Source organism: Oncorhynchus gorbuscha, linkage group LG02, assembly GCF_021184085.1.
Source record: "Oncorhynchus gorbuscha isolate QuinsamMale2020 ecotype Even-year linkage group LG02, OgorEven_v1.0, whole genome shotgun sequence".
NCBI classification, from domain to species: domain Eukaryota; kingdom Metazoa; phylum Chordata; class Actinopteri; order Salmoniformes; family Salmonidae; genus Oncorhynchus; species Oncorhynchus gorbuscha.
This window is the reverse complement of record NC_060174.1, coordinates 22,839,269-22,983,447: the sequence shown is the minus strand read 5'-3', so window position 1 is coordinate 22,983,447 and position 144,179 is coordinate 22,839,269. Positions and strand designations below refer to the sequence as shown.

General features: G+C 42.9%; 1 protein-coding gene and 1 long non-coding RNA gene across 2 annotated transcripts; both read right to left on the bottom strand.

Annotated features, from left to right (window-relative positions):
- Window positions 1-42,845: 42,845 nt before the first annotated feature.
- On the bottom strand, window positions 42,846-143,545 carry LOC123999362 (potassium/sodium hyperpolarization-activated cyclic nucleotide-gated channel 2-like). The gene is made up of 8 exons (XM_046305039.1): window positions 142,917-143,545; window positions 110,018-110,441; window positions 96,140-96,301; window positions 84,490-84,708; window positions 61,902-62,048; window positions 61,397-61,637; window positions 58,811-58,975; window positions 42,846-46,232 (listed from the first exon to the last, which is right to left on the bottom strand). Exons 1-8 carry the CDS (start codon window positions 143,303-143,305, stop codon window positions 45,250-45,252), a joined length of 2,730 nt encoding a protein of 909 aa, XP_046160995.1. The 5' UTR covers window positions 143,306-143,545; the 3' UTR covers window positions 42,846-45,249.
- LOC123999369 lies at window positions 126,503-141,370 on the bottom strand. The gene is made up of 5 exons (XR_006832443.1): window positions 141,056-141,370; window positions 132,779-132,894; window positions 132,566-132,680; window positions 131,411-131,627; window positions 126,503-131,247 (listed from the first exon to the last, which is right to left on the bottom strand). It is a non-coding gene; the product is annotated as an uncharacterized LOC123999369 (long non-coding RNA).
- Window positions 143,546-144,179: the final 634 nt, after the last annotated feature.

Here is a 144,179-nt window from a genome sequence, read left to right as displayed (position 1 = left end):
GTTTTAAAACATTTTTAGGGGCATGGATCAGAAAACCAGTCAGTATCTGATTTTCAAATGGTGGGACCACCATTTGCCTTATGTAGCGTGACACATCTCCTTCGCATAGAGTTGATCAGGCTGTTGATTGTGGCCTGTGGAATGTTGTCTCACTCTTCTTCAATGGCTGTGGGAAGTTTCTGGAACAGGCTGTTGTACATCCAGAGCATCCCAAACATGCTCAATGGATGACATGTCTGGTGAATATGCAGACAAGGATTCAGACATTCGAAGAACTTGGATATTTTTAGCTTCCAGGAATTGTGCACAGATCCTTGCGACATGGGGCCGTGCATTACTATGCTGAAACATGAGGAGATGACGGTAGATGAATGGCACGTCAATGGGCCTCAGGATCTCATTACGAAATCTCTATGCATTCAAATTGCCATTGATAAAATGCAATTGTGTTCGTTGTCTGTAGCTTATGCCTGCCCATACCATTATCCCACCGCCACCATGGGGCACTCTGTTCACAACGTTGACATCAGCAAACTGCTCACCCACACAATGCCATAGATGTGGCCTGCGGTTGTGAGGTCAGTTGGAAGTACAGCCAAATTCTCTAAAACAACGTTGGAGGCGGCTTATGGTAGAGAAATTAATATTAAATTATCTGGCAACAGCTCTGGTGGACATTCCTGCAGTCAGCATTCCAATTGCACGCTCCCTCAAAACTTGAGAGATCTGTGGCATTGTGTTGTGTGACAAAACTGCACATTTTATAGTGGCCTTTTATTGTCCCCAGCACAATGATCATGCTGTTTAATCAGTTTGCTGATTTGCCACACCTGTCAGGTGGATGGATTATCTTGGCAAATGAGAAATGCTCACTAACAGGGATGTAAACAAATTTGTGCACAGAATGAGAGAAATAAGCTTTTTGTGCGTATGAACAATTTATGGGATATTTTATTTCAGCTAATGAAACATGGGATCAACACTTTACATGTTGCATTTATTATTTTTTTCCAGTGTAGAACACAAAACAATTTGACAAACACTTGCATTCAGGAGTTTTGTTGACAAAAAAAGATCTGCCAAACCAAAAACCTGTGATTTTCTGAGATGAAGAACACCTTACCTTCTAACGAGCCTTGTGTAGCTTGAGTGTCATAGAGCAAAACATGTTACACGTGCATGTTCTTGAGTCAGCTTTTCATAGATGGCATTGTAATAGCTTTTTACAAAAACATTCTGAATTTACAAAAGTTTTTGTAAAAAAATATCTGACCCCGTGTCATGGCCGTCGTTGGAAGGAGACCAAAGTACAGCGTGGTTTTCGTACATGTGTCTTTTTAATTCAAATGTCGCCAACAAAACAAGAAACGAAAAACAACCGTGAAGTGTACAGGGCTATAGTGCCACTAACAAAGATAACTACCCACACTGAAAGGAGGGAAAAAGGGCTACCTAAGTATGATTCCCAATCAGAGACAATGATAGACAGCTGTCCCTGATTTGAGAACCATACCCGGCCAAAACATAGAAATAAAGAAAACAAAACATAAAATGCCCACCCCACATCACACTCTGACCTAACCAAATAGAGAAATAAAACGTCTCTCTAAGGTCAGGGCGTGACACCCCGGGCCCCTTTTAGATCCGCCCTTGTCTTACAAACACCAGTCTAGCTCAGCCCCTGTTAATCACAAAGACCAATGGATGCAGAAAAAAATACAAATCCAATGGTTCATCTCAGAAGCCTGTAGCTCAAACACACACTGTTTAAAAGGGTCCTAAAAAATCCTAAATCATGTTGGCGCAATGGTGGGACTCATTGGGTTAATTGATCATAAATATCCCTGACCAGGGTCATATTCATTAGGCACAAAATGGAAGAAAACGGGTAGAAACGGGGAGGCACGATCTGAACATGTTCAAGAAGAAAAGCTTGTGTTCTGTTGCAAAACATATTTCTATGGTTTCTCCCAATGAATAGGACCCAGACTTTCGTAAAACAAATTTCCATTCATGAAAGTAGTTGCAGACACTTTTCTCTGGTTGTAAACTGGTAGCATGAATTAACCATGTTCTGTAGCTACAGTACATAATGTTAAGTCTGGGTGATAGACTTTTGTGTTTTAAGTGTCATCAGTACTTTTGATGATTATTTTCAAGTGAACAGGTGGCAGTGAAACATTTTCTACAGAGAGAGCAGCACTTCATTTGGAGAGCTTTCAGTCAGTCAGAAGTCAAAGCCAAATAAGTGGTTCCCTTCATTAGGAGTGGACAGACAGAGACATACTGATGGATGGGCGGACAGACAGACAGACAGACAGACAGACAGACAGACAGACAGACAGACAGACAGACAGACAGACAGACAGACAGACAGACAGACAGACAGACAGACAGACAGACAGACAGACAGACAGACAGACAGACAGACAGACAGACAGACAGACAGACAGACAGACAGACAGACAGACAGACAAGCAGAGAGAACAACAGACACAGTCAGACAGTGATGAATTATTTCCCAGAACCAGCAGTGGGTGTGCAGCAGGAACATGTAGTGGTGTCTGCTGTCTGTAGCCAATCTTATCTGGGTCTGTTTTTTATCAGACAGGCCTAACTGCCAGGGTGGCAGGCTTTATCAGTGAGAGGACTGGCCTAGCAGCTTTGGCATGGCTAGAAGTTGGAGTGCAAACAGTTAATCCTATTATGTTCTGAGCACCCAAAATGCTTTTTCCTTAGATAACTGAGATATTTCTCAGATGAGAGGGATGTACGCATATAATAATGACCTGATCCTTTCCATTTACATCAATATATTGGGGTACTCTATAGTCATACAGATCCTATCTATGGGTAGCTGTTTCCATTCACTGCCAGTCTTGTCACTTCTCTTCACCTTCAGCCTGAGTATAAAAGGCTTTTCTGTTCTTTATTCCTACTGTCTCTGAAGATGAATGGCAGGGCAGAATAATTAATGAGTGACCCTGAGCAGTCGGTCAGTGTGCTCCAGGGTCTCAGAGGACTCCTTCACAAAGGGAACAGGAGGACTTGGAAGTGACTGGGAGAGACTCATCTGAGAAGTCATGTGATGGAGACGCTGAGAGGCGTGACAGTGTCAGGGCCAATGTGAGAACAGTCACTCACCCACAAGTGACGAAATAGCTTCCCTTACAGCTCTTACAGGGCCAATGTGATGGGCTCCATTATTCACCTCAGCCTGGTCAAACTCCTCTCTTCTGTGACAGAACCTATAGTAGTTAGCTGTACTTGTCTGCTCTCTCAATAGCTGTTGTTGAGCTACTGAGCACACACACACACACACACGCACGCACGCACGCACACACACACACACACACACGCACGCACGCACGCACGCACGCACGCACACGCACACACACACACACACACACACACACACACACACACACACACACACACACACACACACACACACACACACACACACACACACAGACACAGACACAGACAGTGTGTGTGAAAGGTCTGACCGATGAGGCTGTAATTGGCGATGGCTATAGGGCACGGTCTGGAATATTTTGGGCCCACGCCCATCTGAGAAGTAATGTGATGGAGGCACTGAGGGGCGTGACTGTGGCAGGACCAATGTGAGAACAGTCATTCACACACAAGTGACAGTCAATCGCCCACACGTCCGCCTCCCTTGCCACATTCACTCCCTCAGAGCTGGGGCCCGGTGGTCTGATGTATTGCCTTGGCCCCATTGGCCCTTGTGCGCCAGACCTTGACTATGCCCCGTGAATGAATCAGTCTCGCAGGCAGGCAGGCAGGCAGGCAGGCAGGCAGGCAGGCAGGCAGGCAGGCAGGCAGGCAGGCAGGCAGGCAGGCAGGCAGGCAGGCAGACAGACAGACAGACAGACAGACAGACAGACAGACAGACAGACAGACAGACAGACAGACAGACAGACAGACAGACAGACAGACAGACAGACAGACAGACAGACAGACAGACAGACAGACAGACAGACAGACAGACAGACAGACAGACAGACAGACAGACAGACAGAGAGGAGCCCTTTGGGATGTGGGTGCCCAGCCATCCAATTACAGTGATTATTACACAGCAGAAGAATCTGGACTTTAACACTGCACAAGACAGACAGATGGACAGACAGACAGGCCGCTGATGACCCTGGGTAGGGTGACATTTGGGCTGAAATGTCACCGCTGAATGATCCTGTAAGATGGCCATTGAATGTGTGATTCGTATCAGAGGTTGTTACAATGGGAGGTAAAGCTCCGCCTTATCTCAGCTCACTGGTCACTATAGCAACAGCCACCCGTAGCAAGCGCTCCAGCAGGTATATTTCACTGGTCATCCCCAAAGCCAAACACCTACTTTGGTTGCCTTTCCTTCAAGTTCTCTACTGCCAATGACTGGAATGAATTGCAAAAATCACTGAAGTTGGAGACTTATATCTCCCTTACTAACTTTAAGTGTCAGCTGTCAGAGCAGCTTACCGATCACTGCAGCTGTACACAGCCCATCTGTAAATAGCCCATCCATCCAACCAACCAACTACCTACCTCGTCCCCATATTTGTTTTTGATTTTCTGCTCTTTTGCACACCAGTATTTCTACTTACACATCCTCATCTGCACATATACCATCCCCGTGTCAATTGCGAAATTGTAATTACTTGGCATATTTATTGCCTTACCTCCTTATTTTAATGCACACACTGTATACAGATTTTTCTAATGCATTATTGACTGTACGTTTGTTTATCCCATGTGTAACTCTGTGTTGTTTTTGTGTTTTTGTCACACTTTGCTTTTTCTTGGCCAGGTCGCAGTTGTAAATGAGAACTTGTTCTCAACTGGCCTACCTGGTTAAATAAAGGTGAAATATAAATATATTTTAAAAAATAGTGTAGGTAGTGTACATCTTGATGGGGGGCTTATGCTATAACTGAAGCTCGAGTAGTTGAAATCCCACTCTCCAGCTGTATCACTAAGATTGGAAGAATGCATATGGGTAATCCCTAACTCACTTCATACTGTTGTGTCAATTCATTTCATTCTTCTCTTCAGGGTCCATGCCTACTGACACCCACACGAGTTTTGTTACTATTTCATCTAGCGACAAGGAACTGGAGCAGAACTCACCTTTATTAATTGATGCTGTACTGTAGCCTACTGTCTGGTCCCTCAGTGGGGTGAGGCCTACTGTATGTCTTGTGACAGTCTTCCCTATACCGTGAGCACAGAAGGTTGGGAGGACAGGCTCGTGGTAATGGCTGGAGCGGAATGAGTGAAATGGTATCAAATAGATCAAACACATGATTTCCAACCATTTAGAATGACCTGTCCACTCCTCAGCAGCCTCCGCTGTGAGGCTTTCTGCTGACCATAAACACAACACTGACTGAGAGAGAGGAGAGACTGACAGCCTTCTGTCTGCCTGCCCTGAGATTCACTGTCACAAACAACCATGGCCACACACACTCTCTCTCTCTCAAGACCAAAAGGCGTCCTTCTTTTCCACAGAAGTATGTGTGTGTTTTGTGTGTGCAGGCAGGCAGAGTGATGCTGCAGTGTAGAGAGTTTTTCATCTAAACTTATATGGATGTCAGAAAGAGCATCAGTATTTCAAAGGCTGCCAGTTACAGTGGAGCTCAGTATTATTACCTGTATTACCTTCACTCTACTGATTTCCCCAGCGTTCACTCTTATGCATACACACTATCTATATATATCACTCCTATACATACACACTATCTATATCTATCACTCCTATTCCTTCACACTCTCTATCACTCCTATACATACACACTATCTATCACTCCTATACATACACACTATCTATCACTCCTATACATACACACTATATATCACTCCTATACATTATTATTATTATTATTACATACACACTATCTATCACTCCTATACATACACACTATCTATCACTCCTATACATACACACTATGTATATGTATCACTCCTATACATACACACTATCTATCACTCCTATACATACACACTAACTAACACTCCTATACATACACACTATGTATATGTATCACTCCTATACATACACACTATCTATCACTCCTATACATACACACTATCTATCACTCCTATACATACACACTATCTATCACTCCTATACATACACACTATCTATCACTCCTATACATACACACTATCTATCACTCCTATACATACACACTATCTTTCACTCCTATACATACACACTAACTAACACTCCTATACATACACACTATGTATATGTATCACTCCTATACATACACACTATCTATCACTCCTATACATTATTATTATTATTATTACATACACACTATCTATCACTCCTATACATACACACTATCTATCACTCCTATACATACACACTATCTTTCACTCCTATACATACACACTAACTAACACTCCTATACATACACACTATGTATATGTATCACTCCTATACATACACACTATCTATCACTCCTATACATACACACTATCTATCACTCCTATACATACACACTATCTATCACTCCTATACATACACACTAACTAACACTCCTATACATACACACTATGTATATGTATCACTCCTATCACTCCTATACATACACACTATCTATCACTCCTATACATACACACTATCTATCACTCCTATACATACACACTATCTATCACTCCTATACATACACACTATCTATCACTCCTATACATACACACTATCTTTCACTCCTATACATACACACTAACTAACACTCCTATACATACACACTATGTATATGTATCACTCCTATACATACACACTATCTATCACTCCTATACATTATTATTATTATTATTACATACACACTATCTATCACTCCTATACATACACACTATCTATCACTCCTATACATACACACTATCTTTCACTCCTATACATACACACTAACTAACACTCCTATACATACACACTATGTATATGTATCACTCCTATACATACACACTATCTATCACTCCTATACATACACACTATCTATCACTCCTATACATACACACTATCTATCACTCCTATACATACACACTAACTAACACTCCTATACATACACACTATGTATATATGTATCACTCCTATACATACACACTATCTATCACTCCTATACATACACACTATCTATCACTCCTATACATACACACTAACTAACACTCCTGTACATACACACTATGTATATGTATCACTCCTATACATACACACTATCTATCACTCCTATACATACACACTATCTATCACTCCTATACATACACACTATCTATCACTCCTATACATACACACTATGTATATGTATCACTCCTATACATACACACTATCTATCACTCCTATACATACACACTATCTATCACTCCTATACATACACACTATCTATCACTCCTATACATACACACTAACTAACACTCCTATACATACACACTATGTATATGTATCACTCCTATACATACACACTATCTATCACTCCTATACATACACACTATCTATCACTCCTATACATACACACTATCAATCACTCCTATACATACACACTATCTTTCACTCCTATACATACACACTAACTAACACTCCTATACATACACACTATGTATATGTATCACTCCTATACATACACACTATCTATCACTCCTATACATACACACTAACTAACACTCCTGTACATACACACTATGTATATGTATCACTCCTATACATACACACTATCTATCACTCCTATACATACACACTATCTATCACTCCTATACATACACACTATCTATCACTCCTATACATACACACTATCTATCACTCCTATACATACACACTATGTATATGTATCACTCCTATACATACACACTATCTATCACTCCTATACATACACACTAACTAACACTCCTGTACATACACACTATGTATATGTATCACTCCTATACATACACACTATCTATCACTCCTATACATACACACTATCTATCACTCCTATACATACACACTATCTATCACTCCTATACATACACACTATGTATATGTATCACTCCTATACATACACACTATCTATCACTCCTATACATACACACTATCTATCACTCCTATACATACACACTATCTATCACTCCTATACATACACACTAACTAACACTCCTATACATACACACTATGTATATGTATCACTCCTATACATACACACTATCTATCACTCCTATACATACACAGTATCTATCACTCCTATACATACACACGATCTATATCTATCACTCCTATCTATCACTATACACACTATCTATCACTCCTATACATACACACTATCTATCACTCCTATACATACACACTATGTATATGTATCACTCCTATACATACACACTATCTATCACTCCTATACATACACACTATCTATCACTCCTATACATACACACTATCTATCACTCCTATACATACACACTAACTAACACTCCTATACATACACACTATGTATATGTATCACTCCTATACATACACACTATCTATCACTCCTATACATACACACTATCTATCACTCCTATACATACACACTATCTTTCACTCCTATACATACACACTAACTAACACTCCTATACATACACACTATGTATATGTATCACTCCTATACATACACACTATCTATCAATCCTATACATACACACTATCTATCACTCCTATACATACACACTATCTATCACTCCTATACATACACACTAACTAACACTCCTATACATACACACTATGTATATGTATCACTCCTATACATACACACTATCTATCACTCCTATACATACACACTATCTATCACTCCTATACATACACACTAACTAACACTCCTGTACATACACACTATGTATATGTATCACTCCTATACATACACACTATCTATCACTCCTATACATACACACTATCTATCACTCCTATACATACACACTATCTATCACTCCTATACATACACACTATGTATATGTATCACTCCTATACATACACACTATCTATCACTCCTATACATACACACTATCTATCACTCCTATACATACACACTATCTATCACTCCTATACATACACACTAACTAACACTCCTATACATACACACTATGTATATGTATCACTCCTATACATACACACTATCTATCACTCCTATACATACACACTATCTATCACTCCTATACATACACACTATCTATCACTCCTATACATACACACTATCTTTCACTCCTATACATACACACTAACTAACACTCCTATACATACACACTATGTATATGTATCACTCCTATACATACACACTATCTATCACTCCTATACATACACACTAACTAACACTCCTGTACATACACACTATGTATATGTATCACTCCTATACATACACACTATCTATCACTCCTATACATACACACTATCTATCACTCCTATACATACACACTATCTATCACTCCTATACATACACACTATCTATCACTCCTATACATACACACTATGTATATGTATCACTCCTATACATACACACTATCTATCACTCCTATACATACACACTAACTAACACTCCTGTACATACACACTATGTATATGTATCACTCCTATACATACACACTATCTATCACTCCTATACATACACACTATCTATCACTCCTATACATACACACTATCTATCACTCCTATACATACACACTATGTATATGTATCACTCCTATACATACACACTATCTATCACTCCTATACATACACACTATCTATCACTCCTATACATACACACTATCTATCACTCCTATACATACACACTAACTAACACTCCTATACATACACACTATGTATATGTATCACTCCTATACATACACACTATCTATCACTCCTATACATACACACTAACTAACACTCCTGTACATACACACTATGTATATGTATCACTCCTATACATACACACTATCTATCACTCCTATACATACACACTATCTATCACTCCTATACATACACACTATCTATCACTCCTATACATACACACTATGTATATGTATCACTCCTATACATACACACTATCTATCACTCCTATACATACACACTATCTATCACTCCTATACATACACACTATCTATCACTCCTATACATACACACTAACTAACACTCCTATACATACACACTATGTATATGTATCACTCCTATACATACACACTATCTATCACTCCTATACATACACACTATCTATCACTCCTATACATACACACTATCTATCACTCCTATACATACACACTATCTTTCACTCCTATACATACACACTAACTAACACTCCTATACATACACACTATGTATATGTATCACTCCTATACATACACACTATCTATCACTCCTATACATACACACTAACTAACACTCCTGTACATACACACTATGTATATGTATCACTCCTATACATACACACTATCTATCACTCCTATACATACACACTATCTATCACTCCTATACATACACACTATCTATCACTCCTATACATACACACTATCTATCACTCCTATACATACACACTATGTATATGTATCACTCCTATACATACACACTATCTATCACTCCTATACATACACACTAACTAACACTCCTGTACATACACACTATGTATATGTATCACTCCTATACATACACACTATCTATCACTCCTATACATACACACTATCTATCACTCCTATACATACACACTATCTATCACTCCTATACATACACACTATGTATATGTATCACTCCTATACATACACACTATCTATCACTCCTATACATACACACTATCTATCACTCCTATACATACACACTATCTATCACTCCTATACATACACACTAACTAACACTCCTATACATACACACTATGTATATGTATCACTCCTATACATACACACTATCTATCACTCCTATACATACACACTATCTATCACTCCTATACATACACACGATCTATATCTATCACTCCTATACATACACACTATCTATCACTCCTATACATACACACTATCTATCACTCCTATACATACACACTATGTATATGTATCACTCCTATACATACACACTATCTATCACTCCTATACATACACACTATCTATCACTCCTATACATACACACTATCTATCACTCCTATACATACACACTAACTAACACTCCTATACATACACACTATGTATATGTATCACTCCTATACATACACACTATCTATCACTCCTATACATACACACTATCTATCACTCCTATACATACACACTATCTTTCACTCCTATACATACACACTAACTAACACTCCTATACATACACACTATGTATATGTATCACTCCTATACATACACACTATCTATCACTCCTATACATACACACTAACTAACACTCCTGTACATACACACTAACTAACACTCCTGTACATACACACTATGTATATGTATCACTCCTATACATACACACTATCTATCACTCCTATACATACACACTAACTAACACTCCTGTACATACACACTATGTATATGTATCACTCCTATACATACACACTATCTATCACTCCTATACATACACACTATCTATCACTCCTATACATACACACTATCTATCACTCCTATACATACACACTATCTATCACTCCTATACATACACACTAACTAACACTCCTATACATACACACTATGTATATGTATCACTCCTATACATACACACTATCTATCACTCCTATACATACACACTATCTATCACTCCTATACATACACACTATCTTTCACTCCTATACATACACACTAACTAACACTCCTATACATACACACTATGTATATGTATCACTCCTATACATACACACTATCTATCACTCCTATACATACACACTATCTTTCACTCCTATACATACACACTAACTAACACTCCTGTACATACACACTATGTATATGTATCACTCCTATACATACACACTATCTATCACTCCTATACATACACACTAACTAACACTCCTGTACATACACACTATGTATATGTATCACTCCTATACATACACACTATCTATCACTCCTATACATACACACTATCTATCACTCCTATACATACACACTATCTATCACTCCTATACATACACACTATCTATCACTCCTATACATACACACTATCTATCACTCCTATACATACACACTATCTATCACTCCTATACATACACACTATGTATATGTATCACTCCTATACATACACACTATCTTTCACTCCTATACATACACACTATCTATATCTATCACTCCTATTCCTTCACACTCTCTATCACTCCTATACATACAAACTATCTATCACTCCTATACATACACACTATCTTTCACTCCTATACATACACACTATATATCACTCCCACACATACACACAATGTATATCTATCACTCCTATGCATACACACTATCTATCACTCCTATACATACACACTATCTATCACTCCTATACATACACACTATCTTTCACTCCTATACATACACACTATCTATATCTATCACTCCTATACATACACACGATCTATATCTATCACTCCTATACATACACACGATCTATATCTATCACTCCTATAAATACACACTATCTATCACTCCTATACATACACACTATGTATCTGTATAGGAGTGATAGGTAGTGTGTATGAATAGGAGTGATGGATAGTGTGAAGGTATAGGATTGATAGATATAGATAGTGTGTATGTATAGGAGTGATAGATATAGATAGTGTGTATGTATAGGAGTGATAGATATAAATCATGTGTATGTATAGGAGTGATAGATATAAATCATGTGTATGTATAGGAGTGATAGATATAAATCATGTGTATGATATAAATATGTGTTGCTGATATTTAGTTCTAGATACGTGTAGTTTTTGGTGTGTTCAAATAGAACAAATCTTTTTTCAAATGTACACCTTCATTGCTGTTTGGAGAATGTTAAGGCTAAAAAGTTGTCCAGGAGAGATTGTCTTTTTTGACAACTAATTGCTTTTTGGTATATTTCTGTACTGTTTGCACTCCATCTATAGGCCTGTTTAGTTCCATGTAATTTATTGGGCCGTGATGCTTCATGGTTGGGTTCCCCTCTTCTCAGATACACTGTTACTGTGGTCTGAGAGAGGTGTTGGTGGGCTGACTGTGAAGTCTCTGAGAGACTCTGGGTTGAGATCGGTGATGAAGTAGTCTACAGTACTGCTGCCAGGGGATGAGCTGTAGCTGTACCTACCAAAAGAGTCCCCTCTCAGCCTACCACTGACAATGTACAGACCCAGTGTTCGACAGAGCTTCAGAAACGGTACTCCATTTCTGTTTTTCACTTCGTCCTACTTGTTTCTCGGGGGGTACGTGTGGCGGGAAAGGTTGTTTCTTCCCAGTATGTGTTTGCCCCCATGACTGTTAATAGTGTCTGGTTCTTCTGCTGTTCTGCCATTCAAGTCTCCACAGACCAGTACGTTGTCTTGGGCCGGAAAGTGACTAATCCTCCCCTCTAGAAGGGAGAAACTTTCTTCATTGAAGTAGGGTGACTCTGAGGGGGGAATGTATGTGTCACAGAGGAAGACATTTTTATCTGTTAAGATAGCCTCCTTGTTGATTTTTAACCAGATAAAGAATTCTCCTGATAAAGAATTCACCCAGGAACAGGTCGGCCTGCGGTTTAAAGCAACGTCCTTGGGAGTCTTAGCAAGGAAGGGGACTGTCTCCCTGTACAGGTGAACATGGTCAAAGAGACAGTCCAGATCAAGGGTGGGATGGCGGGCCAGGTGTACATTGAGTCGCAGGGCACAGTCCCGGGAGAGGCTGGTGTTTTTCTTTGGACTGTGGCAGGGTGGAAGTCCTTCCTCTGTAAAAGGGTTGACCTCTCTCTCTCTCTCTCTCTCTCTCTCTCTCTCTCTCTCTCTCTCTCTCTCTCTCTCTCTCTCTCTCTCTCTCTCTCTCTCTCTCTCTCTCTCTCTCTAATTAAAGGCTGAAAATAATGTAAATAAGTAATGAGGTGGAGTGATTTGCTGTGGCTACAGCCCTCTACCCATCTCTCAGGTACATGACCAACACTCAAATAGACTGGCTGGTGGTAGTGGTCTAACTCATACAATAACCAGCCCTGGAGTCACTAACTGTTGCTAAAATGGTTTTAGCTAAACTCACAGTCTATCCCGTTCCCCATAAAGAGACAGAGTTTACAGCCTAGATAGGTAGAAGTTGCCCATGAGCACTAATACAGGCTGAGCACTGATACAGTTCCAGCCAAATAGCCCAATAGGGGAGTGGAGTTGATACCTGTATAGATGGCATGCCTGTGTCTAGTCTGTGCTGCTGGGTGCAGCCCAACCTATTATCCCCCTGTACTCCATCCCCATTAAAAGTGCACTGGAGCAGAGGATTGGAATGGCAGGGGCCCATACTAATGAGGATAATGTGTGCATATACAAGTGGGAAAGTGCTCATTTTCAGCAGAGGTCAATGCACATTTACATTTCTCCAATCTGTCAGTTGGAAGACAGTGGCCAAAACAGCTACTAAGCCTGCAATATGTTTTCCTTACTCGCCAACACCCAATTAGCTGGGAGCTTACTAGTGATGGGGAAATCTATACAGTTACATATTAGGATATTATGTTTGCCGATATATCGTATCAATTTGGCATTATCGCTATATTATTTTTGTGCTAGTTGGCTGTACCTGCATCAAACTGCCAGTATTTTTCCTTCATAGCTTGTTCTCCAGCTTCTTTTTAAGTAGGGAGTCAACATGTTTTCAGGTTTTTTATTTACATGACTGATCAAAAGTCATTTTTTCTCATGGCTCTATCTTGTCCATCTGCAGCAGGCGTATGGTGAGCAATATGTTTGGAACATCGAATCGTTATAAAATCACAGTATTGATACGCAATACATATAGAATCATCAGAATCGCAATACATATTGTATTGGCACCTAAGTATTAGTTCATGAATCATACTGTGACCTACCTGGGCACTGATTCATGGACATAGACACCGGCTTTTCAGGCGCTTGCATCATCAGGGACTTAATTGTGTGTGTGTGGCTGTGGCTGTGGCTGTGGCTGTGGCTGTGCGAGAGAGACACACTGTGTGTCTTCTCCTGTTGTGAACAACTGTCCTGTTTTCTTTCTGCAGGACGCCACAGTGACACCAAAGAATGCCTTCCTTCCTGAACTTCATCCACGCTCTGGACTCTATACACATGATGCTGACCGCTCAATCAACATTCAGCTGATACACTTCGGAAGTCTCCAGGGAAGACCCATCTAAATAACCATCTCTGTTTGATCCCATAAACTGCTGTCGTAGTATGTCAAATCTCAGTATGTCTCAGGCTGTGTAACCTCATGTTACGGTATCCGGTTTCCACCACAATTTATTTCCACCCTATCCTATCCTATCCCTACGTCTCTTATCTACTTCTCTGTGCATCTCCAGCGCCAGCCTGATGTTTGGCTCTGTCCACGACTGCTTCTGGACCTATCCCCTCACAGTCGACATTAAGAACAAGGTACTGAAGTACTGTACCATCTTCACCTTCATCACTCCTTCTTAACCTTTAAGATCTTAGCACATAGCTCCTTGTAGCCAGGTGTGGTAGTACACTAACCTGTAAAGGCCTTCCCTGGTGGCCAGTCAATTACTTTACACCACTGGCTGCCTGGCCATTAATAAATGCCTTTACAGCTGATGGCAGCAGGCAGAGCCATATGTCCTGGAGTTGCGTTCTGTCACAGAGGGCCATCACACAGTATAGATGTCTGTGTTAGCCTGTTCCTCGTGACTCCGAGGTGTCAACAAGACTAAATTGCGTTGCTTCGGTTCTGCCATAATGGCTGAATTACCATATTGGCATTTCTGTGTGAATTATGCTAAGAAAAGAGCATCCAACTGTTACGTCTTCAAACAATCTACAATGATTAGCATTGAAACGGTTATTTCACAGTATTGTTATTTCTTGTCATGTTTAAATCTCAAAGTGCACTTCCCTCATTACATAGCCAATTGAACACAATGGCAAGGGTCAGTGCTCTAACTGTAACTGAGTCAGGTTTGCAGGACTCCTCGCTTGCACACGCTTTTTCAGTTCTGTCCACAAATGTTCTATGGCATTGAGGTCAGGGCTTTGTGATGGCCACTCCAATACCTTGACTTTGTTGTACTTAAAGCCATTTTGCAACACCTTTGGAAAAATGCTTGGAGTGCTTGTCCATTCAGCTAACCTGATTTACCATGCTTTTCATGATTTCGAGCCAGCTGTCTCTGTGAATAAGCAACATCCCTTCTCATTTACATTACATTACATTTAAGTCATTTAGCAGACGCTCTTATCCAGAGCGACTTGTTTTTTCTCCTTGCAGTGGTGCAATACGGTAGTTGAGATTAACTTCTCTTGCCCTTCGGACACTTCCACAAGCGCTGCAGCCGTCTCAGCAAGAAAAACATTGATACGCAGAGTATACTTTGCTTCCGATGATACACCTTCCGCTTTGTGTGGGACTGTCACCCCTTACAATGACACTAATGGCGTCAGTCCAGCAACTGACCCGATGACTCCCACTGGTGAAACACTTGGCGATATCACAGACCCATATCCTCGTCTCAGTTTGCAGGTATTGAAGAGGTTGCCACATGCGGACGCGGTGGTGACTGACAGGCTCGACAGCCACTAGGGGTGTTGAAGCACAAACACCAGGAGATTTGGTTGAAAGGTTACAGCCATTCTCATAACGCGGCCGCTGACAACTCGTACATAGGGTCCGACCTTTTCGTTCGCACCTCGGACAACAACACCACCTGCTGGTGGGGGGGAATAGTAGCCCAGACCCATGATGAGCCTCATCGAGGCCGGTGAGGGGGTCGAGACTACGGACAAAACCAAACGAGGCCGCCAGAGCATGAATCAAATCTAGTTGTAAACTCCCCTATGAGAACAGTGAGGAGCAGACAGGCCCCTAGACAGGGATTATCTTAGAACACTTCTAAGATAGTACCTAGGTGTACCACACTGGTCATAAAGGAAGTCCAGTGGACTTGTCCAATCTCCAAAACAAATGGCAACAATAATCGTTCCTTGCCATGTGTAGGTTCAACTACAATACAACTAGTAAAATGCTCCAATCATGTGTTCCGATCGGGAGGATAATCGGGAGGATAACTGGTCCACTTGAGTACCAGTACCAATACAAGCAACAGTCAGTCCAGCTACAATCAGTAAGAAGGTTAGAGACCAAACCAATCAAATTACCCTTGACAAGAGCGACATAGTAGTTAGGAGTCACTCAGAGTGCAACATGGGGAAGGGAATCTCCAGGGCACTCTTCCAATGATTAACACACATGCCACTAATAAATAGAATCCTCCATTCAGGAGGGAAATTATTAGAAGTAATGAACCATGATCACAACACGTATGACTGGTCCACGGGGTGGCAGGGTAGCCTAGTGGTTAGAGCGTTGGACTAGTAACTGGAAGGTTGCAAGTTCAAATCCCGAGCTGACAAGGTACACATCTGTCGTTCTGCCCCTTAACAGGCAGTTAACCCACTGTTCCTAGGCCGTCATTGAAAATAAGAATTTGTTCTTAACTGACTTGCCTAGTAAAATAAAGGTAAAATAAATAAATAAAAAATACTTAAAGAGTACTCCAGTCCTGAGGTCAGCTCCTCTGTGGATAACATAGCTATGAAATAGACTTCTTCATACCTATCGCCACTACAACAGTGACTAGTAGTAAAACCACTACAGACTCCCTCAACAACAATTCTGACTGACCTCCAGGCATTGACCTGAAAATTACCAGACTCATTCTGAACAAGTTGTAATCTGTCAGGATACTTGGTTTTCTTCCCTTGACATGTGCGCTTGTGTATGCATAAACACACATGCACAACGGAACATCCAATTAGGATTTATGCTAGGATCACTTAAGGGTCCAAGCAAAATACCAGCCTTAGTAAAGTTGAACGTTTACTTTGAGGCCTTCGACTCTACAGCACTCACCAGTTTTCTTCCCAGAAGTCCATAGGTCATCCTTGTAGACTGCCCAAAACTAGTGCCTTACAGCTGTAGACTTATCATATAGTTATCAACTTAGGATAGTGCCTAAGCAACACACCAAGTAGGAAAACCTTAGATATGGCAATAGAGACATTGCCATGATAGTCATTTTGCCAGAACATTGGACGTATATAGAATACAGTTCAATTAGATGATTTTTGTGTAAGAAATATATTTTTTATATCTTTTGTTTATGATTTCATTCCTTTTTTTTCAGTTCCTTTGACACTTAGGAAGTGATAGAGCCATAAACAAAGTCCCCATACAACCATCACTTAGGGCCACAACGCGGCTCATTGGGGAATTAATGTAATTATATATATTTCATGAGTGTGTGTGCATTGTTAACATCTGCCTAAGTTACTGCCCAGATCTTCCAGTCTGGACGACCAGGCGACTGGTCTGGAACGGCGATGCCAAATCCGGACACCCACTGCCCATCCTTGTGGCAGCATGCCCCGCTGTCAGAGAGCCTACCAAGGTACAGCACTAGAGGGGACCGCAATGGCGATCACCAACCGGACATCAAATGCCCATCCTTGTGGTGGGCAAGCACCACCCCCCTCTCTCTCTCGCCGCCTCTCTCTCTTCCCCCTGCACCCAGGCTCTGTCGCGCAGGTCATAAATTCCTAGAGGAGTTCTCTCTCATTACATTTACATTTAAGTCATTTAGCAGACGCTCTTATCCAGAGCGACTTACAAATTGGTGCATTCACCTTATGACATCCAGTGGAACAGTCACTTTACAATAGTGCATCTAAATCTTAAGGGGGGGGGGTGAGAGGGATTACTTATCCTATCCTAGGTATTCCTTAAAGAGGTGGGGTTTCAGGTGTCTCCGGAAGGTGGTGATTGACTCCGCTGTCCTGGCGTCGTGAGGGAGTTTGTTCCACCATTGGGGGGGCCAGAGCAGCGAACAGTTTTGACTGGGCTGAGCGGGAGCTGTACTTCCTCAGTGGTAGGGAGGCGAGCAGGCCAGAGGTGGATGAACGCAGTGCCCTTGTTTGGGTGTAGGGCCTGATCAGAGCCTGGAGGTACTGAGGTGCCGTTCCCCTCACAGCTCCGTAGGCAAGCACCATGGTCTTGTAACGGATGCGAGCTTCAACTGGAAGCCAGTGGAGAGAACGGAGGAGCGGGGTGACGTGAGAGAACTTGGGAAGGTTGAACACCAGACGGGCTGCGACATTCTGGATGAGTTGTAGGGGCAGGGAGCCCAGCCAACAGCGAGTTGCAGTAATCCAGACGGGAGATGACAGGTGCCTGGATTAGGACCTGCGCCGCTTCCTGTGTGAGGCAGGGTCGTACTCTGCGGATGTTGTAGAGCATGAACCTACAGGAACGGGCCACCGCCTTGATGTTGGTTGAGAACGACAGGGTGTTGTCCAGGATCACGCCAAGGTTCTTGGCGCTCTGGGAGGAGGACACAATGGAGTTGTCAACCGTGATGGCGAGATCATGGAACGGGCAGTCCTTCCCCGGGAGGAAGAGCAGCTCCGTCTTGCCGAGGTTCAGCTTGAGGTGGTGATCCGTCTGTCATGCAGGTGAAAGAGGACCCAAAAGCGACTTGGCGAAAACAGAGTCTTTAATCCAGTAAAGTAAATACAAACAAAAAACACAACTTTCACTCGAAATGACGAGGACAAACTGGAGACTCGATCTTGAACAGCAGGTGAACAGCAGGTTGCCTCGGGAAGGCACTTGAACCAGACAGACTCAGACACCTGCTCACCACGCAGCATCTGAGGAAAACACGACACGACAGGGCGATACACAAACACAGCACGGTGAATTCTAGACAAGGAACCGACAGGACAGGAACGGAACACAAAGGAAGAAATAGGGACTCTAATCAGGGGAAAGGATCGGGAACAGGTGTGGGAAGACTAAATGATTGATTAGGGGAATAGGAACAGCTGGGAGCAGGAACGGAACGATAGAGAGAAGAGAGAGCGAGAGAGTGAGAGAGGGAGGGGGAGAGAGAGGGATAGAAAGAGGGAAAGAACCTAATAAGACCAGCAGAGGGAAACGAATAGAATGGGAAGCACAGGGACAAGACAAGATAATAAATGACAAAACATGACAGTACCCCCCACTCACCGAGCGCCTCCTGGCGCACTCGAGGAGGAATCCTGGCGGCAACGGAGGAAATCATCAATGAGTGAACGGTCCAGCACGTCCCGAGACGGAACCCAACTCCTCTCCTCAGGACCGTAACCCTCCCAATCCACTAAGTATTGGTGACCCCGTCCCCGAGAACGCATGTCCATGATCTTATGTACCTTGTAAATAGGTGCGCTCTCGACAAGGACGGGAGGGGGAGGGAAGACGAACGGGGGTGCGAAGAAAGGGCTTGACACAGGAGACATGGAAGACAGGATGGACGCGACGAAGATGTCGCGGAAGAAGCAGTCGCACAGCGACAGGATTGACGACCTGGGAGACACGGAACGGACCAATGAACCGCGGAGTCAACTTACGAGAAGCTGTCGTAAGAGGAAGGTTGCGAGTGGAAAGCCACACTCTCTGGCCGCAACAATACCTTGGACTCTTAATCCTGCGTTTATTGGCGGCTCTCACAGTCTGTGCCCTGTAACGGCAAAGTGCAGACCTCACCCTCTCCAGGTGCGCTCACAACGTTGGACAAACGCTTGAGCGGAGGGAACGCTGGACTCGGCAAGCTGGGATGAGAACAGAGGAGGCTGGTAACCCAGACTACTCTGAAACGGAGATAACCCGGTAGCAGACGAAGGAAGCGAATTGTGAGCGTATTCTGCCCAGGGGAGCTGTTCTGCCCAAGACGCAGGGTTTCTGAAAGAAAGGCTGCGTAGTATGCGACCAATCGTCTGATTGGCCCTCTCTGCTTGACCGTTAGACTGGGGATGAAACCCGGAAGAGAGACTGACGGACGCACCAATCAAACGACAGAACTCCCTCCAAAACTGTGACGTGAATTGCGGGCCTCTGTCTGAAACGGCGTCTAACGGGAGGCCATGAATTCTGAATACATTCTCGATAATGATTTGTGCCGTCTCCTTAGCGGAAGGAAGTTTAGCGAGGGGAATGAAATGTGCCGCCTTAGAGAACCTATCGACAACCGTAAGAATCACAGTCTTCCCCGCAGACAAAGGCAGACCGGTAATGAAGTCTAGGGCGATGTGAGACCATGGTCGAGAAGGAATGGGGAGCGGTCTGAGACGACCGGCAGGAGGAGAGTTACCCGACTTAGTCTGCGCGCAGTCCGAACAAGCAGCCACGAAACGGCGCGTGTCACGCTCCTGAGTCGGCCACCAAAAGCGCTGGCGAATAGACGCAAGAGTGCCTCGAACACCGGGATGACCAGCTAACTTGGCAGAGTGAGCCCACTGAAGAACAGCCAGACGAGTGGAAACAGGAACGAAAAGGAGGTTACTAGGACAAGCGCGCGGCGACGCAGTGTGCGTGAGTGCTTGCTTAACCTGTCTTTCAATTCCCCAGACTGTTAACCCGACAACACGCCCATAAGGAAGAATCCCCTCGGGATCAGTAGAAGCCACAGAAGAACTAAACAGACGGGATAAGGCATCAGGCTTGGTGTTCTTGCTACCCGGACGGTAAGAAATCACAAACTCGAAATGAGCGAAAAACAACGCCCAACGAGCTTGACGGGCATTAAGTCGTTTGGCAGAACGGATGTACTCAAGGTTCTTATGGTCTGTCCAAACGACAAAAGGAACGGTCGCCCCCTCCAACCACTGTCGCCATTCGCCTAGGGCTAAGCGGATGGCGAGCAGTTCACGGTTACCCACATCATAGTTGCGCTCAGATGGCGACAGGCGATGAGAAAAATAAGCGCAAGGATGAACCTTATCGTCAGACTGGAAGCGCTGGGATAGAATGGCTCCCACGCCTACCTCTGAAGCGTCAACCTCGACAATGAATTGTCTAGTGACGTCAGGAGTAACGAGGATAGGAGCGGACGTAAAACATTCTTTTAGAAGATCAAAAGCTCCCTGGGCGGAACCGGACCACTTAAAACACGTCTTGACAGAAGTAAGAGCTGTGAGAGGGGCAGCAACTTGACCGAAATTACGAATGAAACGCCGATAGAAATTAGCGAAACCTAAAAAGCGCTGCAACTCGACACGTGACCTTGGAACGGGCCAATCACTGACAGCTTGGACCTTAGCGGAATCCATCTGAATGCCTTCAGCGGAAATAACGGAACCGAGAAAAGTAACGGAGGAGACATGAAAAGAGCACTTCTCAGACTTTACGTAGAGACAATTCTCTAAAAGGCGCTGTAGAACACGTCGAACGTGCTGAACATGAATCTCGAGTGACGGAGAAAAAATCAGGATATCGTCAAGATAGACAAAAACAAAGATGTTCAGCATGTCTCTCAGAACATCATTAACTAATGCCTGAAAAACAGCTGGCGCATTGGCGAGACCAAACGGCAGAACCCGGTACTCAAATCTGATACTGGGAAGATGACTACCATCTAAGGCGAACATGGGCGTAGGCTTCTCTAACTCTCTGAAAGGAATGTCATGTTTCCGAACCCATGCTTCGTCCATGAAACAACCCTCAGCCCCAGAGTCTATCAAGGCACTACATGTAGCACCCGAACCGGTCCAGCGTAGATGGACCGACAAAGTAGTACAGGATTTTGATGGAGAGACTTGAGTAGTTGCGCTCACCTGTAGCCCTCCGCTTACAGATGAGCTCTGGCTTTTACTGGACATGAATTAACAAAATGTCCAGCAACTCCGCAATAGAGGCACAGGCGGTTGGTGATCCTCCGTTCCCTCTCCTTAGTCGAGATGCGAATCCCTCCCAGCTGCATGGGCTCAGACTCTGAGCCAGAGGAGGGAGATGGTTGCGATGCGGAGCAGGGAAACACCGTTGATGCGAGCTCTCTTCCACGAGCCCGGTAACGAAGATCTACCCGTCGTTCTATGCGGATGGCGAGAGCAATCAAAGAGTCCACATCTGAAGGAACCTCCCGGGAGAGAATCTCATCCTTAACCACTGCGTGGAGTCCCTCCAGAAAACGAGCGAGCAGCGCCGGCTCGTTCCACTCACTAGAGGCAGCAAGAGTGCGAAACTCAATAGAATAATCCGTTATGGACCGTTCACCTTGGCATAAGGAAGCCAGGGCCCTAGAAGCCTCCCTACCAAAAACTGAACGGTCAAAAACCCGAATCATCTCCTCTTTAAAGTTCTGGAACTTGTTAGAGCAATCAGCCCTTGCCTCCCAGATAGCTGTGCCCCATTCTCGAGCCCGGCCAGTAAGGAGTGAAATGACGTAAGCAACCCGAGCTCTCTCTCTAGAGTATGTGTTGGGTTGGAGAGAGAACACAATCTCACACTGCGTGAGAAAGGAGCGGCACTCAGTGGGCTGCCCGGAGTAGCAAGGTGGGTTATTAACCCTAGGTTCTGGAGGCTCGGCAGGCCAGGAAGTAACAGGTGGCACGAGACGTAGACTCTGGAACTGTCCAGAGAGGTCGGAAACCTGAGCGGCCAGGTTCTCCACGGCATGGTGAGCAGCAGACAATTCCTGCTCGTGTCTGCCGAGCATGGCTCCTTGGATCTCGACGGCAGTGTAACGAGCGTCTGAAGTCGCTGGGTCCATTCCTTGGTCGGTTCCTTCTGTCATGCAGGTGAAAGAGGACCCAAAAGCGACTTGGCGAAAACAGAGTCTTTAATCCAGTAAAGTAAATACAAACAAAAAACACAACTTTCACTCGAAATGACGAGGACAAACTGGAGACTCGATCTTGAACAGCAGGTGAACAGCAGGTTGCCTCGGGAAGGCACTTGAACCAGACAGACTCAGACACCTGCTCACCACGCAGCATCTGAGGAAAACACGACACGACAGGGCGATACACAAACACAGCACGGTGAATTCTAGACAAGGAACCGACAGGACAGGAACGGAACACAAAGGAAGAAATAGGGACTCTAATCAGGGGAAAGGATCGGGAACAGGTGTGGGAAGACTAAATGATTGATTAGGGGAATAGGAACAGCTGGGAGCAGGAACGGAACGATAGAGAGAAGAGAGAGCGAGAGAGTGAGAGAGGGAGGGGGAGAGAGAGGGATAGAAAGAGGGAAAGAACCTAATAAGACCAGCAGAGGGAAACGAATAGAATGGGAAGCACAGGGACAAGACAAGATAATAAATGACAAAACATGACACCGTCATCCACACTGATATGTCTGCCAGACATGCAGAGATGCGATTCGCCACCTGGTCATCAGAAGGGGGAAAGGAGAAGATTAATTGTGTGTCGTCTGCATAGCAATGATAGGAGAGACCATGTGAGGTTATGACAGAGCCAAGTGACTTGGTGTATAGCGAGAATAGGAGAGGGCCAAGAACAGAGCCCTGGGGGACACCAGTGGTGAGAGCGCGTGGTGAGGAGACAGATTCTCGCCACGCCACCTGGTAGGAGCGACCTGTCAGGTAGGACGCAATCCAAGCGTGGGCCGCGCCGGAGATGCCCAACTCGGAGAGAGGGTGGAGAGGAGGATCTCTCTCCTCATGTCCAGAGTTTAGAGTGAGTTTTCATAGAGTGAACAAAGGAACTTCTTCCACATCAGAGAACTTGAGAACTGAACAATATCCATGTTCTGGAGAAGGTATAAACAGTTGGTGAAGTAACCAGCTACGAACTGGTCTGTTTTGAACAATTTGGTAACCTCAGGAAAGACAGTACAGCCACATTACCATAACTCTGTCGGTTGTGTGGCTTGCATCTAATTGTTGTATAAAATGAATGAGTAAATATGAAACTATTTGAAATTATGTGATGTGATTATAAACGGTTTAATGAAGGAAACTCCAATTCCCTTTGGAGTTATCTAGGTCATGGGCCTGCCCCCTGATCACAGACATTGACCTGGCGTTATGGTACAGCCACTCGCTTTTTCTTTTTAATTTTAAATTTTTATTTTTTTACCCCCTTTTTCTCCCCAATTTCGTGGTATGCAATTGTTAGTAATTACTATCTTGTCTCATCGCTACAACTTTTTATTTATTTATTTCACCTTTATTTAACCAGGTAGGCAAGTTGAGAACAAGTTCTCATTTACAATTGCGACCTGGCCAAGATAAAGCAAAGCAGTTTGACAGATACAACGACACAGAGTTACACATGGAGTAAAACAAACATAAAGTCAATAATACAGTATAAACAAGTCTATATACAATGTGAGCAAATTAGGTGAGAAGGGAGGTAAAGGCAAAAAAGGCCATGGTGGCAAAGTAAATACAATATAGCAAGTAAAACACTGGAATGGTAGTTTTGCAATGGAAGAATGTGCAAAGTAGAAATAAAAATAATGGAGTGCAAAGGAGCAAAATAAATAAATAAATAAAATACAGTTGGGAAAGAGGTAGTTGTTTGGGCTAAATTATAGGTGGGCTATGTACAGGTGCAGTAATCTGTAAGATGCTCTGACAGTTGGTGCTTAAAGCTAGTGAGGGAGATAAGTGTTTCCAGTTTCAGAGATTTTTGTAGTCCGTTCCAGTCATTGGCAGCAGAGAACTGGAAGGAGAGTAGAGAGATATACCTGCTGGAGCGTGTGCTACAGGTGGGAGATGCTATGGTGACCAGCGAGCTGAGATACGGGGGGACTTTACCTAGCAGGGTCTTGTAGATGACATGGAGCCAGTGGGTTTGGAGATGAGTATGAAGCGAGGGCCAGCCAATGAGAGCGTACAGGTCGCAATGGTGGGTAGTATATGGGGCTTTGGTGACAAAACGGATTGCACTGTGATAGACTGCATCCAATTTGTTGAGTAGGGTATTGGAGGCTATTTTGTAAGTGACATCGCCAAAGTCGAGGATTGGTAGGATGGTCAGTTTTACAAGGGTATGTTTGGCAGCATGAGTGAAGGATGCTTTGTTGCGAAATAGGAAGCCAAATAGGAAGATTTAACTTTGGATTGGAGATGTTTGATATGGGTCTGGAAGGAGAGTTTACAGTCTAACCAGACACCTAAGTATTTGTAGTTGTCCACGTATTCTAAGTCAGAGCCGTCCAGAGTAGTGATGTTGGACAGGCAGGTAGGTGCAGGTAGCGATCGGTTGAAGAGCATGCATTTAGTTTTACTTGTATTTAAGAGCAATTGGAGGCCACGGAAGGAGAGTTGTATGGCATTGAAGCTTGCCTGGAGGGTTGTTAACACAGTGTCCAAAGAAGGGCCGGAAGTATACAGAATGGTGTCTCCCGTACAGGCTCGGGAGAGACGAAGGTCAAAAGCCATGGCGACCTTGGTTAGCGTGCACTGTGCCCGGCCTGCCACAGGAGTCGCTGGTGCGCGATGAGACAAGGATATCCCTACCTTGGTTAGCGTGCACTGACTAATTGATCATATATTAAAATGTCTGAAAGTCATATTAGGAAAATTATACCTTTGTAATCTGAATATTTTCTTTGGTGCCCCGACTTCCTAGTTAATGTAATTTACCTGATTAGTTAATCACGTAATAATAATTACAGAGAATTTATTTGATAAACTATCAGTCTTCAGTTTAATGATGCCAAAGACACAACAGTGTGTAGATTGATAAGGGGGGGAAAAGATATTCAATCAATTTTACAATAAGGCTGTAACAGTAACAAAATGTGGAAAAAGTCAATGGGTCTGAAAACTTTCCGAATGCACTGTACTCCCATTCATGTTTTCTAGTACCAGGGAACCTTCAGACAAGTCTTGTGAGGCCTATGGGCGTCCTAGAGTAAAACAACCAACATGTACGTGTTTGTGACAGTCTCACCTTTATAAAAGTTGGCATGTAGCCCAAACTGTTCCTATGATACAGACAGAAGTTGGCAGATCGGCTGTTCCGACTTCAGTCGAGTCCCAAGACGCTTGTGGGAGTCGTAGAGCAAAACGGAGAACACCATCGTGTTCGTGAGAGTCTCATCTCTCCATGGACGGGTCATAATTCGGACACTACGAATTATTTTATGAAAAGACACATTTTTATTTTATGAAAAGACGCACTCTCTATGCATTGTTCTCGCCCTCTGCATCTCTCTCTCACTCTCTCTGTTTATCTTTCTGTGTTTATCTTTCTCTCCCTCTCTTTCTCTCTATATCGCTGTCTCTCTCTCTGTCTTTCTCTCTCTGCCTTCTATGCAACCTGTGTATTCTGTCCATCGGATCCCAGGTATAATCCCCGCAGCACAGACGATGATTGATTACAGTGTCAGTTGTTCTGTCAGCACCACATCTGCCCTCCCGTCAGTTCTGAAGGAGGCTTTTGTGGTTGTGTAACCTCTCTCCGTCCATCTGTAGAGGATGGTTGGTACCAGCAGCTGAATTGCATAAAATTGATTACCATTAATTGTCTTCCCACCTCCATCCACCATGCATAATCTTCTTACATGACTCAGGCAGGTGTGGTGGTCTGCTTTGTGTCCAAACCACAGAGGCCATCACCAAGGTAACCCCTGGCTGTCTCCTCTAACAGGATACAGGGTATGGATACTAGCTGTACATTGTTATACAACAGAGGTACTCAAGTACTATTTGAGAAGGTCCTGTCACACAAATGTCTCATGAGACAATGGTCTGGGTGGATATTGTCATTTACTGGCATAGTGACTCATGCGACCCCAAACTGTTCAAACTGTTCACTTCCCTCTTGTTTCCAGAGACAACATTTTGCAGTTTTAAAGGAAATTTTCTGCAATTCTACATATTTTGTCATGGGGCGTAGAGACACCGTAGCAGTTTTAAAGCTAATTTCTTGCAAAACCAGCGGACCGGTCTCGGGTCCACCAGTTGAGCATGGCTGTGATACAATATAATCAGATCATTTTTTTCCTCTCACATAATATGTTCACCATCATACAGTACATGTAGTAGTTAAGATATAACAGCTATGCACAGAGTGAGTGCCTAGCCTAGCTGTAATTTCCCCAACTCTGAATTATAGAATCAGTATAGTCATGACTGGCCTGTTCGGGTCAGGTTACCGTGGACCACACAATCCAACGTCAAAACATATATGGCGCCCCGTGTTAATTCTATACCAATTGTGTAGCAAGATACACATATACCAATAATATCTAAAAGCAGAATTATTGTTGAGAGGGGCATATGTGTGGTTTTCCTTTAGACCCAGATACTGTGTTTGTGTTGTATATCTGACGAAAGCCAGTGTGTGTGGGTATTTACTGAATGCTACGAGCTAGGGCATATGTACCAGCCGATGCAGACATTCTGAGAATAATACTGGTTGGGCCCAACGTAGTGTTTCAGTCTAGCGCTTTCAGGAGCGATAGAGCTGAGGACATATGAGCCGGCCATTACGGACATTTGAGTAGATATATTAGTTTGACCGAAGTGAAGTCATTATCTCTCTACCTCTCGTGTTTTGGTAACGTGAAGAGCTTAAGTGTTGAACATGAGACGTCACTTAGTAAACCTGTTCCCTTGTTGGAGGGAACTTTCCCATGTGCTTGAACGTGGAAATCCCGCACAAGTGAACCTAACCATTGCACCTGATGCTAAGCAAACAAAGGGATGCTAAGCTAACAAAGGGGAGCAGCCCCTTTGTTCAAAGTGAAATCCCGCGTAGGGCGGGAATCCCGTGTGATTTCAGCGTGTGCTAACAGTGACCTCTGGTGGAGAATCGTAATTGTTTTTAAATAATTCAGGTTACACTGTATGGTGTCCAACAAATCTCAACTGATTGGATACCATTGTCTCGTTCAATTTAATACATAAGTTAAATTGCCATACCACCTTTTCAGGTTGTTTATTGAGATAATACACAAACTGATGTGTTCCATCAAATGAGACAATGCATTCAGGTTAATTCAAATGTAATTTCCAAATAGCCTATACAGGTTTGATTTATCATTCAAATGTATTAATCAATGAAATTTGCTTTTGCAAGTTTATTAATAGCCCAACTTCCACATTACTGGCCCAGTCTTGATGATTCATTGACATTTATAAACAGATTGAAATTGTGTTTGCAGTTTCCAGCTCAAAACCCAAACTTTACATAAATTTAAATAACTGATAATCATAATAATGATGTCACGATTCCCACCGAAGGTGGCTCCCCTGCCTGTTCGGGCGGCGCTCCGCGTACGTCGTCGCCGGTCTACTATCCGCCACTGATCCCTTTTTCCTTTTCTGTTCGTTTGGTCTTTTTGGTTGCACCTGTCTCTTATTTTGTTTCTTGATTTATATCTATTTAAGTCTGTTAGGCCCGCCTATGTTTGTGCAGGATTGTTCCTCTGTTAGTTTGTGGATGTGCATTTGTATTTTAATTTCTCCGGAATGTTTGGGTCCTGTGTTTGGGCCTGTCAGTTTTGTACCGGAATAAAATACGATTGTCCGAACCCTCTGCTCTCTGCGCCTGTCTCCAAACCCACTACTCCTAGAAGATGTGACAAATGAACACACTATCAGATGGGTTTCCACCCATTGTCCCTCTAATAAGTGAACCTTCACCCACGGAAAGATTGATCGCTAAACTCAGCAGCGATGCAAATCCTAACTATGCATCCTAACTATGCCAAGGGGCTGAAAATGTTGGATTTAGATGCCATAGGCGGAAAAAATGCAGACATTGCGACAGACACTCTCCATAATAGACCATCAGGCACAGGCCTTGTGAAGGTTCTCTACAGTTTAGCCCTCAACTATGTCCACCAGCAGAGATGTACAGTCGCCCAATACCTCAGTGCCCAGCAGAGACAAGATCAGGAAGCTGTGGAGTTCAAGGGACAGCTGGAGAGGACCAAGAAGTTGGCGTTAAAAGCCAAAAAAGACAAGCTACTGCTACCCGAGGAACTGCGTTTGAGTACAGATCAATTGAATGTTCTGGCTAACACTTATGACAAAGAACGCGAACAAACTCTTGACCAAGTCTGTATTCTACAAGAACAACTAGTTTTAGCCAAATCTAAATAAAATGAAGTCCACGCAAAACTAGATGAAGTTGACGAGCTAGCTAAAAACAGGGACAAGCAACTTGATGCACAGGCAAACGGATTTGAATGAAACCATTCAGGGTCAAGCGGAGTAAGTGCAACACCTATGTGTCTACAATGAACACCCTCCACTCCCAGGTGGACTCTGCGATGCAGCATAATACCATCTGTAGGTGTCATCTGGAGTAACTCCAGAACAGTCACGCGTTATCGTGGGACGACCGAACCAAGCAACCTAGCTCCCATCCGGAGCTCAGGGAACGAGGGAATGTAGACGACAGGAGATGTCAGCCTTTTCCTCTTGGCCATTCGGCCCAGTGACATGGTGCCTCTTCGCCAACACAACCACAGCTTGACTTGAACGGGGTGCAGATTCTCCCCATGCTCTTGGCAGAGATCGCCTTGACAAAATCGTAAAAAACTTCCGCCTCCTTGACCTCATTCCAGGAAAGCCAAACGACACTGAGACATTCTTAGCAGACATAGAGGACACCTTGGATGGCTACCCAAACAATACGAATGCCGACAGGACAGGCTTTACCTGTTGAAGCGAACGTCCAACAGACACATGACAAGGTTCATCCGTCTACAAGAGCAACACGTGCAAAACAACTAAGCTAAACTTGCCACGGTTTTGAAAATAGAATTCAGTGGTTCTGCGACTCGCAAACACGACAGCTCATTGGCTAACAATATCAAACAAACTCGAAATGAACACCCACAAACCAACGGAACATTTTTGAGAAAGAGGACAAGGATAAGTCATCATGACTAGGCGTAAAATTGTTGTCCTCCGAAATTCACGCAATTAGTGAGGACGTCAACATTCCCATTACCCCCGCCCTCACTCAAATCCCTGTCCAGGGACCGCTCATTCTAGACACAAGCCCGCAGGTTTTGTCTACAGACTTTGATACGAATGTGGAGACGCACAATGTAAGCAGCGTTGCAACAGATGATTAGTCTTCTATTCCAATAGAGGACCCACTGGGTCACGAAGGTGGGTTATCTGTCTTGAAAATCGACACAGATATGATGAGATTAAACCAACTCCAACAGGCCATACCTTAGAGCAGTCTTAGAGGACTGTTTGACCTGTGATGCTCTGATAGATTCGGGTTCGACAATTTCCCTCATATCTGAAATTTTGCTGGATGAACTTAAAAGGGCAGTGGACCCAGCAAAACATTGGTTGAAAACGGAACGTTGTGACACAAATCTTCAAAGTTTCACTCAAGCTACCTCGCTCCTGACCAAGCGCCTCCAACTTAAACTCAACTTCGAAAGGATGTCACTGATCCAAACTGTGTACATGACTTGCATAGACACTGAAAGATATGCATATAATTATATTATTAGTAGATTTTGATAGAAAACACTCTGAAGTTTCTAAAACTGTTTGAATGATGTCTATGAGTATATCAGAACTCATATGGCAGGCAAAAACCTGAGAAAAAATCCAACCAGGAAGTGGGAAATCTGAGGTTTGTAGTTTTTCAACTCTTTGACGATCCTATATACAGTGTCTATGGGGTCAAATTGCACTTCCTAAGGCTTCCAATAGATGTCAACAGTCTTTGGAACCTTGATTGATGCTTCTACTGTGAATGACTGGGGAATGGGAGCTGAATGAGTCAGAGGTCTGCCAGAGTGGCATGAGCTGATCGCGTGCGCTCACGAGAGTTAGCTTGTGTTCCATTGCATTTCTACAGACAAAGGAATTCTCCGGTTGGAACATTATTGAAGATTTATGATAAAAACATCCTAAAGATTGATTCTATACTTCGTTTAACATGTTTCTATGAAGTGTAATATGACTTTTCATCTGAACTTTCGCCTGGACTTGCCCGCGCGTCGTGAATTTGGTTTTGTGAACTGAACGCGCTAACAAAAGGAGGTATTTGGGCATAAATTATGGACTTTATCGAACAAATCAAACAGTTATTGTGGAACTGGGATTCCTGGGAGTGCAATCTGATGAAGATCATCAAAGGTAAGTGAATATTTATAACGCTGTTTCTAACTTATGTTGACTCCACAACATGGCGGATATCTGTATGGCTTGTTTTGTTGTCTGAACTCTGTACTCAGATTTATGCATGGTTTGCTTTTTCCATAACGTTTTTTTGATATCTGACACAGCGGTTGCATTAAGGAGAAGTATATGTCTAATTCTGTGCATAACACTTGTAGCCTATATTAAAGTTTATGATGACTATTTCTGTAAATTGGTGTGGCTCTCTGCAAATTCGCCGGATGTTTTCGAGGCACAACATTACTGAACAGTAAAGCGCCAATGTAAACTGAGATTTTTGGATATAAATATTAACTTTATCGAACAAAACATACATGTATTGGGTAACATGAAATCCTGTGATGAAGATCATCAAAAGGTTAGTGAATCATTTTATCTCTTTTTCTGCTTTTTCTGACTCCTCTCTTTGGCTGGAAAATGCCTGTGTGTGTTTTTGTGACTAGCCTCTGACCTAACATAATCATATGTATTGCTTTCGCTGTAAAGCCTTTTTGAAATCGGACACGATGGTGAGATTAATCTGTTATGGCTGCAATCACCCTATCGGGATAAGTGTCATCAACAACCGCTGAATAGCATAGCATACAATAAATATTACTATAAATATTTATATTCATGAAATCACAAGTGCAATATAGGAAAACACAGCTTAGCCTTTTGTTAATCCACCTGTCATGTCAGATTTTGAAATTATGCTCTACAGCGAAAGCAATCCAATCGTTTGTGTAAATTTATCGATCGCACAATAAAACATTACGTACACTTAGGTAGCTCGGTCACGAAAATCAGAAAAGCAATCAAATTAATATTTTACCTTTGATCTTCGGATGTTTTCACTCACGAGGCTCCCAGTTACACAATAAATGTTCCGTTGGTTCCATAAAGATGATTTTCATATCCAAAATACCTCCGTTTGTTTGATGCGTTATGTTCAGAAATCCACAGGAAAGAGCGGTCACGACAACGCAGACAAATTCCAAATAGTTTCCATTATGTCCACAGAAACATGTCAAACGTTTTTTACAATCAATCCTCAGGTTGTTTTAAAAATATATAATCGATAATATATCAACAACAAATGTCTTTCACAGTAGGAGAGGGGAAAACAATGGCTGTCCAAAATCTGTTGCGCAAGCAAAACTCATGTGACCACTTGATGCGATGTTATCGTTCTGGCTCATTTTTCAAAAGCCTGTAACTATGTCTGAAGACTGTTGACACCTTGAGGAAGCGATAGGAAAAGCAATCTGGTTCATATCCCTATCAATGGAGCAAATGGAGGCTATGGAACATGGAGTTTTCAAAATAGAAGCTACTTCCTGCTTTGATTTTCCTCAGGGTTTCGCCTGCAATATCAGTTCTGTTATACTCACAGACAATATTTTGACAGTTTTGGAAACTTTAGAGTGTTTTCTATCCAATACTAATAATAATATGCATATATTAGCAACTGAGACTGAGGAGCTGGCCATTTACAATGGGCACCTTTTCATGAGACACCTGCTCAAGCTGAAGGCACAAAACACGACAGAACTCAATACTGCCCCTGCAGCCATATGAAGTTAACAAGAAGTTCATCTTTCATTTGGTGTATTGCACTTGTTCTGTAGCTCAGTTGGTAGAGCATGGCGCTTGTAACGCCAGGGTTGTGGGTTCGATTCCCGGGATCACCGGAGGTTACTAGGACAAGTTGGCTCAGGCCGACGCAGTGTGCAGTGCTTGATATTCCCCAGACTGTTAACCCGACAACACGCCCATAAGGAAGAATCCCCTCGGGATCATACGTAGAATGTATGCACACATGACTGTAAGTCGCTTTGGATAAAAGCGTCTGCTAAATGGCATATATTATTATATTATTATTAATGTATGAAAGTTACATATTTCAAAAAAGATTTAGGAATTTCGGGCGCTGCCTTTTCAGCGGAATGCTGTCAAGGGGAAACCCCTAGCCATAAGAAGTTTTTAACTTGTCTCATTGTAGAAACCCAATCAATTTGGATTGACTTGAAAGGTAAATCTGGCAATTTCACTTGTTAGTTAAATTGAATGAGACGTCGATATCCAGTCAACTACGATTGGCTGGATATCTTAATGTGATCCACGTTTGGGTGTCACATACTTCTTTTTCCAAGAGATGTACTGGAGACTCTTCAGCAGCCGTGATCACAGAATGCTGAAATCAAACGGAAGTATAAAAGGTGGGACTGCCGTCGCGCCAGGCGGAGGAATTTAAACAGGACACAGGAAAAATAAGCATCTCGTGCAAGCTAATCCTACTTTGTTCAGAAATCTCACTTCCAAGTGCAAATTAGGGTCCCCTTCACCCTGGAAAGTTTTTTTTTTTACTAGTGATGTCTCACTAGTATAGGGGGGTGCTCCCTCTGCTGTTTCCCGAAGTCCACGATCATCTCCTTGTTTTGTAGACGTTGAGTGTGAGGTTATTTTCCTGACACCACACTCCTTGGCCCCTCACCTCCTCCCTGTAGGCCGTCTCGTCGTTGTTGGTAATCAAGCCTACTACTTTAGTGTCGTCTGCAAACTTGATGATTGAGTTTGAGGCATGCATGGCCACGCAGTCATGGGTGAACAGGGAGAACAGGAGAGTGCTGAGAACGCACCCTTGTTGGGCCCCAGTGTTGAGGATCAGCGGGGTGTCACCACCTGGGTGCAGCCCGTCAGAAAGTCCAGGACCCAGTTGCACACGACCCATCCTAGCTGTTTAAGCAGCCTAGGGCTTTTAGCATGGCTCAAGCAGTAAGGCAGTGTTTCCCAATCTCGGTCCTGGAGTCCTCAATTGGTGCCTGTTTTGGTTTTTTCCATTGCGCTACACAGCTGATTCAAATAATCAACTCATCATTAAGCTCCCCAGGACTGAGTTTGGGAAGCACTGCTGTTAGGGATCAAAATGTCCCCATGTGCTAGCCATTGTCACATAGCCAGGCCACTCACTCATTGAGAGAGCACTTACAGTCGTCTGCCAGGCTCCTCCAGTATCACTGCGTATCTGCTGCCCCGTGGCGTGATGTGTGTCCACCTCTCAAATCAAATCAAATCAAATTTTATTTGTCACATACACATGGTTAGCAGATGTTAATGCGAGTGTAGCGAAATGCTTGTGCTTCTAGTTCCGACAATGCAGTGATAACCAACAAGTAATCTAACTAACAATTCCAAAACTGCTGTCTTATACACAGTGTAAGGGGATAAGGAACATGTACATAAGGATATATGAATGAGTGATGGTACAGAGCAGCATACAGTAGATGGTATCGAGTACAGTATATACATATGACATGAGTGTGTAGACAAAGTAAACAAAGTGGCATAGTTAAAGTGGCTAGTGATACATGTGTTACATAAGGATGCAGTCGATGATGTAGAGTACAGTATATACATATGCATATGAGATGAATAATGTAGGGTAAGTAACATTATATAAGGTAGCATTGTTTAAAGTGGCTAGTGATATATTTACATCATTTCCCATCAATTCCCAGGGCCGGCTGGGGGGCTCTGGGACTGGCAGCCCCAGAGGCGGGTAAGGGGGCAGTGGGCAAGGGTGCAGAGAGGTAGAGTGCTGTGTCTGGAGGGTAGAGTCTGGGGAGGAGTGTACTTGGTCTGACCTTGGGCTCTGACGCACAATGATGGGTGGCGTGGCTCACTGACTGTCACACACACCTCATCACTGATGCAGCGAACCTAGCTACTTTCACTGACTGCTCAAGACAAGCCACAGAGTTGGAGGAGTGATGAAGCAGCTTGAGTGTGCCTGTGTGTGTGAATCCGTAATATTATTGGGCTGGGACATCATTGCGTTGAGTAAATTGACATTGGAAGAATGTATTCAAAGCCTTGCCAATATTTCGCCGTGTACAATTATAATTCAACCAAGAACAGTCAAGAGGATGTTCCATCAATATAGACATTGACAATTCATGTCATGGGTCATGACCACTTAGTCATGTTGATGCAGTTAAATTGACATTAATGGAGGGAAAAGCAATGCGATCTTATGAGTCAATGCTTTATTACAAAATAAATGGTGTATTTGAAATATGTCCATCAAAAGTAGGGGTGCGGAGAACAGGGAAACACCAGTTGATTATTATAACAATATAACAATCCCTTTACACATCTATTAGTAGTGCAATGTGTGCATTGTTATGATCTGGTCAGAAAACAACAAACATTGTCATTTAAATGGTATTTATTAACTTTCCTCATTACATGTAGTGCAATCAGATATAAATCACAACTGGGTTGGTTTGTATTTGCAGACCTTCCATTTTACAGCCACTCACAGAGAAAATAGTCTAAATGTACAGTATATGGGAACTAGGTAAGCTAGGCACTAGGTATATACAGTACATGTTATTGGGGATGACTTTTAAAGAAATATGACACATTTACTGTTCTATAAAATAACTAGGACCTTATTCCCATGAGCATTTGCACCTTTATTGTTTCTGTCATAGTCTGTAATATCCTCCGACTAGCTGTAAGTAGCCAATTTGCTTCATGGCAAGCCTGAGTTTCCAAAAAGCTTTTAAAAGAGGCCATCAGCTGTTAAATTAATTGAGTGCTGTAGTTTAGGGCCAAGGTTTGGCAATAACAGTCTATGCTGCCACTTTGTGCTCAAAGCATAATTTGTCTGGAGTCTCCTCCCCCCAATCTCTCTCATTGTCCATATACACTCAAACACTCACTCAAATGTTATCAATAGTCTGTGACACAGCTAAAAGGGGCAGGTTACATGTGTTAAGCATAGAAAAGAACAGTAAAAAAGCAGCATACTGTACATGTTGCATTCATGTAATCACATCAGTCACAACAGTGTTCACCAATAGAGATGTCATAATGGACAGCACCAAACAAACAGAAAAGTCAACTGTTAGTTCTATACAGAGTATTCTCCAGAGAGAACTACTGGATGAGTGTAAGATATGCAGGTTATGATTATGAGAAACAACACTACACACAAATCTGTGGCTGAACATGTGAACTGATCAGAAAAGAGAGATTATTTCCTACTTGCTACTTAAACATACAGTCCTTTTAGAATAACATTCATGAATACCATCTATCTTGTTGCTTAGAGTTTAGAATATCGGTAATAAACCAAGAAAACCGGATTTTGTCCAAATAAATGTCTCAAATACTTGTGTAATATGGCATCACTTGAACACAAAGTTCAACTGAAATGAATAACTGATCATGTATTTGATTTGGTGGAGTGATTATTCCACAGGCAGGTATTTTCATTACTTTCACATACATTTCAAAGTAAATATTTAGATATAATTGCAAAGAAAGTATACAGTGCCTTGCAAAAGTATTCATCCCCCTTGGTGTTTTTCCTATTTTGTTGCATTACAACCTGTAATTTAAATTGATTTTTTCAGGTAATGGACATACACAAAATATTCCAAATTGGTGAAGTGAAATGAAAAAATAACATGTTTAAAAAACAACAAAACAAACAAACTGAAAAGTGGTGAGTGCATATGTATTCAGCCCCTTAGCTATGAAGCCCCTAAATAAGATCTGGTGCAACCAATTACCTTCAGAAGTGACATAATTAGTTAAATAAAGTCCACCTTGTAACGGGTTTCTTCTTCCTCCTCTAAGCGTGGTATGTATCCATAATGCAATTTAATGGAAAAATTAATACAAAATACAAAAGAACAAGAAAATCTAAATGAAAACCGAAACAGTCCCGAATGGTGCAAACACTGAAACTGAAAAATAATCATCCACAACTCAAAGGTGAAACCAGGCTACCTAAGTATGGTTCTCAATCAGGGACAACGATTGACAGCTGCCTCTGATTGAGAACCATTCCAGGCCAAACACAGAAATCCCAAATCATAGAAAAAGGAACATAGACTGCCCACCACAATTCACGCCTTGACCATACTAAAACAAAGACAAAACAAAGGAACTAAGGTCAGAATGTGACACACCTGTGTGCAATCTAAGTGTCACATGACCTGTCACATGATCTCAGTATATATACACCTGTTCTGAAAGCTCCAGAGTCAACACCACTAAGCAAGGGGCACCACCAAGCAAGCGGCACCATGAAAACCAAGGAACTTTCCAAACAGGTCAGGGACAAAGTTGTGGAGAAGTACAGATCAGGGTTGGGTTATAAAAACATATCAGAAACTTTGAACATTCCATGGGGCTCCATTAAATCCATTATTAAAATTGAAAGAATATGGCACCACAACAAACCTGCCAAGAGAGGGCCGCCCACCAAAACCCACAGACCAGGCAAGGAGGCCATTAATCATAGAGGCAACAAAGAGACCAAAGATAACTCTGAAGGAGCTGCAAAGCTCCACATCGGAGATTGGAGTATATTTCCATAGGACCACTATGAGCTAAAAACCCATTGCATAAAGAAAAGAATAAGCAAACACATTTGGTGTTCACCAAAAGGCATGTGGGAGACTCCCCAAACATATGGAAGAAGGTACTCTGGTCAGATAAAATAAAAGATAAGATAAAGCTTTTTGGCCATCAAGGAAAATGCTTTGTCTGGGTGCAAACCCAACACCTCCCATCACCCCGAGAAAACCATCCCCACAGGGAGGCATGGTGGTGGCAGCATCATGCTGTGGGGATGTTTTTCTTCGGCAGGAACTGGGAAACTTGTCTGAATTTTAAGGGATGACGGATAGTGCAAAAGGTGGCTCTACAAAGTATTGCCTTTGGGCGGGTGAATAGTTATGCATGCTCAAGTTTTCTGATTTTTTTCTTATTTCTTGTTTGTTTTAACACAACAGAAAAATTGCATCTTCAAAGTGGTAGACATGTTGTGTAAATCAAATGATATAAACCCCCCCAAAATCAATTTTTATTCCAGGTTGTAAGGCAACAAAATAGGAAAAATGCCAAGGGGGTGAATACTTTCTCAAGCCACTAAAAGTAGTTGAATATTTGGAAATGTATTTGGAAATACACTTGGAAATACATATTTTATTTTAAATTTCTCAAACACACAGACAAGTGTAATTTCAAATATAAGTATTCAAATACATGCATTTGAACCCAGGTCTGCTTGGTCCTATGGGTATTTGAAATGTATTTGGAAACAATTATTTGAAAATCATTTCAAATCATATTTATATATATATTTTTTGATAATACCTTCAAATACTTAAAATAGAAATAGTTGATTCATCCAAATTATTGTAAAATACTAAAACACACAAAAAATAAAAAATAAACACTTAAATAAGCTTATATTTCTACCCAGGTCTGGGCCCCCACCACGCAGAAATGTCAATGGGATTTATTTAAAAATTCAAGTTTGTATCTCAAATTTGAAATTAAGCCCTACTGTGTTTGTAGTAGTTCTGGCCCCAGTCAGGATGTCTGTCTAATTGTGAGTTAATATCTCCTCTAGAATTGAGTGTGTGAGGTAGATTACAAAGCCTGAAAATGTCAACTCACGCAACACTTTCTCCAAACACTCTCTCTTCACCATGATTGGCCCAATCTTCAAAATTACCCCGGAGCAACTATATGAATATTTCATTTGTGAGCATTAAATCTCGGTGTCATCCTTCTCTAATCCATGTTCTTCCTTGATTTATCTCCCAGCTTTACATGCTCATTCTCCACAATTACTTACTCAGCATCATAGAAAAAACTGCCAGTAATACAGTGCATTGGAAAAGTATTTAGACCCCTTAACTTTTACAAATTTTGTTAGTCTTATTGTAAAACAGATTCAATATGTTTCCCCTCATCAATCTCCACACAATGCTCCATAATGACAAAGCAAAAACAGTTTAATTTTTATCAACCTTATATAAAAAATAAAAAATAAAATACAGTTGCATAAATGTACAGACCGTTTACTCAGTACTTTGTTGAAGCACCTTTGGCAGCGATTCCAGCCTTGATTCTTCTTGAGTATGACACGACAAGCTTGGCACACCAGTATTTTGGGAGTTTCTCCCATTCTTCTCTGCAGATCCTCTCAAGCTCAGTCAGATTGGATGGGGAGCGTCGCTGCACAGCTATTTCCAGGTCTCTTCAGAGATGTTCAATCGGGTTCAAGTCCAGGCTCTGGCTGGGCCACTCAAGGACATTGAGACTTGTTCCCGAAGCCACTCCTGTGTTGTCTCGGCTGTGTGCTTAGGGTTGTTGTCCTGTTGGACGGTGAACATTCGCACCAGTCTGAGGTTCTGAGCGCTCTGGAGCAGGTTTTCATCAAGGATCTCTCAGTACTTTGCTCCGTTCATCTTTCCCTCTTCCAGTTCCTGCCGCTGAAATACATCCGCACAGCATGATGCTGCCACCACCATGCTTCACCGTAGGAATGGTTCCAGGTTTCCTACAGATGTGACACTTGGCATTCAGGACAAAGACTCCAATCTTGGTTTCATCAGACAAGGTTCTTTTTTTCTCATGCTCTGAGAGTCCTTTAGATGCCTTTTGGCAAACTCCAAGAGGGCTATCATGTGCCTTTTACTGAGGAGTGGCTTCTGTCTGGCCACTCTACCGTAAAGGCCTGATTGATGGAGTGCACAGAGGAACTCTAGAGCTCTGTCAGAGTGACCATGGTCACCTCCCCTGATCAAGGCCCTTCTCCCCCGATTGCTCAATTTGGCTGGGAGGCCAGCTCTAGGAAGAGTCTTGGTGGTTCCAAACTTCTTCCCTTTAAGAACGATGGAGAACGCTGTGTTCTTGGGGAACTTCAAAGCAAAATTATTTGGTACCCTTTCCCCAAATATGTGCCTTGACACAATCCTGTTTCGGAGCTCTACGGGCATTTCCTTTGACCTCATGGCTTGGTTTTTACTCTGTCAACTGTGGAACCTTATTTTAACAGGTGTGTGCCTTTCCAAATCATATCAAATCAATTTAATTTACCACAGGTGGACGCCATACAATTTGTAGAAACATCTCAAAGTTGATCAATAGAAACAGGATGTACCTGAGCTCAATTTCAAATATGATAGCAAAGGGCCTGAATAATTATGTAAATAAGGTATTTCTGTTTTTTATTAGTACATTTGCAAACATTTCTAAAAACCTGTGTTTCACTTTTGTCATAATGCGGTATTGTGTATAGATTGAGGAGAAAAATATATAATTTCATCCATTTTAGAATAAGGCTGTAACCTAACAAAATGTGGAAAAAATCAAGGGGTCTGAATAGTTTCTGAATACACTGTACATCAGCCTCTCCATAAGTTATCACATTTTTCAAACCGTCACAGTTCCTATAAAGTACACTGAATTTGGACAGGGGGTAATAAACTATTTGGAGAACATAGACACTTAACTTAGCATAGGGTGACCTTTTTAAACTTTCTCTGAAGTCTGACAGTGAGAAAATGTCTACACCAGAGTCAGGAGTCAATGGCTAACTTGGTAATTGGTTTGAGGATACTTCAGGAGAAGTGTTCACGAAAATGTGCAAAGCTGAGAGACAACAATGCCCTGAAGATAGTATTTACATATATTTCATGTTAGAATTGTTGTATTGCACCGGAAAAATAACTTGATGCTTTCAAAAACAAATAAGCAAATATGCACATCTGTCAAATTCTTGATAGAGTTGCTGCTGTGTATAGAGTTGAATAACACAGTGGCACAAGTATAATAATTTCAGTTCCTCTGAATAGAACAAAAAATATACTAATTGTTATAAAATATGACCTATATGTACAGTTAAGCCTCAAGGCTTAAAGGTAATTAAAAGTCTCTCCCTGGAAATATAAACCAAAACATCAATAACTTTTTCTTATTTCACTTGTTATTGCTTCATATATTTATTCAAATTACAAGTTACATCAAACATCCCAAGAAAGATGTTGGAAAAAGGCTAAACACATGACAGCAATATTAGCTATTGGAGAGGATAAGTGTTATTTGAGAAATTAGACCCTGAAAAAAATGTATATATTGCCATGTACTTTTAAGAAAGGCTTCCGAAAACAAATATTAATCGTCAGTTCAAAATTCCACAACATGTTATGATATTGTATTTATAGATTTTTTTTGTAAAGGTTCCTCATTTATTGCTCTTCAAATAGTCTGACCAGAATTCAGCCATTAAAACCATCTGCAGTGCCTTCAGAAAGTATTAACACCCCCTTGACGTTTTTCACATTTTGTTGTGTTACAGCCTGAATTTAAAATTCATTCAATGAAAAAATGTCTCACTGGCCTACACACAAAACCCCATAATGTCAAAGTGAAATGAATTTTGCCTCGTAAAAAAGGGCACCTATTGGTAGATGGGTAAAAAAAAGCTGACACTGAATATCCCTTTGTGCATGATGAAGTTATTAATTACACTTTGGATGGTGTATCAATACACCCAGTCACTACAAAGATACAGGCATCCTTCCTAACCCTGTTGCTGGAAAATAAGGAAACTGCTCAGGGATTTCACCACGAGGCCAATAGTAATTTTAAAACAGTTACAGAGTTGAATGGCTGTGATAGGAGAAAACTGAGGATTGACCAGCAACATTGCAGTTACTCCACAATACTAAACACAAATTCAGCCTGTATTGAATACACATTTTCCAAAACATGTATCCTGTTAGCAACAAGGCACTCAAGTAATACTGCAAAAAATGTGGCAAAGTAAATGAACTTGTTATCATGACTACAAGTGTTATGTTTGGGGCAAATCCAATGCAGCACATTACTGAGTACCACTTTCCATATTTTCAAACATAGCGGTGGCTGCACCATGTTATGGGTATGCTTGTAATCGTTAAGGACTGGGGAGTTTTTCAGGATAAAAAGGAAACAGAATGGACCTAAGCACAGGCAAAATCCTAGAGGAAAACCTGGTTCAGTCTGCTTTCCACCAGACACTGGGAGAGGAATTCACCTTTCAGCAGGACAATAATCTAAAACTCAAGGCCAAATCTACAGTGTAAGAAGACACGGCTTACTAAAAAGACAGGGAATGTTCCTGAGAGGCCAAATTACAGTTTTGACTTAAATCTACTTGAAAATCTATGGCAAGACCTGCAAATGGTTGTCTAGCAATGATCAACAACCAATTTGACAGAGCTCAAAGGATTTTGAAAATAATAATGGGCAAATGTTGCACATTCCAGGTGTGGAAAGCTCATAGAGACTTACCTAGAAAAAATCACAGCTTTAATCTCCGCCAAAGGTCTTCTACAAAGTATTAATTGTGACACAGGGGTGTGAATACTTACGTAAATGATTAACTTTGCCATTATGGGGTATTGAGTGTAAACAGCTGAGAAAATCAATCCATTTAATCCATTTTGGATTCAGGCTGTAACACAACAAAATGTTGAATAAGTCAAGGGTTATGAATACTTTCTGAAGACACTGTACTTCCCCTTAAAGCACATGAAAGTTTCCAAATAAGTTTCACTGGGCATAATTTCCAGCAACGGATCCTTTCCAAACCCACAACCTTGTACTACTGTCTTTCACCACCCTCAAGGTGAATGATACAGTAAAACTCATGACGAAACACAATTGAAGGAAGGTAATAACAGTCAAAACTAAATGGGGCCTGGGGGGGTCCAATCTTCTCTCTCATTACATAGTAATGGCGGGGGAAGGGCGGGTGATTGAGATGCAGATAAATTGGATATTGGTGCTTGGGAAGCCTCTTCCTCTAATGCTTTTGGACACTAATCAGCGGAGGCCGCTCAAGCCGATAAACACATTTAGTGGCAACACTTGGGGTAGGAAACACATCACCCTCCAAAATGTCTGCACTGCCTTTGCTACAGATTAGAATAGAATGGGAGCATTTAGCTGGGAGAATTTAACTGGGAGCATTGCAGAAGCATTATGCACATTGAACACCCAGTCTACCTTAATGAGATGTTATATTACTGTATGACTTTGGTTTGAAAGTGGGGAAAAAATAGATTTGTTTAGAATTTCTATTAATATAAAAAAGTCTTATAATGGATGGACAATACAGACGAGATGAAATTTATCAATGAAATGTTTAATGTATTCATTAAAAGGAATTATTTATGCAATCTAACCTCGAGGTCTCTGTCTGGACATGCTCTGTCTGGATATTAGCATCGTCAATTACGTTGCAAAGTGCATTCAGAACTTCAGCCAGACTATTATCTTGGATATATTTCAAAGAAAGCAAAACTATGAACTGCCTATTCTAAACTTAACTATGCAAATAACCTGATATGAAATTCCATCAGGGTTTATTGAAATACAGTATGTTGATTTACAGTATGTTGATATTCATGTGACTCATAACCCATATCAACATGCATGTTGAAACTGTATCACTTGATCCCAAGCTGTAGAGTTTTGAAAAGGCAAAGTCAGAATGGAATGTCATGTATGATATGGTAGATTCCATAGCAAACAAATTAAACATACCTCCACCATCTTCTGCAAAGACCATTTGAGAGAGGGGGGATGAGTTATATATTATATTAATTCCCTATGAAGAAACTCAGTCATACCTATACCCATACACACACTTATGGACGAAGGGTATGGCTTCAAATGTTACAATCATAGTTTTATTTTCTTCAGTGATATATTATTAATCCCAGGCCATATAGTGTTTGTACAAGTCTTGATTAAAAATACAAATGTCAAACAATTCACTTTATAGCCTTTGAATGCATTCATTTAAGATGTGGTGTGGAAAAAAATAACATTTAGCATTTTCTTGTTTTCTGAAACAATATTACGGTGGCATGAGTAGAACTTGTGCTAAAGCCGGTCCACAGACAAAAGAGGAAATCTCAGAACACTTCTGCAAAGTGTGGATGTCATCGTTGTCATCTGAAGCAGGTCACAGATTTTCTTCTTGTCCCAGCCAGTTTGTATTGTTGGGGGTATATAGATAGTGGGTGACAGATGTTATGTATGTTGAATATGGTTACAGTAAACACAGAAAATAAAGGAGAAGAGATGTGGGGACAAGGTGCTACCATTACGTATGGTCAGTATCTGTCTGTGGATGGAGTAGAAACATCCCACCTTTGACAATAACTCTGTATACAGACTTCATATTGTTAGTCATACATTTTCCATCAGCTCTTGTCTCTCTCTCCCTGTTATCACCAGTCACACAGCATACATTTTAAGTCAGATTTAGCCCCGCCTGACAGGGAGAATTATAGGGTAGAAGGAAGAAACGACTAGAGTTCCCACAACCAAAAAGCACTGGCTCTGCAGAAATCTAATAAAGGTCACAAATTGGAAGAGAGCCTCGATCTGGCACGGTCTGTCTCAGGGAGGCTGGCTATAAAATCACTCTTGGGTAATCCTGAGTCCAGCAGGGCTGGTGCCAAGCCTGCCCCCATGCCCACTCCCATGCCCATGCCCATCCCCATGCCCATCCCCAGCGATGTAACAGTCCCCGGGAGGGAGGCTAGAGGGAACGCCCCCGCAGACATCTGGTGGGGAAGCACCATCCTATGAGTCATAGCGCTCCTGACCCCTGCATTGCCAGAGGAGGCCTGAGGGGGCCCGATGGAGGTGGAGGAGACACGGGCGGACTGTGATGGGCAGGGAGCCACGGGCCGAGCCCCTCCCTGGGGCAGGGAGGGCTGAGAGGCGGACAGTGCCCTGGCATTCTGACCCAGACTGCCCATGTGCAGAGACCGGGTGCTGTTATGGATGTTGGGCCTGTGTGTGGGGCTGGGCACAACTTGATGAACCAGGGAGACCTGGGAGCCAGAAGAGGGCCCGTACTGGAATGTCCGTCCCCCAGCCGCTAAGGGACTCTGGATGGGGGGGCTGGAGAGGGCCGCGACGAATGCACCACTGGCGTATAGCTGGGGATGCATGGTCTGCTGGGTCTGGGGGGGAGGGGAGGCTGGCACTGGGCTGGATACACTCTGCATCACCTTGAACCTCCGCACCATCCGAGGGGACTGCAGGCCCCCACCCCCTGCCAGAGGGCCTACCATGGGGGGACAGAAGCTCATGGCCACAGCCTGCTGGAGGGTGGCGATGGCTGAGCTCTGGGGAGGGCCAGGGGGGGTGAAGATGCCGCCATGTGTGGGTGGGTTGGACATGGACATGGCACGTGGCCTATTCAGGTCCACCTGCTGCACCATCTCACGGTCATATTTCACAATCTCCTGGATCATCTCGTTCTCCCGGTTGTTGAAGACGCCCGAATTGAGGTCATGCTGAACCTTGTGCATTAGGATCGAGTTCTTCTTCCCTGCGGAGGCGAGACAGAAGACGGGAGATGAGACTGAGCAGACACTGTTCCTCTGTAGAATCAGCATAATCAATACATTATACAAAGTAATAGCCAAATGGTTCAATGACTACTCCTGATAGTGCCCTACAATTCTTCCCCCTAATTGGTTGGTATTAGAGCAGTAACTGGCATAGCAGAAAAGAGTCTGGGGCAGCTGGAAGCAAGACAGACATGTATTTATACACTGTTTCAGCCTGCCTATCTGGAGGTTAGTCTTTAATTGAATTCACAGACTGTAATTTTGCACTGACAAGGGAAGAGACGCTTGAGCATCAGTATGTGTGTCAGTGAGTTCACTGTAGATGTTTTTACTTGTGTGTGTTTGTGTTGTGTGTATGCCCCCAAGCTGAATTGTAAACACAAATTATGTCACACACACAGATCTCTTGCGGTGAGGATGGGTGGCCAGTATTTTTGCAGAGTCACCCAGAGAAGACGCGAGGAGGAGGAACACGTGCCTATGGCATGAGTGTGTGTTTGTGGTGTGTGTGTGTGCGTGCGTGCATTTCTCTCTCTGTGTGTGTGTGTGTGTGTGTGTGTGTGTGTGTGTGTGTGTGTGTGTGTGTGTGTGTGTGTGTGTGTGTGTGTGTGTGTGTGTGTGTGTGTGTGTGTGTGTGTGTGTGTGTGTGTGTGTGTGTGTGTGTGTGTGTGTGTGTGTGTGTGTGTGTGTGTGTGGCTGGGTTGGTAGTGGTGTAGGGGGAGAAACCAATTTGCAGCTGAAATTGCTTCCTTCACGGAGCTTACACAGGCAGCCAGTGAGATCCCAGATCCATCTCTCCCCAGCTTTCAAACCATTTCTAATTGAACACACATAAAAACTCCTCTGATTATTACTTCCGCTCCCCTCTCATGTTTCTGAGTTGCATCTTTACGCTTTGTTTTTCCCATCAGCAGGGGATTTTCAACTTGTCTGTCTCTATTGGGCTCTTAAAAACAAATAGCGTGACACCCACATAAAAACATCAAGTAGAATTGAGCTCCAACTGGTACATGAGATAGTCTGAAGGACTGGGAGGAGATGGAACACAGTGCAATCTGACAGGCACATTAACTCTCTCTTATTCAATCTGCATAACTAGCTAGTATGATACAACTTAGTCTAGTTCACAGCAGTGGGCGGATGCTCTGTACAGTAGCCTACGCGTCAAGTCAAAAAGGCTAATTGCATGATCAGGATAGAGTCAGGATAGAGTTCAGTGAATCCGGTCTACTTCCAGCAAGCCAAAATTGGTTCAGTGAAAGTTACCGGAGCGTTTGTTAGGTCTGGCAAATGTTCTCATAACACAAAAAGTGTCCAGTCGTCCTGATAATTATAGAATATTTGAATAAAACATTTGTCTGGTGCTGCAAAAACCTTCCTAGAACCCCTTTAATCTTTAAAGGTTTTCCAGAATTTTTCATTGGATTGTGGGGACATCACAAACGATATACAGTACTGTGCAAAAGTTTTAGGCAGGTGTGAAAAAATGCTGTCAAGTAAGAATGCTTTCAAAAATAGACATGTTAATAGTTTATATTTATCCATTAAAAAATGCAAAGTGAGTGAAATTAAGAAAAATGTAAATCAAATCAATATCTGATGTGACCACCCTTTGCCTTCAAAACAGCATCAATTATTCTAGGTACATTTGCACACAGTTTTTGAAGGAATTCGGCCAGTAGGTTGGCCCAAACGTCTTGGAGAACCAACCACAGTTCCTCTGTGTATTTAGGCAGCCTCGAGTGCTTCTCTCTCTTCATGTAATCCCAGACAGACTCAATGAAGTTGAGATCGGGGCTCTGTGGGGGCCATACCATCGCTTCTAGGACTCCTTGTTCTTCTTTACACTGAGGATAGTTCTTAATGACTTTCACTGTATGTTTGGGGTCGATGTCATGCTGCAGAACAAATTTGGGGCCAATCAGATGGTTCACTGATGGTATTGCATGATGGATAAGTACCTCCCTGTATTTCTCAACATTGAGGAGACCATTAATTCTAACCAAATCTCCAACTCCATTTGCAGAAATGCAGTCCCAAACGTGCAAGTGTCTGCAGACACTCATTCGTGTACCGCTCTCCAGCCCTTTGGCAAACAAACTGCCTTCTGCTACAGCCAAATATTTCAGCTTTTGACTCCTCAGTCCAGAGCACCTGCTGCCCTTTTTCTTCACCCCAGTTCCTGTGTTTTCATGCATAGTTGAGTTGCTTGGCCTTGTTTCCACATCGGAGGTATGGCTTTTTGGCAGAAAGTCTTCCATGATGGCCACTTCTGACCAGACTTCCCTGTACAGTTGATGGGTGTACCAGTGTCCCACTGTTTTCTGCCAATTCTGAGCTGATGGCACTGCTGGATATCTTCTGATAGCAATGGGAAGTAAGCATGATGTGTCTTTCATCTGCTGCAGTAAGTTTCCTTGGCCGACCACTGCGTCTACGGTCCTCAACATTGCCCGTTTCTTTGTGCTTCTTCAAAAGAGCTTGGATAGAAAATATGGAAATCCCTGTCTGCCTTGAAATTTCTTGCTGATGCAGTATAACTACCTTGGGTCTTGTTGCTGTGCTCAGTCTTGCTATGGTGTATGACTTTTGACAGTAAACTGTCTTCAGAAACCTCACCTTGTTATCTCTCACTCCCGAGCTTCCTCTCACTCCTCTCACTCCCCAGCTTTCTCTCACTCCCGAGCTTTCTCTCACTCCCAAGCTTTCTCTCACTCCCGAGCTGCCTCAGTCCCGAGCTGCCCTTCAGTCCCGATCTGCTCCTCAGTCCAGTGGGGTTCTGGGTGAGGACTACTAGGCCATGGTCGGTGGCGAGGGTGGACTATCCAGGGACGCGAGGAGAGGGGACTAAGACATTGACTGAGTAGGGTCCATGTCCCGCGCCGGAGCCGCCACCGTGGACAGACGCCCACCCGGACCCTCCCTATTGTTTTGAGGTGCGTTCGGAGTCCGCACCTTAGGGGGTGGGGTTCTGTCACGCCCTGGTCGAAGTATTTTGCGTTTATCTTTATGTATTGGGTCAGGCCAGGGTGTGGCATGCGTTTTTGTATGTGGTGTGTATATATTGGGATTGTAGCTAGTGGGGTGATCTAGCAAAGTCTATGGCTGTCTGGAGTGGTTCTCAATCAGAGGCAGGTGTTTATCGTTGTCTCTGATTGGGAACCATATTTAGGCAGCCATATTCTTTGAGTTTGTCGTGGGTGATTGTCCTTAGTGTCCTTGTTCCTGTCTATGTGTTAGGTTACACAAGTATAGGCTGTTTCAGTTTTCGTTACGTTTATTGTTTTTTGTAGTGTTTGTATTTAGATTCGTGTTACGTTTTGTTTTATTAAATTATGGATTGCAATCTACACGCTGCATTTTGGTCCGACTCTCCTTCACCACAAGAGGAGAGATTGATGAGGAATTGAACAATTGTATGGTTGAGAGGGATGAGGTAAAAGGTATGGCAATTAAGTCTGGCAGCCAAACTGATTGGCAAACGTACTGCAAATTAAGAAATCATGTGACTAAACTAAATAAAAAATAAACTACACTATGGAACAAATATAAATTATATAAAGAATAATAGTAAAAAGCTTTGGGGCACCTTAAATAAAATGTTGGGGGAAAAAGCCAACTTGGCTCCTTCATTCATTGAATCAGATGGCTCATTTATCACAAAGCCCACTGATTTTGCAAACTACTTTAATGACTTCTCCATTGGCAAGATAAGCAAACTTAGGGATGACATACCAGCAACAAACGATGACACTACACATCCAAGTATATCGGACCAAATTATGAAAGACAAGAATTGTACTTTTGAATTCCGTGAAGTCAGTGTGGAAGAGGTGAAAAAAATATTGTCTATCGACAATGACAAGCCACTGGGGTCTGACAATCAGGATGGAAAATTACTGAGGATAATAGCAGCCGATATTGCCACTCCTATTTGCCACATCTTCAATTCAAGCCTTCAAGAGAGTGTGTGCCCTCAGGCCTGGAGGGAAGCTAAAGTTATTCCGATACCCAAGAATAGTAAAGCCCCCTTTACTGGCTCACATAGCCGACCAATCAGCCAGTTATCAAATTGTGTTTGACCAGATACAATGCTATTTCACAATAAACCAATTTACAACAGAATTTCTGCATGCTTATAGTGAAAGACACTCAACAAGCACAACACTTACACAAATGACTGATTGTCTGAGAGAAATTGATGATAAAATGATTGTGGGGGCTGTCTTGTTAGACTAGAGTGCAGCTTTTGACATTATCGATCATAGTCTCATGCTGGAAAAATGTATATGTTATGGCTTTACACCCCCTGCTATAATGTGGATAAAGAGTTACTTGTCTAACAGAGCATGGTGTTCTTTAATGGAAGCCTCTCAAATATAATCCAGTTAGAATCTGGAATTCCCCAGGGTAGCTGTTTAGGCCCCTTGCTTTTTTCAGTTTTCACCAACGACATGCCACTGCCTTTGAGTAAAGCCAGAGTGTCTATGTATGGGGATGACTCAACACTATACACGTCAGCTACTGCAGTGGCTGAAATGACTGCAACACTCAACAAAGAGCTGCAGTTAGTTTCAGACTGGATGGCAAGTGTCACGAACCGGCTCAAAGCCCGTAACAAAGGGAGGCAACGTGGAGATAAGGAGTAGCAAAATATATATTTATTAACTAAAGCAACTAAGGAAAATATCCAATGGTGTGTGTAATCAGTAATCAGTAGTGTAAGTGAGTGTTTTGCATGCATGAATGTGATAATGCAGGGTGTTGAAAGGTGCCAAAGCAAACAAACAAAAGGCCACCAAGAACCACAACACAATCTACAACAGGTGTCTGCATGGAGAGAGTCTCTCCCATGAATGTGGAAGAGGTCTATTTATCCTGGGAGACACCTGGCCCAAAGCTGCACCCTCTTCCGCCCACCGGCATCCTAATTACGGCAGACAGAGTGGGAGGGTCGTCACAATAAGTTAGCCCTAAATATTTCTAAAACTAAAAGCATTGTATTTAGAACAAAACACCCGCTAAACCCTAAACCTCAACTAAATCTTGTAATAAATAATGTGGAAATTGAGCAAGTTGAGATGACTAAACTGCTTGGAGTAACCCTAGATTGTAAATTGTTATGGTCAAAACATATTGATGCAGTAGTGGCTAAGATGGGGAGAAGTCTGTCTATAATAAAGCAATGCTCTGCCTTCTTAACAACACTATCAACAAGACAAGTCCAACAGGCCCTAGTTTTGTCACACCTGAACTACTGTTCAGTTGTGTGGTCAGGTGCCACAAAAAAATGACTTAGTGTCACGGCTGGCTGAAGTACTGGACCAAGATGCAGCATGGTAAGCGTACATTTGAACTTTATTTAAAAATGACGCCGACAGAACTTCCCGCCACCAATGGACCAAGCAGCATGGTAAGGTGGACTCCTGGACATGGGAGGACGTTCTGGATGGCAAGGGAGTCTACACGTGGGAGGAGATCCTGGTGGGAAGGGATTGCCTTCCATGGGAACAGGTGGAGGCAGCTAGGAGAGCAGCAGAGGAACCAGCGGTATGTGGAAACACGGCTGGCAAGGAAGCCCGAGAGGCAACCCCAAAACCCTTTTTGGGGAGAGCACACGGGGAGTGTGGCAGAGTCAGGAAGCAGACCTGAGCCAACTCCCCGTGCTTACCGTGGCATGCATGGGACTGGTCAGGGCCCATGCTATGGGGTGATGCGCACAGTACCGAGGCGGAGTATTCACAGGCCTGCATGCTCGGTGCCAGCGTCCCGCATTTGCCGGGGGGAAGCTGGCATCCAGCCAGAATGGGTGAGGCCAGCTCTGCGCTCGAGACCGCCAGTGCGCCTCCATGGCCCTGTGTATCCAGTGCCTCCACTACGCACCAGGCCTCTGGTGGCAGCCCCACGCACCAGGCTGTCTCTCTGTCTCCTCCCTCCAGAGTGTCCCGCCTGTCCGGAGCTGCCAAAGTCTCCCTCCTGTCCGGAGCTGCCAGAGCCGCCCTCCTGTCCGGAGCTGCCAGAGCCGCCCTCCTGTCCGGAGCTGCCAGAGCCGCCCTCCTGTCCGGAACTGCCAGAGCCACCCTCCTGTCCGGAGCTGCCAGAGCAGCCCTCCTGTCAGGAGCTGCCAGAGCCGCCCTTCTGTCCGGAACTGCCAGAGCCACCCTCCTGTCCGGAGCTGCCAGAGCAGCCCTCCTGTCCGGAGCTGCCAGAGCCGCAGCCCCTCAGTCCAGAGTCGCCCCTCAGTCCAGAGACGCCCTCAGTCCAGAGGCGTCCCTCAGTCCAGAGGCTCCCCTCAGTCCAGTGGCGCCCTCCACGAGGGTCTTCAGTCCGGGGCCCGCTCCAGAGGCGCCACCTACGTGGGCCAAGACTGAGGTGGAGCGGGGTCCACGTCCCGCACCCGAGCCGCCACCGTAAGAAGGCCCCCGGACCCTCCCCTTTAGAGTCAGGTTTTGAGGCCGGAGTCCGCACCTTAGGAGGGGGGGATACTGTCACGTCCTGGCCATAGAGAGGCTATTTATTCTCTATTTTGGTTAGGCCAGGGTGTAACTAGGGTGGTCATTCTATGTCCTTTTTTCTATGTTTTGTATTTCTATGTCTTGGCCTGGTATGGTTCTCAATCAGGGACAGCTGTCTATCGTTGTCTCTGATTGAGAACCATACTTAGGTACCCTTTTCCCCCACCTGTTTTGTGGGAAGTTAACTTTGACTTTGTTCAGGGCACATAGCCCAAAGCTTCACGGTTTGGTTTTGTTTTAATAAAGAGAAAATGTACGCTTATTATGCTGCACCTTGGTCCAGTCCTTCAGCCAGCCGTGACACTTAGGAAAATTGCAATTGGCTCAGAACAGGGCAGCACGGCTGGCCCTTGGATGTACACAGAGAGCTAATATTAATAATACGCATGTCAATCTTTCCTGGCTGAAAGTGGAGGAGAGATTGACTTCATCACTACTTTTATTTATGAGAAGTATCTGTCTGTTTAAACTCCTGGCACACAGCTCAGACACCCATGCATACCCCACAAGACATGCCACAAGAGGTTTCTTCACAGTCCCCAAGTCCAGAACAGACTATGGGAGGCACACAGTACTACATAGAGCCATGACTACATGGAACTCTATTCCACATCAAGTAACTGACGCAAGCAATAAAATATGATTTCAGAAAACAGATTAAAAAACACCTTATGGGACAGCGGGGACTGTGAATCAACACAACCATTGGCACAGATGCGCACACACATGCACACACACACACACACACACACACACACACACACACACACACACACACGATAACATGTGCACTATACATACACATGGATTTAGTACTGCAGATATGTGGTAGTGGTGGAGTAGGGGCTTGAAGGCACACAGTGTGTTGTGAAATCTGTGAATGTATTGTAATGTTTTTAAAATTGTATAAACGGGTAGCTACTGCTTTGGCAGCAGCTAATAGGGATCCATAATAAATACATAATAAATAAATAATAAATAATAAATACAAATACAAATGTACCTAGAAGAATTTATGCTATTTCGAAGGAAAAGGGTAGTCACACCAAATATGGATTTGATTTACATTTTTCTTCTGTTCACTCACTTTGCATTTAGTTAATTGATAAATATAATCTATTAACATGTCTATTTTGGAAAGCATTCTTATTTTACAACATTTTTTCACACCTGCCTAAAACTTTTGCACAGTACTGTACACAAAACACAACAACTGTCCAGTTGTGCGGATGATTCTGCAATCTTTCTTTTAGGGTCCAAAAAGCATTCAACTAATGTTGCAAGAATGTTCCTAGTACATATTTAATCTGTTATTTAATGTGGAACTGATAGCATTTCCATACAGAGAATTATAAAGTCAGTCAAAAATATAAAATTCCCAGTTTATGCTACAAAACCAACTTTAGGTTTTAAAAATAAATTATGTTTGACTCAACATTTGATGATGTACACTAAGGCTTTGTTGACAGAATAGATGGATGCAGGTCAATGCATGATTAATATAATTCACCAGTACATTTGTTGGTAGTCCAATGAATATTGCTCTCAGGTTGTAAATCACAGCTGGTTTGGTAACTTGTTAGCTGCCTCCATTCGGCATGCACTGTTTCAGTGTCAATGACTCAATATTTTGGACAACACAACATAAAGAGAGACCTAAGTGGACAACATTCATAGTTGTTTGATTACTGTACAGTTCACAAATGTAAGAGGACTCCTGTGGTATTAACATATTTGTTGAAATCCATTCAGGTGGCTTTTGGCGAATGTGTTCTAGTGATCTAAAGTCACTCTGTTGCAACTGCCTGTAAACACACAGTCCAGTTCAAAGTGAATGATGACAGGTCCTACTGCCTGTAAACACACAGACCAGTTCAAAGTGAATGATGACAGGTCCTACTGCCTGTAAACACACAGACCAGTTCAAAGTGAATGATGACAGGTCCTACTGCCTGTAAACACACAGTCCAGTTCAAAGTGAATGATGACAGGTCCTACTGCCTGTAAACACACAGACCAGTTCAAAGTGAATGATGACATGACCTACTGCCTGTAAACACACAGTCCAGTTCAAAGTGAATGATGACAGGTCCTACTGCCTGTAAACACACAGACCAGTTCAAAGTGAATGATGACAGGTCCTACTGCCTGTAAACACACAGTCCAGTTCAAAGTGAATGATGACAGGTCCTACTGCCTGTAAACACACAGACCAGTTCAAAGTGAATGATGACAGGTCCTACTGCCTGTAAACACACAGACCAGTTCAAAGTGAATGATGACAGGTCCTACTGCCTGTAAACACACAGTCCAGTTCAAAGTGAATGATGACAGGTCCTACTGCCTGTAAACACACAGACCAGTTCAAAGTGAATGATGACAGGTCATACTGCCTGTAAACACACAGTCCAGTTCAAAGTGAATGATGACAGGTCCTACAGCCTGTAAACACACAGACCAGTTCAAAGTGAATGATGACAGGTCCTACAGCCTGTAAACACACAGACCAGTTCAAAGTGAATGATGACAGGTCCTACTGCCTGTAAACACACAGTCCAGTTCAAAGTGAATGATGACAGGTCCTACAGCCTGTAAACACACAGACCAGTTCAAAGTGAATGATGACAGGTCCTACTGCCTGTAAACACACAGACCAGTTCAACGTGAATGATGACAGGTCCTACAGCCTGTAAACACACAGTCCAGTTCAAAGTGAATGATGACAGGTCCTACTGCCTGTAAACACACAGACCAGTTCAACGTGAATGATGACAGGTCCTACTGCCTGTAAACACACAGTCCAGTTCAAAGTGAATGATGACAGGTCCTACAGCCTGTAAACACACAGACCAGTTCAAAGTGAATGATGACAGGTCCTACTGCCTGTAAACACACAGTCCAGTTCAAAGTGAATGATGACAGGTCCTACAGCCTGTAAACACACAGACCAGTTCAAAGTGAATGATGACAGGTCCTACTGCCTGTAAACACACAGACCAGTTCAACGTGAATGATGACAGGTCCTACAGCCTGTAAACACACAGTCCAGTTCAAAGTGAATGATGACAGGTCCTACTGCCTGTAAACACACAGACCAGTTCAACGTGAATGATGACAGGTCCTACTGCCTGTAAACACACAGTCCAGTTCAAAGTGAATGATGACAGGTCCTACTGCCTGTAAAAACAGACCAGTTCAACGTGAATGATCAAATCAAATCAAACAGAAACCCAGCCTAAAACCCCAAACAGCAAACAATGCAGGTGTAAAAGCACGGTGGCTAGGAAAAACTCCCTAGAAAGGCCAAAACCTAGGAAGAAAGTTGGCCAGTCCTCTTCTGGCTGTGCCGGGTAGAGATTATAACAGAAAATGACCAAGATGTTCAAATGTAAATGACCAGCATGGTCAAATAATAATAAGGCAGAACAGTTGAAACTGGAGCAGCAGCAATGGGGACAGCAAGGAGCCATCATGTCAGGACTGGGGCACGGTCCGAGAGAGAGAAAGAAAGAGAGAATTACTGGGGTGGCCAGTCCTCTTCTGGCTGTGCCGGGTGGAGATTATAACAGAACGTGGCCAAGATGTTCAAATGTTCATAAAAACAGAACAGTTGAAACTGGAGCAGGAGCATGGCCAGGTGGACTGGGGACCAGTTCATGTCAGGTAGTCCTGGGACATGGTCCTAGGGCCCAATGAAACTGATGGCCAGGTGGGTGGGGACAGCAAGTAAGTCATCATGTCAGGTAGTCCGTGAATGATATGGGCATGGTTCTATGGTTCTATGATGACAGGTCCTACTGCCTGTAAACACACAGTCCAGTTCAAAGTGAATGATGACAGGTCCTACTGCCTGTAAACACACAGACCAGTTCAACGTGAATGATGACAGGTCCTACTGCCTGTAAACACACAGTCCAGTTCAAAGTGAATGATGACAGGTCCTACTGCCTGTAAACACACAGACCAGTTCAACGTGAATGATGACAGGTCCTACTGCCTGTAAACACACAGTCCAATTCAAAGTGAATGATGACAGGTCCTACTGCCTGTAAACACACAGACCAGTTCAACGTGAATGATGACAGGTCCTACTGCCTGTAAACACACAGTCCAGTTCAAAGTGTCCTATTAATTGTCCAAAAGCACGGTTGCTTTCCCACTCTATATTACTATATCATTTTTACAAAGGTCTCTGCAATTCCCAAACATTCAAAAAAATATATTAAAATGTGAAAATGAACATATCTAAGTACTCACTTCTCAGAAAATGTTTTTAAAAAGTGTAATATTCTTCTTTAGGGTGTATATGAACACATTTCTATAAGGTTTTATGTTGGGGGTTTTTAGGGGCTGGGTCAGCTTTAATGTTGCCGATAGATTGTTGCTTCCATCAATGTAATTGTCTGCATCATTTCCAATCACCCATATATTTATATATCCATATACATGTATACTTACATACATACACTTACCTATATACATGTATATATATATATATATATATATATATATATATATATATATATATATATATATATATATATATATATATATATATATATACAGTTGAAGTCAGAAGTTTACATACACCTTAGCCAAATACATTTAAACACAGTTTATCACAATTCCTGACATTTAATCCTAGTAAAAATCCCCTGTCTTAGGTCAGTTACAATCACCACTTTATTTTAAAATAGTAGAGAGAATAGTAGAGGGTAGCCTAGTGGTTAGAGTGGTGGACTAGTAACCGGAAGGTTGCAAGTTCAAACCCCTGAGCTGACAAGGTACAAATATGTCATACTGCCCCTGAACAGGAAGTTAACCCACAGTGGTTGTTATGTTGTGCACAACATTTTTGTGAATGTTATGCGAACACAAATATATGTTATCAATTTAATGTTTTTGGGATGCTATCATACTAATGTTAGATAAAACCCTAACTAGAAAGTAATGGGTATCTTAGCTAATGTTCTGGGAATGTTCCCAGTTTGCTGGGCTGTCTCTCCCATAGACATCTAAAGGAGCCAGAGTGTTGTAGTACACAATATGTAAACTGTGAGACAGCAGATATTAAATATATAAACATGATTTCTTTGGGGCTTCAGTTGAAGGTCTCGGAAAAAGACTCCGTGTTCCAAAAAAACTCCTAGGTTGAAAGATAATTGTCATCCTCCTTTGAATTTCTGTTTAGATTTGGAATGAATTAGCTTTCTATACTTGTTAGTCAGGCCACATGAAATACTGAGCCTTTGATGCAAGAGACTTCTGCTGTCAGGAAACAGCAGGCAAATGAAACAGAATATTCCTAGTCCTATGTTCCACTATGCTCTGTTCAGGGTAGCTGTTAGCCTGTTGTCAATGACCAAAGACACCTTAATCTCCTCCAAATGAGTGAAACGAACAGCTCGTACGTGATGTGGAATCTAGCTGCCATGGCAACCACTGGCAGGTGGGGGATGCAGGGCCCCTTTTGTAAACATGTGAAGTCACGTGAACGAGGGATAACGTCATCACCACATTAACCTGGGCGAGACAGGGGGCTTGCCTGCTCCGTTTCGCAAAAATATATGATTTGCTTACACTCATGGCACGGAATTCACTAACCAGGTGCTAACCAGTGACTGACAGCGTAGTAACACTGGCGGTAAGAGCAGCAACTGAGGGACAACGGCTCCCTCCTTCCCACAGCATAGACAGCTGTTTAGACAGTGTGCTGATAAATCACTTTTACAAATGAGAATCACTCATCCTGTGAGCACATTTAGTGTAAACCCAGGGGAGTATGACACACTCAAGTCATAGACAATAATCATATCTTGCAAAAGTCATATCCTTTAGATAGCTATAAATATGACATGTTAATATGACATATAAAAAAAGGGAAATCAAAGATATATTATTAGTTGCATAGTTACAATAGGTTTCATCGATAGATATGTTCGTCTTTGTTCTACTGATTCTATGAATGACACAAAATGCCTCAACTATGCCCATAGCTAATCATGTATCGGCTTTTTTTATTGGTGGTTGGCTGGTCTCACCTATCCGGTCCAGTCGGTCGATGGCCACAGTCTCGAAGGCTCGTCTCATCATGGGATACTCCTCCAGCACCTCATTAAAGTTATCCACAGACAGGGAATAGAGACGGCAGTACGTGTCCGCTCGCACACTGGCCGTCCGTCTGCCTCGGGTCAACAGACAGATCTCTGTGGGAGGGAGAGAGAGACCGGAGTGCCAGAGACAGACACAGTTACTACACAGCCAGAGGGACCATCATTAATGTATCTCAGCTACAGAAACATGTCAAAGAAACATGAGCCATTTGAATGTCATTCTCATGACAAAAGTCACTTGGACATGACACGCTCATTTAGTCCTGTTGTTCTAACCTCAGAAAAAACATGGTTACACTAGTAGGAATCAAATACAAAGCACACACAATCCTACAGTATCAATTTATCGCACGTGGAAATGGGTCATTTACTGAGGAGATGGGTCTTTGTTTTAATGGCCTAACTGTGACAGCTTAGTGAAGGGAGGGAGCTGCAGGGCTGGAGAGGTGGTGGAGCCATGGTTCATTTCATTCAGGTGTTACCCTTCCTTCTCTGGCCTTGTGACTGACTGTTGCCTTGGCAACCATGTGCTCTTTTTACTCCGCTGCCTCCCCGGCTTTCCCGACTCACTCCCCTGTCACGTGTGAAAGGTATCTTCTGGCTCTCAGTGAAGAAAACCCCCCACTGGAATGTAATTTACTGTATGCAGTAATTTACTTGCTTTTACTCATTTTTAGAATATCGCCTTTGTGGCTTTGGTAACAAGTGGAAACCCTGCACTGGCTCCACTCTACAGATCAGCCTCTCCAGCGGTAGGCAAACCCCCTGGGGGCCATGGAAATAGAGGAATTAACACGCTCAGTCAATATCCGCTTCCACACGCGGGATAGACGCCCACACACCATTAAATAGCAACAAAGTGATGTTCTATACATGAGTTATACATTTACATAATAACCTCAATGACCTTCTCCAGCCCAGATCCGCTCCCCCACTCTCAAAATGGCTCCTTATTCAGAGGGTATTAAAGTGTGACCTTGAGTGTCAGCGCAGCCATGTGTCTCTTCGCTATTTAGTGGGGGATTTACAGTTCTTCACAAGATTAATCATACTCTGTTTTCTCAGCTGTGCTGAGCGATGCAGAGGCAAGCAGCAGAACTCAATGCTGGGATGTGACTTTTCTGACCCTACACCCACTTACTCACCCTTTAAAAACAAATATGGGCTATGTCGTGTAGAGATGACATATACTTCCCTAATACCCACATTTAATCCCTCATCATTGAAAATAATAATTTTTTCTTAACTGACTTGCCCAGTTAAATAAACGTAAAATAAAATAACATCTTTGATCAACTATTACATTATTTTACTAGGCAAGTCAGTTAAGAACAAATTCTTATTCACAATGAATGCCTAGGAACAGTGGGTTAACTGCCTTGTTCAGGGGTAGAACGACAGATTTTTACCTTGTCAGCTCAGGGATTCGATCAAGCAACCTTTCAGTTACTAGCCCAACACCCTAACCACTAGGCTACCTGCCACTCCATTACCTTGTTTCTACCTTCATTCCATATTCCCTCTTCCTATTTTCTCCAGCAATAATATAAATTGTCAGCAATAGCAGATGAATCAACCACAAACACCACCACAAATCTAACAAATATTCTGATCAAGTATTCTCCTCCTAACCCATGCCATGTAAAAAAGGTTGGCTTCCTAGTGGCATATAATGGCTCTGTCATCAGTGTTCTGTGGACTAATTAGCTGTTATTAATGGGCATCTGTGCTGCTGTGGATCTCAGACATTCCTTCAACACCCGCCCATGCTCCACACCCGCCCATGCTCCACACCCGCCCATGCTCCTGTCACCTCACAGCCCAACCCACAGCACCACTGAAGTGAACTCTGCTCTTCTAAAGGGTCGTCACTAGTTACCACAGCCACAAAGTCATGGACCCTGCCTATTTCTACAATTGATCTTCTTAAAATGTGATTTTAAACCTAACGTTAGCCTAACCTTGACCACACTGCTAAGTGATTACAGCTCATTTTCGATTCATACATTTTTACAAATGCCTTTGTGGCTGTGTTAATTAGTGGAAACTCATCGGAAGAGGAGCCGGGTGTGAAGAATGTCCCCAGACCCTAAGAAAATGACTGCTTTTTTGTGGATCAACAACAGCGCTGAGTCCCCAAAAAGGCAGGGTGGAGGACAGGCTGCATGGGGAAGTGGGATGAAACTGGCTGCGGGGCGAGAAGACAAGTGAGAAGAAGTCAAACTCAAATGTCAGGGTGTTTTTCTTTTCCTTTTCATTCTCTTGTCTGTTACAGTTTTAATGTAAACCATTGGATTTATACGGAGCAAAGAACATGAATTAAGTCTACATGAATGTACTGTAATGTATGCAACTTCTGTTCTATAGTAGATGTGTGTTATTAGCACCATTATAGAATAGAATAATATAGAATATATTTATCCCAGGTTTTCCAGCAACAGCAGATCTTAGGAAAGTTGTAGAAAATTAAATCCTAGAAAAGTAGTAATACTGTATATTGTTGACCATCCACACCTCCAAAATAGGATCCATCTGAGAGCTTCATGCCCATGGTTCCTTTGGTCAGGACACTGGTCACACCATGTTGGGTGAAGTACATCTTCTTGCCGATGGTGCCCTCCCTGATGATATAATCTCCAGGCTGGAAGACCTCAAAGCGGAGCTTAGTCAACATAGCCGTCACAAAGTTGGGGTCGGTGTTGGCAAACAGGGGCATGGACGCCACCAGCTTACGGCAGTTGAAGTTGACAATTTCCTAAGGGTAAATATCATGACTTTCACTGAATTGCAATTTTGTTAGGTCTAAATCTAACATAGCAAAGGTGGGGAAATGGAAACAAAATGTATGTATGTTTGTTTGGTTTAATGAGGCTCAGAACTTCAAATGTTGTTAAGGGACATATTTGCAAAAGACAAGGATGAAGCTTTGTAGAGAAATCAATGTATTTTTGGTTCCTTTGTTCCACTCTTTAAGTGTGAGACATTGTCAGAGTTTTGATGGTGTGTTTGGTTGTTTTACCTCCCGCAGTGGTTCATTAAGCTCCTCCAGGATGCTCTCCTCATCAAACATCTTGCCCTGGTATCTGTGCTCGTAGTAGTCATGGATTTTCTGTCGGAAGTCTGCTGGCAGTTTGTGGAAAGACATGTACTGCTCCACTTGTTTGTACTATAGAATGAGAGACAGAGGGAGAGAGACAGAGGGAGAGAGACAGAGGGAGAGAGACAGAGGGAGGGAAGAAAAAGGTCAAAGTAAACAGCATTCTGTTTGTATGAATGGAGAACGTGGAATATGCTCTACAGCACCTGCTTATTAAAGGAAAAAGTTATTCCCCAAATTAAAGTTTGGGGGACAAAGACGTGTGTGTATATATAAGCTAGTCCAACATTTCCGAAAGTCAATATTCAATGGTATCTGTAGACTGTATGAGATGATGTTTGACAAATGTACATTTTAACCAAACTATTCTTTCAATGTCATACGAACATTAATACTAGTATTCAACGCATTGTGGTCGATATGCATTCTCATTCAATATAATTCACCATAAAAACAGATTGCATATCTCTAAACCATGAGCTAAACATCTTTCAGTGATACTATATGTTTCCTATGCCTCATGGTGTACATTGAACATATAGGAAAGACTGGGAGGACACGTTCACAGCCATCTCCTGACCTATATATGCTAGAGAGCTGTTGGGAGGACCAAAAAAAGTTTGAGGAAACGTGACAGCTCCGGAAACCTACAGAGATTTATTCATGCTCTACTCTGTCAGTGGAGAAGTGTACCTGCTATATTTAATGTATATCCAAACACAGGCCTGCTCTCAGTCAACACAAACCAACATAGCCCTGCCACAACTGTTTAGCTGCCTACAGTAGTCCTATTATTGGACATGGAACCACTCTTTGGTATGATGATGACTGTATTCAGTGGAAGACAGGGTTAGTTATTAATGTGAGCAGCATGCATTTCTGTACTTGGACAAAGTTCTAAGAGGCTTAGATGTACACTATTTGAAATGGAATTGATGGGTATATGCACAGGGGTAGCTTACAGTTCTGAACTGATGTTTGTAAAGTGGTAGCTGGCTAAGTATATTCTATGCTTATTCATAGAGAGAAGATCCCTGCTAAAAATGTAATTTTTATGATTTACACAATTTAAGTTTAATTTAGTGTTTCCTTCTCTCTCTTTGAGGGAGCTGCCAATCAAATTGTGTCAATTGTGCTCGCTTAAAACACACTTTACACCTACTTTTATGAAAGATATACTGTAGCTCCAGTATTGTCTTATGATGCCCTTTAATGTTCACTAAGTGTACAAAACATTAAGAACACCTGCTCTTTCCATGACATAGACTGACCATGTGAATCCAGGTGAAGCTATGATCCCTTATTGATGTCACTTGTTAAATCCACTTCAGTCAGTGTAAATGAAGGGGAGGAGAAAGGTTACAGAATGATTTTTAAGCCTTGAGACAATTGAGACATGGATTGTGTATGTGTGCCATTCAGAGGGTGAATGGGCAAGACAAAAGATTAAAGTGCCGGGGTGTGGTAGTAGGTGCCAGGTGCACTGGTTTGAGTTTGTCAAGAACTGCAATGCTGCTGGGATCCACCTCCCAAAGGACATCCAGCCAATTTGACACAACTGTGGGAAGCATTGGAGTCAACATAGGCCAGGAACCCTGTGGAATTCTTTCAACACCTTGTAGAGTCCATGCCCCGATGAATTGAGGTTGTTCTGAGGGCAAAAGGGAGTGCAACACAATATTAGGAAGGTGCTCCTAATGTTTTGTACAGTCAGTGTATAATGTCTTTGTTGCTGATTTAGAAGAATAAACAGGGTATTTGCTAATCCATTGACAATGCTGTCTAGGTTTTATAAGAGCAGATAATTGGGTTTTCTCCCAGTTTCGAGCATCATTGGGTTTCAGTAAACAATGCACACTCCTGTCACACAACAAAGCTAGTGGTGAGAGAAGAAAACGGTAGCCTAACCATGTGACGCAGCTTGTGTATTAGAGCAATACAGTGAACAACACCCCTCCAACCATGGACAACCTTTGCCCTTTCCATTTAGTTATAAAACATGTGAATAAAATATTGTACAAAAACAGATGCAGAAACAGCCACAAACAATGGGGAAATATGTGTTTGAAATCAACAGCCTTGTTTTTCATACCACCCATTTGGCCCTACCCACCATAATATCATGGAGGGGGAAGTGTTAATGAATCTACACATGAATGAAAAAACAGGAAGTTGTGGTCCTATTGATTCAAAGTGACTAATTGACAAGCCACATGGACTGATAATAGTGTAGTGATGCTAGCCCTATCTGAAGTAGGAGGATGTTGCATAATCTCTCTCTCTCTCTCTCTCTCTCTCTCTCTCTCTCTCTCTCTCTCTCTCTCTCTCTCTCTCTCTCTCTCTCTCTCTCTCTCTCTCTCGCTCTCTCTCAATTCAATTCAAGGGCTTTATTGGCATGGGAAACATGTGTTAACATTGCCAAAGCAAGTGAGGTAGATAATATATAAAGTGAATATATAAAGTGAAAAGCAATACAAATTAACAGTAAACATTACACATACAGAAGTTTCAAAACAATAAAGACATTACAAATGTCATATTATATATATATACACAGTGTATTAACAATCTCTCTCTCATTGCTGCAATACAGATTCAGGACTCACTACTGGGCTCACTGGGGAGGTATATTATGTGCTTTGCTTTTTTATTGAACATACTGTCGAAGTTGGTCATACAGTGGATTGTCATAGTACTGATGATTGTTTATACTGTCTGGCTCAATTGCAAATATTCCTTTCCACTTTATATCAACAATATGAAATATGTGCTAAAATGGACTTTTCCTGTCAAGCAAGAAATCAATCACGGCTACACGAGTAACATGGTCACTCCCATCGTATAATCATGGCATCTAGGGAATAGGGTGTCATTTCAGAAGCAATCCTTGTTTCTTTCAGACTGACAGATGTGTATCGAACATGGATGTATCCTTTCAACATATAGCATGCATCACATAAGACATGCATCACATAAGACATGCATCACATAAGACATGCATCACATAAGACATGCATCACATAAGACATGCATCACATAAGACATGCATCACATAAGACATGCATCACATAAGACATGCATCACATAAGACATGCATCACATAAGACATGCATCACATAAGACATGCATGACATAAGACATGCATCACATAAGACATGCATCACATAAGACATGCATCACATAAGACATGCATCACATAAGACATGCATGACATAAGACATGCATCACATAAGACATGCATCACATAAGACATGCATCACATAAGACATGCATCACATCACCAAATGAGGGGAATTCAGTAAAGTATCATCAGACACGTAAAGCATGCATTCATTTAGAGTGCTGATGTTTGCCATGCATGTCAATAGGCCATCCCAACAGGCAGGATTTATATGAATGGGAGGATGGAAGCAACAATGACCTCGCCTGTTTTGCCACTGCTGAGGAGGTAAGTGACATATGGGCAGTTTGATGTGATGAGATGTGACCCTGTCTGCTTCCATCGCCTGGTGTCATTACTCTCTTCAGGACAACACAGAGTCCGTCCTCCCCAACCATCTTTCCTTTATACCTCTATCTCCTCTCTCTATCTTTATATCCTCTCCACACTTCTCTCCATTCTACCATTCTCTACCTCTACCTCCGTACTGGTCCCTCCTCTCTTTACCTCTCTTCCATATCTCTGTCATCTCTCTCACTCTCTCTTCTTTCTACCTCAATTTCCTCTCTCTTTGATCTACCTTTCCTCTATCCATCATCCCTTTTTCTCTCTAGCCTCTCTCTCATCTCTACCCCTCCCCTTCTACCTCTCTTCATGTTTTGTTGTTGTGAATAACTCGAGGGGCAGGCTGAGCTAAAACAGAACGGTAGTCGGGCCTGTATCTAGGCCTGTTTGTGCCGTACAGCGAGATGTCAGTTTCTTTGGGGTATGAATGTGCTTTCCTGTATTTCTGCCTGCAGTATTTCTAAGTCCTGATACACGACAGAGTTACATGTTCATGCTGACCCTGAGCTCACAGATTGGCTCTCTGTCTGTTGACTCTCTGGTAGAGTAGTCTTACGGTTGGCAAGCCATGCTGATGTAGCCTATAATGCGCTCTCCTCTGTTAAAGCACCTTCATTGTATTACAAGCACATTGGACAAGTGACAGTGTAACACAATGGGAAGGTTACAGAGGGTAATGTCAGAAACACAGTTGTGACCCTATGTAGGGCTCCAGTCCTTGTGGCAGGGACACACACACTATGGATACCTATAAGAACAAGTAGCTGTTAATATCATTCTCTCTAATTAACTAGGTATGGAAATCCCCCCTTGAAACATTTAATTTTATTATTTTGTTTTCCTCATAATCATAATCTAATTCATTCTTAATTGCAATCGGTCCTGGCATAAACATCCACGGAAGCATGTCATTCTCACTCCTTGTACCTTTCTATAAAACATTTTGCAAAATCAATGTTCATAGATTATTTAGTTATCTCTATGATGCTTGTGATTTGTCATGCTTGAAAGTTTAAAATGCTTATTAATATTTATGACTGCTTATAAAGTTATTCAAAAGTGTTAAACAAGGCTGCTTGACTGGAGAGAGCAGTATTCAGTTCTCAATCATCTTCCATAGTAGTCAATATCAAGGTAGGTAGGACAATGTAAGGGTGTCTACTTTTCTTTTGTAGTGTAGCTAATGGGGATCCATAATAAATACAATTATACACTCAACTCACTATCTCTATTCCAAGGTTTTGGAGGATGTTGCCTTTTATCAACTGCCAGCTCTATGAGTTTTACCATCCTTTGAAAACTGGACGTTTGGAATAAAGAGAATGGAGAAAATGAAGGTCAGTGGCATCATTTTAATCTTACAATTTCCCCTAAAAAATAAACTGCCACAACTCCAAACTGAAGTGAAATGATGGTAATGGTGGACTGATGCAGAGGAATGCTGTCACGGTCTTCCTCCTCTTCATCTGAAGAGGAGAGGCGAGAAGGATCAGAGGACCAATATGCCATGAATACAAAAACAATCCTGCACAAAACAAGGGTGGGACAACCTACTACATATAAGGACGTTAATTAAACTAAAATACACACAGGTGAAACTAATAAGACAAAACCAACAGACAAACGAAAAAGGGATCGGTAATGGCTAGTAGGACGGTGACGACGACCGCCGAGCACCGCCCGAACAGGCAGGAGAGCCAACTTCGGCAGAAGTCGTGACAAATGCATTCACTATTCCAGTTCACAGCACCCTAGCAAAAGCTGCCAGCCTACTCGAAGGTAATAAAGTTCACCGTTGCCCCTAGTGGCTGGTTTTGAAGGCAATTCTAGACGTTCTTGCGACCAGGATGGGATGTCTAACTTAGACTTAAAACTTGAGCGATCTCCCAGCAGATTTACCATGAAGGCCAAGAGCAGTGGTGTAGTGGTTCCTGGAAAAGTGCGTATACTCTAATTTTGCCAAACATTTCCCAAACAGCCCACCCGGTGAAGGAAATGTGCCCTGTGTGAAACATTCTATATGAAACAGTGACAGTTTCTGAAATACCTAAAACGCGTGCACTCCCTAGATAGCCAGCTATTAGGGTCGGGGTTGGTCAGGGAGGCCACGGTTCCACTGGACATGGTGACGCAGGGGAATCAGGGAACGTATAAGTCTCTTTATTATTGATTTGCCTGCGTTTCCAGTGGTGCTGGGGATTCCCTAGCTGGCTCAGCACAATCCTAAGATTTCGTGGAGACAGGGGGTTCTCCAGGGGTGGTCAGAGGAGTGTTCTGGAAGGTGTCTGGGAGTTTCCATCGGTGCCACGTTGGTGGAGAGTCCAGACCAGAGTTCCACGGTGCGCATCCCCCCGAATATGCCGATTTGGCGATCACTTTCAGTAAAAAGAAAACGACTAAATTACTACCTCATAGACCGGGAGGGGATTGTGCGATAGATCTCCAGGTAAACGCTGCGCTTCCCAAGAGTCACGTGTACCCATTGTCCCAGGAGGAGACATTGGCTATGGAAATATATGTCATGGAATCTCTGGGACAGGGGTACATTCGGCCCTCCATCTCACCCGTCTCCTCAAGTTTATTTTTTGTGAAGAAAAAGGAGGGAGGTTTGTGTCCGTGTATTGATTATAGAGGTCTAAATGTCATCACAGTGGGGTTTAGGTACCCACTACCTCTCATCGCTACAGCGGTGGAATCATTTCACGGAGCACAGTTCTTCACAAAACTGAATCTCAGGAGCGTGTATAGTCTGGTGCGTATTCGGGATGGAGACGAGTGGAAAACCACGTTTAGTACCACATCGGGACACTATGAGTACCTCGCCATGCCGTATGGGTTAAAGAATGCTCCAGCCATCTTTCATCCTTTGTAGACGAGATTCTCAGGCGTGGTTTATATCGATGACATTCTGATCTACTCAGCCACCAGCGCCGCGCATGTGTCTCTGGTACGCAAGGTGCTTGGTAGACTGCTGGAGCATGACCTATATGTCAAGGCTGAGAAGTGTGTGTTCTCCAAATGAGCTGTCTCCTTCCTGGGCTATCACATTTCCACCTCGGGGGTGGTGATGGAGTGTGACCGCATTAAGGCTGTGCGTAATTGGCCGACTCCGACCATGGTGAAGGAGGTGCAGCGTTTTTGGGGGTTACTACCGGAGGTTTATCCGGGGTTTTGGCCAGGTAGCGGCTCCCATTACCTCACTGCTGAAGGGGGGCCCGGTGCGTTTGCGGTGCTCAGCAGAGTCGGACAGAGCTTTCAACAGATTGAAGGCGCTGTTCACGGATGCACCCGTGTTAGAGCACCCGGACCCCTCTCTAGCATTCATAGTGGAGGTGGACGCGTCCGAGGCTGGGGTGGGTGCCGTGTTATCACAACGCTCTGGTACGCCACCAAAACTCCGCCCCTGTGCTTTCTTTTCGAGGAAGCTCAGTCCAGCGGAGCGTAACTATGATGTGGGGGACCGGGAGTTGTTAGCGGTGGTCAGGGCTCTGAAGGTGTGGAGACACTGGCTTGAGGGACCAGAATTTCTTATCTGGGCCGACCACCAGAATCTGGAGTATATTCGAGCAGCTAGGAGACTGAAACCACGTCAGGCAAGGTGGGTCATATTCTTCACCCGATTCCGTTTTACATTGTCATACAGACCGGGCTCTCAGAACGTAAAGGCTGGCGCACTGTCCCGCCTTTACGACACGGAGGATCGGTCCACTGAGCCTACTCCCAACCTTCCCGCCCGAGGCTGATGGCACCAGTGGTATGGGAGGTGGACTCGGACATTGAGCGGGCGTTACGGGTGGAGCCCGCGCCTCCCCAGTGTCCGGCTGGGAGGAAGTACATGCCGCTTGGTGTCCGGGAACAACCGATTCGGTGGGCTCACATCCTACCCTCCTCGGGTCACCCTGGGGTGGCAAGGACAGTGGGGGGGCCTCCGGGAGAAGTATTGGTGGCCCACCTTAGCTAGGGACGTTAGGGTTTATGTCTCTTCCTGTTCGGTATGCGCCCAGAGTAAGGCTCCTAGGCACCTTCCTATAGGGAATTTACAACCCCTCCCCGTTCCACAACGACCATGGTCTCACCTATCCATAGATTTCCTGACCGATCTCCCCCCGTCTCAGGGGAACACTACGGTTTTGGTGATTGTGGATTGGTTCTCTAAGTCCTGCCGTCTCCTCCCGTTGCCCGGTCTCCCTACAGCCCTACAGACTGCAGAGGAATTATTCACCCACGTCTTCCGGCACTACGGAGTAACGGAGGACATCGTCTCGGGTCGGGGTCCCCAGTTCACGTCTGGGGGTCTCGGTCAGCCTGACCTCCGGTTATCACCCCAAGAGTAATGGGCAGGTGGAGAGAGTGAACCAGGAGGTGGGTAGGTTTCTGCGGTCGTATTGCCAGGACCGGCCAGGGTAGTGGGCGAGATACATCCCCTGGGCTGAGATGGCCCAGAACTCACTACGCCACTCCTCTACTATCGTGTCCCCATTTCAGTGCGTGTTGGGGTAACAGCCGGTCCTGGCACCATGGCATCCGAGCAAGACCGAGGCTCCTGCAGTGGAGGAGTGGGTGCAGCGCTCCAAGGAGACCTGGAGGACCGTCCAGGGATCCCTCCATGAAGCCAGTGGACGGCAGAAGAGGAGTGCTGACCGCCACCGCAGTGAGGCCCCCGTGTTTGAACCGGGGGACAGGGTCTGGCTCTCGACCCGAACCCTGTGTCTGTCAGCGTAGTGTCCAGAGCATGGAGGCGCTACCAGGAGACAGGCCAGTACATCAGGAGACGTGGAGGTGGCCGTAGGAGGGCAACAACCCAGCAGCAGGACCACTACCTCCGCCTTTGTGCAAGGAGGATCAGGAGGAACACTGCCAGAGCCCTGCAAAATTACCTCCAGCAGGCCACAAATGTGCTTGTGTCTGCTCAAACGGTCAGAAACAGACTCCATGAGGGTGGTATGAGGGCCCGACGTCCACAGGTGGGGGTTGTGCTTACAGCCCAACACCGTGCAGGACGTTTGGCATTTTCCAGAGAACACCAAGATTAGCAAATTCACCACTGGCACCCTGTGCTCTTCACAGATGAAAGCAGGTTCACACTGAGCACATGACAGACATTACAGGGTCTGGATACGCCGTGGAGAACGTTCTGCTGCCTGCAACATCCTCCAGCATGACCGGTTTGGTGGTGGGTCAGTCATGGTGTGGGGTGGCATTTCTTTGGGGGGCCGCACAGCCCTCCATGTGCTCGCCACAGGTAGCCTGACTGCCATTAGGTACCGAGATGAGATCCTCAGACCCCTTGTGAGACCATATGCTGGTGCGGTTGGCCCTGGGTTCCTTCTAATGCAAGACAATGCTAGACCTCATGTGGCTGGAGTGTGTCAGCAGTTCCTGCAAGAGGAAGGCATTGATGCCTTCCTCCTGGCCCACCCGTTCCCCAGACCTGAATCCAATTGAGCACATCTGGGACATCATGTCTCGCTCCATCCACCAACGCCACGTTGCACCACAGACTGTCCAGGAGTTGTCGGATGCTTTAGTCCAGGTCTGGGAAGAGATCCCTCAGGAGACCATCCGCCACCTCATCAGGAGCATGCCCAGGCGTTGTAGGGAGGTCATACAGGCACGTGCAGGCCACACACACTACTGAGCCTCATTTTGACTTGTTTTAAGGACATTACATCAAAGTTTGATCAGCCTGTAGTGTGGTTTTCCACTTTAATTTTGAGTGTCATTCCAAATCCAGACCTCCATGGGTTGATAAATTTGATTTCCATTGATAACTTTTGTGTGATTTTGTTGTCAGCACATTCAACTATGTAAGGAAAAAAGTATTTAATAAGAATATTTCATTCATTCATTTATTTTAGTGTTCCCTTTATTTTTTTGAGCAGTGTAATATATATATATGCCCCACCCCCATATATATACAGTTGAAGTCGGATGTTTACATACACCTTAGCCAAATACATTTAAACTAAGTTTTTCACAATTCCTGACATTTAACCCTGTTTTAGGTCAGTTCGGATCACCAGTTTATTTTAAGAATGTGAAATGTCAGAATAATAGCAGAGAATGATTTATTCAGCTTTGATTTCATTCGTCACGTTCCAAGTGGGTCAGAAGTTTCACATACTCTCAATTAGTATTTGGTGGAATTGCCTTTAAAATGTTTCACTTGGGTCAAACATTTCGGGTAGCCTTCCACAAGCTTCCCACAATAAGTTGGGTGAATTTTGGCCCATTCCTCAAGACAGAGCTGGTGTAACTGAGTCAGGTTTGTAGGCCTCTTTGCTCGCACACGCTTCATCAGTTCTGCCCACAAATGTCCTATGGGATTGAGGTTAGGGCTTTGTGATGGCCACTCCAATACCTTGACTTTGTTGTCCTTAAGCCATTTTGCCACAATTTTGGAAGTATGCTTGGGGTCATTGTCCATATCGAAGACCCATTTGCGACCAACCTTTAACTTCCTGACTGATGTCTTGAGATGTTGCTTCAATATATCCACATCATTTTCCTACCTCATGATGCCATCTATTTTGTGAAGTGCACCAGTCCCTCCTGCAGCAAAGCACCCTCACAAGATGATGCTGCCACCCCTGTGCCTCAAGGCTGGGATGGTGTTCTTCGGCTTGCAAGCGTCCCCGTTTCTCCTCCAAACATAACGATGGTCATTATGGCCAAACAGTTCTATTTTTGTTTCATCAGACCAGAGGACATTTCTCCAAAAAGTACGATCTTTGTCCCCGTGTTCAGTTTCAAACCGTAGTCTGGCTTTTTTATGGTGGTTTTTGAGCAGTGGCTTCTTCCTTGCTGAGCGGCCTTTCAGGTTATGTCGATATAAGAATTGTTTTACTGTGGATATAGATACTTTTGCACTTGTTTCCTCCAGCATCTTCACAAGGTCATTTGCTGTTGTTCTGGGATTGATTTGCACTTTTCGCACCAAAGTACGTTCATCTCTAGGAGACAGAACGTGTCTCCTTCCTGACTGGTATGACGGCTGTGTGGTCCCATGTGTTTCTATTTCCATGTGTTTATACTTGTGTGCTATTGTTTGTACAGATGAACATGGTACCTTCAGGCGTTTGGAAATTTCTCCCATGGATGAACCAAACTTGTGGAGGTCTACAATTTTTTTTCTGGGGTCTTGGCTGATTTCTTTTGATTGTCCCATGATGTCAAGCAAAGAGGCACTGAGTTTGACGGTAGACCCTGTAATATATCCACAGGTACAACCCCAATTGACTCAAATGATGTCAATAAGCCTATCAGAAGCTTCTAAAGCCATGACATAATTTTCTGGAATTTTCCAAGCTGTTTAAAGGCACAGTCAACTTAGTGTATGTAAACTTCTGACCCACCTGAGTTGTGATACAGTGAATTATTGGTGAAATAATCTGTCTGTAAACAAATGTTGGAAAAATGACTTGTCAGCACAAAGTAGATGTCCTAACTGACTTGCCAAAACTATAGTTTGTTAACAAGAAATTTGTGGAGTGGTTGAAAAACAAGATTTAATGACTCCAACCTAAATGTACATAAACTTCCGACTTCAACTGTATTATCCTTGACAAACTCATTTATTCTCCTCTTTGACTGTGCGTTTTCGACAGTTTTTACTTTTGGACGATGGTCTGAGGGTCCATTGGTTGCTTCTCAGCCGTTCGCAGCCAATGGCCAGCAGTTTCTTACTTGTGATAAAAATGGATTTTTGCCATAATTTGTTTGAGTCATTATTTAATTATTTAATGGAACAAATCAAACAAATTTCATAAGCAATTCATGGTAACCTCATTAACAATTCATTTAGACCAGCCGTTTATTTGAAACAGGCATTTATTTTGCTGAAATGTGACTGAGTTTGATTTAAGTTTTATGGTAGTTAACATTTAATTTAGATGGTTTTTGGGAAAGCCTTTCCATCTTCCAGAAGACGGTTAGGTCTATTTTTCCTGTTCCTTAATTGTTTGAAACCTGGACGTTTTACTTAAAATTGAGGCATGTCTTACCTTGCTTCAAAGTTGCCTATAGCTAAAATCCCACCATAGAAACATGGAGGCAATTATTTTATAAAGACTTCCTCATATGTGTTCTCCTGTTCTATTGGTTTCCTTTCAACTTACTTTCATTGTCTAGCAGCCAAAGGCATTATCCTAGTCATAAAATATAAGCAATCCATGACAATTGTTGCATCTTTAGATCTCCCCTCTTTCTAAATTTCGAATGGACATTTCCATCGCTGTCCATGAAACCACTCACATGTGCAGTGCTCATTTTAGAACAGCGTTCTACAACCATGCAAATTGCTCCGCCCAAAAAATTGAAGAAATAATAGCTTATCAACATTTTAAGCTAAACATTCTGATCTGATCCATCAGCCCAATTAATTTATACAGCGTATACCTCCACTAGACTACTTTGGTATGCATAGTGGGGATTAAATAATGACTATACACAATGTCCATTGAAAAGTAAGTGGTATATACGACGTATGCCTGCATATACCCTCCACTACATCACTGGCCAATAGTTTTTCCTGACCTTTTGACCTGACCAGGAAAATGTTTGGGTTCCCCCACTGGGTTTGTGGTTTTCCTGAACCAGAGTGTGTACTGTACCCAGCCCTACTACTAAATTGTCGGGCTGTTGGTGGGTGCAGGTAGCTGATGGATGTTAGTCTGTAGCTCTGATCTCTGCAGCTCTGACTCACTGTTTAACTGCAGGCCAATGAGCAGCAACATCAAACTGAGCAGGACGTATATGATAAAGGGACCCCATAGCAATCAAACACACACATAGAGCCTGCAAACAGTGGACAAGACAAAGACCCATACAAATCTTGTGTGAGAAGGACCCCTATGTGAGTCTATGGAGAGTCCGTCATACGACAGTTACTGTATTAGATATTCCACTTCACGAGAAGTCAGACAGAAGGAGTTTAAAGCTTGCTCAATTTTTCTAGACTATTATTACTAAGAGCTTTCACAAGTAGCAAAGGTTCGGGCAAATACATAACCATCACACTATGGAAATATTGGCTCGTTAGGGGTTGCGTTGAGTAAATGGTGACAGTCGGTTGAGTGGAGCACTGTACCTCCCTAAAGGCCGCTTGGGTCACATTTTTCTCAGAACCTATTTAGAAGTGCTGGTCCATCCCTCCGGAGGAGGACAGTAACAGTTACATGACGCCTAATGCTCAAGGTGGGGTGGCCGCGGGAATGCTGTGTCCTCAGGCAAATTGTGTTTCACCCAGCTAGACGTCAAGGACCCCAAGGACGTCAAGATGAGAGAGGGGTGGGGGTTGTGTCATCTCCAACAGTAGAGGAGAGGACACAGGGACATGCTGCTGCTGCACTCTTTCTAGACACCACACTGTGTGCATTCTGATAAATCAGTAGCCTACGCAACGTCTAACAGTGTGGACCGTGCAAACAATGACTATAGCTTTTTCTCATTTGTGATGCTAGTATCTGGAAAAGAGGATTGCTGGGTGCCAAAAGTATTATGGCAATTCTGTCTCAACACCGAAACCATGACCAACTGTTTACACTGAGCTGAGTCAATACTACTCCGCATTGTCATCTGCTTTTACACTATCCTGTACAAAGAAACTTTCAGACTCATTGTACCATTATCACTATGTTATCTGATGGCTGCTTCAGTGTGTATCACAGTATACTGTAGTTAAGAAGTTGATGATTAATAAAAAGCCATAATGTATGTGGGCCTGAGGGAGATCTGGATGTGATGAGCTGTCTTAGCTGGACCACGATAGTCACATAGTTTAGACATTATAGAAGTGGAGCATGAGAGAGAGTGCAGTTCCAGGAAGAACGGGGGCCTTCGTGGCTTTGCATGCTTTTCCAGTGACAGGAGACGTGTGCATCTCTTTAGCTAGCGATCTATCTCTCTCTCAAATCAAGTTGAATCAAATTGTATTTGTCACATGCGCCAAATACAACAGGTGTAGACCTTACAGTGAAATGCTTACTTACAAGCCCTAACAAACAACACAGTTAAAAAAAAAAAATGTAAATACCTTAAAAAAAACATTAGAATAAGGAATCAAAGTTTAAAAATAATTAAAGAGCAGCAGTAAAATAACAATAGCGAGGCTATATACAGGGGGTACCGGTACAGAGTCAACGTGCGGGGGCATCAGTTAGTCAAGGAAATCTTGGTCCCTGAATAGGGAGTAGTAGGGATGGATGTGTTGTGTCAGGTCATCACTAGTTACCACAGCCACAAAGTTATAAACCCTGCCTATTTATACAACTGATCATCTTAAAATGTGATTTTAAACCTAACGTTAGCTTAACCATAACCATACTGCTAATCTTATTCCCAACCTTTAAAAAACTTAGCAGAGCTCATGCCTTTCAAGCAACTCTTTTCAAATCATCATTAGACTCACATCTCCCTCAACGTCAGTAAGACAAAAGAGATGACCGTGGACTACAGGAAAAGGAATGGAGGTCGAACACGGCCCCAATCACATCAATGGGTGGATCCGGTCGAGAGTTTCAAGGTCCTTGGTGTCCACATCACCAACAAACTATCATGGTCCAAACACAACAAGAAAGTTGTGAAGAGGGAACGACAATGCCTTTTCCACCTCAGGAGACTGAGAAGATTTGGCATGGGTCCTCAGATCCTCAAAAAGTTCTACAGCTGTACCATCGAGAGCATCCTGACCACCACCTGGTATGGCAACTGCTCGGCATCCGACCGTAAGGCGCTACAGAGGGTACTGCGCACAGCCCAGTACATCACTGGGGCCAAGTTTCCTGCCATCCAGGACCTATGTACTAGGCGGGGTCAGAGGAAGGCCCAAACAATTGTCTTGGTGTATTTGGACCATGATAGTTTGTTGGTGATGTGGACACCAAGGAACTTGAAACTCTCGAACCGCTCCACTACAGCTACGCTGATGTTAATGGGGGCCTTGCTAGAAATAGACAAAGAAATAGGAGTACCTATTTATTTGTTATTTGTTGACCACTCAACACAGAATAGCCCATGTGCGCACTCCCTCAAATCGTTTGGAGAAAATATCCTTTCTATTTTATTCAGCTTTGTTCAACTGTATTCGTCATACTATAAAATAATGCCACAAAATGTTAAGAAAATCCTGTCTACTATAAGAACTAGTGTAGCGCACAGCCATTTGGCATAGCCAGACCAGGACCTAACATAAGGACAACTCAGAGTATGCTATTCTGTTCTTCTGAAATAGACTACATTTTCATCATATCATGTTTCTTTAGACCTGTCTAAAATAAATCATGGATTCATTGTGAAGGTATAGGCTATATTACATGGATTTATTAGACTTTTTACAATGTAGATGTTCCAAAGGTCGGCAGTGGCTGGAAGCCAGGAGATGCTAAATGTGTTTATGTTAATTAACGGTCAATTACTGTGAGACCAACAGTTATTTGCTTGACAATACCTAGGTGTCTGGTTAGACTGTAAACTCTCCTTCCAGACTCACATTAAGATTCTCATATCCAAAATTAAATCTAGAATCAGCTTCCTATTTCGCAACAAAGCCTCCTTCACTCATGCTGCCAAACATACCCTCGTAAAACTGAACATCCTACCGATCCTTGACTTCGGCGATGTCATTTACAAAATAGCAACACACTACTCAGCAAATGGATGTAGTCTATCACAGTGCCATCTGTTTTATCACCAAAGCCCCATATACTACCCACCACTGTGACCTGTATGCTCTCGTTGGCTGGCCCTCACTACATATCCGTCGCCAAACCCACTGGCTCCAGGTCATCTACATGTCTTTGCTAGGTAAAGCCCTGCCTTATCTCAGCTCACTGGTCACCATAGCAACACCCACCCATGGCACACGCTGCAGCAGGTATATGGCACTGGTCATCCCCAAAGCCAACACACCTTTCCTTCCAGTTCTCTGCTGCCAATGACTGGAACGAATTGCAAAAATCTCTGAAGCTGGAGTCTTATATTTCCCTCTCTAACTTTAAGCGTCAGCTGTCAGAGCAGCTTACCGATCACTGTACCTGTACACAGCCCATCTGTAAATAACACACCCAACTACCTCATCCCCATATTATTACTTACCCTCTTGCTATTTTGCACCCCAGTGTCTCTACTTCCACATCATCATCTGCACATCTATTAATGCTAAATTGTAATTATTTATTGCCTACCTCCCTACTCTTCTACATTTGCACACACTGTACATAGATTTACAATTTTTCTTTGTGTTATTGACTGTACGTTTGTTCATGTGTAACTCTGTTGCTTTTGTCGCACTGCTTTGCTTTATCTTGGCCAGGTCGCAGTTGTAAATGTGAACTTGTTTTCAACTGGCCTACGTGGTTAAATAAAGGTGAAATTATTACTTTTTTTTAAAACAATCACCAACTGACAAAATTCCATGACAGCCAAAGCCCTAATTATAGTATGGCTTATCCTATATAACTACTGCTTTACACACCTTTTCTATTCATATACGGTCCATACTGTCTTTACACACCATAAAGACATTCAGAAAGTATTCACAACCCTTGACCTTTTACACATTTTGTTGTGTTACAGTCTGAATATAAAATGGACTAAATTGAGTTTTTTTGTCACTGGCTTACACACAATACCCCATAATGTCAAAGTGGAATCATGTTTTTAGAAATGTTTAGAAATTCATGAGTCAATTATTCAACCCCTTTGTTATGACAAGCCTAAATAAATTCTGGAGTAAAAATATAACAACATAATAAGTTGCATGGACTAATAGTGTTTAACATGATTTTTTAATGACTACCTCATCTCTGTACCCTACACATAAGGTCCTTCAGTCGAGCAGTGAATTTCAAACACAGATCCAACCACAAAGACCAGGGAGGTATTCCAATGCCGCACAAAAAAGGGCACCTATTGGTAGTCTATGGTGAAAGTTGGGATGGGCTGAGAGTGGCTGAAGTTTGGGATTAAATAGCTTATTGTTATGTGACTGCTTTATATAAAATAAAGATATTTGTCCTCTGATGGGGGGGGGGGGGGTGGCGGAGGAGTTAATGAAAAACCATAAAAAAATAGAAAAAGAATAGAAAAAAATAACAATTGTCAAGACTTTCGCCAACGTCGGCTCTTCTTGTTCGGGCGGCGTTCGGGGATCGACGTCACTGGCTTTCTAGCCATCGCCACTCCATTTTTCATATATCCATTTGTTTTGTCTTGTTCCCTGCACACCTGGTTTTCATTCCCCAATCAATCTACATGTATTTAGTCCTCAGTTCCCCATCATGTCTTTGTGTAAGCTTGTTTGTGACACGTGTGTATTGTTGACGCGCCAGACTGGCTTGTTTTTTACATGTAATTTTTCACAAAAATGTTTATTGTTAAACACAATTTTTGTGACTGTTTTGCGTGTTTTGCACTTTTGCCTAAATAAAGTGTGCGCCTGTTCACAAATCACTGCTCTCCTGCACCTGACTTCGCTACCAGTACGCACACAGCTGACAACAAAGCAACTTCCGGCGCCGACAGAGATGGCCGCCTCGCTTCACGTTCCTAGGAAACTATGCAGTTTTTTGTTTTTTTACGTGTTATTTCTTACATTAGTATCCCAGGTCATCTTAGGTTTCATTTCATACAGTCGAGAAGAACTACTGAATATAAGATCAGCGTCAACTCACCATCAGTACGACCAAGAATATGTTTTCCGCGACGCGGATCCTGTGTTCTGCCTTACAAACAGGACAACGGAAAGGATCGCATGCGACTCCGAAAAAGAGGGAAACGAGGCGGTCTTCTGGTCAGACTCCGAAAAAGGGCACATCGCGCACCACTCCCCAGCATCCTTCTTGCCAATGTCCAGTCTCTTGACAACAAGGTTGACGAAATCCGAGCAAGGGTGGCATTCCAGAGGAATATCAGAGACTGCAACGTTCTCTGCTTCACGGAAACATGGCTCACTGGAGAGACGCCAACCGATGCGGTGCAGCCAACGGGTTTCTCCACGCATCGCGCCGACAGAAAAAAACATCTTTCTGGTAAGAAGAGTGGCGGGGCGTATGCCTCATGACTAACGAGACATGGTGTGATGAAGGAAACATACAGGAACTCAAATCCTTCTGTTCACCTGATTTAGAATTCCTCAATATCAAATGTAGACCGCATTATCTTCCAAGAGAATTCTCTTCGATTATAATCACAGCCGTATATATCCACCCCCAAGCAGACATATCGATGGCTCTGAACGAACTTTATTTAACTCTTTGCAAACTGGAAACCATTTATCCGGAGGCTGCATTCATTGTAGCTGGGGATTTTAATAATATAATAATATATAATAATAATAATAATAATAACAAAGCTAATCTGAAAACAAGACTCCCTAAATTTTATCAGCATATCGATTGCGCAACCAGGGGTGGTAAAACCTTGGATCATTGTTACTCTAACTTCCGCGACGCATATAAGGCCCTGCCCCGCCCCCCTTTCGGAAAAGCTGACCACGACTCCATTTTGCTGATCCCTGCCTACAGGCAGAAACTAAAACAAGAGGCTCCCACGCTGAGGTCTGTCCAACGCTGGTCAGACCAAGCTGACTCCACACTCTAAGACTGCTTCCATCACGTGGACTGGGACATGTTTCGTATTGCGTCAGATAAAAATATTGACGAATACGCTGATTCGGTGTGCGAGTTCATTAGAACGTGCGTCGAAGATGTCGTTCCCATAGCAACGATAAAAACATTCCCTAACCAGAAACCGTGGATTGATGGCAGCATTCGTGTGAAACTGAAAGCGCAAACCACTGCTTTTAATCAGGGCAAGGTGACCGGAAACATGACAGAATATAAACAATGCAGCTATTCACTCCGCAAGGCTATTAAACAAGCTAAGCGTCAGTACAGAGACAAAGTGGAATCTCAATTCAATAGCTCAGACACAAGAGGCATGTGGCAGGGTCTACAGTCAATCACGGACTACAAGAAGAAACCCGGGACCAGGATGTCTTGCTCCCAGGCAGACTAAATAACTTTTTTGCCCGCTTTGAGGACAATACAGTGCCACTGACACGGCCTGCAACGAAAACATGCGGTCTCTCCTTCACTGCAGCCGAGGTGAGTAAGACATTTAAACGTGTTAACCCTCGCAAGGCTGCAGGCCCAGACGGCATCCCCAGCCGCGCCCTCAGAGCATTCGCAGACCAGCTGGCCGGTGTGTTTACGGACATATTCAATCAATCCCTATACCAGTCTGCTGTTCCCACATGCTTCAAGAGGGCCACCATTGTTCCTGTTCCCAAGAAAGCTAAGGTAACTGAGCTAAACGACTACCGCCCCGTAGCACTCACTTCCGTCATCATGAAGTGCTTTGAGAGACTAGTCAAGGACCATATCACCTCCACCCTACCTGACACCCTAGACCCACTCCAATTTGCTTACCGCCCAAATCGTCACAGACGATGCAATCTCAACCACACTGCACACTGCCCTAACCCACCTGGACAAGAGGAATACCTATGTGAGAATGCTGTTCATCGACTACAGCTCGGCATTCAACACCATAGTACCCTCCAAGCTCGTCATCAAGCTCGAGACCCTGGGTCTCGACCCCGCCCTGTGCAACTGGGTATTGGACTTCCTGACGGGCCACCCCAAGGTGGTGAGGGTAGGTAAAAACATCTCCACCCGTTGATCCTCAACACGGGGGCCCCACAAGGTTGCGTTCTGAGCCCTCTCCTTTACTCCCTGTTCACCCACACTGCGTGGCCATGCAGACCTCCAACTCAATCATCAAGTTTGCGGACGACACCACAGTGGTAGGCTTGATTACCAACGACGACGAGACGGCCTACAGGGAGGAGGTGAGGGCCCTCGGAGTGTGGTGTCAAGAAAATAACCTCACATTCAACGTCAACAAAACAAAGGCAATTAATGTGGACTTCAGGAAACAGCAGAGGGAGCACCCCCCTATCCACATCGACGGGACAGTAGTGGAGAGGGTAGTAAGTTTTAAGTTCCTCGGCGTACACATCACAGACAAACTGAATTGGTCCACCCATATAGACAGCGTTGTGAAGAAGGCGCAGCAGCGCCTCTTCAACCTCAGGAGGCTGAAGAAATTTGGCTTGTCACCAAAAGCACTCACAAACTTCTACAGATGCACAATCGAGAGCATCCTGTTGGGCTGTATCACTGCCTGGTATGGCAACCTGCTCCGCCCACAACCGTAAGGCTCTCCAGAGGGTAGTGAGGTCTGCACAATGCATCACCGGGGGCAAACTACCTGCCCTCCTGGACACCTGCACCACCCGATGTCACAGGAAGGCCATAAAGATCATCAAGGACAACAACCACCCGAGCCACTGCCTGTTCACCCCACTATCGTCCAGAAGGCGAGGTCAGTACAGGTGCATCAAAGCAGGGACCGAGAGACTGAAAAACAGCTTCTATCTCAAGGCCATCAGACTGTTAAACAGCCACCACTAACATTGAGTGGCTGCTGCCAACACACTGACTCAACTCCAGCCAATTTAATAATGGGAATTTATGTAAAATATATCACTAGCCACTTTAAACAATGCCACTTAATATAATGTTTACATACCCTACATTACTCATCTCATATGTATATTTATATACTGTACTCTATATCATCTACTGCATCTTTATGTAATACATGTATCACTAGCCACTTTAAACTCTGCCACTTTGTTTACATACCCTATATTACTCATCTCATTTGTATATACTGTACTTGATACCATCTACTGCATCTTGCTTATGCCGTTCTGTACCATCACTCATTCATATATCTTTATGTACATATTCTTTATCCTTTTACACTTGTGTGTATAAGGTAGTAGTTGTGGAATTGTTAGTTAAATTACTCGTTGGTTATTACTGCATTGTCGGAACTAGAAGCACAAGCATTTTGCTACACTCGCATTAACATCTGCTCACCAAAATCCAGCACAGCCATACAGTCTCCATAGACAATCAATGGCAGTAGAATGGCCTTACTGAAGAGCTCAGTGACTTTCAGCGTGGCACCGTCATAGTTTGCCACCTTTCCAACAAGTCAGTTCATCAAATTTCTGCCCTGCTAGAGCTGCCCCGGTCTACTGTACAGTAAGTACTGTTATTGTGAAGTGGAAATGTCTAGGAGCAACAACGGCTCAGACGTGAATTGGTATGCCACACAAGCTCGCAGAACGGACCACCGAGTGCTGAAGCGCATAACAATCACCTGTCCTTGGTTACAACACTCACTACCAAGTTCCAAACTGTCTCTGGAAGCAAGGTCAGCACAAGAACTGTTCGTCGTGAACTTCATGAAAGGGGTTTCCATGGCCGAGTAGCTGCACACAAGCCTAAGATCACCATGTGCAATGCCAAGCGTTGGCAGGACTGGTGTTAAGCTGGACGCCATTGGACTCTGGAGTGATGAATCATGCTTCTGGCTGTTCAACAGACGAATCTGGGTTTGGGATAGGCCAGGAGAATGCTACCTGCTCGCATATATAGTGCCAACTGTAAAGTTTGGTGGAGGAGGATTAATGGTCTGGGGCTGTTTTTTTATGGTTTGGGCTAGGCCCCCTAGTTCCAGTGAAGGGAAATCTTAATGCTACAGCATAAAATGACATTCTAAACAATTCTGTGCTTCCAACTTTGGGGAAGGCCCTTTCCTGTTTCAGCATGACAATGCCCCCATGCACAAAGCGAAGTCCATACAGAAATAGTTTGTTGAGATCGGTGTGGAAGAACTTGACTGGCCTGCACAGAGCCCTGACCTCAAGCCCATCGAACACCTTTGGGATGAATTGGAACGCCAACTGCGAGCCAGGCCTAATCGCCCAACATCAGTGCCCGACCTTACTAATGATTGTGGCTGAATGGAAGCAAGTCCCTGTAGCAATGGTCCAACATCGAGTGGAAAGCCTTCCAGAAGAGTTGTTGTTATAGCAGCAAAGGGGGACCAACTCCATATTAATGCCCATGATTTGGGAATGAGCTGTTCGACGAACAAGTGTCCACATACGTTTGGTCATGTAGTGTATATTAGTGCTTTATTTTTCATCTTTATTTTTATATATATATATTTTTACATATGTTTGAATTTTTCTTCCACTTTGATAAGAGTATTTTGTGTATATCGTTGACAACAAATTACAATTAAATACATTTTAATCCCACTTTGTAATAACAAAATGTAGCAAAGTTCAAGTGTGAATACTTTCTGAAGGCAACTGTATTACTGCACTATAGGAGCTAGAAACACAACTATTCCTCTACACTTGCGATAACATCTTCAAATCTTAACCAAAAATACTGAATACTGTATGAACTCCTCATTTCCCCTTGTTGCACCCTGATACTGTATTGTGACCCAGAAAACAAGATGATTATCTCTCCAAGATCATTTTAAAAACTACGTTTGAGAGGGCCAGGAACAAGAGACAAGAGGAGCCAAACAGTAGATGACAGAAGCAGAGTTGGAGGTACTGTTCTCATCTGTGCTCCTTTGTTCTCAACATTAGCCAGATGCTGCAATTAGACAACAAAGCCGGACCAATTACTGCGACCCAGGGGGACGTGCTGCTACGGACTGAATAACACACTGCCAGATCACAGAGGATCTAAGAAGCGATATCCTTATGTTCTCCTTCCTTCAATGTTCTCCTTCTTAAGAGACATGACCACGTGCTTTGATGATCTGTGAGGACACTGAGACTGAGTGACACTGGCAGTGGCAGGAATTTTCCTGAGTTTGTGACTTAACCAGGGAAAACTCCCGGCCATAGTTATATGTCTATGGCCCTGAATTTTCACCTGGTCATTGTAAATTGGCCCAGCATTCTCCGGGTTTGGCCGGGGTAGGCCGCCATTGTAAATAAGAATTTGTTCTTATTAACTGACTTGCCTAGTTAAATAAAGGTTCAATAAAAATCATTTTCCTTTTTTGTTAAATGGCTTAGACCTCATTGACGGCCTGGGATGAGTTGGAAGGTGTACCTACCTTCTCCTGGTACTGGCGCCGGGATGAGTCCAGGGACTGGATAAGGGCGGTGGCGTGGCCGATGAACATGGCGTAGCAGGTGGCTCCCACGATCATACTGAGCATGGTCAACCAGATATCAGACATGCTCTCTGGGGCTTGGCGCCCATAACCGATACACAGCATGTGACTCATGGCTTTGAACAGGGCAAAGGAGTACAGCTCGCTCCACGAGTCATTCTGTTGGGAGAGAAAGAGCAGGGTTTCTATTACAAAAGAGTGCATTATAGAGAAAGAGCAGGGTTTCTATTACAAAAGAGTGCATTATAGAGAAAGAGCAGGGTTTCTATTACAAAAGAGTGCATTATAGAGAAAGAGCAGGGTTTCTATTACAAAAGAGTGCATTATAGAGAAAGAGCAGGGTTTCTATTACAAAAGAGTGCATTATAGAGAAAGAGCAGGGTTTCTATTACAAAAGAGTGCATTATAGAGAAAGAGCAGGGTTTCTATTACAAAAGAGTGCATTATAGAGAAAGAGCAGGGTTTCTATTACAAAAGAGTGCATTATAGAGAAAGAGTAACACTGCAATAAAACCACATTTTCAATATCACTGAGCCGAAACAAGACTACGGTCAACGGTCAACCTAAAACTCTCAAATCCTAAGGCTTCAGTGAGAAATGAAAAGATAGTGGAAAGACAGAGAGAGAAAGATGGAGATAGAGAGGCAATAAAAGAAAGTGTGTGAAAGAAAGCTGCAATCCCACTTCTGTAGTAGCTAAGACATTATGACTCCATTGTGCAAGCTAGCTGCTTGTTGAAGGACTAATCACTCCAGCACAGTGCTGTTGGTTCAGGTGTAGAAGGCCACTTCAGACTGGGCTCTAATGAGGAGCCACTCTGCCTTTGATTTGTCTATACAGTGAGACTAGAGAAATGTTAAACACTCTCTCCTCAGCCCGCCAACAGCAACACTGACTAAGAAACGCTGCCTGGCTACAGGTGTAATCCTTTAGAGTGATGTCACTGCTTCTACTCAGCTAATTGTAGGACTGTTGGTTCGGAGTTAGATTGTCATGGCTGTACAAAGCAGAGCCAAAGAGAGCAGTCCCAACTGTCATTGATTGACTCCTGGATTGGATTGTATCCGTTTTGAATTTCACTCGACCCCATTTGCATTCCATTAAAAAATATTTTGTTGGGAAATGGTTCAGGGGGAAATAAAGGGAAATGTGAGGGAGGCATCAGATTGTTTTAAAATGTGACAGAGGGATGTGGATGGAAGGAAATAACGGGACGGTAATAGATAGGTGCTGATCTTGGGGGCACTCAGCACTGCCAACGGATGTGTATGCATGTGTGCTCATATGGCCCTTCCTCTCTCTCTCTGTGCTAGGGGAAGCTTCAGCCCCCGACCTGGTCCCAACGCCTTGGGTGTGTGACAGAGGCAGAGCTCTCTCTCTCTCTGTGCTAGGGGCAGCTTCAGCCCCCGACCTGGTCCCAACACCTTGGGTGTGTGACAGAGGCAGAGCTCTCTCTCTCTCTCTCTGTGCTAGGGGAAGATTCAGCCCCCGACCTGGTCCCAACGCCTTGGGTGTGTGACAGAGGCAGAGCTCTCTCTCTCTCTGTGCTAGGGGCAGCTTCAGCCCCCGACCTGGTCCCAACGCCTTGGGTGTGTGACAGAGGCAGAGCTCTCTCTCTCTCTGTGCTAGGGGAAGCTTCAGCCCCTGACCTGGTCCCAACGCCTTGGGTGTGTGACAGAGGCAGAGCTCTCTCTCTCTCTGTGCTAGGGGCAGCTTCAGCCCCCGACCTGGTCCCAACGCCTTGGGTGTGTGACAGAGGCAGAGCTCTCTCTCTCTCTGTGCTAGGGGCAGCTTCAGCCCCCGACCTGGTCCCAACGCCTTGGGTGTGTGACAGAGGTAGAGCTCTCTCTCTCTGTGCTAGGGGAAGCTTCAGCCCCCGACCTGGTCCCAACGCCTTGGGTGTGTGACAGAGGCAGAGCTCCTTCTCTCTGTCTGTGCTAGGGGAAGCTTCAGCCCCCGACCTGGTCCCAACGCCTTGGGTGTGTGACAGAGGCAGAGCTCTCTCTCTCTCTGTGCTAGGGGCAGCTTCAGCCCCCGACCTGGTCCCAACGCCTTGGGTGTGTGACAGAGGCAGAGCTCTCTCTCTCTCTCTCTCTCTCTGTGCTAGGGGAAGCTTCAGCCCCCGACCTGGTCCCAACGCCTTGGGTGTGTGACAGAGGCAGAGCTCCTTCTCTCTCTCTGTGCTAGGGGAAGCTTCAGCCCCCGACCTGGTCCCAACGCCTTGGGTGTGTGACAGAGGCAGAGCTCTCTCTCTCTCTGTGCTAGGGGCAGCTTCAGCCCCCGACCTGGTCCCAACGCCTTGGGTGTGTGACAGAGGCAGAGCGCTCTCTCTCTCTGTGCTAGGGGAAGCTTCAGCCCCCGACCTGGTCCCAACGCCTTGGGTGTGTGACAGAGGCAGAGCTCTCTCTCTCTCTGTGCTAGGGGAAGCTTCAGCCCCCGACCTGGTCCCAACGCCTTGGGTGTGTGACAGAGGCAGAGCTCTCTCTCTCTCTGTGCTAGGGGCAGCTTCAGCCCCCGACCTGGTCCCAACGCCTTGGGTGTGTGACAGAGGCAGAGCTCTCTCTCTCTCTCAAATCAATTTACGGGCTTTATTGGAATGGGAAACATATGTTAACGTTGCCAAAGCAAGAGAACTAAACAATAAACAAAAGTGGAATAAACAATACAAATGAACAGTAAACATTACACTCACAAAAGTTCAGAAACAATAAAGACATTACAAATGTCATATGTGCAAATAGTTAAAGTAAAAAAGGGAAGATAAATCAACATAAATATGGGTTGTATTTACAACGGTGTTGTTCTTCTCTGGTTGCACTTTTCTTGTGGCAACAGGTCACAAATCTTGATGCTGTGATGGCACACCCTGGTATTTCACCCAATAGATATGGGAGTTTATAACAATTGGGTTTGTTTTCTAATAGCATTCTAGTTTGATAATAGCATTCTAGTTTGATAATTGCATTCTAGTTTGATAATAGCATTCTAGTTTGATAATTGCATTCTAGTTTGATAATAGCATTCTAGTTTGATAATTGCATTCTAGTTTGATAATTGCATTCTAGTTTAATAATAGCATTCTAGTTTGATAATAGCATTCTAGTTTGATAATTGCATTCTAGTTTGATAATTGCATTCTAGTTTGATAATAGCATTCTAGTTTGATAATAGCATTCTAGTTTGATAATTGCATTCTAGTTTGATAATTGCATTCTAGTTTGATAATAGCATTCTAGTTTGATAATAGCATTCTAGTTTGATAATTGCATTCTAGTTTGATAATTGCATTCTAGTTTGATAATAGCATTCTAGTTTGATAATTGCATTCTAGTTTGATAATTGCATTCTAGTTTGATAATAGCATTCTAGTTTGATAATAGCATTCTAGTTTGATAATTGCATTCTAGTTTGATAATTGCATTCTAGTTTGATAATAGCATTCTAGTTTGATAATAGCATTCTAGTTTGATAATTGCATTCTAGTTTGATAATTGCATTCTAGTTTGATAATAGCATTCTAGTTTGATAATTGCATTCTAGTTTGATAATAGCATTCTAGTTTGATAATTGCATTCTAGTTTGATAATAGCATTCTAGTTTGATAATTGCATTCTAGTTTGATAATTGCATTCTAGTTTGATAATAGCATTCTAGTTTGATAATAGCATTCTAGTTTGATAATTGCATTCTAGTTTGATAATTGCATTCTAGTTTGATAATAGCATTCTAGTTTGATAATTGCATTCTAGTTTGATAATAGCATTCTAGTTTGATAATAGCATTCTAGTTTGATAATTGCATTCTAGTTTGATAATTGCATTCTAGTTTGATAATTGCATTCTAGTTTGATAATAGCATTCTAGTTTGATAATTGCATTCTAGTTTGATAATTGCATTCTAGTTTGATAATAGCATTCTAGTTTGATAATAGCATTCTAGTTTGATAATAGCATTCTAGTTTGATAATTGCATTCTAGTTTGATAATAGCATTCTAGTTTGATAATAGCATTCTAGTTTGATAATAGCATTCTAGTTTGATAATAGCATTCTAGTTTGATAATTGCATTCTAGTTTGATAATAGCATTCTAGTTTGATAATAGCATTCTAGTTTGATAATAGCATTCTAGTTTGATAGCATTCTAGTTTGATAATAGCATTCTAGTTTGATAATAGCATTCTAGTTTGATAATAGCATTCTAGTTTGATAATAGCATTCTAGTTTGATAATAGCATTCTAGTTTGATAATTGCATTCTAGTTTGATAATAGCATTCTAGTTTGATAATAGCATTCTAGTTTGATAATTGCATTCTAGTTTGATAATAGCATTCTAGTTTGATAATTGCATTTTAGTTTGATAATTGCATTCTAGTTTGATAATTGCATTCTAGTTTGATAATAGCATTCTAGTTTGATAATAGCATTCTAGTTTGATAATTGCATTCTAGTTTGATAATAGCATTCTAGTTTGATAATTGCATTCTAGTTTGATAATAGCATTCTAGTTTGATAATAGCATTCTAGTTTGATAATTGCATTCTAGTTTGATAATAGCATTCTAGTTTGATAATAGCATTCTAGTTTGATAATAGCATTCTAGTTTGATAATTGCATTCTAGTTTGATAATAGCATTCTAGTTTGATAATAGCATTCTAGTTTGATAATAGCATTCTAGTTTGATAATTGCATTCTAGTTTGATAATTGCATTCTAGTTTGATAATAGCATTCTAGTTTGATAATAGCATTCTAGTTTGATAATAGCATTCTAGTTTGATAATTGCATTCTAGTTTGATAATAGCATTCTAGTTTGGTCAGTTAGTTTGGTCAGTTTTTTTCTTAATTCTTTCCAATGTGTCAAGTAATTATCTTTTAGTTTTCTCATGATTTGGCTGGGTCTAATTGTGTTATATTCTCCAGGACCAGCTTGCTTAGGGGACCCTTATCCAGATTAATATTTCTGCAGGTGATGGTTTTGTTATGGAAGGTTTGGGAATCGCTTCCTTTTAGGTGGTTGTAGAATTTATCGTCTCTTTTCTGGATTTTGATCATTAACGGATATCGGCCTAATTCTGCTCTGCATGCATTATTTGGTGTTTTACATTGTACACGGAGGATATTTTTGCAAAATTCTACATGCAGTCTCAATTTGGTGTTTGTCCCATTATTGGTTGGTGAGTGGACCCCTGACCTCACAACCATTGTAATATATGCCATTTAGCAGACGCTTTTATCCAAAGCGACTTACAGTCATGTGTGCATACATTCTACGTATGGGTGGTCCCGGGGAGCGAACCCACTGGGTTCTATAAATGATTCAAGTATTTTTAGCCTGACCCTAATTGGTAGGTCAAATTTTATGTTCCTTTTGATGGCATAGTAGGCCCTTCTTGCCTTGTCTCTACGATCGTTCACAGCTTTGTGGAAGTTATGTGTGGCGCTGATGTTTAGACCAAGGTATGTATCGTTTTTGTGTGCTCCAGGGCAACAGTGTCTAGATGGCATTTGTATTTGTGGTCCTGGCAACTTGAGCTTTTTTGGAACACCACGATTTTTGTCTTACTGTCAAGGCCCAGATCTGACATAATCTGTGCAGAAGCTGTAGGTGCTGCTGTGGGCCCTTCTTGGTTGGGGACAGAAGCACCAGATCATTAGCAAACAGTAGACACTTGACTTCAGATTCTAGTAGGGTGAGGATGGGAGCTGCAGTTCTAGTGTCCTCGCCAATTCATTGATATGTACATTGAAGAGGGTGAAGTTTAAGCTGCATCCCTGTCTCACCCCACGGCCCTGTGGAAAGAAATATGTGTGTTTGTTTGCCAATTTTAACTGCATACTTGATGTTTGTGTACGTGGGTTTTATAATGTTGGATGTTTTTCCCCCAACACCACTTTCCATCAATTTGTACAGCAGACCCTCAAGCCAAATTGAGTCAAAAGCTTTTTTGAAATCAACAAAGCATGAGAAGACTTTACCTTTGTTTTGGTTTGTTTGTCAATTAAGGGGTTGTGCAGGGTGAATAAGTGGTCTGTTGTAAGGTAATTTTGTGAAAAGCCAGTTTGACATTTGCTCAGTACATTGTTTTCATTGAGGAAATGTGCGAGTCTGCTGTTAATGATAATGCAGAGGATTTTCCCAAGGTTGCTCTCTCTCTCTGACTCTCTCTGGTCTATCAGCATGCTGCCTACAGAGTGTGCCTGCCAGGCAAACACCAGCAGCAGCCCCTCACAAAGCTCTGAGATGGAAATAAACACACACATTCATGCACACACATACACTATGTGCAAGGAAACACACACATCCATCTACTGGAAGATGAAGCCCCAATTTTTTTTAAATCTATCAGTATGGTGTATACTCACAATCACCAGGCCTATTTGACATATGCGTTTAGGTAGCTAATAACTGTGCCAGAGCCAGATGTAACGGTACAAACATGGATGGAAAAGGGCCACTATTAGAGGCATGTTGTAGCGAGCTGCTCTGGCTCGGCCCGCTCGCTGTAGCTTATCTGAATTTACAGGATTTTATACTAACGTCTCTATGCTGCCTCACACACACACAAACACACACACAGTGTGTGTGTGTGTGTGTGTGTGTGTGTGTGTGTGTGTGTGTGTGTGTGTGTGTGTGTGTGTGTGTGTGTGTGTGTGTGTGTGTGTGTGTGTGTGTGTGTGTGTGTGTGTGTGTGTGTGTGTGTGTGTGTGTGTGTGTGTGTGTGTGTGTGTGTGTGTGTGTGCGTGTGGCACCACGCCAGTACTGCAGCCACAGAGCCAGGCAGCTGCCAGTAATGCTGATCTATTAACAGAGAACAAGCATCCATCTCTACAGGTATGGGAGTGGAGCCCCACTGGGATCAAATAAGAAAACATGGGGGAGTACACTGGGCCACCAAGTCCCCCAATCCCCATAGCAATAAAATCAACAGACAGCCTGCATGGTGTTTAGACTAGAACAGGTGAGTCTCTCTATATATTCTGTATAGACTCTGATTCTCATAAGGCACTGGCTCTGAGGAAGACTGTGGAATGTGGGTGGTGCTCGATGTATGAAATTATCTCTGATGATCTGTTCCAAGATCCTGGAGGGAGGTTCGAGGTAGAAGGAGAAGGGGGTTCATGGTGTGTGTGGGTGTGTGTGGGTGCATGCCTGCGTGGTTGTGTGCATGCAGGTGGTCGTGGATGTGTGTGTGTGTGTGTGTGTGTGTGTGTGTGTGTGTGTGTGTGTGTGTGTGTGTGTGTGTGTGTGTGTGTGTGTGTGTGTGTGTGTGTGTGTGTGTGTGTGTGTGTGTGTGTGTGTGTGTGTGTGTGTGTGTGTGTGTGTGTGTGTGTTTGTTTGTGCGTGCGTGCGTGTGTGTGTGTGTGTGTGTGTGTGTGTGTGTGTGTGTTCTTGTCTGATGCTGCAGGGGTTAAAGATAAAGAGACAGTGATATAACACACACATCAGTCAAGTATACTGTGTGTGTGTGTGTGTGTGTGTGTGTGTGTGTGTGTGTGTGTGTGTGTGTGTGTGTGTGTGTGTGTGTGTGTGTGTGTGTGTGTGTGTGTGTGTGTGTGTGTGTGTGTGTGTGTGTGTGTGTGTGTGTGTGTGTGTGTGTGTGTGTGTGTGTGCATATGTCATTCATATGAGTAATTGTATTTCCCATGGCTGTTCTGCGTCCTCTAACCGGATGATCCCTGGCAAGGGATTCGGATTACTCTACCCAGATCCAGGGATGTATTATAATTCCATTGATCTAAGACCTATACAGTATACGGTACATCAGATGAAAGCACCTGGCCCTGACTTATAACAGAGGGGACAATTTTTTTTTTTTTTTATTTGATCAGCCTGCTGTAAACTTAAATCCTGGCTTATAGCAGAACAGTCTGTGTCCATGGTCAGATCAGGGAGGGTCAGGTAACGCATACTAACATGATGACTGACTGTTTGATGGAGAGACCTTCTGGCAATTCTCTCCCACCGGGCCTAAAGCTAGTCGGCAGAAAGCCTCTCACACCTGAGTCTACAACAAGAACTCAAAGGGTTAAGTTTAGGTCCAAGTGGTTAAAGTTAGGGCTATGGCTTGGGGAAGGCATAAAACAAAAAGGTGTGTGTATTTCTCTCTGTTCTCTGAGCAGCATGGAGGTTGCAGAGCTTGCAGTGTAGGGGAGCGGGATGCAGTGAGTAGTCAGGCAGCTACTCAAAGTGAACAAGTCTCTAGTGACATGGAGATGGATCATTTAACGCTGCGTCTTTCATTTGAAGCCATTCGCCTCTGGAGAGATGATGACCTTGATTGCTGGGAGATGCCTGCTCTCAGGCTGCAACTGATCACCGGGACAACTGTTCTCAGGAAACTGGCGCGGAGTACACACAGAGAGAGAGCCCAGCTCTGAGCAACGTAAAGGGACCGAGATGCGTGTGTTCGTGTGTGTGTTTTCTATGTATTTTTTTATTTAACCTTCATTTTGGCAGGGTGTCATGCTGAGACCAAGGTCCCTTTTACAGATTCATGTACACACATCAATACACGATACACATCAATATTCCGAGTCACATCAACACACATTAATATAGACATTAATCTTCACATCAATACACTAAACTCTAAACACAATCATAGAAAACAAACACAATCTTCAGTAAAAAGGTCCTCAGTCAGCCGTTTCAATTGCCTTAGAGTCACCAATTCGTCACATTTTAGAGAGCCTTGGAGATTATTCAACAAGGAAGGTGCGAAAAAACTAAAAGCAGATTTACAGAATCTCCCAGGTTAGCTATTCCTGAGACTGGGTCTGGTATCTTGTACGTCTGTAAGTTAACAATGAAGTAAGGTAGGCAGAAGTTTATGCAGCGGGGTTTATAAATATAAAGAGTGCAAAGCATCGATCTACAACTTCAAAGAGGGCCAGCCTACTTTCTGATACAGAATGCAGTGATGTGTACTGAACCCATCCCCTTACTAAAGTGTAGTGAGCTATGGATGAGTTACTTCAGACTTCTTTTGAGGTAGATTGGTAGATTTTCCAGACCCAGATTAAATCTACTCCTGGACTATAAAGCATCCTCAGTGGAGAATCTCAATCTGAAAGTGTTTTTAGTCCAGGAATAGGCTTCATCTGTGTCTCAACCTGGCCTCAGGGCAATTCATGAGATTCCGTTATATATACAACAAGCTGTTTGTAAGTGGCTGCTATGAAAGTGATCTGTGTTTGCAACGTGATCAGGGGTGTATTCATCGTTGAAAAACGTTTCTTAATGGAAGCAATCCAAACAGAGATAAACATACCTGAATTTGTCGAATAGAAACTATCATTTGCAACTGTTGGACTAATGATTATAACCTAGATGCAGGCAAGAGTGTGCAATCCGGTATTGAATGTGTCACTGTCTGTCACCTTGATTACAAAAAATTATCATGACCGGGGCACCCACGTTGCAAACTTTCATTCATAGGCTAGGTTGTAGCAATCTCTTGATGGGTACTGGGAAAATGTTAGTATCATGTAGTAGCCTAAACCTATCGATGTTGAGCTGGGCTAGTGGGATATGAATGATAGTCATCCAATATGCTATAATAAAAATAAGGCTATGTTCAAGTGTAGGAAAGGATGAAACAGAGTCTGTCTGTGCCACCAGTAAGTACAGATAGTATGATAAATCCCCTCGCACAGTCCCTGCAGCCGGATAACTTTCTCATAGCTTATGGAAGGAAATGCTGTTGGAATGCTCAACCGGTGCTCATTCAGCCGACAGAAACTTTCAACCGGTTCTCCCCATTAAGCAGCGAGTCGGAGTCAGAGGCCGAGCCTTCTCTGGTCTCTACTCCTCCCATTACGGGGTCTGGGACGCCGAAGCCTCCCACCATTAGCTCTGACCAATTGAAAACCCTAGTCATCGGCGACTCCATTACCCGCAGTATTAGACTTAAAACGAATCATCCAGCGATCATACATTGTTTACCAGGGGGCAGGGCTACCGACGTTAAGGCTAATCTGAAGATGGTGCTGGCTAAAGTGTAGAGTGTAGAGACTATAGGGATATTGTTATCCACGTCGGCACCAAAGATGTTAGGATGAAACAGTCAGAGGTCACCAAGCGCAACATAGCTTCAGCGTGTAAATCAGCCAGTAAGATGTGTCGTCATCGAGTAATTGTCTCTGGCCCCCTACCAGTTAGGGGGAGTGATGAGCTCTACAGCAGAGTCTCACAACTCAAACGCTGGCTGAAAACTGTGTTCTGCCCCTCCCAATAGGTAGAATTTGTAAATAATTGGCCCTCTTTCTGGGACTCACCCACAAATAGGGCCGCCCCCAGGTGGTAAAGGTCGGTAAACAACACATCCGACACGCTGATCCTCAACACAGGGGCCCCTCAAGGGTGCGTGCTCAGTCGACTCCTGTACTCCATGTTCACTAATGACTGCACGGCCAGGGACGACTCCAATACCATCATCAAGTTTTGCCAATGACACAACAGTGGTAGGCCTGATCACTGACAATAATGAGACATCCTATAGGGAGGAGGTTAGAGACCTGGCTGTGTCGTGCCAGGACAACAACCTCTCCCTCTACGTGATCAAGACAAAGGAGATGATTCTGTACTACAGGAAAAAGAGGACCGAGCATGCCCCCATTCTCATCAACGGGGCTGCAGTGGAGCAGGTTGAGAACTTCAAGTTCCTTGGTGTCCACATCACCAACAAACTAACATGGTCCGAGCACACCAAGACAGTTGTGAAGAGGGCACGACAAAACCTATTCCCCCTCAGGAGACTGAAAAGATTTGGCATGGGTCCTCAGATCCTCAAAAGGTTCTACAGCTGAACCATCGAGAGCATCCTGACTCGTTGCATTACTGCCTGTTATGGCAACTGTTCAGCCTCTGACTGCAAGGCACGACAGAGGGTAGTGCAAACAGCCCAGTACATCACTGGGGCCAAGCTTCCTGCCATCCAGGACCTCTATACGAGGCGGTGTCAGAGGAAGGCCCTAAAAATCCAGTGTATCCAGTCTGGTGTACGGGAACAGGGCCCTAGAGTACGGAATGGATCTAAAATCTAGAGTAGGGTTGCCAAACACACAGCCCGAGGGGGAAACAAAACCCAGTATACTTTTAAATTACTAAAACCAAATCGAAATTGTATAAATTATAGTGGACTTAAATTCATACAGTCTCTTGACTGTGTCCAGCTCACAATAATCACAGAAATGAAAGCTAGACTTTCAGTGAGCGAAAATTCAAAAAACGATTGATACAGGACTATGTTTAGCATTTGGACCGCGAGGAAATGTAACCTATTTTCAGTGCAGCTCCGGACCTCATTGAAGACAGAATGCGGCCCTCAGGGGACATTTGTTTGACACTCCCGCTCTAGAGTCTGTATTAATGCCGCGTTCAAAACAACTGGGAAAGGGGAACTCGGAAATCCTCGATATCTAACTTCAGTGCATTCAAAACAACTGAGAACTTAGACTGGGAAAATCGATTTGAGCGGTATTCCAACTCTGAATTCCAACTCGAGAACTTGGGCCTCTTTCGCGAGCGCCACTTTCTGACCTGAAGATCACTGACATCATGATTAGCAGCACTTAGCAGCACTTACCACCATCTTGTTAAGGGAGACCCAGCAGTCCTGGGGGAAATCCTGCAGCATGGGAACCAGGAACTGCAAACAGCCATCCCAGTGACACAGCAGCAACATCATACCAATCAGGTTGAAGATACGCATCACTGCACTGGCCAGGTCATAGGTCATATGGAAGATCTGTCACGAGAGGGACAGAAAGAGAGGACAGTCAGTGGTGTGTAACACCTTATTCATTCACCATTTCACATGGATTTAGCTTACGTTAACAAAGACAATGAACACATGATAAAAAATGTAAAAAGATGGAGCCAGATTACATTATTTGCATTATCTGGTTACAACAGGATATGGACAGGATTTGGATTCATGATTGGATTAGTTATCGAAATTCAGTAAGTAAGTTTGCCGATACCGATTATGCACAGTTGCTTTTCTGAACACACAACTGTTGCATTTTCGTAAGTTACCTTGAGAAATGAAGCACACCAAATAACTTCTGCGATGATGACACTAATTTCCTGCACTCATCAGGCACTAATAGCTCTGTTGAGATTAACATGATCAAGAGAGATACAGTAAGTGTGGAATGTCAAAAATCTCAATCAATCAGACATAAGACAGCTATCCTCCCTCATTCTCCCTTCCTTCCTTCCTTCCTTCCCTTCCTCCACCCACCCCTCCTCCTCTCCCTCCCTCCCTCCCTCCCCTTTCCTTCCCTCTCCAAGACCAATGCTTGTCCTATTATGGTGAGTGTGTTTAGAACACCCAGCCCAGAGTGATGCACTGGTGTTGTGGTCACAGCCTTGTAAACACTTCTCAGCTGTGGCCCTTTGGCTGTGGTCAAAGGGCCTGTCTCCCTATCGTGCAAGTGTGCATGCGTGTGTGTTCCAGAAAAGCCCTGCAGGAGAACCAATTAAGCCCCAAAAAACATAAGACCAAAAGGCTACCACACCTGAGACAGGAGAAGTTGCCCTATATAGTAACTAGGCCATTAACACCCCTCTACGAAGACAGGGGAGAGAAGAGATGCTCCCGACTGTTGTTTACAATGTAGAGCTCCAACAGAGTGTGAGCCAGGCGATTCAGTCATCTTACAAGACCTCACTCACGCCAACCCATGGGTTTAAAGCTTAACTGAATGCAACATTAGAACCTGTTCTGATATACAACAGAAGGCTGGAATGTATCCCTTTGCTGTTTCTCCAAGTGACTGTATTGGAATATCTGTGGTGAAAAAGGCCAAGCAAGCATCCTTTGTATCACCTCTTTCCAGCTTTGTCTCAAAAGCCCTACAATTAAAAACAAACTCCCTGTGTTACCGAGGCACCTGTGTTTCCTGTGTTTGGGTGGTACTGTATGTGGGTGTTTTTCAAGGTGCCTGCACAGCTGTTTCTGCTTGTATATAATTTACCCGCAATGCACACATATCTAAATAAATGCAGTGGCTTATCACTGTTAAAATGTAGTGTTATGTAACACTAAAACACTAAAACTAGTGGTAACTGAGCTGCCAATACCTTAAAGGAGACAGCACCTTAACTTTGCTGGAGGATTTAAGGTGTACTGAAACATTCACCCTGAGGTGTTCTGAAGCATGAAATGGTACCGCACACCACCGAATCAGGAGATGTGCAACACCTTGCCAGAGGCTGGGAAAAGTTTAAAAACACTATTATGGTGTTTCAGGGGCAGAACGACAGATTAATACCTTGTCAGCTCGGGGGTTTGAACTTGCAACCTTCCGGTTACAAGTCCAACACTCTATCCACTAGGCTACCCTGCCGGCCCACAAACTCCTCATTCCAAAATGTCAAAGTACTATGCTCAAGCAAGGGACACAAAAATATATAGTTTTGCAAAAATAAAAATACTTTTTTCCCCCCATGATAATAATTGTGTACTAAATACTTTTTTCAAGTCATGATTGAAGGTTAAAATGCTTGATCATTTATTTTCTAATTATCAAATGACCACAAAACATTAACAGGTCTAGGTAGGACAGTTCAAAGATTAGTAAGTAGTATTTATCACATTATTCTTCGAAATCAACAGAAAAGTGGCATAAAATCAAATCAAATTTTATTGGTCACATACACATATTTAGCAATGTTATTGGGGGTGTAGTGAGATGCTTGTGTTGCTAGCTCCAAAAGTGCAGTTATATCTAAGAATTCACAACAATACACACAAATCTAAAAGTAAAATAATGGAATTAAGAAATATATACAGTAGAATAGAATACAGTATATACATATGAAATGAATAAAGCAGTATGTAATCATTATTAAAGTGACTAGTGTTCCATTATTAAAGTGACCAGTGATTCCACATCTATGTATATAGGGCAGCAACCTCTAAGGTGCAGGGTTGAGTAACTGGGTGGTAGCTGGCTAGTGATGGATATTTAACAGTATGATGGCCTTGAGATAGAAGCTGTTTTTCAGTGTCAGAGTGCACCACCCTTTGGTTGCATGCGGTGCAGTTGCCGTACGAGGCAGCCCAACAGGATGCTTTCAATTGTGCATCTGTAAAAGGGTCTTAGGGGCCAAGCCAAATTTCTTCAGCCTCCTGAGGTTGAAGAGGTGCTGTTTGGCCTTCTTCGCTAAACTGTCTGTGTGGGTGGACCATTTCAGATGGTCAGTGATGTGTACAATGAGGATATTAAAGCTTTCCACCTTTCCAATGTGGATAGAGACGTGCTCCCTCTGCTTTTTCCTGAAGTCCATTATCGTCTCCTTAATTTAGTTGACGTTGAGGGAGAGGTTATTTTCCTGGCACCACTCCGCCAGGTCCCTCACCTCCTCCTTGTAGGATGTCTCTTCATTGTTGGTAATCAGGCCTACTATGGTTGTGTCATCTGCAAACTTGATAATTGAGTTGGAGACATGTGTGGCCACACAGTCATGGGTGAACAGGGAGTACAGGAGGGGGCTGAGTATGCACCCTTGTGGGGCCCCAGTGTTGAGGATCAGTGAAGGGGAGGTGTTGTTTCCTACCTTCACCACTTGGGGGCGGCCCGTCAGAAAGTCCTGGGCCCAGTTGCACAGGGCGGGGTTCAGACCCAGGGCCCAGAGCTCGATGATGAGCTTGGAGGGTACTATGGTGTTGAAGGCTGAGCTATAGTCAATTAACAGCATTCTTACATTGGTATTCCTTTTGTCCAGATGGGGTAGGGCAGTGTGCAGTGCAATAGCGATTGCATCGTCTGTGGATCTATTCGGGCATTGCGACTCCACTTTGTCTCTGTACTGGCGTTTGCCTGTTTGATTGCCTAATGGAGGGAATAACTACACACTTTGCATTTGACCATATTCCCAGTCACCTTGCCATGGTTAAATGCGGTGGTTTGCGCTTTCAGTTTAGCACGAATGCTGCCATCAATCCATGGTTTCTGATTTGGGTAGGTTTTAATAGTCACAGTTGGAACAACATCCCTTATACACTTCCTGATGAACTCAGTCACCATGTTTGTGTATACATCAATGTTATTATCCAAGGCTACCCGGAACATATCCCAGTCCGTATGATCAAAACAATCTTGAAGCATGGATTCTGATTGGTCAGACCAGCATTGAATAGACCTTAGCACAGGTACTTCCTGTTTGAGTTTCTGCCTATAGGAAGGGAGGAGCAAAATGGAGCTGTGATCTGATTTGCCGAAGGAAGGGCAGGGGAGGGCATTGTCGGTATCCCGGAATAGAGAATATTAGTGGTTGAGTGTTTTTCCAGCACGGCTACTACAGTCAATGTGTTGATAGAACTTCGGTAGCGTTTTCCTCAAATTTGTTTTGTTAAAATCCCCAGCTACAATAAATGCGGCCTCGGGATATGTGGTTTCCAGTTTGAAGAGAAACAATATTTATAAATCAATGCTCCAAGAAGCACATCTGCTCCAAAAACACTTATATAGTAATTTCTACAAGCTGCTGCTTTTTCATCAGCCCCAAACAAAACTGAAGCTGTAATCATAATGATACTAATAAACTTTCTTGGGTAGAGGCGAAGACAAAGAAGGCAGAATCAATTTCCTTAAATGTATCCATAATGGGAAGAAAATTGCCTTTATTAATGAGTATACTCCAAATTCATATGATCCAGCATATTGTTAGAATTAACTGAATTCCATCTGGTTATTGAGAAAGGCATGAATTCCATTTTGGACATTCAAAACAAATTTAATAAGACCAACTACAACCAAGGCTCTCCAGTATATACTCTCTGATTACAACCTTATTGATGCCTGGTGAGCACATAATCCTGAATCAAAACAGTGCACTTATTACTTATTAGCCATAAATCTTTCTCACTACGCTTACTACTGACAACTTCACATTTCGGAATCTCCTAAAGGAGCCATAAGATGGCATTTCAACATTTCATTTCTACAGAATCAAACATTCTTTGATCGATTTGAAATGTGTCTAAATTAATTCATAATGATCCATAAAAATTAAGTCGATGACCCCTGGATACTATGGGATGCTGCCAAAGGTTTTATTAAAAATAATGCAAATGTTGTTAACTGCGTTAGAGCGTTCTCAACAAACTCTTTTCAGACCAGGTAGATATTACTCTTTCCAAAGTCAAGACAGAACATATGTATTGATCAGGCAGAGAGCAGAATTTGCCATCCATCAAGTTAGACTCAACCATTACTTCCATGGTAATTATCCCAGTTGTTTATTGGCCAACACGCTATGCAGTAATGATCAATTAACTGATTGAATCTATTGAATCTGGAACAGGGGAATTACTATCAGAACCCAAATTCATCAGCAAAGATTCTCAAGCTTCTATAAAGAACTGTACACCTCTGATTGTAAATCCACACCAAGCCAGACTAGGTACTTCCTAAAATAATTACGAACTCTTCTTCTCTCAATAGAGGAAGCCACCTTGCTGGGAGCCTAAATCTCTCTCAATGAATTAAAAAGGGGATTGGATAGCATGAATAAAGGCAAATCACCTGGATGGGACGGTATTTCTTCCTGAGGTCTTTTTAAAATGTTGGAATCAATTAGGTCCACTATTGCTCAAAATTATTAATATAGCAGTTCACAAAGGTTCATTTGGGAGAGATGTGAATAGAGGATACCACCCAGTGTTCTCACTATCGCCCCCTATCTTAGACAAATACAGATAAAAAACTGTTTTCCAAAATGTTGTCGTCTCGAGACTTACCCAAATTAGGCCACACAGACCAAGCGGGTTTGTTATAAAGTGTTTATACTCGGATAACCTCTGTCGACTATTACATATCTTAGATTCTTCATCAGAAACAACAGTTCCTTGGGCTGTATCTCTTGATGCAGAAAAAGCTTTCAATAGACTAGAATGGTCATACCTCTTGGTCTGTCTTGGAACATATGGGTATTGGCTCCAATTTCATTAATATGATTAAAATACTTTTTGAAAAACCCTCAGCCATACTGTGTGTTCCTTAATGCAACCTCTGTGTCAGATTTCAAAAAAGCTTTACCGAAAAAGCACACCATGCTATAATCTGAGAACAGCGCTCAGAGACCAAAACAAGCCATACAGATATCCGCCATGTTGTGGAGTCAACAGAAGTCATAAATAGCATTATAAATATTCACTTACCTTTGATGATCTTCTTCAGAATGCACTCCCAGGAATCCCAGTTCTACAATAAATGTTTGATTTGTTCGATAAAGTCCATCATTTATGTCCAAAAACCTCCTTTTTGTTCGCACCTTTAGTTCACAAATCCAAATTCACGACGCACAGGCCAGATGAAAGGTAAAACAATTCTATTACAGTTCGTAGAAACATGTCAAACGATGTATAGAATCAATCTTTAGGATGTTTTTAACATAAATCTTCAATAATGTTTCAACCGGAGAATTCCTTTGTCTTTAGAAATGCAATGGAAAGCAGCTACCTCTCACGGGAGCGCGCCTGACTGAGCTCATGGCCTTCTTGCAGACCCCTTACTCAATCAGCTCTTAATCTCTCCTCCTTCACAATAGAAACCTGAAACAAGGTTCTAAAGACTGTTGACATCTAGTGGAAGCCTTGGGAAGTGCAATTGGACCAAATTTACACTGTATCTTGGATAGGCAAAGAGTTGAAAAACTACAAACCTCAGATTTCCCACTTCCTGGTTGGATTTTTTCTCATTTTGTTTGCCTGCCATATGTTCTGTTATACTCACAGACATCATTCAAACAATTTTAGAAACGTCAGAGTGTTTCCTAGCCATATCTACTAATGGTATGCATATCTTAGCTTCTGGGCCTGAGTAGCAGGCAGTTTACTCTGGGCACCTTATTCATCCAAGCTACTCAATACTGCCCCCAAGCCATAAGAGGCTTTAATGGCTAGCTCAGAATATGAGGTTTTAATGGCTAGCTCAGAATATGAGCTTTCCAAAAGTTGTTTATATATTGGAGTCATCATGCCAGACTACCTGGCCTGATGACTCCTTGCTGTCCCCAGTCCACCTGGCCGTACTGGTGCTCCAGTTTCAACTGTTCTGCCTGCGGCTATGGAACCCTGACCATTTTACCAGATGTACTACCTGTCCCAGACCAGCTGTTTTCAACTCTCTAGAGACAGCAGGGGCGGTAGAGATTGGCTATGAAAAGCCAACTGACATTTACTCCTGAGATGCTGACCTGTTGCACCCTTGACAACCACTGTGATTATTATTATTTGACCCTGCTGGTCATCTATGAACATTTGAACATCTTGGCCATGTTCTGTTATAATCTCCACCCAGTACAGCCAGAAGAGGACTGTCCACCCCTCATAGCCTGGTTCCTCTCTAGGTTTCTTCCAAGGTTCTGGCCTTTCTAGGGAGTTTTTCCTAGCCACTGTGCTTCTACACCTGCATTGCTTGCGGTTGTGGTTTTAAGCTGGGTTTCTGTACAGCACTTTGTGACATCAGCTGATGTAAGAAGGGCTTTATAAATACATTTGATTGATTGATTGATATTAAAGAGCTCATTAATTTCGGGAGCCCAGATAATTTATTTATGAATCCCATCATTGGATGGTTCGGTAGTTGGGTTTCCCAAGGGACTCCATAGGCCAGCATAGTTTACCTACACTACATGACCAAAAGTATGTGGATTAATATGAAGTAGGTCCCTACTTTGCATCTTTAAAAGCTTACACTATAGGGAAGGCTTTCCACTAGATGTTGGAACAGTGCTACAGGGACTTGATTCCAATCAGCCACAAGAGCATTACTGAGGTCAGGCAGTGATGTTGGGTGATTAGGTCTGGCTCGCAGTTGGTGTTCCAACTCATCCCAAAGGTGTTCAATGGGGTTGAGGTCAGGGCTCTATGCAGACCAGTCAAGTTCTTCCACACCGATCTCGACAAACCATTTCTGTATGGACCTCGCTTTGTGCACAGGGACATTGTCATGCTGACAATGTTGGATGCACAGAATCATCTAGAAAGTCATTGTATGTTGTAGCCTTCACTGGAACTAAGGGGCCTAGCCTGAACCATGAAAAACAGCCCCAGACCACCAATTCCTCCACCAAACTTTACAGTTTGCACTATGCATTTGGGCAGACAGCGTTCTCAGATTTGTCCGTTGGACTGCCAGATAGGCAGTGGAGATTGCATGGCTGTGTGCTTGATTTTATACACCTGTCAGCAACAGGTGTGGCTGAAATAGCCCAATCCACGAATTTGAGGGGGTGTCAAACTTCCTTTTGTATATATAGTGTATGTTGTAAATATAGAAAAAGGAGTTGCCTGGTAATGTGTATGTATCTTTCAAATCTTAGGATGTTCATTACTGTCCATGATATTGGCATGGGTATGGATTGCACATTTACACCATTGTGGGGATGCAAAAGGCCACCCTCGAGATTGCAAAGCATTATTGTGTAATATTTCAGTATGGGCATGCCATTTTGATTCCCAGTTACATTGTTTTTTAAATTTTGTGCCAAATATAAATTGTGTGAGTAGTAATAGGACCACAGCTTAGTTTACATTGTTTAACCTCTCTGGGATCATTCGGGACGCTAGCGTCCCACCTCGCTAACAGCCAGTGAAATTGCAGGGCGCCAAATTCAAAACAACAGAAATCTCATAATTAAAATTCCTCAACCATACAAGTATTTTACACCATTTTAAATATACACTTCTCGTTAATCCAACCACAGTGTTCGATATCAAAAAGGCTTTTCAGGGAAAAGCAGAACATATCATTATTTTAGGTCAGCAACTAGTCACAGAAAGCATTCAGCCATTTTCCAACCAAAGAGAGGTGTCACAAAAAGCAGAAATATAGATAATATTAATCACTCACCCTTGACGATCTTCATTAGATGACACTCCCAGGACTCAATGTTACACAATACATGTATGTTTTGTTCGATCAAGTTAATATTTATATCCAAAAACCTCAGTTTACATTGGCGCCATGTTCAGAAATGCCTCCAAAACATCCGGAGAAATTGCAGAGAGCCACATCAAATAACAGAAATACTCATCATAAACTTTGATGAAAGATACATGTTTACATTGAACTAAAGATAAACTTGTTCTTAATGCAACCGATGTGTCCGATTTCAAAAAACCTTTTTGGCAAAAGCACAATATTCAATAATCTGAGAACAGGTTCAGCCACAAAAGCAAGCCATACAGTTACCCGCCAAATTGTGGAGTCAACAAAATAAATAGCATTATAAATCTTCACTTATCTTTGCTGATCTTCATCAGAATGCACTCCCAGGACTCTCACTTCCACAAGAAATGTTAGTTTTGTTCGATTACGTCCATATTAATGCCTAAAATCCAGACAAAAAGTCAAAAGAGTTCCATTACAGTTTGTAGAAAAAGGTCAAACGATGTTTACGATCAATCCTTAGGGTCTTTTTATAATAAATCTTCAACCGGACAATAGCGTATTCATTACAGAGGAAAAAGAAGGAAAGGCGTGTCCGCGTGACCGCACAGTAAACAACTGATTGGCCTCAGCCTAGTCCACTTGTTAAACAGCTCTTATTCGACACCCTTCCACAATAGAGGCCTCAAACAACTTTCTCAAGACTCAAGACTTCACAAGACTGTTGACATCTGCTGGAAGCTGTGGAAGTGTAATCTGGCCCCATAGACACAGCATATTGGATAGGCAATCACTTAAATGAAACTACAAACCTCAGATTTTCCACTTCCTGGTTGGATTTGTCTCAGGTTTTTGCCTGCCATATGAGTTCTGTTATACTCACAGACATCATTCAAACAGTTGTAGGAACTTCAGAGTGTTTTAGAACCAATACTACTAAACATATGCATAGACTGTATTAGCATCTTGAACAGAGTAGCAAGCAGTTTACTCTGGGCACCTTATTCACCCAAGCTATTCAATACTGCCCCCCTGTCACCAAGAAGTTAAACGACCACAAAAAAACATCTGGATCAGATGGTTTAGACCCTTTCTTCTTTAAGGTTGCTGCCCCTATCATTGACAAGCCTATCTCTGACCTTTTCATGTGCTTATCATGTACTTTCACCCATGGAATTAGCTGTTAGGGGGTCAAAGGTTAGGGGGGTTAGGAGGACCTGAAATATTCTCCTTTTACAAAATGTTATGCTGTTTTCAAATGAAACACAATACATTGCTCTTGTTAAAGCTTTTAGAATGTATTTGTTGCAGCATTTTCTACCACTGAACATAACCATTTCAAAGACACACCTGTCAATGATTGATATAAAAACAAACATGGACTTCTTCATCGAACATGAATCAACGTGCAAATTTGTTAGTTTTCCAAAACACATACATCATTAAAAACATTCGTAAGTAAGATCCTCTTCTCTGGGGAGGTTCCCATTGCTTGGAAGGCAGCCACGGTTCGATCTTTATTTAAAGGGGGAGACCAAGCTGATCCTAACTGTTATAGGCCTATTTCTATTTTGCCCTTTTTATCAAAAGTGTTGGAAAAACTTGTCAATAATCAACAGACTGGCTTTCTTGATGTGTATAGTATTCTCTCTGGAATGCAATCTGGTTTCTGCTCTGGTTATGGATGTGTCACTGCAACCTTAAATGTCCTCAATGATGTCCCCATTGCCCTTAATTCTAAGCAATGTTGTGCTGCTATTTTTATTGAATTGGCCAAAGCTTTAGATACGGTAGACCATTCCATTCTTGTGGGCCAGCTAAGGAGAATTAGTTACTCTTCGGGCTCTTTGGCCTGGTTTGCTAACTACCTCTCTCAAATAGTGCAGTGTATAAAGTCAAAACATTTGCTGTCTCAGCCACTGCCTGTCACCAATGGGTGTACCCCAAGGCTGGATCCTAGGCCCCACGCACTTCTCAATTTACATCAACAACATAGCTCAGGCAGTAGGAAGCTCTCGCATCCGTTTATATGCAGATGATACAGTCTTATACTCAGTACTCAGCTGGCCCCTCTCCGGATTTTGTGTGAAACGCTCTACAACAAAGCTTAAGCTTAAGCCCTTAACCTTGTTCTGAACAACTACAAAACAAAGGAACGGGAGATACCTAGTCAGTTGTACAACTGAATGCCTTCAACTGAAATGTGTCTTCCGCATTTAACCCAAGCCTTAATCGACATCCATGTCTTCGGTGCCTGGTGAACAGTGAGTTAACTGCCTTGCTCAGGGGCAGAATGACAGATGTTTACCTTGTCAGCTCAGGGATTCAATCCATCAACCTTTCGGTTACTGGCCCAATGCTCTAACCACTAGGCAGGCTATGGTCATGTGGTTTGGTAAGAAGAATGCCACTCTCCCCACAGGTGTGATTACTACCTCTGAAGGTTTAGAGCTTGAGGTAGTCACCTCATACAAGTACTTGGGAGTATGGCAAGATGGTACACTGTCTTTCTCTCAACACATATCAAATCTGCAGGCTAAAGTTATATCTAGACTTGGTTTCCTCTATCTCTCCTCTTCCATACCAGCTGCCAAACTAACCCAGATTCAGATGACATTCCTACCCATGCTTGATTACGGAGACAAAATGTATAGATCTGCAGGTAAGGGTGCTCTCGAGCAGCTAAGATGTTCTTTACTATTTTGCCATCAGATTTGCCACCAATGATCTTTATAGGACACATCACTGCACTCTATACTCCTCTGTAAACTGGTCATCTCTGTACACCCATAGCAAGACCAACTGGTTGATGCTTATTTATAAAACCCTCTTAGGCCCCTATCTGAGATATCTACTGCAGCCGTCATCCTTCACAAACAACACCCATTCTGCCAGTCACATTCTGTTAAAGGTCCCCAAAGCACACACATCCTTCGGTCGCTTGTCTTTTCAGTTCGCTGCAGCTAGCGACTGGAACGAGCTGCAACAAACACTCAAACTGAACAGTTTTATCTCAATCTCTTCATTCAAAGACTCAGTCATGGACACTCTTACTGACAGTTGTAGCTGCTTTGCGTGATGTATTGTTGTCTCTACCTTAATATATAATAATAATATATGCCATTTAGCAGACGCTTTTATCCAAAGCGACTTACAGTCATGTGTGCATACATTCTACGTATGGGTGGTCCGGGGATCGAACCCACTATTGTTGTCTCTACCTTCTTGCCCTTTGTGCTGTTGTCTGTGCCCAATAATGTTTGCAGCCTGTTTTGTGCTGCTACCATGTTGTGCTGCTGCCATGTTGTGTTGCTACCATGTTGATGTCATGTTGTGTTGCTCCCATGCTGTGTTGTCATGTGTTGCTGCCATGCTATGTTGTTGTCTTAGGTTTTTCTTTACGTACTGTTGTGTTGTCTCTCTTGTCGTGATGTGTGTTTTGTCCTATATTTCTTTTTCTTTTTTTTAATTATCTGAGCTCCTTCCCCGTCAGAGGCCTTTTGCCTTTTGGTAGGATGTCATTGTAAATAAGAATTTGTTCTTAACCGACTTGCCAATTAAATAAAGGTTAAATAAAATCAGTTATATTATTTAACGATGATAGCCCCTTCTATCTCAAAATCAATCTCCTCGTCTGAGGTTCTGAGCACTCTGAAGCAAGTTTTCATCAAAGATCTCTCTGTACTTTGCTCAGTTCACCTTTGCCTCGACCCTGACTAGTCTTCCAGTCCCTGCAGCTGAAAAACATCACCACAGCATGATGCTGCCACCACCATGTTTCACCTTAGTGTTGGTGCCAGGTTTCCACCAGACGTGATGCTTGGCATTCAAGCGAAAGAGTTTAGTCTTGGTTCCATCAGACCAGAGAATCTTGTTTCTCATGGTCTGAGAGTCCTTTAGGTGCCTTTTGGCAAACTCCAAGAGGGCGGCCATGTGCCTTTTACTGGGGAATGGCTTCCATCTGGCCACTCTCCCATAAAGGCCTGATTGGTGGAGTGCTGCAGAGATGGTTGTCCTTCTGGAAGGTTCTCCCATCTCCACAGAGGAACTCTGGATCTCTGTCAGAGGGACCATCGGGTTCTTGGTCACCTCCCTGACCAAGACCCTTCTCCCCCGATTGCTTAGTTTGGCCGGCCGGCTGGATCTAGGAAGAGTCTTGGTGGTTCCAAACTTCTTCCATTTAAGAATGATGGATGCCACTGTGTTCTTGGGGACTTTCAATGCTGCAGACATGTTTTAGTACACTTCCCCAGATCTGTGCCTCGACACAATCCTGTCTCGGAGCTCTACGGACAATTCCTTTAACCTTATGGCTTGGTTTTATGCTCTGAAATGCACTTTCAACTGTGGGACATTATATAGACATATTTGTGCCTTTCCAAATCACGTACAATCAATCATGTACAAACCTTTCTTAAAACCTATTTTCGCATTGTCATTATTGGGGTATTGTGTGCAGATTGTGTGCAGATTGATGAGGATAAAACATTATTTAAGCAATTTCAGAATAAGGCTGTAACGTAACACAATGTGGAAAAAAGTGAAGGGGTCTGAATACTTTTCGAATGCACTGTATCCTTAATATAAATAGATGATCCAGTGTAGAATGGAAACTTGACTTATTCCTGTCAGAGATGTGTAATAGAGCTGTTTGTCTATGAAGGCACCATTAGAAGTTCCCCTGTGCTGTATTAGGCAGTCCACTTAATCACATCTCATTAACATTCACACCTCAGATTCAAGACAGTCAATAAACACACATGCTGATCAAATGGGATATTTGGTTTTGATCTAAGACAGGAAATATACATGAAGACAGCGAGACTGTGTGATTAATAAGCCATACTGCTTGTCTGGACAGCTGCTGATCACAGGAATTTATTCAAAACCGTCTTTGTTGTGGGTATGCTGTTTTCATGTTCTTTTCCTTTGAACATGAACTGCGGTCTTTCATGTTGTCGCTATATGTGACTGGCTGCACTCCATGGCCCAATGCTGTGATGATGACCGCTGACTGCTGAGAAGGCAAAGCTGTGCATCTCAGCATCCTGCTGATATACATCACTTCAGGTACAGAGACAGCAGTGTTGAAGGCCTGTGATAGTGAGACTTGCCTATTATTGGGAAAAAACACTTCCCAGAAATAGGATGGGTTGATGATGTTCAATCTGACTCACTTGTGTTTTATTCTTGCTACTGCTGCCTTGAAATTGTATTATAAAAGGGATTCTGGCCTATGCCTTGTCCATCCTACCCCCTCTTTCCATTGGTCAATGCAAGTACTTGACCCATAGTGTGTAGCCTCTCATAGACGGGCTGCCTGACAACGTCACGAAAATAATGCTTGTGCATGTTGTTACATGTTGTCATTAATTATTTTTAGTTCACAGTTGTTTTGCCCTGAATTTGCACACACAACAATTTTGTTGCTTAATAACAACGATTTTGTTGCTTAATAACAACCCACGCGTCTATTGGCCTGTGTAAATTATAGAAAACTATTGCAAATCCCATCTCCTCCTGCTATTGGACAAAGTAAGTTCTAGAGCCCAGCTTACCTCTTCCCATTGGTGGACATAGCGAATTAGCCTGGACAGCCTGAGCAGCCTCAGCAGACTGAGGATCTTGGTAAAGCGCACGATCCTCAGGGCTCTGGCTGTTTTATACACCTCAGAGTCGATCCCCTTCTCCACGATCAAGAAGATATAATCAACAGGGATGGAGGAGATAAAGTCCACCACAAACCAGGTCTTCAGGTACGTCCTCTTGATCTTCTTGGGGTCCAGGATGATCTCAGTGTTGTCCTCTAAAACGATGCCTGTGCGGAAGTTGAGGACCAGGTCCATGAGGAAGAAGGTATCAGAGACCACGTTGAAGATGATCCAGGGCGCGGTGGTCTCGTCCTTGAAGAAGGTGATCCCCACTGGGATGATGATGAGGTTGCCCACCATGAACATCAACATGGTGAAATCCCAGTAGAACCTAGAGAGCAAAGTGGAGAAGCAGGTTAGGGGACAGAGAGACAGTTAAGGTGGAGGAACTCAGGAAACCTGAACTTCAACTCCAGGTAAGGTTAGGTATAAACAGTTGACTCCCACAATGGCATTCTTCATCAACTGTTCGATCAGGGGAGATGGAAGATTATACAAAATATCCACCTTCCCCCTCTCAACTGGTTATCACAACAACAAAAAAAAATCACACAAATATATGAATTGAATTCTTATCAAAGTCATCTGTTGTATTGTATTCTATTGTATTCTGTTGTATTCATCATTCTGTTGTAGGAATGATGATGTGGATCAATTGGCAATTCAATTATCCATTCAAAAGTGTAGAAATTGATGGGCTGTTACTCATTGTAATAACAGTAAAAGTACAGTAAGTCACTGGGGTATATCATGAGTTTGAAACTGTTGTTTTCATTATGAGAAAATGTTCTCTGTTGCTGTTTGCTGTGCATATCACGCCAGTAAAGATATCATGCCAGTATCCATCTGACAAGTACCCTCTCCGCTTACTCTAACTAGGGGAGCCGAGAAGAGGTCTTATGAGAGTAGCGCTGGATGGTGAATTGATTCTAAATCCTTGCTACAATAACAAAGGGTGACATACACTAAATGACCAAGAGTATATGGACAACTGCTCATCAAACATCTCATTCCAAAATCATGGGCATTAATATGGAGTTGGTTCCCCCTTTGCTGCTATAACAGCCTCCACTCTTCTGGGAAGGCTTTCCACAAGATGGGGACATTTGCTTCCACTCAGCCACAAGAGCATTAGTGAGGTTGAGCACTGATGTTGGACAATTAGGCCCGGCTCACAGTCTGCGTTCCAATTCATCCCAAAGGTGTTTGATGGAGTTGAGGTCAGGGCTCTGTACAGGCCAGTCAGGTTCTTCCACAACGATCTCGATAAACCATTTCTGTATGGACCTCACTTTGTGCATGGGGGCATTGTCATGCTGAAACAGGAAAGAGAAGGCTGTTGCCACAAATTTTGAAGTACAGAATTGTGTAGAATGTGATTGTATGCTGTAGCATTAAGATTTCCCTTCCCTGGAACTAAGGGAATGTAAAAAATGTAAAATACATCTTTGTCACGACTTCTTCCGAAGTTGATGCCTCTCCTTGTTCGGACAGTGTTCGGGCTTCTAGCCATTGCTGATCCATTTTTAATTTTCCATTTGTGTTGTCTTGTTTTACTACACACCTGTTTCCATTTCCCTCATTATGTGTTGTGTATTTAGCCCTCTGTTTCCCCCATGCCTTTGTGCGTGATTGTTTATTGTTAGGTCGGTACGTTTCCGGGCTGGTTTATTCCCGGGTGCTCTTTTACCCGTGTTTAGTGGTAACTGTTATTTTGCCTTTATTAAAGTGCGTTGTTCTCTGCTCTCCTGCGCCAGACTTCATGCACCAGCTACACCCACCGCCTGACAATCTTAGGCTTTTGTGCGGCTGCTCGGCCATGGAAGCCCATTTCATGAAGGTCCAGACAAACAGTTATTGTGCTGACGTTACTTCCAAAGGCAGTTTGGAACTCATGAGTGGGTGTGGTAACCGAGGACAGACGATTTTAAGGCGCTACGGGCTTCAGCACTTGGCGGTCCTGTTCTGTGAGCTTGACTGGCCTACCACTTCGCGGCTGAGCCGTTGTTGCTCCTAGACTTCCCCTTCTCAATAACTTCAATTACAGTTGACCAGGGCAGCTCTAGCAGGGCAGACATTTGACAAACTGACTTTGAAAGGTTGCATCCTATGACGGTGCCACATTGAAAGTCCCTGACTCCTTCAGTAAGGCCGTTCTACTGCAAATGTTTGTCAATTTAGATTGCATGGCTGTTTACACGATTTTATATACCTGTCAGCAAGGGAGTCCACATACTTTTGTATATATAGCGTAAGTGTAACCAGGATATAATCAGCATATTTCAATTATTGTGACTGCTAAGTTATTTTTTATTTATTTTTATTTCACCTTTATTTAACCAGGTAGGCTAGTTGAGAACAAGTTCTCATTTGCAACTGCGACCTGGCCAAGATAAAGCATAGCAGTGTGAGCAGACAACACAGAGTTACACATGGAGTAAACAATTAACAAGTCAATAACACAATAGGAAAAAAAAGTGGAGTCTATATACATTGTGTGCAAAAGGCATGAGGTAGGCGAATAATTACAATTTTACAGATTAACACTGGAGTGATAAACGATCAGATGGTCATGTACAGGTAGAGATATTGGTGTGCAAAAGAGCAGAAAAGTAAATAAATTAAAACAGTATGGGGATGAGGTAGGTAAAAATGGGTGGGCTATTTGCCGATAGACTATGTAGAGCTGCAGCGATCGGTTAGCTGCTCAGATAGCAGATGTTTGAAGTTGGTGAGGGAGATAAAAGTCTCCAACTTCAGCGATTTTTGCAATTCGTTCCAGTCACAGGCAGCAGAGAACTGGAACGAAAGGCGGCCAAATGTGGTGTTGGCTTTAGGGATGATCAGTGAGATACACCTGCTGGAGCGCGTGCTACGGATGGGTGTTGCCATCGTGACCAGTGAACTGAGATAAGGCGGAGCTTTACCTAGCATGGACTTGTATAGCCTGAGATAGTCACACTTTAAATGACAAGTAGGCCTGTATGGAATATTACATTTGACAATAACATAGATTAACATTGAAGAGCACAACCTAAAAAACATATTGAATATTGCACCTAGTATAATATCAGTGGATATCAATATTGCTGTCTAATCAACTCAAGGTAACGGGAGTCTAATGCTTGTGAAGAGCATAACTGATAGGTGAGTGGTGCAGAGTCATGTCTTGACTGACTGATCCTGCTAGATTGGAATCTAACATCGATGACTCCACTGTGTAAGTGATGAGATGTAGGCCTATCATAATTATAACGGGAAGTTTTTGCAGTTGGCTACATGACAAAAATGCCATACATTTTGCAGAAAAGTTTTCAAATGACTTGACCATATGGGAGTACCACCCTCGGTCTAAACACCAAGCCCGGTGCACAGTAGGCTATGTGTCAGTATGGTATGTCATGTTGGCAGTTTTGTCTGTCAATGGAAAATTAATAACTTCATAACAGGCCGCAATCAAACTCAAACATATGGCTATAGGCTAACTGTCAAATGTGCATATTCTACAAAACCATGACTATCACATTTGCAATCAATACTTTTCAGAGGTCACAACACAGGAGCCCATTGTTCGCAGTCGTAACAGTTCAGAGTAACCTCCTTTAGCTATAAAGTGTCTCTGTCAAGTTTACAAGAAAGTCAAACTCACCACTGACATGTCAACACATAGTTTTAAAGCAGTTTCATCAAAGCTGCCTGTAATATTAGAGTAAAACCCTTGTTTCTCCCCATTTTCTCACCAATGACCTCATGAGCACGTATCCTAAATATTTCTTCCTATGTCAACCTAGCCTGAAAACTGTACGCTACCTTACAAACATGACATAACAGTAATTCTTTACATTTACATCACTAAGAAGTCTTATGGGTCATTGTAAGTCCCTTTTGGTAATTTTTATTTCTCTAAAAGATGAGTTCATGATTAGGAAAGAGGGAAAGAGTGGAGGGTGCGCTGTTTAATAGCATAATTCGTCCCTCACCTTAAAAACCACTCCTACATTAAATCTAGAATAGATAATATCTTAACTCTTTCTTGGCAAATCAAGACCTGGAATCGACTAAATAAAAAATCCTGGAGCTTCTTAGAATGGCACTGTGCATAATGGCATTGATTATCAGTTGGCTTAAAAATAGCTGTCACCATAGGAGGGAGATGCTGTCTTAGACAGAAGCCACTGATTTGGGAGCAGGGGCAGACGGGCCTTCTGGCAATTCTGTCAAATGCCAGATGGGCTAGACAAAACATTTTTGGGGGTGGACTGGTCGAAATTGACACTCACAAATATACATATTTTTATATACAAATAAAACAATGAAAAGGATGATATGGGCATATTTTAAAGACAAAATATTTGAGTGCAATTTCTGTTAATCAAATCTATAATGAGCCTTTGGCTGATCAATGGGAAATGGCCGGCCTGCCCACCTATCAAGATGGGCCAGCCCGGTTTTCTCAGCCAGGTCACCCGTGATACAAGTCCGTATTCGAGGTCCATCCATGTCTGAATCCAGCAATAGAAAGTAGTTTTTCAGATTTTTATTTTAAACCTACCCCAAACCTTAATCCTTAAACTTAAACATTCAGAGTTAATGCCTAACATTTAGAATTCTGAGTTAATGCCTAAACTTAACTTCAAACACTTCAAAATGTGATGTTTGGAACAACTTCAACATTTTCTGTACGAGAAACATGGATGAACGTTTAATTCTGATGTGAGAGTGTGAGAGCTTGTTGTGTTTGCTGATAGGCTGAGCTGAGGTCAAGCAAACTCACATTAAACGTAAAACATGGCATTAGCAAAGAGCAAAGAGACCAGCTCTGATTCTGTCATCAGTTAAACCGCCATGGTCATGGATTGTAAAAAAAAGTTGGTGACACATGCAGTGGTGTGGGCTGGATAAAATGCCAGGGTCGAATTCATGTCCCAATCCGCCCCTGTTTGGGATCTGTGAAAATGGGATGAGAATAGTGAGGGATAAGGACAAAGCAGGTGAGGGGATATACACTGTGTACAAAACATAAAGAACACCTTCCTAATTTTGAGTTACATCCAGCATCCAGCTCAGAGTTACATCCAGAATCCAGCTCAGCTGAGTTACATCAAGCATCTGGCTCGGCTTAGTTACATCCAGAATCCAGCACAGAGTTACATCCAGAATCCAGCACAGAGTTACATCAAGCATCCGGCTCAGCTTAGTTACACCCAGAATCCAGCATCCAGCTCTGAGCTGGATGTAACACACTTCAGAATAAGCGGCCCTTAATGTTTTGTACACTCAGTGTAGCTCAAGATGATGATCAGTGGGGGCTGTGACACTGAGCTGGATGCTGGATGTTACATCCAGTATAGCATCCCGTGCAGAGTTAACAACATCCAGCATCCAAGTCAGAGTTACATCCAGCATCCAGTATCCAGCATAGAGTTACATCTAGCATCCTGCTCAGAGTTACATCCAGCATAACACACTTCAAAATAAGAGGCCTGTATTACCGATTTCGAAATAAGAGTCCCTTGATTTGTCATGCTAAAATAAAAGTCCTGTGGTTTCTGATTTCAAAATAAGACTCACTTGATTTGTCATGCCAAAATAAGTCCTGCATTTCCAATCTCAAAATAAGTGTCCCACGATTTCTCATGAAGGCTTTTTAATTTATATTTTATTTCATTTCAATAGTAAAACCCCAGGATGGAATGTCATAAAATTAATTGTTAAACCTGTTATGGCTGCATCCCTTTGTTCTCTGAAGACATACCCTAATCTAACTGTCTGTAGCTCAGCCCCAGAGGCAAAGATATGCATTTTCTTGGTATCATTTGAATGGAAACATTCTAACGTTTGTGGAAATGTTAATTGAATGTAGGAGAATATAACACAGTAGATCTGGTGGAAGAAAAGAGAAAGAAAGTGTATACGTGTTCTGTTTTTTTATTGTTGTAGTATCATCTTTCACATGTACTAGAATAGCCATACAGGCGGATAGGAAGATCACTTTGATGGATAACACAAGAGGGCAACTGTGGGTGTACAAAGTTTCAGACTGATAACTTCAGGAATGGGTGAGCTACATGACATTTAGCATGAAGTCACCCAGGTGTCCCACAAGTCGCCCAAATGTACCCAAGTGGCCGAATTGGTGAAATTACCTATATCTATATACAACAGTGCAAATAACTATATACAACATATCAAAAAGCAATTGTAACACACACACACACAAAAAAAAATGTTTAAAAGCCAACGACCTGCCTGAGCTTCCTCTCAGTGCTGAGCTTCCTCTCAGTGCTGACCTTCTCCTCAGTGCTAAGCTTCCCCTCAGTGCTAAGCTTCCCCTCAGTCCCGAGCTGCCCCTCAGTCCTGAGCTGCCCCTCAGTCCCGAGCTGCCCCTCAGTGCGGAGCTGCCCCTCAGTCCAGTGGGGTTCTGGGTGAGGACTACTAGGCCATGGTCGGTGGCAAGGGTGGACTATCCAAGGACGCGAGGAGGAGGGACTAAGACGGTGATTGAGTGGGGTCCACGTCCCGTGCCGGAGCCGCCACCATGGTCAGATGCCCACCCGGACCCTCCCTATTGTTTTGAGGTGCGTCCGGGAGTCCGCACCTTAGGGGGGGTGGTTCTGTCACGCCCTGGTCGAGGTATTTTGTGTTTATCTTCATTTATTTGGTCAGGCCAGGGTGTGGCATGGGGTTTTTGTATGTGGTGTGTTGGTATTGGGATTGTAGCTTAGTGGGGTTTTCTAGTTAAGTCTATGGCTGTCTGAAGTGGTTCTCAATCAGAGGCAGGTGTTTATCATTGTCTCTGATTGGGAACCATATTTAGGCAGCCATATTCTTTGAGTGTTTCGTGGATGATTGTCCTTAGTGTCCTTGTTCCTGTCTCTGTGTTAGTTGACACAAGTATAGGCTGTTTCGGTTTTCGTTACGTTCATTACGTTCTTTGTTTTGTAGTGTTTATAATTGATTCGTGTTTTACGTTTGTTTATTAAACATGGATCGCAATTTACACGCTGCATTTTGGTCCGACTCTCCTTCACCACAAGAGAACCGTTACATATGAGCCTTTTATCATCACATAAAATAAACAGATATGTATTGCATTTATTTTTTACCTGTATTTAACTAGGCAAGTCAGTTAAGAACAAATTATTATTTTCAATGACAGCCTAGGAACAGTGGGTTAACTGCCTGTTCAGGGGCAGAGCGACAGATTAGTACCTTGTCAGCTCAGGGATTCACTCAAAGATTCCTCAAACAAAAAATCTGTCTCACTTTCACTTTTTCACTTTCACTTCAGACTTTGACTTGGCTTTTCCTGATTTATTTGCCATGATATCTTCAATGAAATCGTTGAAAATACAACTTTCCGAAATACAGCTGCGCGTAACAAGCCTCACAGCAACTCCTCTGATCGCAAGGCGAGAATGGAGTTCGTTACGCATGCATTATCATACAAGGAATGGTGCTCCAACCCAAAACCATTACATACTGGCGTTTACCTCAGCTCATTGGCTATCTACCCAGCTAGATTTCAAGAAGATCAGTGGTAATTGGGCAGAAATACAGTCCAGTCCATCAACGAAGCTTCGCTAAAATGATTGGTGAGCAAGGTAGTCATTGCTCGTTGTCTTAAAATCAGTTCACTTCGGTCAATACTCCCCACAAAAAAAACAATGATGTTTGGCTGTGTTGCAAACATCCAGAGGAATGCACTGAAACCAACCATGACTAGATAAACAATGGTTTACCGTGTGTAATTATGTCGAATGCTCCGTAAAAAATTGATAGACATGGAATTCACGGCACAAACAGGTTACAAAATGTTTCGATTTAAGCCATAAAAATGTATTTTATCAAAGAAAACGGCACTTCATTTGATCACTGGGACCCTCAGGAAGAGAAATAAGAGCAAGATATCAGAATGTAAGTCATAATTTTACCTTCAGATGTGAATGTGTAAAAACTGTCATGGCGGAAAATGTTTCTGTTGTTGATTGCTCTTCTCAAACAAAAGCATGGTATATGTTCTCTGTAATAGCTATTTTAAATTGGAAAATGTAGTTTGATTACCAAGATTATAATCTTTTGAAGGGTGTAAGACACTTGCATTTTCAAGAATGTTTAATGTTACAACGTTGTATTTTTAGTTGTCACTCTGAAATTTCCCCTGATGTTGATCCCTGTACAGGGATCGCAGCCATAACAGGTTTTAAGGCACAGATATACACAACGTCATGCTGTTAATCCACCCTTTTGTTTGTGTTAACCAAAATCAAGTTTGGTTGCCTCTGACCAGAACGGATGCATCTACATCTGCATCTATCTATCTTTAAAAGTGAAAATGTCTACAATCCCAGAAAGTTACATCAGTCTCAGCCTCTTCCCTGGGTGAACCAATGTGAGCTCCCACCAAATCTAGGAACCTGTATTGTACTGTATTTCTAGGCATCGCTCCCAATGCTCTCGTTTAAACCTGGTGTGGCATAGGTCGTCAACACACTTATCCCTCTACAGCTACATACAGTGGGGCAAAAAAAAGTATTTAGTCAGCCACCAATTGTGCAAGTTCTCCCACTTAAAAAGATGAGAGGCCTGTAATTTTCATCATAGGTACACTTCAACTATGACAGACAAAATGAGAGAAAAAAATTCCAGAAAATCACATTGTAGGATTTTTAACGATTTTTTTTGCAAATTATGGTGGAAGATAAGTATTTGGTCAATAACAAAAGTTTATCTCAATACTTTGTCATTGCCAACAAAGGGTATATAACAGAGGTCAAACATTTTCTATAAGTCTTCACAATGTTTTCAGACACTGTTGCTGGTATTTTGGCCCATTCCTCCATGCAGATCTCCTCTAGAGCAGTGATGTTTTGGGGCTGTTGCTGGGCAACACGGACTTTCAACTCCCTCCAAAGATTTTCTATGTGGTTGTGATCTGGAGACTGGCTAGGCCACTCCAGGACCTTGAATTGCTTCTTACGAAGCCACTCCTTTGTTGCCCGGGCAGTGTGTTTGGGATCATTGTCATGCTGAAAGACCCAGCCACGTTCATCTTCAATGCCCTTGATGATGGAAGGTTTTCACTCAAAATTGCACGATACATGGCCCCATTCATTCTTTCCTTTACACGGATCAGTCGTCCTGGTCCCTTTGCAGAAAAACAGCCCCAAAGCATGATGTTTCCACCCCCTTGCTTCACAGTAGGTATCGTGTTCTTTGGATGCTACTCATCATTCTTTGTCCTCCAAACACAACGAGTTGATATATTTTGTCACAAAAAGATGCTCAACTATGCATATAATTGACAGCTTTGGAAAGAAAACACTCTGACGTTTCCAAAACTGCAAAGATATTGTCTGTGAGTGCCACAGAACTGATGTTACAGGCGAAACCCAGATAAAAATCCAATCAGGAAAATAATATTTTTGGAAAAAAGGAACATATCTAACTGGGAGTCTCCTGAGTGAAAGCATCTGATGTTCTTCAAAGGTAAATTATTTAATTTGGTTGCTTTTCTTATTTTCGTGAAAATGTTGCCTGCTGCCAGCAGAGCCTAGCATAGCATTATGCCATGATAGACTTACACAAATGCTTGTCTAGCGTTGACTGTAACGCATATTTTGAAAATCTGAGATGACAGTGTTGTTAACAAAAGGCTAAGCTTGTGTTTGAATATATTTATTTAATTTATTTTCATGAATAGGAAATGTTGCGTTATGCTAATGCGCTTGAGGCTATGGGATTGCTAGTCGCAAGAAGTTTTTTGTTGTTGAATTTTACCCCTTTTTTCGTGGTATCCAATTGTTGTAGTAGCTACTATCTTGTCTCATCACTACAACTCCCGTACGGGCTCGGGAGAGACGAAGGTTGAAAGTCATGCGTCCTCCAATACACAACCCAACCAGCCGTACTGCTTCTTAACACAGTGCGCATCCAACCCGGAAGCCAGCTGCACCAATGTGTCGGAGGGTACACCGTGCACCTGGCAACCTTGGTTAGTGCTCACTGCGCCCGGCCTGCCACAGGAGTCGCTGGTGCGCGATGAGACAAGGACATCCCTACCGACCAAGCCCTCCCTAACCCGGACAATTGTGCGTCGCCCCACGAACCTCCCAGTCGCGGCTGTTTACAACAGAGCCTGGGCGTGAACCCAGGGACTCTGATGGCACAGCTGGCGCTACAGTACAGCACCCTTAACCACTGCGCCACCCGGGAGGCCAGTCGCAAGAAGTTAAAGAAGAAGTTACAGGTCTGTGAGAGCCAGAAATCTTGCTTGTTTGTTATTGACCAAATACTTATTTTCCACCATAATTTGCAAATAAATTCATTAAAAATCCTACAATGTGATTTTCTGGACTTTTTTTCTCATTTTGCCTGTCATAGTTGAAGTGTACCTATGATGAAAATTACAGGCCTCTCATCTTTTTAAGTGGGATAACTTGCACAATTGGTGGCTGACTACTTTTTTTTGCCCCACTGTATACAGTAATCTCCAAAGTATTGGGACAGTGACACATTTGTTGTTGCTTTGGCTCTGTACTTCAGCACTTTGGATTTGAAATTATCAAATGACTATGAGGTTGAAGTTCAGACTGTCAGTTTAGTGAGAAAGTTAGAGATGCACAAATACCATACTCCCAAGACATGCTAACCTCTAACTATTACAATAACAGGTGAGGTTAGCATTTCTGGGGGGGTATGATATTTGTATGTTTGTAACTTTCCCACTCATCATTATTCACGATTCATTCAGGACTATCCATAATCATGGTAGCATCCACATTAATGTAGAAGTGTTTAGAAACATATCTACAATAAAAGTGATTCCAAAATGACACAATGCATTATTTACCATTAATTTCTATTAAGCACAAAATAATCTGAAACAAAACCAAAACAAACAGCAAATGCCTCCAACACATTTGTAGAGTCACAACCTTGATGTAATCACTTCGTGCTAGGAATATGGGACGAAATACTAAACTTTTGACTACTTTAATACACATATAAATGAATTTTTCCCAATACTTTTGGTCCCCTAAAAGAACTATGTACAAAAAGTCATTTCTAAACAGTTCAACCGATATGGATGAAAATACCCTCAAATTAAAGCTGCCAGTCCGCACTTTCAAATCCAAAGTGCTGGAGTACAGAGGCAAAAAAAAAAATGCCAATGTCCCAATACTTTTGGAGCTCATTGTATAAACAGTACCAGTCAAAAGTTTGGACAACTACTCATTCAAGGGTTTTTCTTTATTTTTGACTATTTTCTACATAATAGTGAAGACATCAAAACTATGAAATAACACATATGGAATACTGTAGTAACCAAACATTTTTAAACAAACTAAATATTTGTTATAATGTTATATATACATTATTTAGCCACCCTTTGCCTTGATGACAGCTTTGCACACACGGCATTCTCTCAACCAGCTGAGCACTTGTTGGCTGCTATTCCATCACTCTGCGGTCCAACTCATCCCAAACCATCTAAATTGGGTTGATGTCGGGTAATTGTTGAAAAACAAATGATAGTCCCACTAAGCACAAACCAGATGGGATGGCGTATCGCTGCAGAATGCTGTGGTAGCCATGCTGGTTAAATGTGTATTGAATCCTAAATATATCACTGACAGTGTCACCAGCAAAGCACACCCACACCATCCCAAATAAAAACTCTGGAATGAGTAGGTGTGTCCAAACGTTTGACTGGTACTTTATATTTTACAGCGTATGAGTTAGTTTCATCAACAAGTAATATTATATAGAGAGAAAACCCTACAGAGTACACAACTTAAGATGTGGGAACTGGCACCAAGACCAAAATCAAAGAAAGAAAATGAAAATACATTAGTAATGCTTGTTATTTTACCCATTACAACTGTCAACACAGGGAAAGAAATACCACAACGTATCACACACAGACATTTATTTGAGATACACAGAATGAAACAGCATGGGAATGGCAATGTTTCTGGCACGGTATTAGCAATGCGTTCAGCTACAAGTGTTTGTTCAAGCCTCTTACGTAATTGTGCCACTTGAAGCATTTAGGTTGGGCAGGATCCTTCAAAACAGTGTATGTATTGTCCTGTCAGTAGGGAGACAATTGTAGATACAACATGGACCATAGCTGCAGCCACCTCTTCCAGTTCAGCTTGAGTTATTGGTGTGTGGCATCCATCCCGTTCACCCATGCAAAGGAATAGAAAAAGCAGTATGAGTCAACACATTCAGTGCTACTGAAAGCATCAACATGTTTTGCAATATTGTCCAGACTAAACAAAAGTTGTGGGTCTACATAAAAGTCGGTAACAGTAGCTAGACAAATTCAAAATGATCAACATGGTAACTACAGTTATGATCACTGTAAAGTTCCCTCAGACCCTACTATTAGAATAGTACATGCTACCCTAACTGAGTGGGTAACTGCCCCAACATTCATGAATTAGAGACATTCGTTATAAAACAACAACACATTTAGTATAGCAAAGAGCCAACTGGCTACTTAGACAAATGGAAAACAGATAACTAGGCAAGTAGGGTCTATCTGTGGACCGCCGACTGGGGGGGGCATGGCTTGTAGTGTAGTGGCGATCGACTACACACCCCGCCCACCAAGTAGTGCAATGCGAGAATAGGGTTCAATAGGGTCTGGCTCCAGCAGATATGTGTATAACCTTGCTGGCTAATGCTGGTGGGCACGGCCTGTAGCGATGTAATGCTAATGAGGGTCATACTGCCATGAGTACCTACAATGGCAGTGGGCACAACATGTAGTGGGCACGGCTTGTAGTTACTCCAGTCCCCAGATATTAATGGGATAGCTATTCATAAAGATAAACCACTTCAGTTACTATGGTAGTTAGCTAGCAGAAATGATTAGTTCATATAGCTACAAACTCCAAAAGAGCACTTACATATGAAGCAACATTTGGACATGAAATTCATAATGAGTAAATAACATAACTAGGAGGTTAATGTCTTTTAACTGTCGACATGTAATACAGGCTAAAAACGAAAGGTCTACTGTCACAACAGCTAGTGAGCGAGCAGTCCGAAATGTCCTTTTAGCTAGCTAGCCGCTAACCATTAGCTAGTATGCTAACAACATTAGCTGACGAATTCCTGAGCAAACAACACATTTTGCAATGATCACAAGTTCATCACTGTGTCAATTGTTTATGTCTTTGTTAACATGTCATTCGTGGGGGATACTTGCTGATAGATATTAAATTAATTGACACGATCAGATTAGTGTCTTTTACTGCATCAGCTTCATGAGTTATGAAGCCAGGAGGCTTCGCTTTCTTAGAAATTCCTGGAGTAGCTGCATCCTCAACTGTACACTTGGTGAACCTAGCCAGACCAATCAATTTACACATTCTTAGCTGTTCAACAAATCATGCTAAAATAGCTAATTACAGTTAAAGTCAGAAGTTTACATACACCTGAGCCAAGTACATTTAAACTCAGTTTTTCACAATTCCTGACATTTAATCCAAGTAAAAAATCCCTGTTTTAGGTCAGTTAGGATCACCACTTTATTTTAAGAATGTGAAATGTCAGAATAATAGTAGAGAGAATGATTTATTTCAGCTTTTATTTCTTTCATCACATTCCCAGTGGATCAGAAGTTTACTCAATTAGCATTTGGTAGCGTTGCCTTTAAAATGTTTTAACTTAGGTCAAACGTTTCGGGTAGCCTTCCACAAGCTTCCCACAATAAATTGAGTGAATTATGGCCCATTCCTCCTGACAGAGCTGGTGTAACTGAGTCAGGTATGTAGGCCTCCTTGCTCGCACACGCTTTTTCAGTTTTGCCCACAATTTTTCTATAGTATTGCGGTCAGGGCTTTGTGACGGCCACTCCAATACCTTGACTTGTTGTCCGTAAGCCATTTTCCCACAACTTTGGAAGTATGCTTGGGGTCATTGTCCATTTTGAAGACCCATTTGTGACCAAGCTTTAACTTCTTGACTGATGTCTTGAGATGTTGCTTCAATATATCCACATAATTTTCCTCCCTCATGAAGCTATCTATTTTGTGAAGTGCACCAGTCCCTCCTTTAGCAAAGCACCCTCATATTTAACATAATTTACATTTAAGTCATTTAGCAGACGCTCTTATCCAGAGCGACTTACAAATTGGGTGCTGATTCATGGTTGGGATGGTGTTCTTTGGCTTGTAAGCCTCCACTTTCACCTCCAAACATAACAATGGTCATTAACAATGGTCATTACAGATAAACAGTTCTATTTTTGTTTCATTAGACCAGAGGACATTTCTCGATGTTTGTTCCCATGTGCAGTTGCAAACTGTAGTCTGTGTTTTTATGGCGGTTTTGGAGCAGTGGCTTCTTCCTTGCTGAGCGGCCTTTCAGGTTATGTCGATATAGGACTCGTTTTACTGTGGATATAGATACTTTTGTACCTGTTTCCTCCAGCATCTTCACAAGGTAATTTGCTGTTGTTCTGGGATTGAGTTGCACCTTTCACACCAAAGTACGTTCATCTCTAGGAGACAGAACGCGTCTCCTTCCTGAACGGTATGACGGCTGTGTGGTCCCATGGTGTTTATACTTGCATACTATTGTTTGTACCGATGAACGTGGTACCTTCAGGCGTTTGGAAATTGCTCCCAAGGATGAACCAGACTTGTGGAGGTCTATAATTATTTTTCTGTGATCTTGGCTGATTTTTGATTTTCCCATGATGTCAAGCAAAGAGGCACTGAGTTTGAAGGTAGGCCTTGAAATACATCCACAGCTATACCTCCAATTGACTCAAATCATGTCAATTAGCCTATCAGAAGCTTCTAAAGCCATGACATAATTTTCTGGAATTTTCCAAGCTGTTTGAAAGCACAGTCAACTTAGTGTATGTAAACTTCTGACCCACTGGAATTGTGATACAGTGAATTATAAGTGAAATAATCTGTCTGTAAACAATTGTTGGAAAAATGACTTGCTAAAACTATAGTTTGTTAACAAGAAATTTGTGGAGTGGTTGAAAAACTAGTTTTAATGACTCCAACCTAAGTGTATGTAAACTTCCGACTTCAACCGTATGTAAATAAGACATTATTATTAATAAGACATTATTACACATTATGAATTTTACAAATACTTCAAATAACACTTCAAACACTGATATGCACCCAAACAAAATCCCAAAGACCAAACTAAATTGGTGCATCAGAAAATGTATAATATGGCATCCAATATTTGCAGGATATCATTGCATGCATGGTTTCGTTCATGTAACATAATGGGGCGGCAGGGTAGCCTAGTGGTTAGAGTGTTGGACTAGTAACCGGATGGTTGCAAGTTCAAATCCCTAAGCTGACAAGGTACAAATCTTTCGTTCTGTCCATGAACAGGCAGTTAACCCACTGTTCCTATGCCGTCATTGAAAATAAGAATTTGTTCTTAACTGACTTTAAATAAAGGTAAAATAATTTTATTAATATGTAATGGTGCAAAAAAAAAAATTAACGTATGACCCATAAAACTTATCAGTCAAACACGGAATGGTTCCAATGATCTTTTCATAATTCATTTTACACATTGTGAATTTTACAAACACTTCAAATAAAGTATGTGTTTCGTGTAGGCTTACCTTGGCGTGATGTTTTGATAACATGAAACTGACCTGTCGGACAAGGTCAGTTTCATCAATATATTTGCTTCAATTTACTATCAAAAAATGTAAAATGGTAATTAGCAACAGAGAAGACCTCAGCAAGACTACAAATGTATGCAGGAAGCTCCTGCACGTCATCTCTAGCCGACACTGTCAGCTACCGTTCACTAGCACGATCAGATACCTGTGCACAATACATAATGAATCCATGTGCTGTATTGAAATGAATTGAATAAAGTGTTGAACTTCTTCTGTCCCCTTTGTCTTAGCTAGCCACTGACTAAACTCCAGCAGATCAAAAGTGTATTTTGTATTACATAGATAATTACTAGATAATTGTTTGTACAGTATATCAACTTGTGTCTATTTCAGACCTTATGGCATTTTTCAATGATGCGCATTAGATCATTTAAAAGGGGAAAATACCACTATAAGTCTGGCCATGTGTCACACCCTGATCTGTTTCACCTGTCTTTGTGCTTGTCTCCTGCCCTCTCCAGGTGTCGCCCATCTTCCCCATTTATCCCCAGTGTATGTATACCTGTGTTCTCTGTTTGTCTGTTGCCAGTTTGTTTTGTTTCGTCAAGCATACCAGTGTATTTCCCGTGCTCCTGTCTTTCTCTAGCTGCTGTCTTCTAGTTTTCCCGGTTTTGACCATTGAGCCTGCCTGCTGTTCTGTACCTTGTCACATCCCCCTGGATTACTGACCTCTGCCTGCCCTGACCCTGAGCCTGCCTGCCGTTTTGTACCTTTCGGACTCTGCTCTGGATTGCTGACCTCTGCCTGCCCTTGGCCTGTTGTTTGCCTGCCCCACTGTTTTTGTAATAAACTTTTCTTACTTCGAAATTGTCTGCATCTGGGTCTGGCCATGACGGACAGCAGACTCGGACCAGCTCCGCAATGCCCTCTCCTCCCAAGGAGCCACCATTGGAAGGCATGAGGAGTTGCTTCGTGGTCTTATGGAAGGGTTCCAAACCTTGGCTGAACGCCATGACCGCATGTTGAACACATTGCTGGAGGAATTCCGCAGGTTGTCTCTCTGGCCGCCTACCACGATGATAACCTCCCAGCCCCTCAGTAACCCGGCTGTTAGCAGCACGGCCGCCCCGGCCACCCCCGGTTTCCCAAAACCTCTGCTTACCTCCCCCAGAATGCTTCGCTGGAGAGTCGGAACCTGTCCGGCGTTTCTCTCATCATCGAACTGCAGCCCTCCTCCTTCCCCTCGGATCGCTCGAAGACAATGTACCTTATCAGGATTATGTCCGGGAGGGCTCTCGCCTGGGCTATGGCCATTTGGGAACAACAGTCGGCCAAATGCTTCAGTCTGGAGGAGTTTGTGGTGGAGGTGAAGAAGGTTTTAGATTCTCCATTGTCTGGGAGAGAGGCTGCCCGGAAGTTACTGCAGCTTTGGCAAGACTCCCTCAGTGTGGCAGACTATGCGGGGGATTTCTGGACTCTGGCAACTTACAGTGCCTGGAACCTGGAATCGCTGTTCGACACGTTCCTGCACAGATTATCGGAGGAAGTTAAGGACGAGCTAGCAGCCCGAGAACTACCGACGGATATCTACTCGCTCATTGCCTTGACCATCCGGATCGATGGGAGGCTACGGTAATGTAGGAAGGAGGAGGGCATCCCCACTGAGCCCCTCTCCATTCCCATGCATCTTAGAGCACTGGACAGGCGCTCTATAGGCCTGGTCACCCACAATACCACTCCCATCAACCTACGAGTGTCAGGGAAACAGAGCGAGGCAGTCCAATTCATTCTAATTAAGTCTCTTCAGGTTCCTGTGGTATTGGGATCATCTTGGCTCCAGCGACAGAATCCCCTCATTAACTGGACTGCTGGAGCCATCATGGGCTGGAGCCTGTTCTGCCACACCCATTGCTTGAAGTCAGCGCAGCCTGCCCTGGGAAGTCTTCCTGTGGACTCGGTAGTTACCCTGGACCTCTCTGCCATTCCCGTGGGATACCAGGATATACAGGAGGTTTTCAGTAAGGCCCGGGCCACTTCACTTCCTCCGCATGGACCCTATGACCGTGGGATCGACCTTCTCCCTGGCACCACCCCGCCCCAGGGATGACTGTACTCTCTGTTGGGTCCGGAGACCAAGGCCATGGAGAACTACATTGAGGACTCCGTAGCTGCAGGGTGTATCTGTCCTTCTGCCTCCCCCGCTGGCACAGGGTTCTACTTTGTGGAGAAGTAGGACAAAACCCTGTACCCGTGCATCGACTACCGGGGCCTCAATGACATCACAGTGAATAACCGCTACCACTCGTCACCTCGGCCTTCTGGTGCGGATTCAGGGAAGGGACAAGTGGAAGCATGCCTTCAATATAGCCAGCAGTCACTACGAACATCTGGTCATGCCATTCGACCTTACCAATGCTCCAGCTGTGTTCCAGGCCCTGGTTAAGGATGTTCTCCACGACATGTTGAACCGGTTCGTCTTCGTCTACCTCGACGACATCCTCATGTTCTCATACTCAACCCAAGAACACGTGCTCCACGTCCGACAGGTCTTCCAGCGCCTCCTGGAGAACCAGCTTTTTGTGAAAGCGGAGAAATGTGAATTCCATCCCCTTCTTTTGTTACATCATCGCTGCAGGAAATTAACAGATTGATCCCGGGAAGGTGAGACCGGCAGTGGATTGGCACCAGCCTACGTCCAGAGTGCAGTGTGTAACGTCTCCTAGAATTTTGCCAACTTTTATAGCCACTTTATCCGGGGCTACAGCACCCTGGCTTCCCCGCTGTAGGCACTCACCTCGCCCAAGGTTCCGTTCATGTGGTCCCCAGCTGCTGACCGGGCATTACGGGACCTCAAGCACTGCTTCACCACAGCTCCCATATTGGTTCCTCCTGACCCGTCCCGTCAGTTCGTGGTGGAGGCCGATGCTTCGGATGTCGGAGTGAGGCTGTCCTGTCCCAGTGTTCTGCCCTGGACCTCAAGTTACACCCCTGCGCCTTCTTCTCCCATCACCTCAACGCCACAGAGAGGAATTACGATGTGGGAAATCGTGAGTTTCTCGCAGTGAAGATGGCGTTGTAGGGGTGGAAACACTGGTTGGAGGGGGCGGAACATCCGTTCATTGTGTGGACTGATCACAAGAACCTGGACTATCTCCACACCGCCAAGCGTCTCAATTCCAGGCAAGCTAGGTGGGCCCTGCTTTTCACCTGGATTAACTTCTCCCTCTCCTACCAACAGGGATCCAAGAATATCAAGCCGGATGCGCTGCCATGCCACTATAGCCCCGCGGCTACACCCTCGGACCCCGAGACCATCCTTCCCTCCTCGTGCCTGGCGACGTTAATCAGCTCGTGAATAGAGAAGCAGCTCCATGAGGTGCAATGTTCCCAGCAAAACCCCGGGGGGCCCAGATAACCAGATGTTTGACCCTGATGATGTCCACCCCTCGCTCCTGGAGTGGAACCTATCCTCCAAGCTAGACTGCCACCCGGGCTCCCATCAGACCCTGGCCTTTGTGCGGCAACGCTTTTGGTGACCTACCATGGTTCCGGACATCTCCGCATTCATCGCTGCCTGCACGATCTGTGCGCAGAACAAGACTCCTTGGCAAGCTCCAGCTGGTCTCATTCAACCATTGCCTGTCCCTCACCGTCTCTGGTCTCACATATCCCTGAACTTCTCCACAGGTCTCCCACCGTCTGATGGCAACACTGCAATCCTGACAGTAGAGGACCTGTTTTCCAAAGCCTCCCATTTCATTCCTCTCCCCAAGCTACCCTCTGCCAAAGAGACGGCCCAGCTCATGGTGCAGCACGTCTTCCGGATCCATGGACTCCCGGTGGACATGGTCTCCGACCGGGTTCCTCAGTTCTAGTCCCGGTTCTGGAAGGTGTTCTGCACACTCATTGGGTCGTCGGCCAGCCTGTCCTCCAGGTTCCACCCTCAGTCCAACGGCCAGTCAGAGCAAGCCAATCAAGACCTTGAGACCACTCTTCGCTGCCTTGTCTCCGCCAAACCCACCACCTGGAGCCAGCAACTCGTGTGTGTTGAATAAGCCCGCTACACCCTCCCCTGCTCTGCCACCGGACTCTCGCCTTTCGAGGGCAACACCCTCCCCTGCTCTTCCCGGAGCAAGAGGAAGAGGCCGGCATACCATCGGGCCAGATGTTTGTCTGCCACTGTCGCCGTACCAAAAAGAGAGCCCAGTCGGCTCTTCTCAAGACTACCTCCAGGTATAGGCGACAAGCGGACTGACACCGGACTCCGGCTCCCCGGTGTCGTCTCGGGAAGAGGGTATGGCTGTCTACTTGAGATCTGCCCCTCCGGGTGGAGTCCTGCAAACTTTCCCCCCATTGTACTGGCCCTTTCCCCATCCTCACAATGATTAGCCCCTTCTGCTGTTCATCTTATGTTGCCCCGTACCCTCCGTATAAATCCCACTTTTCATGTGTCTAGGATTAAAACTATGTCTCACAGCCCTTTGTCTCCTGTTTCGGACTCTGATCTGGATTGTTGACCACTGCCTGCCATTGACCTGTCGTTTGCCTGCCCCCGTTTTTGTTATAAACTTTTGTTACTTCACAACTGTCTGCATCTGGGACAGTTGATACCTTGATACCATGTGTAGAAGTACAGCTCTAGTGAGGGGCAACTTATTGGTTTGGTCAGGGCCAATATGAGAGATAAAGTTTATCCTGTATCGGAGTGTAGCTATCAAGTTAAGTTTGAGAATCTTAGCAATACAATGTGTTCTATACAGCTGTCAACATTCTACAAAGAAAGATACACTTAATCAATTATCATTAACCAGAATATGTCATCATTCAAATCAAACTTTATTTATACAGCACATTTTTTACAACAAATGTATTTCAAGGTGTTCAAATTAATGTATTGAAAGGCATGTGGCACTTAACATCTTCCATCTTGGCAGGTCTCTGTAGGTGACCAGGTGATTCCCTCTATGCCTCCGTGGAGCTCATACAGGTAGCCATGCAGCCTATTTTGGTGGGTCACAATTTCAGCCGTACGGATGTGGAATGCTAATGGAGGAAGCCAGCCGTGACCAAAAAGGTGCAGTCAGTGGAGGACCTGTACCTGGCTGAAGACAACAACCCTCTGTCCTGGGAGCCCACAGAGGAGGATCTTCAGTAGCTAAGGAACCATCTCTGGGGAAGGTTCAGTGGAATGGCATGTCTCCCTGAACCTGAGCCAGAACAACTGCTACCCTCCCTGTCATTCCTGTCTGTACTGGAAATTGTAAAAAATAAAATAAAATTTAAAAAAGGCACCTCGGGCAAACCGGCATCCTGGTTGGCATGGCGCTGTTGGTGGAGCAGCCGAAAGCTATATGGCAGGCAATAGTTCGACATTGCACCAACCCCAACTGACACACCATGAGAAGATGGAGGTTGACAGCCATAAATTATGGAGCAGTGGTTAGGGCCAAGCGTGTAACTCCATCACTGCTAAAAAAGGGTCCTCAGATCACAGTCGTTGGATGGGTGTCTGTAAAGTGGGGCACAGGTAACAAAGAGGAGGGCATCAAGGCATTTAAAATGGCTACAGGGATGGATGTGCGGGAGGGCTTTTGTTCACGGGGTCTGGGATTCTGAGTGGGCACCACAGCTGTGTTGGAGGTCAAGTGTCCCTATGGTGCAAGGGAACTTACTATTGAAGAGACAGTGAAGTTGAAGGATTCCTATATGGAAGGAGGGTTTTACTGCCTCTGTGAAGACAATCCTTCCTGGCAACAAGGTCCAACGTCAACTCCACATCATTGGAAGGGATATCTGCTTCTTCGTTGTGTGAACCACCAAAGCCTCCATCACCATTCCCATCCAGCATGACAACGTCTGACAGACTCCTATTGCTCCGCTTGTCAGCAACTGTTTTCAGGGAAGCCAATGGTCCAAAATTATTCCACATAGTTCATACAGACACACTAGGCTCCCAGAATAGGTAATTGTCACACCCTGATCTGTTTCAGCTGTCTTTGTGCTTGTCTCCACCAACCTCCGGGTGTCACCCATCTTCCCCATTATCCCCTGTGTATTTATCACTGTGTTCTCTGTTTGTCTGTTGTCAGTTCACTTTGTTTCGTGAAACCTACCAGTGTTTGTTCCCCTGCTCCTGTTTGTTCTTGCTCCTGTTTTCTAGTCCTTCACGGTGTTGACCATTCTGCCTGCCCTGACACTGAGCCTGCCTGCCGTTCTATACCTTGCCCCACCTCACTGGTCTATTGACCCCTGCCTGCCCGAACCCTGAGACTGCCTGCCGTTCTGGACCTTTTGCACCCTCTCTGGATTACTGACCTCTGCCTCCCTTTGACCTGTTGTTTGCCTGCCCCTGTACTAGAAATAAACTTTTGATTCTTCGACACTGTATGCATCTGGCTCATACCTGAAAAATTATAGTTATATTACATACAAGTTTTGTTCAAAGCAGCCAACTAAAGTAATGTAGTTCATTTGATCATGGGCATAGTGGTAATTTATATCTGTGATGTTCAAATAATTTCTTGCTCCCTGTGTCTTACTAGCTGAAGGTCCCAGTCATCCCTGCCTATACATGAAATTGTTGAAAAACAAGTGAACAATGAATAAAGATCATACACAAACAATAGGCTCCTAGAAAAGGTTATATTACATTCAAGTGTTGCTCAAAGCAGCCAACTAAAGTAATGTAGTTAACGTAAGTTCAATCACAAAGGCTGGTCTGAGTGCATCTCCTCCCAGTTTCATTCACTAGTACGACACAATTCATATTGCATTTTATAATGGGCACAGTGGGAATTTATAGCTGTGATGTTTAAATTACGTCTTACCCCCAGAGTTAGAGAGAGTAACTAATTTCCAGCATATCTCCTTGCTGAGGATGGTGTTGATTATGCACTGCTTCTCTTGGGGTGAGCCTGGTGTTTCGCATGTCACTCCACATGTCTAAACATGGAGAAAAGGGGACATAAAGTAAAAATGTGGATGCATTTATGAATTCTATGTTTTACACAATATTGTATCATATTTGATGAGTTACTGACCTGTCCGTCCACAGGCTCGATCTGTTGTAGTCTCTACAACTTGACACTTGCACTCGGATCACACTGGCAAAGGATGTCCATGCGCCAGATAGCACAAGGGATGCACTCCTTTTGGACTGGAAAACAAAGAGACATTAGGTCAGTGGTGGGTCTTTCTCAATGCCCTATCAACATCTTTATCTGGACAGAAAATGCATTGTTTATCATAACACAAACCCACCTTGGACAATGTGACAAATTTTCCCTCAACACCCAATCCTCATGCCTCATTGTTCGTTCTTTTTTCCCAATCAACAGTCTGGATCTTTCTCTGGTAAATACAGGGCCATTTCTCTTTCCCACCGGAAAATGACAGATACAGACCTGATTGTTGCCACAGGGTTTCCAGTCCACCAATCGGAAATAAAAAAAATGTTTAACTTTTACTAGCTAGCGAAGTTGATTACTAAAATGGTCAAATCTATATTAAAATTCCATAACCCACAGACCTACACTTGACTAAAGTAACTGTAAAATGGACTGGGCTTTCATCTATCTGCACATCTAAAATTCTACAATGTGAATGGGACATTTCTGCTGGGATGGAATTATCTGGAATGCTCAACTAGATGATCAGGACTGTCTAGGGTACTATTTGCCGAAGAGGTTTAGTATTGTGATGAGCTATACGACTGTACTTCTGATTCTAATTATCAAGGGTGAAGTTAAAACCCTCAGCGGTGAGGTCATTGAGGAGGACACACAGTTTTAGGGGGATCATCTGAAAGGGACTGACATGCAGGGATGGAACATAAGGATTTTGGGCACTGGCCAGCAGACCACAATTTTCTACTAGCCCGGGTCCTAAATCTGTGGCATGCGATGTTTGTAAATTTTGGCACATTTTCATTTCACAGCCATTTCACTGTTGTGTCAGGCTAGTTTGGCACATTGTCTACTAGCCCAGTCTGAAAAGTACTATCCTCGGGCTAGTTTAATTTCCATCCCTGTTGACGTGTATAACTATATATTATTATTATTATTATTATAACTGACTTCACAGGTCATTTTATTAGTCGTGTAACTATGCACTCGTGGAACAAAACCGTTTTGTGTTTGGTACGGGAAAACATTAAACCCACAAGTCCTTTGATAGCCAGCTAGTTAACGTTAGGTCACCGTTCATGTAGTCACACTTTTCCCTGTGGTGACATGTTAATTAATGTTAAATAATGTTAGCTAGTTAGCGCTAATCACTAACGTTAGGCACATTTGCTAATTCAGAAGAATGGCGCCGGAGGGGATGTCTGCCGTTTTACGTGCTCTTAACCAATTGTGCTATTTTGTGTATTTTTTCACACTGTTTGTAACTTATTTTGAACATAATGTTGATGCTACCATCTCTTATGACCGAAAAGAGCTTCCGGATATCAGAACAGCGATTACTCACCTCGAACTGGATGAAGATTTTTTCTTTAATGAGTCCGACGCAAAGGATATAAGTAATGTTGCTCCCAGACAAGGCCCAAATCCCTGTCATTCACGTGAAGAAAATAAGTAAATACAGGTGGCGGAGATCAGGGTGCCTTGTGAGAATTCGTCGGTGAGTAGTTAATGGTAGTCTCGAGGTATAGTACCTCATGATAACCTGTAGGCCACACTATCTACCAAGAGAGATTTCATCTATATTTTTCGTAGCCGCCTATTTACCACCACAAACCGAAGCTGGCACTAAGACCTTACTCAACGAGCTGTATAAAGCCGTAAGCAAACAAGAAAATGCTCATCCAGAAGCGGCGCTCCTAGTGGCCCGGGGACTGTGTGGTGCCAGGAAAACAACCTCTCCCTTAACATGAACAAGACAAAGAAGATGATCGTGGACTACAGGAAAAGGAGGACCGAACAAGCACCCATTCACGTCGATGGAGCTGCAGTGGAGCGGGTCGAGATTTTCAAGTACCTTGGTGTCCAAACTATCATGGTCCAAACACACCAAGAAAGTAATGAAGATGTGGCCTTTTCCCCCTCAGGAGACTGAAAAGATTTGGCATGGGTCCATAGATCCTCAAAAAGTTATACAGCTGCACCATCGAGAGCATCCTGGTTGGTTGCATCACCGCCTGGTATGGCAACTGCTCGGCATCTGACCGTAAGACGCTAACAGGGCTAGGGAGTAAAGGATTACATGTTACATTTAAGGGATTACAAAAAAACAGTAACTGTAATCCATTACGTTACCAAGAAAAAATTATATAATCAGATTACAGATACTTTGGAAAAACTAGATGATTACTTCAAGGATTACTTTTAAATTCAGAAAGGATGTTTCGGGAAAAACATATTTCACACATTCCTGTTTTCTCAATGACATTCTAATCAGCATTGAAAAATTGCGCACGTTTAAGTTTGTTCGACCTGAGCGAGTCTGACCACAAGACAGAGACCACTATGATGAAACACCAAATGTGTTTGATCGATCGTGGGAAAAGCACAGCAATAGGCTTTGGTCCAAGGTATGTCTTCCAATGGTGCGACTGCTGTCGGCATCCAAAGATTATCCAACTTCCATAAACGCTTGGAGGTAAGGATGACAGCAGTGATGTAGTCTACGGCGATACAGATATCACTTATTGATTTCTACATAGCGCATGTATGTGAATCACACTGCTGCTCCCTCGTTTAGCTATTTGCGATTTACGGATTGTGGTCGTTGTGGATGGTGGTTCACAAATCTAAATGTGTATTTGAACCCAATAATGGTTGAATTCAAGAAGTTTAAGCTGCTTATCAATCATTGTTGTTGAAACCAGTGGACAGCCAGTGAAAAATGCGCTCTTGCAACAGCTGCATAGTGCGGATCCCAGCCAATGTAATATACGCTGATTTAAAAAATCTATAGGCCTAAAGGACACATGCTCACACTCGCACACATTTGATAAACTTAAAGGGGTAACCTGTATTTAATAAATGACAGTCTATCATTACTTTAAGACATGAAGGTCAGTCAATGTGGAAAATTTCAAGAACTTTGAAAGTTTCTTCAAGTGCAGTAGCAAAAACCATCAAGCACCATGATGAAACTGGCTCTCATGAGGACCACCACAGGAAAGGAAGACCCAGAGTTACATCTGCTGCAGATTATTTTATTTATTTCACCTTTATTTAACCAGGTAGGCTAGTTGAGAGCAAGTTCTCATTTACAACTGCGACCTGGCCAAGAATAAAGCAAAGCAGTTAGACACATACAACAACACAGAGTTACACATGGAATAAACAAACATACAGTCAATATTTACAGTAGAAAAGAAATCTATATACAGTGTGTGCAAATGAGGTAAGATAAGGGAGGTAAGGCAACAAATAGGCCATGGTGACAAAGTAATTACAATATACCAATTAAACACTGGGGTGATTAATGTAAAGATGAATGTGCAAGTAGAGATACTGGGGTGCAAAGGAGCAAGATAAAATTTAAAAAATACAGTAGGGGGATGAGGTAGATTGGATGGGCTATTTACAGATGGGCTATGTAATGGTGCAGTGATCTGTGAGCTGCTCTGACAGCTGGTACTTAAAGCTAGTGAGGGAGATATGAGTCTCCAGCTTCAGTGATTTTTGCAGTTCATTGGCAGCAGAGAACTGGAAGGAAAGGTGGTCAAAGGAGGAATTGGCTTTGGGGGTGACTAGTGAGATATACCTGCTGGAGCGCGTGCTATGGGTGGGTACTGCTAAGGTGACCAGTGAGCTGAGATAAGGCAGGGCTTTACCTAGCAGAGACAGATGATAAATGAATTACAAATAACTGCACCTCAGATTGCAGCCCAAATAAATGCTTCACAGAGTTCAAGTAACAGACACATCTCAACATCAACTGTTGACAAACAAGGAACAAAGAAACTACTACTAATGGACACCAATAAGAATAAGAGACTTGCTTGAGCCAAGACACACGAGCAATAGACATTAACCCTGTGGAAATCTGTCTGATGAGTCCAAATTCAAGATTTTTGTTTCTAACCGTCGTTGTGAAACGACGAGTAGGTGAAAGGATGATCTCCGCATGTGTGGTTCCCACCATGAAGCATGGAGGAAGAGGTGGGATTGTGTGGGGGTGCTTTGCTGGTGACACTGTCTGTGATTTATTTAGAATTCAAGGCACACTTAACCAGCATGGCTACCACAGCATTCTGCAGCAATACACCATCCCATCTAGTTTGCGCTTAGTGGGACTATCATTTGTTTTTCAACAGGACAATTACCCAATACACCTGCAGGCTGTGTAAGTGTTATTTGACCAAGGAGGAAAGTTATGGAGTGCTGCATCAGATGACCTGGCCTCCACAATCACCTGACCTAAACCCAATTGAGATGGTTTGGGATAAGTTGGACCGCAGAGTGATGGAAAAGCAGCCAACAAGTGCTCAGCATATGTGGAAACTACTTCAAAACTGTTGGAAAAGCATTCCAGGAGAAGCTGGCTGAGAGAATGCCAAGAGTGTACAAAGCTGTCAACAAGGCAAAGGGTGGCTACTTTGAAGAATTTCAAATATAAAATATATTTTGATTTGTTTAACACTTTTTTGGTTACTACATGATATCATATGTGTTATTTCATAGTTTTGATGTCTTCACTATTATGAAGAAATTTAGAAAATAGTCAGATAAAGAAAAACCCTTGAATGAGTAGGTGTTCAAACCTTTGACTGGTACTCTATATATTTTAATTCTTGAAGAATATAACATACCTGTCACACTCCATGAGAACCCAAAATATAAGCTTGTTTTTCTCCAATGTTTGTAAACATTGTAAATGTAAACACACACTGTATACCCTCATAACATGGTTAAAACAATCATGTTGCTATCATGGATGGTCAGTCTTTAAATTCATAGCACTGTCTATTAATCTGAGAGTGGTTACATTTCTCCAGGCCTATCCCTCAGCTTTTTACCAAAACAGAGGTCCAACAATTTTGTTATTTTTTCATCTGTTGATTTTCCCTTTAAACAGCTGCATATTATCAATATATCAAAGTGTCACCAACAAAAATGTAAACAATAGGCCTATAGCAAATGCAGCATATGACATACATTTTTCACATGTAAATAGCACTTTTAAGTAGCGCTCAAAGCATGCCATTCCATGAGCGCAGAATTTATTTTTCAACTCGAATCAATGAGCCCCAATCAGGTCTCTATGACAACAAAATCATAAACAACAGAGTAGGGCTGGCTAATAAGTCCTTAGTTTTGGGGTTATGCTCAGGTAAAAACTATTTGGCTAATCTATACTTCCATATCTCCAAGTACTATGCTTGACGATCAAGGGGTATAACATTTATTGAAATGACTGGAACTCTGATAAGACTTTGGTTTTTAATGTAAAGATATCATTTAATAATATTATTACATGTAGTAGAAAGCAATGGGTTAGAAGAAGCCTACATTATCAACACACACAAAAAAAAGTTTTAAACATCTATATATGGCCAGCTATGTAAACTTTAACATTGATTTATCCTGCAATAGATATCGTTCAATTGGTAACATACAGTTGAAGTCGGAAGTTTACATACACTTAGGTTGGAGTCATTAAAACTCGTTTTCAACCACTCCACAAATGTCTTGCTATCAAACTATAGTTCTGGCAAGTCGGTTATGACATCTACTTTGTGCATAACACAGGTAATTTATCCAACAATTGGTTACAGACAGATTATTTAACTTACAATTCACTGTTTCACAATTCCAGTGGGTCAGAGGTTTACATGCTCTAAATTGACTGTGCCTTTAAACAGCTTGGAAAATTCAGGAAAATGATGTCATGGCTTTAGAAGATTCTGATAGGCTAATTGACATAATTTGAGTCAATTGGAGGTGTACCTGTGGATGTATTTCAAAGCCTACCTTCAAACTCGGTGCCTCTTTGCTTGACATCATGGGGAAATCAAAAGAAATCAGCCAAGACCTCCACAAGTTTGGTTCATCCTTGGGAGAAATTTCCAAATGCCTGAAGGTACCACGTTCATCTGTACAAACAATAGTACGCAAGTATAAACACCATGGGACCACGCAGCTATCATACCGCGCAGGAAGGAGACACGTTCTGTCTCCTAGAGATGAACGTACTGTGGTGCGAAAATTGCAAATCAATCCCAGAACAGTAAAGAACCTTGTGAAGATACTGGAGGAAACAGGTAAAAAAGTATCTATATCAACAGGAAAACGAGTCCTATATCGACATAACCTGAAAGGCTGCTCAGCAAGGAAGAAGCCAGACTATGGTTTGAAACTGCACATGGGGACAAAGATCGTACTTTTTGGAGAAATGTTCTCTGGTCTGATGAAACAAAAATATAAATGTTTGGCCATAATGACCATCGTTATGTTTGGAGGAAAAAGGGGGAGGCTTGCAAGCCAAAGAACCGTGAAGCACGGGGGTGGAAGCATCATGTTGTGGGGGTGCTTTGCTGCAGGAGGGACTAGTGCACTTCACAAAATAGATGGCATCATTAGGGAGGACAATTACGTGGATATATTGAAGCAACATTTCAAGACATCAGTCAAGAAGTTAAAGCTTGGTCGCAAATGGGTATTCCAAATGGACAATGACCCCAAGCATACTTCCAAAGTTGTGGCAAAATTGCTTAAGGACAACAAAGTCAAGGTATTGGAGTGGCCATCACAAAGCCCTGAACTCAATCCCATAGAAAATTTGTGGGCAGAATTGAAAAAGCATGTGCGAGCAAGGAGGCCTACAAACCTGACTCAGTTACAACAGCTCTGTCAGGAGGAATGGGCCAACATACACCCAACTTATTGTGGGAAGGTTGTGGAAGGCTACCCAAAACATTTGACTCTAGTTAAACAATTTCAAGGCAATGCCACCAAATACTAATATAGTGTATGTAAACTTCTGACCCACTGGGAATGTGATGATAGAAATAAAAGCTGAAATAAATCATTGTCTCTACTATTATTCTGACATTTCACATTCTTAAAATAAAATGGTGATACTAACTGACCTCAGATTGGTATTTTTTACTTGGATTAAATGTCAGTAATTGTGAAAAACTGAGTTTACAAGGTGTATGTAAACTTCCGACTTAAACTGTACAGTTTTGTCTTCTTCTAATGCCTCTTAGGGGGAAAGTAATCTAAAAGTAACTGAATGTGATCAAATTACGTTACTGAGTTTGGGTAATCCAAAAGTTACGTTACTGATTACAATTTTGGACAGGTAAGTAATAACTGTAATGGATTACATTTAGAAAGTGACCTACCCAACCCTGGGCGCTACAGGGGGTAGTGCGTACATCACTGGGGCCAAGCTTCCTGCCATCCAGGACCTATATTCTCAGCGGTGTCAGAAGAAGGCCCCAAAAAATGTCAAAGATCCCAGTCACCCAAGTCATAGACTGTTCTCTCTGCTACTGCACGACAACCAGTACCGGAGCGCCAAGTCTAGGTCCAAAAGGCTTCTTAACATCTTCTACCCCCAAGCCATAAAACTGCTTAATAATTAATCAAATGGCCACCCAGACTATTTGCATTGACCCCCCCCCCTCCTTTGTTTTTACACCTCTGCTACTCGCTGTTTATTATCTATGCAGTCACTTTACCCCTAACTACATGTATAAATTACCTCGACTATATAGCCTCATTATTGTTATTTTATTGTGTTACTTTTTATTTTTCACTTTTTACTTTTGTTTATTTACTAAATATTTTGTTAACTCTATTTTCTTAACTGCATTGTTGGTTAAGGGCTTGTAAGTAAGCATTTCACGGTAAGGTCTACACACCTGTTGTATTCGGTGCATGTGACAAATCAAATTTGATTTGTTTCAACATGTCACCACTTATTGGTAAAGTCCCACTACACCAGGGTGAGATATCGTGCAACGTTAGCTAGCTAACGTTAGCTAATGTAGATAACTAGCCAACCAAGGTGCCTAACTACCTAGCGCACCAGGCGATATTCAGCTAGCTGTATATCTGCCCTGGTAGGCTAACGTTAGCTAGCATGTCACCAAGTGAAAAAGTATGACTACGCAAACTGTGAGCTAACGTTATGTAGCTGGCTAGCTCACAAAGAACTTAATAATAGGTCAATAATAAAAGATCAAAACAGTCATTATGCTATCCTATTTTGTTTTATTTTTACTTGTAAGGAAAGTAAAGTGTGTTGTACACGTAACTACAGTCAGTGATTATCTAGCTAATTTTCAAAAGCATCTAGCTAACCACAGCTCTTTGACCAAAATAGCTTGTTAGCAGCTAGCAAACAGGGCTTACCTTATCACACAACTCCAGCGAAGCCTCTCACTCAGAGGACGGAAAACGATCAAATACACGTGTGCTTATCAAAGTAACGTTACTGGTTACAATCCAGTGTAGAGCACAGAACCATCCTTGCTTCTGATCGACGGAGACCTAAGGTTAGCTAATTAGCTAAAAAGGCCAGGGTAATTTAAAAAATGAGAGTAATGAAAAATGCTACGATAGCTAGCTAGGTCATTTGAAAAATGCTAAACAAGAATACACACAAGAAATACAAAATATCAATTATTTACACGAGAAACTAGAAAGGCTGTAATATCTACTTGCTAGGTTACTTGTGGATGAGTTTGCATGAAGAAATGTGGAGGTTCTTTCCACCCTGCGCCTTGAGTGGTTACGTCAAAACTTGCATCAGGATGTGTAGTTCTGTATGATAGCCACATTAGCGGCTAAATAGCATTTTATTTTTGGAAAGTTATTACAGAAGAAAAAGCCTGACTTTAATAAAAATAAACTGAAAGCATGCTTAATAAATTGCCCATAAAGCATTTTTTATAAAGGAACTATAGGACAATTATTTCATGTGTATTTAAAGATACACTATGCAGAAATCGTTCCTCCGTTTCCTGCTTGCTAATTTCAGTTTATGTGATAAAACAAGCAAGGATAGTGTAGATAATCATTGTACCATCTAAACAGCTGTGAAATATATTGTATGTTCAGCTATTTGAAGCTGGTGTACAAAACCGAAAGTAAAAGACTAAAAAAATGAAACTTAAGAACGGGAAGCATGGAAATAGCTCACATAGAATAGATCTACTGCTTCTTAATCTTGCTTTCAATGAGAATGACAGATCTATAACTCACTTCTCTATGTGAATTTGATCTAGTCCCCAAAAAGTTCCATATTGCAGCTTTAATATTTTATTTAACTAGGCAAATCAGTTGAGAACCAATTTGTATTTACAATGACCGCCTAGGAACAGTGGGTTAACTGGGCAGAAGGACCGTTTTTTTTGACCTTGTCAGCTCGGGGGATTCGATGAAGCAAGAAATCAAATCAAATCAAATGTATTTATATAGCCCTTCGTACATCAGCTGATATCTCAAAGTGCTGTACAGAAACCCAGCCTAAAACCCCAAACAGCAAGCAATGCAGGTGTAGAAGCACGGTGATTCGGAAAAACTCCCTAGAAAGGCCAAAACCTAGGAAGAAACCTAGAGAGGAACCAGGCTATGTGGGGTGGCCAGTCAACTTCTGGCAACCTTTCCGTTACTGGCCCAACGCTCTAACCACTAGGCTAGCCTGCCTAAATAATAGTTTAATATTATGTTTACCAAGTAACTTCACCACCAACAAGTCATTTTTGGTCAGTTGATTTGTGCAGGAGGCATCACTGCAAGTCCCAGACTATTCATTACAAACGTGAGACATTACTAGATAGGCCTTTCCTTTGTATGTTAACTACTACGTTTTGAGCAGTACACAACACGCGTCCCTAAACCAACTATGTTCCATCTTGGAAAAGGTCATGAGACACAAATCTATCAAAACTGCGCAATGATGAGGAGAATGTGTAAACGACTTTTTCGGCTTTTAGATTCGGTGTTTTGACAATATCTTTTGGTCTATAATTTCAGATTTGCATTTAGTGGAGATTCATTACTGATGAAAAGCTGCAAACCTCACTGACAGCAAAAGATGGATGTCAACAAATCTGCACATTTAACATTCCTCCATAGTTTACTTCCAATGCGTAATATCAATTTGGTTAATTGTGATTTAAATTAAAGTTGTGTCTTGGATAAATGATTATACTTGTTCAGCCCATGGATAACCAATTTGCGCCCAACCTCAGTGCCACTTTACACTTACCTGAAATCGCTGTATGGATGAATAATCCAATTACCGGCCGATTTGACGCGCTGTTGTTCCTTTTCAACAGCTTTTTGGCTCCCAAACATACGCAGTGAAAATTTATTAACTCCAGGCTGAAGCATGGAACTAAATTGCCGCTGCATGTATGTTCGATTGTCATTTGGTTCCCATTCATCTGTCACAACCTGGGATATATCCTCAGATTTAAAACATGAGACAGAATTCATCTTCTGTTGGTTCTGCACAGAGTACGATGCTTTTCTACTAGGGGCATTTGAGAAGGAAACTCGGGGGTCCTTTTTCACAGTGGCAGTAGTTGTTGCCCCGGCCACCTCGGTCCCTTGTCCCTGTGCTAATGTCCCCGCTGAGGTAATAGAACCGTCCATGCTGGCGACTCTTGAATTACATCTAGACTGCCTTTTCCCGTCGTCGGGTTCAACTATTCCTGCTGTCTGCTTCTCCTGCCTAAAATATGATGGAGGACAGGCTCCCAGAAATGTTGGGGTCCCTTCTGCAATCTCCGCTTTTATTGCATATCATACCGGTAATGCCTTCACCTGTCCAACCAGTAGCCAACCCGGTTAGCGCTGTTCCTGTGGCTGAGTCCTGTTCAGCCCTGTAGTCTGAGGCGCCACCGCCAGCAGTATCTCCCTGGCAAAACAGAGCACAGTTTGTGGCGCGTGTAGGAACACTAGGTGCGGACTCCTCGCCTTGCATGAGCCACAGCTCATTGTTATTCGAGTTCTTGCAGTTCTTGTTGACGCTGCTCCCCCTCCTGGTGTAAATGTCTTAATCTTTATACTTCCAAGGTTCCTATTACCTCCACCACCAAAGGAGCCGGTGTTGTGCCGAAAATTACCCCCCTGGCAGAATCCCCCTCCCCACTTCGCGTGAACGCACACACACTCAATTCTTCATTGCTTCGATTTGCATGCTAATTGATATTTTTGATCTCGTTAGGCTGCGTTTCATTTATTTTTTTTATATCGGTTTGATCGCGGGGGAGGCACTCGTAATGTCTGCAGTTTTCGGTTTGGCTATTTGTTTCAAGTGTATTAGTCTATAAATAAATCTATTTGCCAAACTTCGTCATCTTTCCCATGTCTTATTCGAATAGTAGTTGATCTGAAATGTTTATTGCTTTTCTACATTTTACTCAATCTCTGTTTAATATAACACACATACATTAATTATTAATTTCGGTTGCCTATCCTGAAATGAAGTTTGTTCAATAGAAAGTATTTGACTCTAGACACAAAA

What these genes read in the sequence shown, in the direction of transcription:
- LOC123999362 (XM_046305039.1), bottom strand. Translation starts at nt 143,305, where the DNA reads ATGGACGGTTCTATTACCTCAGCGGGGACATTAGCACAGGGACAAGGG. An exon ending in GGCGCCAGTACCAGGAGAAG is followed by an intron (nt 62,049 to 84,489) that starts GTAGGTACACCT and finishes CTCATTCTATAG; the next exon opens with TACAAACAAGTGGAGCAGTA. An exon ending in AGATGGATCCTATTTTGGAG is followed by an intron (nt 58,976 to 61,396) that starts GTGTGGATGGTC and finishes TCCCTCCCACAG; the next exon opens with AGATCTGTCTGTTGACCCGA.